Source organism: Trachurus trachurus (assembly GCF_905171665.1).
Source record: "Trachurus trachurus genome assembly, chromosome: 9".
Classification (NCBI taxonomy): Eukaryota; Metazoa; Chordata; class Actinopteri; order Carangiformes; family Carangidae; genus Trachurus; species Trachurus trachurus.
The window spans coordinates 14,189,482-14,298,907 of NC_139895.1; the positions used below are offsets into that span (position 1 = coordinate 14,189,482).

Consider the following 109,426-nt stretch of genomic DNA (forward strand, 5'->3'; position numbering starts at 1 on the left):
TCTATCCTCTTGATGTCTTTGATTTTTTTTTCTACTCAGCAAAGTAACTGACACACCTTAATCACAAATAATAACACATAACACATCATCATCTCTCAAGAAAATAAAATCAACTCATAAATATGTCAATATGTTCTACTATCTGTTGTTTCTAACGTCAGGATGGGACTGTCATCAGCTCTGGATATACAGTAGGTTTGACAAATTTAAACACTGACCTGGTGGTGGCACCAGAGGCAAAGTCATAAGGTATCACTAAAGCTTTTCACCCCGAACCAAATGGGGGGAGGACTTACTGTCGACTTACGATGAATGTCTGTAGAAAATTCTCACAGCATCCATTCACAGTACTGGGAAGGTTTAATCTAGGATACAGTTCACCATATTACATTCCCTTAAAGATAATATGAAACTGAACCAAATTATTATTAATAGTTGGGATTACATTGTGTTGAGTTATATCACATGTTTTGCTCTGAGTAGATCAACATAATGCTTTAAGTGGACTGGAGTCACTCTGGTGAAAAGGATAAAGACCCAGTTTTTCCTTGACCTTTGAACTCCACAGCAAGATGGTGAATTTCCTTTTTTTTGGTTCACTTTGTTGCATTGATGTAGAGATGTAGTGGCTGTTTTTACAATTTCTGTTTTCTCACAGCGTGGAAAATATACTGTATAAACATCAGTAGGCCTCATACAAATCTGCATATATAGTAACCTACCTTATGAATCATGTTGAAAATTGCTGGTCTAGTATTCATTTTCTTGCCAGCAGACAAGCTCGCTACAATGGCAACAAAGCTAGGTAAGCTAGTTAGATCAGGTGGGCAAATGTTCGACTTAACCAGATGTTTAACTTCTAATCTAAACTTTGATTGAACACAATTACTCATCTATAACATTTAGCTGCATGTTGTTACTCTGCAACACTGTCTGTCTCTTCTTGAGTTTGACGTCCACAGTTGCGCTAGACTGGATCAATACCTACCTGTCAATCTGTGTCTCTGTGTGTCAATCTTTTCGGAATTAGAGATCTGCATAAAATACAAAAGAAAAAAGAAAAAAAAAACTGACCTGCCCCTTTGTAAAGGTGAAGGAAAAAATGTTACCACACCCAGGAAATTCCAGCATGTCCTTTATTTGAGCTCTACGTGAATTATCACTGACCAACCATCTGCCTGGATGTTTACTCTGTTTCCATAGTCACGGACAAAAGCTCCCAGGAGGCCCACCTCAGCGCCACTGAAACTATCAAAGCTCACCACACCCATATTAACTTAAATTTATCAAATAGATGAATGCACAGGTGTTTATGACTGTTTTTGGTGTGTTTAAATAGCCATTTCTGCCATGGTGGTCACCATCTTACACACACATACAACACACACACACAAACGCTCACTCATTCACTCACTCACTCACTCACTCACTCACTCACTCACTCACTCACTCACTCACTCACTCACTCACTCACTCACTCACTCACTCACTCACTCACTCATTCACTCACACGCAAGAGTAAATGTTTACCTAGACTTGCATTACCTGTGTGTGCTGGATGAGTTGCCCACCATGCCTCACCTTTCCCTCACTAGTGACGCAACAGCAGACACACTCACACCAACACAGAGTGAAACCTTGTTTTATGAAGGTAACTGCAAGTCGTTGTAGGACAATTAAAGGGTAAATACCGATCTACCCTGTCCCAAATTTATGGTGGAATGAAGACTTAAAGGAAGAGTTCTGACTTTTAGAGGGATTGTTTTGGGAAACGGTTACACTTGTTATGATTAATGGTAACTAGCACATAATCACTGATTTACATTTGATATTGCCAAGACAAGTCAATGTGTGTCCCTAAGTTCCTATTTTAGGATACAGTAATACAGATGTTGATTAGTGTAATCAATTTCCCGTTTCCTGATGCAACATCGCTGTAAGAAACATATGGGTCAAGAGTCCAAATTCCCTCACTGTGTTTCCTTGTTGAATCACAGCTGAGGGATACCACCTGTAATAATGTTTACAATGACCAGTAACTCTTAGCCTATATAAAGACATATGAGAAAGCCTTAGAAAAAATGAACCAGTTTCAAAACAAAACGGGGGGGTAAACTTTTTTGATTCAGATCACAGATGGTTCGAAAGTCTTTCACTTTCAATTAACTGCATGTGAGGTGTTACATATGAATAGATAGATGGAAACACCTCCCAGTAAAACTCTCCCCAGAATTATTAAGTCAGATTTTGACAATAAAGGCTAAATTGTGAATTCACAGAATCGATTCAATTAGTTTAGATTAAATGTCTTAAAAAGTGCAGTCAGATTTTGGATGTTTCCGAAGACATTTCCTAACCTCTCACTGCACTGATGTGCTGATGGTGAACCATTTAAACCCAAACTTTGCTCAAACCCACAGAACTTTCCTTGAAACACCAACAGGGCATTTTATATATTAAAGCAGAAGTAAGCGATCCGGTCGTTTTGGCTAATGCTGCGTTCCAGGCAGGCTTTTGAAACCGTAAATTACAGCTTCAAGTCACAACTTACGACTTTGTAGCGTTCCAGGCAACCCACAACTCGCGTTTTTCCGACCTGTTTTACCGGTGAAAGTCACTATAACGGCCACTCGTAACTTCCGACCCGTGAACTCGCACCAGATCGAACTGGTACGACTTCACAGGTCGGAAAAACACAAATTACGGGCTGCCCTGAACGCACCATAACTTCTTGTCAGCCGATGGAGTTAGCAGCCCCCGCCCTCGTCATGGATCTATTGGTCCTCGTCCCTACGTCACCACATTCACGCGCATCCCTTGGCTGCACACACAGCCCTTCATGCCGTTCTCTCTCCTCATTGGATAAAAATTGTAGGATACAAGAAAAGTTTTCGGTCCAAACACTCTATGTAAGTGATTGCTGTTGGAAGATATAACTATTTAAGACTTATATTAACACAAAAATATTGCTTACTTCTGCTTTAACCATTCATGATGCATAGTTATGTATTATATAACTATGCAGCATTTATTAGATAACTTATATACTAACTGAAGTACAAACATACAGCTCAAATGAGGCTTATACAAAATAAACTACATGACACTGTCAGACAGTGTGGAAGAGGATGATTTTTATGACTTTAAAGGACAAGATGCAATGAATAAAAGGAAACTGGCAAAAAATATTTAATATAGTGTATTCAATATTGAAAGATACATTGACTTCGACTTTCGACTTTATTGTCCCCAGAGGGAAATTTACTTTGCAGGCAGATAAAAAAAACCTAAAACATAGGAGGCACATTCACACAAGTTTCGATACAACACTGAAATGGGTAAGTACACAAATACCCTGGAGGGCAGCTGTTCAAGATTTCTACTATTTCATAAACACGCATTATGCATTGCAATATGTAAAAGACTGTGAGCAGAATATGGACTCATAAATGTTCATCTTTGGAGATCATGTGAGGTTATTCCCCTGAAAAAAGTGCCATTAAAAGCATGCGGGCAGAGGTGTGTTTGATGTTAATCGTCTCAATATTAAGCCTAATATGTAGTTACCCTGTAATGTAAGTTTTTCAATTGGTTTCTGATTTCCTTGCAGCACATGTAACAATGCTGTGTTGCCATCTTTGTGCACCATCTATTTTGAGCTCCTTTGTCCTGAAGTATCTAAACATGTGCATGTCTTTGTTTGCATTTGTGTTGGAGAACTTCAAGTTACCTGAACAGTCCCAAAATAGCTCATACCAGACACGCCCCCCCCTTTTTTTACCCTACCCACCTGCACGGCAGTACATTGTCTACATGTTCAGCTTTAGACGTCAGTTGTTTGTTGAAAACACGGCAATGCCCTAGCAATGCAATGGCTGTTGTGTTTGTTTTTGTGGATTTACGGCGGTGTACAGTGTACAGTGTACAGTGTATATCTGTGGGTTTGTTTTTCTTTCCCAAAATAAGCTGGTTCATCTTCCCACACAGAGGCAATGAAGTGGTTCAAAATCATTTAATGGTGCAGCTTGTCAAACAGACACCTAAAAAAGACTTTCCAGTCCCTCATGCTTTTGTGTTGCTCTTATGATTCTTTGAATTCCTAAGTGATGCCAGAGAGTTTTCTGAGTGTCTGTCTCAGGGTTATTCTCGTCTGTCGAATCTTTTTTTGGTGAAAGAAGGCTGAGGTGTTTGTGTGAGCAAGCCATGGAGGTATGGGATGCATCCGGAGATGGGAATGTAAACAGAAAGGTCAGACAGACACGGATGAATAATTAACACTCTCACTTAACACTGAGACAATTTATTGGCAAACAAATTCTCTCCATAGCAGGAGAGACGACAAGCATTTCTGTGACCTATAACAACAAGAGTGCAATAAATAAAAATAAACCTACATATTACCGAAGTGTGAATGCTTTACACACATAGATAACACAAACACAGACAAATACAGTTAGCAATAAATAATCATACTGAATAAATTACATTCTAACTGACCGGTCTTTTTCCCGGTCTTTTTTTTTTTTTTTTTTACACAGCATCTATGAAGCAGTCTATCAGTTCTACAACTTCGTCAGGTCCTTCGTCAGGTCCTACAGTCTGCTTCGTCTTTGATTGGTGCGGCTGGCTGAGGACAGATTGAGAGAAATCAAGGGTCAACAGATAAGAAAACACAGAAAAAAGCATCGTAAGAGTAAAAGTGAAACAATTCAGTTAGAAAACAAGCACACAACAGTTATTCAGTAACAGGTATCTGTATACAGTAGGCATAGAAAATAAAAGTCTATGCCGCATTTGTAGCTTTAATACGAATATGAATACAAATTACTTTATTAATCCCTAAAGGGAAATTAATGTATTCATTCATAATGCCACATAAAGTGGTTCAAATAATCAGTATAAACTTTTTTGATTTGTTTGAAACCTATCTTTAAACTGTCTAATACTCCTCGCTGCTTTATTTGTCTTTGGGCTAACATTTCTGTGTGTATCTAAACACGTGAAGTCTGTAGGCGACATCAGTGTGTGTGTGTATGTGTGTGTTGCTCAGTGAGATCTGACCGCATCTAAATGGAGTAGCTAATTAAGCTCTTACAGCAGGTCATCACGTGTACAGTCAGTGTGTCAGCACTGTTATTGTTTGGACACACTGTAGGTGAATGTGTACGACCGGGCCTGTGGTTTTTTTTTTTTTTTTTTACGCTGGTATGCAGTGCAGAGATGGGATAGGCCGAGACACAACGGGCTTAATCCTGACTAATTCTCCTAGTGGGGATTCCTCTCTTTGTGATGCAACTTGCTGAATTCAATAACAACAACAAGCGCATACGGGCTCCTCTCTCACTCTCCGAGCCCACTCTTTCCTGTTTGGCTTAACCATCTCGTGAGCAGAAGCTAGACACCACCCTCTGGGGATTAAGTTCTCACTGGGAAACTCTTTTAGGTGAAATCCATCACCAAACTATGCACCACAAGAAATACGTGTCCGCTTTTACACCATCACAACACTGGTTTTCTATTTTGAGTTGTTGCTACTTATGCCAAGCATTCCATTCTAGAACTCTACATTTAAGCTACAGCTGAAAATTCCACAGTTACATCAAAAACCTGTAGCCTATGTTTTATCATTTTACTTGCTTAGCTGAGATTGTACTCGGTTTACTGTTTTATTATTATTTATTATTTTCATAAAAGTTTCATTTCTAATTCTGCAAAATAAAAATAAAAACGTTTAGTTGTGTCGATGGAGGCTTCTCCAAATCTAACAGGACAGTCTAGGACAAGAATGCAGTAGTTCAGGGGCCACATACAATTACGTAAGTGGGCCAGACCAGTGAAATAATAGCATAATTACCTATAAATAATGAGGACTATAAATGTTTCCCTTTGTTTTAGTGCAAAGAAGTATATTATTAAGATGTTTACAGTTAATGAACTATCATTTTATGAACAACCTCAAAAAATACAGATGATTTCAACAATATTATGCCTCTTGTGTCTTCTATGGAATTTCACACTGGGAAAATTCATATTCACGGGTCGGATTGAACCCTCTGCTTTTGGCCCACAGGTCGTATGTTTGACGCCCTTGTACTAGACACAGTGGTTGTGCTAGTTGTAAAATATAACTGCACAAAAAATATGAGAAATGTCTCTTAGGTAACACTCGCTTACTACTGTCATTAACCAGCTAACCGCAAAATAAAATTAGGGTTAGCATTAACCAGCTAAAGTTTGAGGGTAATGTTTGCAATCAAGTACAGATTAAATCCTTCCATCTTTGCTGTTATATTTCTTGTTTTTAAGATTATTAAAAAAAATAACAACACACAATTAAACTCATTACAAAAAAGCGGACTACTTTAACAGGAGAAACTCAAAGGCTATCAGCTTTATGGTTGCTAAGGACAATCTGGACAAACAAAAAGCAAACTTGTCACAATTCAGTTAAAAGCTCCACAACATGACACCTACCTCATCGTAACTCAACGCCCTCACACCACGACGTCACCAACAGGTTTCTGTAACTTCTCCTGCTCCGTCCCAGTTCCCAGGTAGGATGCCAGGTAGTTTTTATGTGACCTGTAACTACAAAACACATTCAACGTGAGTATAAAGGCTGTGTACACCTCTTGTGATTATCAGATGATCACAGGAGCTATTTTGAAAGGCAGGAGTGCAGAATCGGTTACATGGCTTTGATCCTATCTAAACAAATGAAATGCAAGGTGTGTTTCTGTTTCTGTTGTGGCGGTTACTTCTAGGGATTACAGTATTGATTATTGAAATAAATCCTGTTGTTGATTTTATGATCAGAAACCAACCATAAGGTCATTTCGCTCTCACAGTAATAAGTTCCACTTTCTCTCCACCCTCCTCTAACTTCAATATTGCTGGCGTGCACCTGCTGTAAAGCTGTAATTGCACTGTTATAATCTGGTTGTATATTGATAAGGTTCTTGTGAGTTATTCGTCAAACTTCTGCAGGATGTAATACATATTTTATAATAAAGTATGAGTAATGTATGCTTTTGTCGATGTGGCACAATTTTATGTCACTGCCTGCAATAAAAGTAAGAATGTGAAGTTCATGAGAATATTGAGGCCTTCTTTTCAGGATGGTGAGCAATACCTTCATAGTGGGTGTGTTTGGGTGTGTTATGTGCCCTTCTGATGTGTCAGTACGTCTGGATGCCAAGAAACGTTTCTAATGTGTGGGTTCTAATGTGTGTTGGGATTTGCTGCCGGGGTGTGGATGGTTGCCCTCATCACTTAAAGCTCAACTGATCTGTCAGATAAGAGTTTTAAAGGATCAAAAAGACAACTAAGACAACTTTGTTTCCAAACCGTTGGCATCAGTTCTTGTCTTATAATACCTTCTTGTGAAATATAATACCGAAGCAGAAGAGAGAGGCAGGCCACGCTGATAATCGATACATTGCAATTTGGTGTTTCAGTGTTTTTGTTTCCTGACTTAAATCCACTAAAACACCAAAGTTGCTTCAGTTTGCAACTCTAAGCGGCAGCTATAACATTTTTTTTTTTTGTCTTTCTTGTGTTTATCTTTCCTCATAATTAGAAAACAAGATCCCTCATTGGCTTCCCACCTAGTAACACCCACACACACATTCCCTTCACTCTGTTATCACAACAGCCAGTAAAGTGAATGAGGCCGGGTCATTGCACGGTGTGTTTCCGTCAGCTTTTTAGTGCATTTATGAGTGTGTGTGTGTGTGTGTGTGTGTGTGAGAGACATGCATACTTACTGAGCACAGGTCATGAGCAGGATGGCAGTGCAGCTGATGACCGACAGGACCACAGCAATGATCACCAACACCGTCTGTATCAGCTCGGTGTCGCTGCTCCCCCTGGCCTTGGCCTCCAGAGTTTGGATCCCGCAGCGCTCCCCGTCATAACCCTTCATACATCTGCACAATGAGACGCAACAGAACAAATTGATCAGCCGAGAAATAATACATTTTGTCCATCCCAATGGGAACTGAGTCAATAAATGTTGCTCATCATGCTGAACCACAATGAATACACCCCTAAGTGAGCTGCTGCTGCTGCTGCACTTACATGCAAACCGGCTCCTGCAGGCCCTCTATGTGTTTGCAGTAGCCATGAATACAGTAGCCCAGGTGGGTGGAGGTGCAGGGATCCTCCACGGTGGTGAAAGATGCCGTGTATCCGTTGGTGAAGAGCGTGTGCTCCGGGTTGAAGGGAGTCGTGCTTTTGCTCTTGTGCTTGCTCCTCCTTTTGCCTTTGCCTCTCCTCCTCTTCCTCTCGTTACTGGGATGCAACTCTGCAAGAGGAGGGGACGGGTTGAAGGAAACATTTCAGTTCAAACTTGCGGTTGTTTTCTCATCATAGGTTCAAGTGGTTTATATGATAATATGGAGTACTGTGCCCAAAAGAGCTGTTTTAGGGGGAATGTCTTTTTAAAACCTGTCCCAACAGCTGTTTATGTCACACACTGAATACAGTGTATGTAAATAAAGAGTCACATCAGCTATAGTTTTGTTTCTTCTTCTTCCTCTTCATTAAGTTTATATACTGATCACAAATGACCTATCATTTGAGTAAAACAATCAAGACAAAGTGTGATGGTTTTGTTAGTTGTACCATGAAGGCTGAAATGTTCGCTGTCTCCTCCCGACAAGTCTTCGTCTATTTCCAGCTCGTCATCGTCGCTCATCAAAGTCTGGAGGCCCTCACCGGAGGCCGGACCCCCCGTCACTCCAGCTAGTCCACTGGAGTACGTGGCCTCAGATGCCTGAGCGCCTAGCCAGCTGCAGACTACTGTAAATCCAACGGGACACACGGAAAACAAACAGGCTTATGAATGAGATCAAATATGCAGAGAGATATGAAAATGATAAGTGGTGAGCAATCAGGGTCAAAGTTCACATCACATGATGCGGTGTAATATGGTGACCACAGGGTTTTACAACTATAGCATTTTTAAATATATTAATGTTCTTTCAAACCTAGAAACCTGTTGACATGAAGATAAATTAAATGAATTATAATATATATTTTTAGGCAATCAGGAAAAGGACACATTTTTATTCTTCATCTTCTATGGTCAACAGGAACATAAGCTTGCTTGGCATTGTATTCACATTTCTCTGCCCATTTCCACCTGACTCATCCATTCACCTTAAAATATTCAGTGTAATCTGAGTCTGTAAATTGGATGCTGTATTAACACTAAAACCAGTACAACCAGTCCCGCATCCCAAACAGTGCTGTACCTGAATGCATCATTCAAACAAAACAAGAACAGAGATGAGAGAGATTCAAAGACTAATGAAGAATCTGAAATATGTTGACCTTTCGCAGCTTCTGGTGCTGTTGGATAATGATTAGTTCAGATCCATCCTCACTACCAGAGTTGCTGCACTTCTGACGACACAAATATTTCTTTCTAAAAACCTGCCTGACTTGTCTTCACTTGCAGACACACGCCCCCCCCCCCCAAAGCAGAACATCCCTTGCCTCCTCACTCTCTATGCCATTTAACATTTCTCCTCTTACAATTTAATTTATTTTCCTGCCTCTGCACACACACACAAACTCAGAATAAATGTACAAACTTACCCAAGCACTGGAGACAGGTGAGGACGAGAGAGTTCATATCCCAGGAGAGGAGTGTTGTGTGTATGACAGCCCTGCGCAAATCTGTGTGTGTGTGTGCCCGAGTGTGTTTGTGTGTGTGTGTGTCTGTTGGTCCCCTGCTGATAGAGATTGTGCTTTGCTCCCTTTACCTCTACTGGGTGCAGCTTTTATAGAAAGCTGGAGGAAGGAGGAGAAAGAAGGAGGGTGTGTGTCTGTGTGGGTGTATGTCTGTGTGTTGTGTGTGTATGTGTGTGTAGTGATTAATCAGCCCCAGGCAACACATTTTGCGCCTCAGCTCCTCACACTTGACAAACTTCTGTTGGACACTAATTAGTCTGAATGAGATTGAGACACAAAACTATTCTGACTCTTTCCTGGTCACCATTAAAACACACACACAAACATTTGCTCTTGCTCGTTTAATTGTTATTGCTTCCTTGATTTCCAGTGTATGGGCATGAATAAGGCAATAATTACACCTTCAATCCATTAGTGACACACACACACACACACACACACACACACACACACACACACACACACACACACACACACACACACACACACACACACACACACATGGTTGTACATACTCCAACACACTCATAGCACTCTTATCAGATCCAGAAATGTATCGTAATTTTTAAAAATGTCAGTCATTTATTTAGGAATTTGATTTTTCCAAAGCCTTTTTGGGAAGTTTAATGAGGTTAAAGAGATGAAACACAACAACAACAAAATAAAACAAAAACAGATGCATTATTTTGTCTCCTGGCAACAACGACACACATATTTTATGGCCATATACTGTCTGCACTTTATACTCAAGGTAAAAGGTACAGTCAGGGATGACAGTGACCATAAAAAAAGGTTTTTATGATTGTGTGTCACTGATTATTAATTTTCTATTACGTAGAGATGATCAAATGGTTACAAGGTTAATCACATATTAATCACCTGTTTCTAGTAAACAGTGAGCAGAAAAGATTAGATTTTATATCCATTTTCATTCAGTAATTGGTTAAATGCAACAAATCCGTCCTATTATTCTGATATTGAATATATGTTTTGAGTTGTTTAACTGTGTCTAAATCATCATGTGTGTGGTTTGTTGAAATGATGGCAAGCGTTACTGTTTTAGTAAACTGTAACCAAGAGGAGACCTTATGGCTTGGGTGGGGATGCTGCACAGAAGGGCGTGTTGTTATGTTGTTGTGTCTGCAGACAGAGGTTGTCCCATCACTCAGGCTCCGGTGGAATCCGATAGAAACCCTCGAGGAATGCTGGGAACTTCTCCATCTCATTCCTCACCTTCAACGACGACCAGAAGCCCCTGACACATATTGTTTATAACAGCTGTAGGAATTAGATTGTTTGGATTATGTCTAATGGCATTGAGGATATGTGATATGAATGTGTGGAAAGTCTGACACAAGCCCGGAGAGAAGCACCTCATAACAGCCGCCCACTCTAAACACGCTGCTGGGTAGCTAATAGCGTGACGGCTGAAAACTTTCTGATGCACAAATAAAGCCGTAACTATTTGGATAAAACTTTGAATCACGCGTTTTTACACAAGATCGGCAACCAGTCATGATTAACCCACCCCCACCTTTGGAAAGGGATTACTGCTCACAGGAAGCACAACCTAAGATGTGCAAACTTGTAAATACAGAGTCACTGCAAACAAGAAAACTACAGGCACAGCAGCTGCCCCATGAGGCTGTATAGGCACAGTTATGCCCTGAGACACCTCAGTATTTTTATGGTCTGTGCTGGTTGTTTTCTCTGGTTACGGACCTTTACATTGACTGTCTTGTTTCACATCTGGGCAAATTCCAGCTGTTAAGTGACAGACCAGAGTTGGTCCTGAAGTGGAAGTTGCATCTGACTCCCATGCTGTGTATAGGCCATATTTAGGCTATGACATCAGGTGGATACTATGCATGTGGCCCAAGTATGGCTTGAATTTATATTTGCTATCTGTATTAAACTGGTTGAACTTTTGACATGATGAGGGAAATGCCAAAGTTAATGTATGTTTCAAATTTCATGGGAAACTCAAATCAACAGTTATCGATCAATTTCCCTCAAAACCATTTATCATTATTACATATAAGGAGTCAGGAGATCAAAATCAGTGGATTCCTCCACATGGACGTCTGTAAATCTCATGGCATCTATCTAATGGTTGCTGGGATATTTCCAGTCAGTGTATTGGCCATGCCATTAGCATGGCTAACAAAAACAAGACTGAAGATGAACCAGAATTGCGCAGCAAAACAAATGTGTACATGGTGCACGTGGAGATTTTGTTTTGTTAAAGGACACGCAAGGATGAAGCTTAGTGGGGCTTCCACCAACCACATTACTCACTGCATGAGTAACCTACTATTACTTATGCAGTAATTAGGTAATCGCATTAACCTACGATGAGTACACTGTGGAGATTATAGCAACATTTCCGGAACTTGGGATACATTTATCCACAGGTTTTATATTTAGAACAAAATGAACACCGCTAAGTGGGTGTGTTTGTGGTTCTGTGAGTGTGTAAGTGCATGCCAATGTGTTTTTACACAATCCCTAAGGAGAACAGTGTCTGCAGGTGAGTTAATGTTTACATGCAATCACTGCCGTTCATTAGCATACAGCACACATAACGATGCTTCAGTCAGGTGTTAGAGACGGATCATTGACTCTGGTTGAAGCACTAATGAGGGTGCACAGACTAAAATGGTGTTATTGATTAACCTGACACCAGACACTGAACTCAGGGGGTCAGATGATGACTACCATGCTACAAACATACAGCATTTCTTTGCTCAAAATGCTGCAGCTTGAAATGTAAAATTATGAAATGGCCACACTCTGAATCAGATGTAAGCAGCACTAACATTTGATAAATGATGATTAAAATACTTCTTAGTTTAGAACAGTTTATGATATTGTCAACACCTATAGCTCCTCCGATATAGTAAAACGCTGTTTTAATAACACAAAATATGTTTTCATAGGAAATGTTGCAATCACTGCCAAATAGTGTTCCTTAATAAAAAAGAGTTCAAACAATTTATCAAATGTTTGTATGGTGCTTATAAATGCAAAATAAAGGCTCTGAAAGTGAAGTGTTAGACAACATCTTCTTCATCTGAACTTATAATGAGGTAAAACACAAATACAAAGGCCTAAAACAAGATAGTATTATAATCCTATAACGTCATGACTGTTTGATCAGGTATCGGCCATGCTGTCTGTTTTTTTTTTTGTGCACCACTCTTGTGTTAGCACTATGAATCACTGATCCTCATAATGTCATTGTATTTACTCTGTAGCCTAATAAGCACCATTCACAGACTCTTCCACCCATTTATCCATCCGTCCTCACGTCATATACTATGACTGTTTAGGTCTGGACTGCAACAGAAAGAGCTTTTTTGTTTGTTTGTTTGTCATTAAAAGTGTTAAACTTAGTTATTATGGTGGCCATGACAACAGAGGTCCGTTACGCTTGGTTTGTGTGTGCAAGCCTGTTAAGTAAAATGACCATTTCGGTTGTTTATGTTGGAGGATGTGTTTCTGGTGACTTTCTAATAAACTTCGTTTTTTTGTGATTTTTTTTTTTTAACAAACTATAAAAACTTTGGTATGATGCAGGTTGGTTGACGTAGCCTACACTTTCTCACTTCTACCACCATGTGTCAGTCTTATTCAGGAAAAAAACCTAGCACAGATCAAAGTAAGCCAAGTGGTTTGTCGGCCTACATGGCTGGACATTTATGTAGGCGTTACAGGAAAATTACAGGTCATCAGTAATAATGACTGGCTCAGTTAATGACAGTAGCTAAAACAGGGCCAGGAGCTGTGAACCGCATCTAGCTTCAATTCTCATATATTTAGGCTCAATTTTATTATCATTATAATTTTATTCATTCTGCTGAAACAGATCTTAAGAGGTCTATAGGATATTTAACCTACATGTATAAACTTCCCTTACTTACCAGATGATTCACCTTTACTTACTATAAGAAGTTTCCTGACTGATATTCTTAAAGTTACTTTGTGGGATAAATACAAATATGTACTTGGTACTGGTGAAATGTCAAAAATAAGATTCACACTTGTGTCCTGGAAAGGTTGACAACAGTAAAAAGACAGTAAGTAAAGTGAAATGAATTTAAAAAAAATGAGGACAAGCTGGAAATTTGAAATGTATTTGCTTTAATATTTTAGTACACAACGTTTGTACAGCTAATACTGCTGAATTGCAAAAGTGGCATGTAACAGTAACAGTCATTGTGCAGCAGGTGGTGATAATCTGTGTAGATAGGCGAGATGAGATATTTGATCACACAGAGGAAAAGATGTGAAAGAGACATGGAGGATGTGAAGCCTTTACACAGTAATGATGTGTGTGGAGGCATTGAAACATAAATAAAATCATACAGGAATAAAACTTTAAAAAAAAGTCAAGCTGCATTTATTTTTGTAGCAGTAACAGAGAATCCAGTGTATACCACAATAATACCTTAAAATAAATTATCAAAATGAGAATACTCTCCGACTGAACAAAGACTCAAATAATAAAACACAGAACTGTTGCACTCAGTAATAACGACAGGAATGGATACTTGTTAATAAAAAACAAACAAAAAAATTTAAAAAAGCTAAGCGGGTTACAAAAGCATCAATAAATAAAAGCTAAACAAGGTAGAAATATGAGCTAGTTTACTTACAAACAAATGACAAAACAGTGTAAATGTACTTTAGCAAGTCATTCAGAAGAGGAAAGGCAGCTGGATGGTCACAGGGAGGTTTTCTCTTTACTTGCTTTACAGACCCAGGCCTGAATTTCTGAAAGCACAGTTTACTACTAAGGGATCAAAAACTATTTCATTGGTCCATTCTTACGCCTCTTATTGGTTCATTTTCCATGAGTTTTTCCATGACCCACTGTTATTATGGGTCGAAACTGCTTTTGTGTGTCTTTCTATTCATCTTTCCATACACAGGGGTATGAAACATTAGAACCAATGCACACAAAGCTGATCCTTTTTGATGGTTTTATTCTCTTTGTGCCGATCTACCTGCATGATGAAGTGATCCCAAGCCCTGTGACATTGAGTAATGTGAGTGGCACTGATCCAGGAGAACGAGCAGCTGAGTCTAGGCTAATGTGCAAAGTCAGTAACGTCGTGATGACATGTTGAAAATTTCTGTTCAGAAAACCTGGAGAAAAAGAAAAACCTGGTTGGCTTTTTTTTCCTGTTGATGTGTGAGGGTGTGTGTGCGTGACGTCCTAAACGGCCTGGACTCCTTTGTATCCCTGCCGCTTCTGGTGAGGCAGGAATTTGTTTTTCTTATACCTGTAAAAAAACAAAACAAAAAAAAAAACACACAAAGGATATAATTTACTCCAGTTCAAAAGGCAATTTGCTAACTTTGTCCCCACCATCCTTCAAAAAAAAAAAGCCTTTGAAACACCTGAAACCTGAAAAAGTGCTGGTTGATGGAGTTTCAGTGTCCAAAGAGATGACATGTGAGATCATTATCTCCCTCTGCGGTTGACGTGTCCCAACATGAAACAGGATGTTTGGCCAGACTTCACGTCAGAGGGGCTTGAATCACCCTAAAAAATCTATGATCACAGTTTTACACCTGGATCTATACTGTATGCCACCAAAAACCTGAGTGGCATATTATTTCACTATAGATTTAAATACTCTATAGGAGAGAAAAAATCATTAGGATAACAAATTTTCAGCATGTAAAATGTACATCTTTAAAATACTTCCAGTAGTTGGAGTGCGTTAACAGGTAACAAAAAATACTGAGATGCAGTAGAAGAGAAGTTTAAAGTACTGAAAATGTTGCAGGAAAGTAAAAGCGCCTAAAAATCGCCACATAGCCACAAGCTGTAAACACCATGTTGACATATCACCATGTGTAATTAATATGGCTTATTTACATACAGGTTGCAATTACCTGGCAATCTATTCATTCATGTGAAGTCATGCTTATGTTGACTTAACAAATCAGAGCTTGCGCTGCTTTTAGCTCCATTTTTGGTCTCAACCAGCTCCTGAAGCTGCTGCAAAACGCTCCATGATGTTCAATAGCTTGCTGCTAACTCTGTGTGTGTGTGTCAAAGTGGAGACCAAATTTGGCAACAAAGCCGGAGCCCCACATTTGGAAAAAAGTTCTGCTCTGCTCTCCGTCTGGTGTCCCAGGATTCATAGCGACAATCGACAGTACAGACATTGATAAAAGCAAGCTGCATCCTTCTGATGGCGAACACCAAAGTGGTCATTTCCCTTCATACATCACACACACATACACATACACACACACAATGAATCACAGACTAAACACTTACCACTTGCAGCAGAAGTACAAAGCTCCAGCCAGGCCTATAATCAGCAGACTCACACAGAAAATGGTAAGAATGATCTGCTCCTCTCCCATTGGCTGCGTGACAAACTCCATGTTGGCACATCTGGGGCCATAAAAGCCCCTCTCACACCTGCAACACAAAGAGGCTCGTCACACATAATCACACATTAAAAGTAACAGATGCACAAGAACACACACACATTCACATTCACACACACAGGATCGTACTTGCAGTGGTGCTCGTCCATGTCCACCAGCAACATGCACTGGCCATTGTTCAGGCAGTAGTTGTCGAACGTGCTGTCGCAGTTCTGTGTCGACCGCTTCACCACATGAGGGCGATCTTCTCCCTGCCCTGAAACACCAACAACAAGATGACTCTGAGAAAACGATTCATTGTCGACTCTCTGTATCATTTTCACTGTGATAAAAAAAAATGCTCTCATTAGAAACTGATGTTTTTAGAAATGATTTAATGTTTGAAATTATTTTCAGAGCTGCAACAGTTAGTAGATTAACCACTAAGTCCAATGGAAGAATCAATGGACTCTTATTTTGATAGTCAACCCAAAATGTTAAACATGTTATCTAATATAACAATGTGTTTCTTGTGTGGGTTTCACATTAATGTTAATTCAAAATATGTATGTATAAATGTTATTTTCTTGTACCTCTACCTCTCTACATCAGGTTTTATTTTATTGTAGAGAGGAAGTGATTGACCTTTTCGCCCCTGTTCCCAAGGACGATGAAAGGTGCCGTACAAATAAAGTTAAAAGATGCCACATTGGATTATACACATTTACACATCAATATAGTTTTTGTTGTTTTAGATCTGTGTTTGCACACATATATATAAAACGTGAAACCTGAAATGGTTGAGCTGAAATTGTTGAATTTCAGCTTTAAGGGTTTGGGTTAGGTGTGGTGGTGTCTGAGGGTCATCACATCTGAATCCAGGGAGAAGTTAACAATATGTATCCCAAGTTTACAAAAAAATGTGTTTGCACTTTCTGAGGCCTAATTCACAAATAAAACTGTGAATACGATGTTGTTGTGAATTGGTCATCTCGCCAGTGACTGGTGAAGGACGTCTTATTTTACCTGCAGGTAGAGAGGCGCTGTCTGTAGTTTGCAGCCTGGATGAGACACTTCTGGTGAGAACGTACGGCCAGAGCAGCGTGACTCCTGTTGAACAGAGAATATTTAAACTGATTACTTACTGGATATAACGTCAGTTTGCATAAAAGCTTGTTGGAGCCAGTTCTGTGTTGGAAGCAACTGGGGTCTGGAAATAGGGAACCGATTTCTTAATGAGACCTTTGAAACCACACCAAGCTTTTCTGTTCTTTCTTTTTCTTTTGTTCAGAAACAATTACAAGCAAAATACATGTACAAGAACCAATGGTAGAGGTTTTTGCTGAGGGACCTGCAGAAGGACCGAGAGAAAACATTGTGTCTTAGGAGGTATTATAACTACCTGAAGCTCAGCCACCAACGTCCACTGTTAAACTTTAAAAAAAATATGATTCCTACACTGTCTTATTACAGTTAAGACACATTACAAGACCCAAGGGCCCAGAGGTAGTTTAATCAACTTGTTATGACCCATAGTTACATTTTTTAAGGTGACATCTAGTGGCTGTAATAATTATGACAGGAGCAGAGGGAAGGGTGCAGTGATGTAGCGTAAAAAGCACTAAAGTCAGGGTGTAGGAAGTGGTTGGGTTGGATGGATTAACCACAGCACTTTCATGCAGGTGAATCAAGTTCAATTCTTGCAGGAAATGTCTTATTGCAGGAGGGTTAACTGAGATCGTGACCTTTTTCTGAGTTAACGTTTAGTGCCAAAACCCAATAAAGTATTTTTGTGGTGCAGTACTTCAGGAAAAACTCATATAAGTCACATGAGATGGTAGAAAACAACCTGTGCAGTTGTTTAAAAAAAAAAAAAGTCTTTTGTTGTTTAGGTTGGAGCACTTGTTGGAGAGTTTGTTATCCTGGTCTTTTCTTCAGCAGCTAAATGATTTGTGTTTGTTGACATTCAAACATCACACCTATATGAAAAAAAAAACTCTTCTCTCGTCAGAATCCCTGCCAGTTTTTTTTTTTTTGTGTAAACTACCCCACCTAGGACATTACGTGGTGTGGCTCGTGTTGCCTGGCCCACATGCCTGTACCAGCCTGCACATCTTTATAATGCGTAGCTTTCGCAGACGCCCACATTCCTGCAGGCAGGACAGAAACACACATGAATCTGGATGCAAGATGTGTCTAGTTATGGCTGGTTATGGATCTGGTTATACTCGCTGTAAAAGCCTGGCCCCTGGGTTTCTGTTCCTGCCTGTTGTTATGGCTGCAGAGATTATTTTCCTCTGTTTTCGGTGAGAAGACGCACACTGGTTGTTGGGTGTTTCTGATGTGGCTGATTAGTTCAAAGTACACAGTGCATTTACGCGGAAAGTGTTGACCAAACAACTTTTCCGCATCACTGTTCAATCAGCCCATTTACATCAATAACAATGACTCACTCTTATTATGACTAATAATAATGATAAGTCATATTATGGTCTCTAAACTCAAGATGGAGATCCATGACAATTAAACATGTACACCCAGGTAAAAGATACATACCAGTAAACACTTGTGTTAAAGGGTGAAAGGGAAAATAACAAAACTACTGTAAAGTATATGACCCACATGTTTGTGGATCATACTTTAGGTCATGAAAGGTTATCATGATAGATTAATTATTAATCACAATATCTGGGTCAAAATAAACCTCAGAGCTGAATTACTGCAAATATCTGAGGTGGTTTAGAAAATGAAATTATTACTATTTCTAACAAGACATACAGTGTACAAGGTGCCTGTAATAACCTGAATATTTCCAATTTTTGCTACTTCATTAGAATAAAAAGAAACAAAAACACAGTATAAGACAATTTGGGTGTCAGTACATTGCTGTATCCCCTCTCCTTCTTCTCCATCAATCATCTTATGGCGGGTGATCCATAATGTGATCTTTTGTAGCTGGTCTGACCTCTACAGACTGGGAGGTGCAATAAACTGGTTGAAGTTTAAGAGGTTTTAAAATCTTGCTCCACTCTGACTCATTTTCTATAGTATTGCAACAGTTTTACTTTCATTCTTAAAGGATAATTCCTCTATAATATTTATTTTACTTCCATTAAAAGATGAACCCATAGGTCGTTTGTTCAGCAGCTTTTTATGACGCATATTCAAGTGAAATCTAGTGCCCGTAGTAATTGTGATAGGAGCAGAGGGAGAAAGTGACGTAATATAAAGATTGTGAAAGTCTGCATGGGGTCGAGGCTGACCAAGTACCTTTGCCTAACTAACTAACCCCCCCCCCCCCCTAAACCTAATGAAGCCATTACTACTATACTGGTATTAGTATCTAGGCACAGTCCTACAGCGTGTTTATTGTGATAACGATGACATCCAAGGTTCTTTATGTGCTGCGCAGTGTTTCAGGAAACACTCATAAAGGTAAAAAAAAAGAAAAAGAAAGAAAGAAAAAGAAAAAAGAGAGAGTTGTAAAAAAAACAACTTTTCGGGTTGTAGAGGACTTGTTGAGTATGTTCACACTGTTATAATGGTCATCAAGTAAAGAATCTGTGCAGTTCCTCCAGTACTGGGTAATTCAACTGTCAGAATATATATATATATATATATATTTTTTTTTAAGTTTGGTATATTTGTCCTCAACCTGATTATACAAGACGACTAAATGACAGATTCAATCAGACCGCATGTGTGCTTTCAAATAATAAGTCTTTCATTCATCGTTTATTTGCCAACATCCCTCAGCATCCCTCGGGCTCTGGGCTCAGCCTGGGCGTCAGCGTATTAACAGGTATGTGGAGAAGTGCTTCATCTGGCTCCAAAACTTCCACTCTGAAGATCCATTTCTGAAGCAACTGGTAAGTCAAGGAGCAAAACCTCAGAGGTAATGAGTGGTAGGATTACCAACACCTCAGTGAAAGCATCAACGTAAAAATTGAAGCTTGGTTTTATTAGTACTTCAAAATGATGGCTGACCCAATTCTACGTAATAAAATGCTGCTTTACCTGCAGGCTATCATTCAGATGTGTTCAAGCTTCCAGCCCCAATAAAGGACTAGGTGTATATGGGTTAAGAAATGTATTAGGCTTCATTACAACAAGCTGGTGTAAAAAGGTAACTGAGTATGTTCATCCAAATACTGCACATTAGTAGGAGTTTTCAGGTATTTGTACTTTCCATAGTTAAATATTTGGTTATTCAACCTACACTTGACACCATGGTGTACTTTTCCCTGATTTACTCCACTGGGGTATTTTTACTCTGCCGTACTGTGACTTCCATGTTATTATTCTTAGTACTTCTATACTTTGCACAAGTGTAGTCAACATATCTGATATCAGATGTATGGAGCACAAATCAGTGGAGTAAAAGTATAATGTTGCAGACAGTACAGTACATCCTACAATGAAAACATTAATTACAAGTTAATTAAAAGTACAGGAGTGCAAATGTACTTAAAGACTCTTAAGTAACAGTACTCTCAGTGGGTGTTTATATTGATTATAATAGTATAATATAACTATTGATGCAGTAGGAGCCAATTAGACCTGCTTTGTCGTTTAGATTCATCTAATTCATTGTTCTTCATAATCTCTTATGTTATATAAAATCTCCGTCTGAAAAGTAACGAGTAACTAAAGCCGTTAAATTAATGTCATGCAGAGAAAAGTTGCTTATTTCCCAAAGCAGAATAAACTGTGAACACCCCAGTAAAGTAGCAATCAGTGCTCCAACAACACAGTGTAAGTGTAGGACTAGCCTACTTTTAGTTTAGTTTTTTTTAGTGGCTCTGATGCCTTTTAAATCGACGAGTCAGATGAGATATGACAACATGTGGAACTTAAGAAAACTAAAGTGAACTCACCGATGAGTGAGAGCAGCGCTGAGACTTTGCCGTTCCTCATTTCAGCAGCGACAGGTCGATGACAGGCTCGAGGCTCGTGGTGCAGGTTGAGCTCCACGGGGATGAGTGGCTCTGGATTAGAGACTCTTCACACACTGACAAAATAACTATTAGGTAAAGGGGCAAGGCGATGTCTCGGCTGGCAGACACCCACGGGAAGCCAGTAGGGCTCAGTCCTGCGGTCTGGGTGTGGTGACAGATTCCTGTGATTTAGATAATTTCCTCAATTTAACGAGAGGTCCAAATCTAAAAGACGGACCCTGAAGGCAACACGACGACTGGAAGGAGGAGCTGCTCCTCTTCTTCCCTTCACGCACAAGTCCAGCCTTTACTTTTAATCCCAGCTGTCACTGACAAAGTGTTCACAGCTTTTAACTCAGAAACTACGCTTATACCCCCATGTAATTCACTTAAATCACACCTAAATACAAAAATAAAAATCTAATTGTAAAGAAATAGATATTATTAAAGATACATAAGAAGCAATTGTTTAGCTGCAACGTATTATAATATTGTACAAACTCATGTTTTGATCTGAAAAAACTTGTAAAGCACTAAAACAGCTGAGAAATTAATTTTGCACAGTAAAAACTGAACTGCACTGAAGTGAAAATGTAATGGAAAACACTTCCAACTGTGTTTCAAAAATATCCAATAGCCTACAACATTTAGTAAATGTACTCAACCATTTTCCACCACAACTCACAGATGTGGCTAAATAATATTGGAGTAATATTAATAACAACACTACCATGGTAACCCCAAGATTGATAGCAACAACAAAAATAATGCTTTTTTCTTTACGATGTTGCATGCTTGTGTGCTCTGTGTTTACATGTCATTATTTGTGTTTCATCTGATTTCACAACTGACTTTAAAGTGGATCTTCAACATTAACTTTACCTAGTTGTGTTAGCATATAAAAAATTATTTTCCATAATGGTAACTACACCATTTTCCTCTGCAATTAAAATTCTTTTTAGACCTCATGATTTAATATTAATAATGATAATAAAGGTGTGTGCATTAAGTTATCAGTAAGATGTGTTTATGTTTACCCACAGAGATTCAAGAAACATAAATATTCATTTTATGAATTTATTACAAAATTTTAAATAAACAAATTCAATAAGTTAGCTGATACATTACAATAAATACACACAGACACATTTCTCTCCCTCCATCTTTAAAAGACAATGCAATGATTCATATCTAACCCTGTTCAGTATTAAAGGCCGAACCAACTCTGACACAGTTCAGAAAGCTTTTAAGAGTCTCATAGTGGCTTTGTGCGTCACGGCTGACTGTAGTGGTGACAGTGATGAAGATGATGGAGAGGAGGAACAACAAGTTGCAGGGGGTCACACCGAGGCCTCACATGGTGCATATTTTATTAGTGGTGGTGATTTGACACACCTGGAAAAAGAGAGAAAAACAAAACATCTGTATTAGAATTTCAACACATTTTGGGCTCATATTGAAATAAATATAATGTAAACCTATAATGAAACAATGACATTTGAGCCTAAACTAAAACAACTCTGAAACACAAATCTGAAAATATCAGAAATCCATCATTGTGTTTCATGTAAAAATAAAACCAAGACAAACATGACGAGTAATCCCCAGAAAACTTTGTCTTTATCTGATTGTGGCAAACCCAACAACACAATGATGGGTCCAGACAGTGAATGAATGAATGAGTAAACAATCCAGAGCAAAACTGAATATTAATATAAGTCTAAAATGAAAGAAAGGCCCACACGTTGGATACTCACTTCTTGCGGGCACAGCAGATAATGATGATGGCGAGGAAAATGATGAGCACGAAGACTCCAAAAATGATACCGATCAGCTGCTCTAGCTCGGGCAGAGTGCGGGTGTGCGCGCTGAAGAAGTGGCAGCGAGTCCCGCTGTAGGAGGACGTGCAGCTGCAAACCAGACAGAGAAATATGTGAGTGCATTCCAGGGGTGAACACGAACAGACATGTGAATGTGGATATGAGGCAAAAAGAAGAAAAAAATGTTGGGGGTAAACACTGGATCTTACATGCAAAAAGGTTTGTCATTGTCTTGGGGGTACATGCACTCGCCGCCATTTTCACAGTAGTTTTCATGTTCACTTCCGCAGGATCTGTGTGAGCGCAGAACGCGAGGTCCCTCCATGGTAGCTGGAGAAAGACAGTAGCATCACAATCAGTTATCACAGTTTTTTTTTTTTTTTTTCATTCATCTGCTTTTGATTTTTTCCATTGAAACATGAGTTGGGACTCATATTGACATAATTAATCAATTCATCATTGATTGACACAGTCTGGTCCCCACATGGACCCACACAGACAGTCCACCGTATCCTGGAAAAACTGTATTTTTAAAGATGTATGACCACTTTTGTGCACATAAGATAGAAATAGAATTTGTTGAGGTTACAAGTCAGTGATCTATCCACAGGTCTGTGTGATGCTGTGATGACACCAAAACACTAGAGACACTTACTGCTGTTGAGCTCTGCAGTGGGAGATGAATGTGACAGAGAGGGAGTCTCTGTGGTCTGGAGGCTGTCAGTCACGACCGCAGACTGTCCCACTGTGGTCAGGAGAACCAACACTGCCACCACTGAGTAGAGGGCTGGAAAACATGGAGATAAATAACAGACAATTATTATAAGAAAACGTTTAGTTTTTTTCCCCTTTTGGCTGCACAACATACTCCTTTCTAGTCCAGATTCTTCTTCAAACAAATACAGTGATTCTATTATGCTCAAAACAACTTTGTATACCCTGTATTTACATCACACAGCTACTTTTCTGGACCATTCATGCACACTGCATAGACAAATAATGACAAAGCATTTAATATTGAACACCTCCGAATACATTTGACACTTACCCATCTGCAGGTAGTTCTGTCTCGGTGTAATCATCTTGTCTTCTGTGCTGTGTGTGTGACGTCTGGTGCTATCAGCTCAACTCCTTCTGTCTGAGCAGTGTGATCAGCAACAGGTTTCTGCGGCGCTTTTATACTCAACTGCCAGCCACCGAAAAGATGTAAACAGCCAATCAACACACTTCATAAAAAAACCGAGAAGCATTTCCTTTATTTGCGGCGTCTCTCTGCGTGCAGAGACAAAGTCGTAACGCTTGTTGAAGGTGGTGGAGGTGGTGGTGGGGGGGCACGTTATTACCCACAGGCTCTGTTAAGTGTGGTTTCTTCTCTGGAAGCCTCTGAGCCCACGCATGCCGCTGGCAGAATGATAGTTTCGCTCAAATACTTCCTTTTTCAGTTTGCAGTCACTCCATTGACAGTTGACAGGTGTTGTGAAAGCCTCAATTTCCTCAAAGGGATTAATATAAAGGGAAGTTTGGGATTATGTAAGTGCATATATGCATTTCCTCTAGTTTTATGTGTGACAATGATGACGTTAAAGGGAAAAATACAAAAATGCAGTGTTCTTTACAGGTTGGTAGACAAAGGTCTGAGGTCCTGGACAGACAGGTCTTCCCCGTGAGTCGCTGACCAGCAGTGATCAGGTTTGACCCAGAGGTTTTAAAGCAATCCTTAAAAATGGCACCGTGAAAAAACATCCCTGGTGTTTTTGGTTCTGATGGATAATGGTGTTCACCTGCAGTATGCAGCTGGTGTGGGTGGTCAGGACGTGGAGGTGCAATAGGGTGGTAGTTTGGGGGGGGGAAACCTCGTCCCTCATGAGGTTCCTGAGTATCGGCTGAGCAGAGAGGACCGTTGACATCATTGTTTTGAGAGGAGACACAACAACACAAGAGACAACACCCATGCCGGTGGCTCTGTGAGACTGAACTTCAACCACAGTCTGCCAGATTGGAGGTTTTCCAGCGTGTAAATTGCATCCATGACAATATCTAAGTTGTAATTACCACTGGGAAAGTCAATAACTCTTGGCACTGAGTGAAGGTGCTTGAAAATCTGCATTTTTCTCATCGCAGCCGTGGAAAAAGCTGGTTGGTTGAGACAGGAGCGAATGTCATTGTTACCTCACAAGACAATGAGGCGTCAGAGCTCAGACTATCAGTGTTGCTTTCATGCATTATTGAGAAATAAATTGAACCGATCGATTTCAATAAAGAGAAAAGTGAGAATGAGGTACTGGCACTGCATTGTTTTTTATTTAATACTCCTTTTCCAGCGAATCTGGAAATGTTCAAAAATGAACCAAAACAAGTTCAGTAGAAAAAATATGAATCTAAATTCTCAAAAAAGTGAACTCTGAAATAAATAACTCAAATAAATAAATGAACAAATTCACAATATAAAACAAAGTACATATCAAGTAAGTTTCCCAGCAGGTATGGAGACTTGAGCTCATGGATCTTCAAATAAAAGTGTTAGTGTTAGATGTTTGGCAAAGTGTGTGTGTGTGCATCTGTGTGTATAAATCTAAATAAACGGATGTATCTAAATATGTGTGCATATACTGTTTTTGTACCATATAGCATTCATTAAAATGAATGGCCTCACACTGTGTTCAATGCATCAGAGCGTTCCTTGCAGCAGTCACAGTGTTCTTCATCAACATGGCGACCGTCATGGGACCCACGCCTCCGGGGACGGGGGTGATGACACCTGCCTTCTCCTTCACACCTGCAAGTCAAACATCTGGAGTTCAATCACATTCTTTTCATTCCAGGGTACAGATGAAAAAACATGAATCATGTATATCTGAGAAACCACATTACAGGAGAAAAGCTGGGTCTAGATCTAATCATCATGTCCACAACGTTTGGGAAACTGCAAAGTGAGTGTGACAGAGGGGATTGTTTCCTTTGCGTTAAATGTAAATGTAAACAAACAATAAAAAGTGTGAACATTTAAAATGATACATCAGTTTTGTAAGAGGAAAATTTTGACATGGACTTTTTTGATTATTTACCCTCAAAGTCGACATCACCAATGAGCCGCACTTTGCCTGTTTTGGGGTCCTGGACGCGATTTATGCCCACGTCGATGACTGCTGCGCCCTCTTTCACCATGTCTGCTGTGATCAGCCCGGGAACACCTTTACACAGAAGATGATATGATGTTTAATTAAATGCTCTGTGAACATTATTCCCAGAGTATTACATGGCCCCATCTTTATACCAGTTAAAGAGGAACTATGCAAGATTTGCACCTTAATTAAACAGGTTTGGAGTAATTGTGACGGTTACATGGAGAATGCACAAATGCACATGGTCTTGGGGGGAGGGAGGAGGGTTAGTGTTGGAGTTTTTTTTTCAGCAGTGAAAATATGCACTCTGAAACTGTAGGGGGAGCTCTTTGAGGGAAAAAACCCAACCAAAATGGCTAAAAAAGCGACGACCTGCATCGTTTCCTTTTCAATACTATGAGCACACTGCAACTAAAATATGGCTGAGAAAAAAAAAAAAAACCCTTTAAACTTGATCTTGACACTGAGTTTCCAGATGAGGCAATAAACCCTTAGCATCTAGGCTTGCACATTTGCAAAGTTACGCTTAATTTAAAGCAGAAGTGAGTGATCCGGTCGTTTTCGCTAATGCTGCGTTCCAGGCAGGCTTTTGAAATCATAAATTACAGCTTCAAGTCACAACTTACGACTTTGTAGCGTTCCAGGCAACCCACTCCTGTTTTTCCGACCTGTTTTACCGGTGAAAGTCACTATAACGGCAACTCATAACTTCCGAACCGTGAAATCGTACCAGTACGTCTTTTTGTACAGTCTATGTACCAGATCGAACTGGTACGACTTCACAGGTCGGAAAAAAACGAGTTTCCTTGAACGCACCATAACAGTCCTCGTCGCTACGTCGCCACATTCACGGCGTCCCTTGGCTGCACACACAGCCCTGCATGCCGTTCTCTCTCCTCATTGGATAAAAACTGTAGGATACGATAAATGTTTTCTCCTCGACTCAGAGCAGAGCAGAGGGACTGAGAGACCCGTGTTTCAGACCAAACACTCTATGTAAGTGATTGCTGTCGGAAGATATAACTATTTAAGACTTATATTAACACAAATATATCACTTACTTCTGCTTTAATTACCAAAAACTAAGTGAACCGTATCGGAGGAAGCTGGGGGTCTGAGAGAAAGAATAGATGTTTTACGTATTTGACACGTATTTGAAATCTGCATCACTTTGCTGCTGGTCCAGTGGAACATGTCGACTCGGCTTACACAACTTGACATTTAAGTTAATTAGAAGGGACCATGATGATACCGCTCCAACCAGCATACCACCTTAAATGATGCATGTCAGGAGCAAGATAAAGGTGCTGTTAGTCACTGTATGAAAGTGGCTGTCTCTTCCTTTCTGCAGTGATGCTTGTCATCTCTTTTAATCACTGGCTCTAGTGGGACACCGAGACAATTACTGCCTCACCTTCGACTTAAAAAGGCAGAACTGCTGACACCTAAGATGACTTGTCTGTGAGAAAGGAGATAATTATGCATTGCATATTTATTCATTTTGACAACCCCTACACTATACCACAAAATGGTTCATTTTAACTCCTCAGCCTGCAATTACAGCCACTTGATAATGTCATCAAGTCTGGGCCATATAACGATCGAGTGCCTGGCTTTAACGGTAGAAAATACCTCTGCTTACTTATATCGCTCAGACGGCGGAGGAGTGACACGCTAACCCCAACCTACACCCTGAGTCTAATTACCCACCAACAGGAATTACTGCATGTTCTGCAACTATTTAATCCCCGACACACACTTGATTTTCCAGACAAACGCGTGCTAATTCCCAGGTGACATTAAAACAGCGCAGCGGCTGGGGATTCACCTGTCGGTGCCAAATCCTTACTTCCCAAACGGAAACCGAACAAGTGGATGAAAAGAAAAGAAAAAGTGGTGCTCCTACCAGAAAATTGCTTTTAGTCATCAGGGGGGGAGAAAAAACGTGACGGAGGAGCTTTTTGACAGATTTTACACCCTTGCATTGATGGATAGTCCCACATTCCTGCTGATAGAGACCATAGATGGAGCACGTTGGCAGCTAAACATACAGGAACTTTAGCGTTGATTATTTAACCTCCAAAGAGATCTCTTCTCTTCAAGTAAGGGCTGGTTAGCACTTTCACAATCTTCCCTTTTTCTTGCATTACCAGGCGTCATAATCCCCTGTATGGCAGACAGTTCCAACGTAATAAAAAGTCATCTGGCAGTGGTTTAAGGAGTGTACACAGCAAGAGCCGCTTGCAGCAACACCAAGAAAACAAGAACAATTTCCCTTAAAGCTGAATCAGTTTCATTTGTAGTTATGGAAAAAATTAGTTTCCCAAGAGCAAAAAGACACACGCACATTGTTACAGACATTTTATATCTTCCAGTAATCCAGCAATTTGAAAGTGAAAACAAAGAGTTATTACTGCATGCAGACTGCATGTTGTAAATGTCAATTTGATTTTGCAGCCACATGGTTCATCTTTGATCTAATTTGCTCGTTGTTGCTGTGTTTACGGGCTTCTTGTAAAGCAGTGAGACTGTCACACAGACATGAAAAAAAAAAATTTCTCTGGCTCAATTTAAATCATCTTGTCAACTTCATGATTGTCTTCATCAAACAGAGCAATACAATGAACACTGAGCATCATTTAGTATTGGTTAAAACCACCAAAAGACAAACTCTGCCAAATAAAATGATTTATTAGTCAGTCAAAACATTACCGGCAATGATTATGAAAAAAAAAGTGATTAGCTCCTTGAGGAATTTTCCTTGAAATCATCACTTGTTGCAGCCTGGAGGTTTTGCTGATGCGCTGTGACAGCCTCAGCATGATTTTGTGTTATAAAACAATGTGAAAATCTCAGGGTGAACAGGAATGAGCCCCTCTGGTGTCTGTGTTGTAGTTACCTGCAGCTGCAATAATGATGTCAGCCAGGCTGGTGAGCTCCTTCAGCCGCTCCCTCGGTGTACATCTGTGGGCAATGGTCACTGTGGCATCACCTGAGAGGGAAAAGAACAGGACATCTTTAGGTTTAGGTCACCCATATAAAACAAAAATAATATTTTCTCAGAGTATGTATCTATAAATTTGGTTTTATATGCCCTTGTTTTAAGATAATGTGGAATTGGGAGTTACAACTCAACACGGCAAACTGTGACCGGTGTTTTCTGAGGTGTATCTCATCTAAAGGTAACTCCTGCTGACGTCAGACCTGGAGCGGTTTCTGAGAGCAGCATCAAGGATGAATTTCCACTGCTCTTGCAATGGACAATAAAGTTTTTCTGATTCTCATTCTGATACTTCTATAACCTACCAGAGGGAAGAGAGAAGAAGCACTGTATCAACCAAAAATAGGTCGAAAGTTAATCAGGTTTATCTGTATTCTCTAAACTCCATTTTATGAAATAGCAGCTATCTAAGTAATTCATAAATATATTAGGTTGATTTGGGTAAAAATAGTTAGAAGTACCAGAAAAAGATAATTCTTTATTGCATCCAAAAAACTAAAAAATGTCATCCTTTCAGAGTCCATTGATGAAAATGTATTTATACATCTTGATGCTTTACAATAATGATGTTATTTCAGGAGCTACAGTAATAGTGATTGGTCTATCCCACTTTTATGTTCACTTAGCAGAGACCAGAGCTCCCTTCACTTCTACTGAAAAATGAATCTATTGTTTGAGTGAACTGTTCCCTTTAGCATATACAGTAAATATGCTGGCAAGCTCCTTTTGCTCATCTAAATGTAAATACATCTTTCTTTCATTTCATGATTTTAATTCCAATCTTTCATCTCCACACTAAGTGAAGTGGAGCATTGTTGGGCTGAGGATATTTGGATTTAGTCAGTAATTGCACAATGAGGATCATCAGCATGATGATGGGAAGTCTAATCTTTATCTAGGACGTGAAAGGACATCCTGCACAGTCATAGTGTAAGTGAACTGTGTCCAGGAACACAGGTGTGGGTGGAGGGAGGGAGGGAGGGAGAGGATCAAACAAGGAGGGCTTCGAGGAAGATAAGAATGAGAGGGAGAAAAGGGCAAGTCACAGCTCATCGAGCCTCACATACCTGCTGAGATGTGGGATGTGTTAGAGTGTGTTAGTTCTTTAAAGTGTAATCTTAAAGGCCCCATGGCATGAAAAATGTGATTTTGGTTATTTTTTCGTGCTTGGGGAGGTCTCTGGGCCATGTATATACTGTCCCATGCATCAAACTGGTCATAAACGGAGAAACACACACCGCCCATTTGTAGGAACATTCTCTTTAAGACGAGCGGATAGCACTTCCTCCTTTCTGTGATGTCACACACAAGGTAACTCCGCCCACCGTGACCAGTTGTTTTTTTTCAATTTTTATGAATGCAGCTTAGGTTTCAGTTACTTGCCTGTGATTGGCCCGACCACACACCACTCAAAAACAGTGAGCCAATCAGAGGAGAGGTTCTCATTCTCTCTTCTGATTGGCCAAATGACCTGTTCCTGCTAGAGCTCCAGAAAGAGGCAACAGAAAGGGGCCGTATAAACGATATTAAGCAGATCACAGGTACTCAAAACCAATGATACATCTTGTTAGGGATATCAGCAGGTAAATAAACCCAGAGAAAAGTGCACAGCATGGGGCCTTTAAAACATATCTGTTCTCACAAGCTTTTAATTAGTTTTTGTTTGTTTGTCTGTTTGTTTGTCTTAACACATGGCTTCTGTTTTAATATCCACTAGCTTTTGTTTTAATATGTACTCACATGTATTGCATCTTGCTTTTATTCTGAAGCACATTGAGTTTATGCTTGCCATATGAAATGTGCTATATAAATAAATTGACATTGACATTAGAGAGACAGAATGAAACAGGGAGAGAGAGACAGAGAACTGACCCCTACATGAAAACTGACTCAATGAAAACTGAGAAAATGATAAGTTTTATCAACAATGCATCTAAGATTGGCAGGGACACATTTTTGGAGCATTGCTCCTTGTTTTGTTTTTAGCTCCACCAGGTATGTGTCCTTGTGCACGTTCAGCATAACCTTCTCCTTCAGGAACAGCAGAGCGTAACAAGCCAAGTTTCTGACATGCACAACTTTCCACTTCACTGACAACTATCTGAAATCAAATGACTGAAATATTTAATATCCCCGATGTAGCCAGGTCATATTTTGATTTGCCTCCACCCATGGCTGTTAGATATTATCGAAGCAAACTTAGTGGCGTTGACAACCAGTTTGTAAATAAACACAAAATATTGCACTCTGGTATGCAACAGCGTCAAAGAGGCCATGCATGCTCAAAGTGCACGACCTTACAAGCTTAGACTATGTGGATTGAATTTTTGAAAGCGCTCCTTTTGAGTATCAGACAAGTTTAGTTTATTAGTTTATTATGCCGAGGACAATCCCAATTAATTACTGTATCAATAACAGTAAAAAGGGCAGCTTTAGCCAACATGGCCAATATCCTGCTGTAGTCTGCGGCCAGATGACAATAAGCACCCTAAAAAAAACTATATATTACAGCACAATGTTTGTGTCTTTGAATCCTTGAAAAAAAAGATAAAGTATCCTGTTGGCCAGCCGTCTATGATATAAACACAACGACCACTTCAGTTCCAGCCAGGGACTCGTTCATCCCACTTTCACTGCTCATGTTTTCACTCATCGGCTATCAAGAAGGGAATACCACATCACTCGTTGCGATGTTCTAAGTGGCTATAATCTCATTTTTTGGGGGTTGTTAAATTACGTTGGCTCGTTTATGTGACTCATGAGGGCCAAACAGTCACGGCCCATGATGTATATCAAAAACAAGCCACATCTGTAGTTTCGCCTCACCCCCTGATGACACACGTCACTGCATAAGGATATTGTGCATGTTGCTCTTTCCCCCCGATAAACATCAGCTTAACAAAAAAGCAACAGTTTTATCAGATTCACCTGGACTGGCACATCCCGACTACCACACCCTGACTATTTTTTCAGGGCGTATGATACATCTTATGTGTGTGTGAATGTGTATGTGTAAGCGGGCGTGTGTGTTGCACTGGATCGAAGAGGCCGTGAGCCGGTTGCACCAGCTGTTTTTAAGTTCAAAATCCTCTCATGTCTGTAAACGTTAAACAAAAGGAGCTATAGGCATCCCTCAATTAAAAACAAGTTGCAACGCACAACCTAGTTTTTAGATAAGATGCTGCCAAGGATGTATACCTGGCATCGGCAGGTGGCAGGTGGAACTGCCAACTAGCTAACTCAACCGCCACAAAGAAACAAAAAACAAAAAAAAAAGTGTAAGAGAGGAGATTCTCCTGAATCAGAGCCTACTTGATCCGTTTTGCAACCTTGGCCTCATGTGCACCTATTAATTTACAGGTGTGTGACAGGTAACTCAATCCAAGATCCTTATCCGATAACATGAGACACTTTCCTCTGTGATACAGCTCATCTTTGCACGATTGAAATGTCGGTACTTTAGGAGCATTTACGGCAGGAACTTCTGTTTGTATGCAGGTGCAGGCATTAAGCTATTTTACACTTGGGAGTTAATCTGACCTGCAGTGCTTTTATTCACTGACAGGTCAAACATATCTTGTTTCTTCATCTAAGCAGTAAATTCCATTCAATGCCTCTCCAAACCCCCCTCTTTCTTCCTGCAACCCTTATAAGGAAAGGTGATCCGTTGTGGAGCACAATGCCAAAAGTCTCGCCCAGTGCTTTTCCCTCACACTCCCTTGTTTTTTTCCTTCCTGGACTCCTCCAGCAGGACGTGCATCAGCATTTATTGTTTGATTTCGCAGGTGAGGAGTCATTCAAACTTTCATTTTATTGATCACATCCTGACAAAAAGCCCAATACATCAAACATCCTTCAGGGAAAGCCGGGATGGTGCAATATCATTTGCGTACAAAGAACAGCGCTGCAATCACAGTACAATGCTGGCTCTTATGTTTGCGCACACACACACACACACACACGCGCGCGCCCACCTACCTCCGGGGCGTTCATGGTTGCGATCGGTGTGGAGCAACATCGCGATGGGCATTCCAACATTTTTGGAGCGACCAGCAACCAGCACATTCTTTCCCACTGTTTCGATACCTGAAAACACATTTTCAAGGGACAAATTTTTGTAATAAATGAATATGTCTGATGTCAGAACTTTAATGTGCAAGAATGCAAATAATCTGAAATACATGAAATACTTTAAATGAACAAAATGATTCCAAAGGGAGAGCCTGGGAAAGTAATTTCCGCTTCGATTGATCACACAGACATGTGGGAGGGACGCACCACAGCCCGGCACCACAATGTCGCGTGTGTGACAATTACTATATTCATGTCAGGCAAAGCCAAAGGCATGAAAGTAATTAATAGTGGGAGGACAGGTATGTCTTTGTTTATTCTTAGACGATGACAGCAACACAAACATAACAGTCTATGCAGAATCGTTTCATTCATTCTTTATTTACTACTGTTTTAATCATGTTTGTGTACATTAATCAGTCAACATAATCAGTTTCATATTAAATAAATCCAGGTTACATCTGCAGGCTCTATGTATATAACCAACACATGGAGCTGCAGTGTTATTTAAACTATGAGGTGTTAAATACAAACCAGGGAGTCTGGCTTGAGTAATGTTTTTAGAAGAGTTTTATAATCCTCTGTGATTGGTTTAAAAGGTGTTCAGAAATGGCCGTTTGTCCTGTTTGTCGCGCCGAGTTTACCCGAGTAAGGAAAACGAATTTGATTGGTCGTTATCGAGCGGGCGGGATATTCAAAGCTTGGGGCGAGACCGAGCTCGGTGTGTGTGTGTCTCAGACGTTTGATTGAGGTCTAATGGATAATGGATCCAATATCAGTGGCTGATGAATCGTAAGCAGGCTAACGTATAATCCGTGCGCCTGCATTATCCAATGCGAAAAAAAAAACACAGTTTCATTCCGGATTTAATCAAAAATATAATTTTGCACAAGGTTTGGCCTACATCGTCTGATAGATGAGTTATTACACTAGTTTTATGACCCAGAGTGGGCTCAAATTCAATTTTCTTTTCTGTACAGCTTTAAATCTTTGTTTTGTGTCAGTGGTGGCCACTGTTTTGTATTTAATTGTGACAATGGCAACATTAACAGTATAAAACAGTAAAACTTGCTGATTGATATGTTTTGCTGCAGTGAAGATTAGCCTATGTTATAATCTGTTCTCCCAGTTGCCCCAAAATCCCAGCAGTGTGTTAGTGTGTCCATGCTGCACAGAGATAGAAGAGAAACATCTGCACCTTCCCATCATCACATTCAGATTCTTCAAGGCCTTATAGAAAGTAGGTCAGACTATTAATGTCTGGATTGACATTTATCACTGACAACATAATTCTCATTGTAAACACTGCACTGAAAAAAGAAAAGCCCCAGTGTTGTTGAAGGCGCTCCCTCCCTGCCCCCTGTTCAGCAACAACAGTTACCTGAACTGAACCAACCAGATCAGCGCTGATGCCTCAGCTTTGCTTGTACATAAGGAACAGCGCCCTCCTCTGGGTTTGATTAACAAGGCAACAAAAGGGTGACTTAACTTCCCATGCCAGCTAGTTTTCTGGTATTGTACAGTAGATTTATCACTGCCTGTAGCAAGGTTATAATAGTTTGGGATTTTTAATTATAGTTTAGTTTTATTTATAAAGACTTCTTTTTCTCCAATTCAGTTAGTTTTAATTAGTTTTTAGAGCGGGTTTGCTAGTTTTAGTTAGTTTTTTTTTTTTTTCTAAACGCTTAGTTTTAGTTTAGTTTTTATTAGTTTTAGTTTTTTCATACTTTGGGTTATTTGTTAGTTGAAGGATTCAAAAAGATCAGAGCAAGTATTGTGTAATAAAATTCAAAAGATACCATTTAACAAAAATGTGTTCAGTTACTGCAGTTTTTTTTTACATACCAGTAAAGTAAAGTAACAATATAATAGGCTTACAGTAGCCTACCTCGCATGTTGTATTGTATTTAACATACAAACACTGCTGCGCATATCATGCCACGTAGCAATGGGACTCAATAGCCTACCGCACAGCTGATAATATTGTCGGGACCCCGCAGTAATGTTCTTGTTATGATGTTTAAGTTGTGTGATTTCTGACTGACTATCATGGTACGGGCCGGGCAGGTTGGATGAGAAGCTGAGGGGCCGGGGTGAGTGTGAGGAAGACAGCTGTGTGTGTGTGTGTGTGTGTGTGTGTGTGTGTGTGTGTGTGTGTGTGTGTGTGTGTGTGTGTGTGTGTGTGTGGGTGAGTGAGTGAGGAGGAGCAGAGGAAGAAGTGAGAGCTGTCAGATAAGTTTGTGTTATGTTGTTGTAGTTACGTCGGGTCGGACGCTACAATATCAATAACAACATGTGCTTAACATAGACGTCGGACGTGAAATAGTCGCGAAGCGGAGCCAGTTTCCTTTCGGTGCCGTTAACCGACTGTGTGTCAGATGCGCCAGAGCGCACACCTCTGTGCCAGGCTCGTGTGTTTATTCATGAGCGCGAGAGAGATTAACACACATTTGATTATAGTTTTTATTTATTTCAGTTAACGAAAATGTTTTTTCAATTCTAGTTTTCGTCATTTCGTTCGTTTTCGTTAACGATAATAACCTTGGCCTGTAGCACCTCCATGTACAACCAGTGCTGTGAAGTCTTGTGTATGTTGTTGAGTTGTTAAGTTTTGAATGCAAGCTTGAGTGCTATCTTTGAAGAATTATTTGCTGTTTTCTAAATCATTGATTAAATTTTCAACTATATTTCTAACAATCGAAGTTTAGCTCAAGTGTTTTTAAAGTTTTTTGTTAAAAACAAAGCAAAACACTATGGTTCATTTCCCTGTAGCACATTAAACGCTAATTCTTAATTGGCAGAATATTTACACCCTGGTCCAGCACATTAACACAACGGACTGGTTTTAACTTGGAAAATGATTGTTAGGCACCATCTAGTGGACTATATATGGTACGACAGGAACATATCCGTCTACTCTCTTTGCCTTGAGACTTTAAAATTTGTGGGACTCGGGATTAAACTTCTGTTGCAGTTTGATGTGTTTACATTATGTTACAGGGCTGAGTTAAATAATACAGACCTCAAACTGAACTCATGATTTAGAAAATAATTTAAATTGACATACATTGAGTATTGAGATTTTTTAGTAGTATTAAGATTGGTAAATAATTTATCAATAACATCACAAAGTAACAGCAAAGATGACAGTAAAAAGTTACACTGAATAAACAGTGAGAAACACTGATAATGTCCATTGTACTGTATATAATGTACAGTTTAATAGCTCTTTCATGCCCTCTACAGGATTAGCCGTTTACAGATTAGTAAAAATTCTTATGAACTACAATGTGGATTTATAAAGTTAAAGCTAAAAACATTTTGGTGGTTTACCTGCTCTTTTGATGATCTCCCACACAGCTGCAGGTGTGGCAGGCACCATAGATCTCTGGTCCAGACACAGCTTCCCGATGTTCACAATGTGGAAACCGTCCACATCTTTCTCTGGAGCGATGGCGTTGCACACTGCTCGCTCATTGATGTGCTCTGACAAGAAAGGAAAGTTGGACAGATACTCAGTGAACACACAACACAAACACACACAAAGACTAATTACTGATAATTGCTACTCTCTACATTTGTAGTAAACGCAGCTCTGAACACAAAGCACAAGGTATGTCCCCATGAGCCTGATGCAATCTGTCCATAGGTATGTTTTGTGCTTTGATTCCCACCACAACGCCAGTAAAACCTTTTTTTTTCTGCATTGAAACAATGCAAAATAAAACCACATGATGTGTGGAGAGAGGCTGGATAAGCTGATGTAACTCTGGTTATGCACACAGTAATACAAATGTATAAATAGATCAAATGAACACATAAAATAAATAATAAATGACAAAAAGAATAGTCTTAAAAAATTCTATCTGACAAAATAAATTCAAGATGAAACTGAACAAGGAAAAATGGGGTGAAGTAAAACTTGCCTTTGTTTTTTTTCTGAATAACATATATAATACATGTTGTGTAAGTTAATGTTTGGTGGTAAACAGTTTAGATCCAGTAGTTTATTCCTCTCTGTTATATAGTGACACATGGCTTGTGTCCCTCAGGCAAATTTAAACGAGATCTTTGTGTATAGTAACGTTAGATCATTCAAAGGCAATACACTTAAGATCTGTTATCAAAAAGGCTGCATCACCACAAACTGAGCTAATGTTGGTTATCTTTGATGTCATGTCAGTGAGGACGACTCATTTGCAGCTGTGGCCCATGTTTACCGGGAAGTGGCAGCTGCACCAACAGGCCGCTGACCCTCCAGTCACGGTTCATCTTGTCAATCAGCTCCAGCAACTCCTCCTGGGAGACCGAGCTGGGCCGCACCACCGTATCACTGGAAATACCTACACAGCGCACACACACACATCACACATCACACATCACACACATACGCCATGTTAAAAATGTTGCCATGTGCATGTTAGTTTGCAGTTGTGTGAAATGAAATGACACAACATTAAATTTTTGTTTTGCTTATGAAACATGTGTTAATCCATGTGCATCTATATTTTCATGCATGCCTGGGGAAAAAAATGTGACATGCATTTGGTAGATCTGTGCTGTGTTTATTGACATGTCACACGATGTTAACAGTTTTCAGGAATGCATGTAATGCCCATATCTTTGACTTTGAGTTTATTTCGATCAGCAACACCTCTATCAGAAAGAAAAAACATCCATCCAAAAGAAGGGTACATAAGGTTGACCAAAAGGGTTGAAACTAACTAGCTTGTAGATGCCCTAACTTTTAAACCTGTAGCCTAAATCATACATGTAAATATATCTATACAGTACATATGCATACATACTACTGCATACATACCACCTACACATACACATTTATATACATACATGCACAGCAAATACCAAACAAACATCTTACCGAGGATGCTGGCTGCCCGGGTCTTGTTCCTAACGTAGGTACGACTTGCTGGGTCGTCCCCCACTAAGACCACTCCTAGGTGGGGTCTCATGTTGCCCTGAGCCACCAGCTCTTCCACATCACGCTGGATTTCTCTGTGGAGCTGACGAGCCAACTCTGTCCCCGAAATCACCACAGCAGCATGCCTGGGGAGAAAACATGTTGAAGAGCAGAGATGACACAAACATTTACACAAATTATCCCATAATGAATATATTGTCACTCTTAAGCAAAAATAATAATAAATGTAGGCTATTTGAAATGTGGACTGTTGTTGAGAAAAAACAAACTATCTGAATGTCAGCTTTGGCTCTGAGTAACTGTGATTCATGAGCTTTATTTCCCTTTTTTCTGATGATGAAAAATTATTGAATCAATGAAAAGTAATTACAAGATAGAGGCTCTGCAACTAACAGTTTCCCATTATCAGTTAATTTGCCAATTAGTTTCTCCATTAGGTTGTTAGCTGTGTTGTCTTTTGTGAATAATGCCCAACATTGTCACATCCCATAGTAACATCTAAAAATGTTAAATTAATATATTTAGGAGAACTGAAATCAGTTCTCAGTTCAGTCAGTTGACAAATTAATCAAAATTATGTGAAATTAATGTTAAAAGAGTACTATGTATGGGATACTTTACAGTTTAATTATGTAAAGGCTGGATTACCAACCCACACATACTCAAAACCCTCAAAACAGGAAATAATATGATCAAAATTTAATCAGGAATTTGAACCACTGACACTTCAGGCTGCCGTACAAGCATGGCAGCGCAAGATGGCGACGCTCTCTAAAGCAAGACTCTTGCTTTATGTTTTATAAAGAATAATTATATTGCCAATAAACCTTGCCATATATTACACACTGGACCTTTAATCACTCAAATTCTTTATTTCTGTTCCTGGCCTCCGGAGAAATAATAATAACCAAGGGGTCAACTGAGGGGCCCTATAATAAATTTTTGCCCAAGGGCCTCTGAGGAGGTTAGTGTGGCCATGGCAACAGAGAGAGGGCTGGAGATAACGGTTACTCAGTAACCGGGTGAAAGAATTAAGTTTAGTCTTCTTTTGTCCTTGAACAGTGATTTATGTATTTGTTATTGAGGTGTTGGAGGTGAATTAGGGAAGCTAGGTTTGGCAGGGACATGGTAATTATTAGCCCCAGTGATTTATATCGATTGACAGGCAGCCTGGCCGCAGCTAACCGTCCAGGCGGCAGCAGCAGCAGCAGTAGCAGTAGCCAACATCTCTCACACACACACACACATGCAGCGAAACTGTGGCGTCTTACGTAATGTGACCGGTTTATTTGACTGTATTTTCGGTTTAATCACACCATTAATTCACTTCTAGGTCTGCGACACCTGCCCTCTCTCTACCGGGTCCGTGAACGGTGAAACTCACTGTCAATCACCATCACCGGACACGTGACAGTGCACACGCCCTCACCGGCTCATCCATCCATCCATCCATCCGCCCGGAAACTAACGCCCCGCGTTTAAAGCCCCCCCTCCCAAAAAACAGCGGCGTTTTCACCGTGTCACAGTTTACCTCGTCGCTGTCTGGTGTAGATGTCTCCTCTGACTCTCGTATTTTCTGTGCATCCGCAGTTTGGCCCGGCAGCAGTCATGGTGTAACGTTAACGGGCTACAAATCCTGAAGGAGGAGCGTAGCGGTGAAACAGAGGCCGCCATGTTTGCGTGCGTGTGTCGCAGAGGGTGTGGACGTCGTGCGTGCGTGCGTGCGTTAGAGAGGGGCGGGGAGGGGGTTAATGATGCTAGGCTGTAGTGTAGTGTAGTGTAACGTTAGTGTAGTGTGTAGGACTTTTAGTGGTGGATTCTTGTTATTATCATGAATATAAATAGACTGAAATAAAAACAAAATAAAAACCCAGAGTTATTCTCATAATATTTAAAGTAAATAGCCTAAATAAAAAAACATATAAAAAACAACTTGCAGCTAATAAAATCCTCCTAAAAAATCAAATCCAGCAGGCCTACATACTTGGTCTAAGTCTTCTGTGGCAAAATATAGGCTATTTGTAACACCTGAATTGTTTTACTTTTTTTTTTTTTTTAATTTAAAGCAGAAGTAAAGTGATCCGGTCGTTTTGGCTAACTTCTTGTCAGCCGATGGAGTTAGCAGTCCCCGCCCTCGTCATGGATCTATTGGCCCTCGTCCCTACGTCACCACATTCACGCGCATCCCCTTGGCTGCACACACAGCCCTTCATGCCGTTCTCTCTCCTCATTGGATAAAGGTTGTAGGATACAAGGAAAGTTTTCTCCTCGGTTTACAGCAGAGCAGAGTGACTGACAGACCCCTGTTTCGGACTCTATGTAGCCTAAGTGATTGCTGTCGGAAGATATAACTTTGCATTTATTCACAGTAAATTGATTTTCAATTGTAGTGCATTTGCTTTGAAAACTACCTGAATTATTAATTGTCTCTCTGTTTGCTTAATTAACAAGTCAGTACGTGGCCATGGTTGGTTTCAGCATAAGGGAATATCGAATCGGCTGTGTTGTGGATCAATAGGTTTTACAGGTTTCAAAGCTTTTATATTAATTATAGACCACAGTGTTGGCAAGTTAAGTGCACTTAAAGCAGAAGTGAGTGGTCCGGTCGTTTTCGCTAATGCTGCGTTCCAGGCAGGCTTTTGAAATCGTACATTACAGCTTCAAGTCACAACTTACGACTTTGTAGCGTTTCAGGCAACCCACTCGTGTTTTTCCGACCTGTTTTACCGGTGAAAGTCACTATAACGGCCACTCGTAACTTCCGACCCGTGAACTCGTACCAGATCGAACTGGTACGACTTCACGGTCGGAAAAATACGAGTTTCCTTGAACGCACCATAACAGTCCTCGTCCCTACGTCGCCACATTCACGGCGTTCCTTGGCTGCACACACAGCCCTGCATGCCGTTCTCTCTCCTCATTGGATAAAAACTGTAGGATACGATAAATGTTTTCTCTTCGGCTCAGAGCAGAGCAGAGGGACTGAGAGACCCGTGTTTCAGTCCAAACACTCTATGTAAGTGATTGCTGTCGGAAGATACAACTATTTAAGACTTAACACAAATATATCACTTACTTCTGCTTTAAGCATATTTACTTAAGGAAAATGAGAACTTGGTTTGGTCGGCCCTCCTGTGTCCTCCTGGTCAGGTGATGTGGTCTCATGACTGCACCATGTTGTGTGAGGCAGATAGATAGATGACACTTTGGCAGAGGTTTTATAGAGATTAAGAATATATGCATAACTATGTATAGAAAAAAATTTGAAGACACACTTTGCATCACTGTTGTATAGGCCTACATTATATCAAATCTAATAACAGTATACTGTATTATGGTGACATTTAGACTTTGAGTTATTTCTTAATTGGCCTCCTATTTCATAGCCACTTAAATCAGAACAAATCAAAGCCTATTGCCATAAATATTTCACTACACGAAATGCAGTGAATGTCACAGCTGTGTTCTGTTTTGCCACAAGATGACAGCAAATATTTGCTGCATTAACTCTATTGTGGAGGATCTATTCAGGATGCTTGACATTTCAGAGAGGAGAATGAATGGTGCCCACTAAGACTATAATAAACAGATCACATGCATGTCGATCTTTTAGCCTTGTGAGTTGCTGCATGGTGGACTGTTGTTGCACACTGCAAAAACTGGACTGGGTTCGAATCCTGGGTGTGGGGCCTTTCTGGGTGGAGTTTGGATGTCCTCCTCGTGTTCTCCTTGTGACTCTGGCTTCCTCCTACAGTCCAAAGACATGCACATAAGGTTGAGGTTGTTTGTCTCTATATAAAGACTCCACCCTTGTCCTACTGTATGTCAGCTGATTGGCTCGAGCCCCGCACGGTGAACCTGGATATGGTTGGATAAATGATTCAACTGCTCTAAACTGAAAGACAAAGAACCAGGATTATGACCAACAAGCTTAATGGTTTAACCGGACCATTTAGGGGCAGAGTAAAGTATATGAGGACACGGGTCATCACATAAACCGTCCATAAACAACCAAGAGGAAGGTGACCGCTGGTCTGGATGCACAAAGTATACGACTGTGATTACAATTCATTTCCCCATTCATTTCCCATCCCATATCACTTTATTGATAAAAATGCAACCTTTGTCAGAGGAAGTTGAGATAAAAGACTTTGCAACACATGTGCACAACATAATCACTGAAGAATTTCAAGTTTTCGGGACGTCAAGTGGCGAAGGAGAGGCTGCAGTCCTCGCTGCAGGCTGCCCCGGTTCAGATCCCACATCGGGCAGCCCTTTCCTGCATGTCAATCCCCCTCTCTCTGCCTCCTCATTTCCTGTCTCTCTAAACTGTTCTATCTAATAAAGGTGTGAAAAGCAAAAAATTATACTTAAAAAAGAAAGAGAAGAAATTCATGTTTTCACTAAAACCTCATCAACAAGGATGACTGTGTGTGGTTTTTGTGAAAGACCTTTTCACACCTGCAAACCAACAGATGTGCTGGAGTAAAAACAATCGTTCAGAACAATAAAATCAACTTATTGACTAATCCTAAACCCACATTTATATAACATATGATTTGAGTAACTTCGCTTGATGTCTATTATTGTGTGCTTGGGTCATGATCAAGTGAAATATTCAAAAACCACAAGTACCTGCATGCGATTATTTCCTCATAAAAATAGGCTCTTAATGTGATAAACATGTGTGGTGAGGTAGAGATTTTTTAAAATTTCTTTATGATCATCATTCCAACTCCAAATAAATGCAAATGTTGCTCAGGTTGTTCAGTTTTCTGTGCTGCCACCCGCGGCCAAAAGTTCAATCCACACAGTGTGTGTGCAAGCTGAAGTATTATGAGCCATCTATCTTTACACTCTCCATTGTGAGTGAGATAAATACAGCAGGTAACACTATGGCAACTGTTCAAATAGGGAACAAACCCATAATAGATCTGGTTATGTTACGTAATTGGATTCCAGCAGGTTGGTGTTAAAAAGTTAAAGGCAAGGCAAGGCAATTTTGTTTGTATAGCCCATCTTTACAGACAGTTTGTCTCAAAGGGCTTTCCATAGTACAACATGACATGACATGACAACATCCTCTGCCCTTAGACCTTCACATTGACTGAAGAAAAACTCCTAGGAAAACCCGTAACAGGGAACAAATTGGTGAAACCTCAGGGTGACCAACAGAGAAGAGAAGAGATTTGGGTGCTGAAAAAAAAAATCAATATTAATCAATCAATATCCTTTATTTAACCAGGTAAAAAACTCATTGAGATTTAAAACCTCTTTTCCAAGAGTGACCTGGCCAAGACGGCAGCACACAAGCAGCAGTTGCACATCACACAAGACTCAAATAAAATACAATCACACATTTCAGGAAAACATGATTAAACAATTCAATCACACAATCCCATTGAGCTCAATTCTCTGTCTATTATAATTGACCTGAACTCACAAGATGTGTCAGTTTCAAGTCCTTCTGCACATCATTCCAGGTCGACGGGGCTGAAAATTTAAAAGCCTTTTTGCCCAGTTCCGTTCTCACTCTCGGGACCTGCATCTAGTAGGGAGGTTAAGCGACTTTTGACTTCAAGTCATGATGCAAAGGTCCCCTTTGGCATGGAAGTACCTTAGGGTCATACAAATAAATCTATCCAAAGACACAAGTGAGATCACACTTTGTATCCGAAATAAACATGTTTTTAAAATGCCTTTTTTTAATTGAGAAAACGCATGTTAAAAGCACATTCCATTTAGAATGTCCATATAAACTACAATGTTTTCAGCTCCTGGATGTTATCTACAGCTTATTTGTAACATGATTGCAATATTTCAGGATTGTTTCTCAGTTTGAATAATGAACAGGGATCTATTGCCTTTCAATCTGTAGGGTGGACTCACATAAGAAGCATAAAGTCCAGTCACAACATTCCATTATGGCTAATTTGAAGTAAGAAATAAAGATACTGTAACATCATGAGATAGATAAGATGAGCATTTTCAAGCATTGACAAAAGTAAAAATCTACCAAAATAATGAAGCTTACCAGTTTCTTAGCATTACTCTGAGAGAGGATCTTAGCCAGCTATACTGCGCAGGTGAAATAAGTCAGTCCTAATCATATGCTTTATGTGGGAGCTGTGAACCTAAACTTCCCTATATGTATATAAATGCTGAACATTGCTTATTAAGGGCGCTCTACACTAAAATTTGTTAGTTTACTTTAGGAGCACAATGTAAAATGTATTCAGTATCAGGTTATATAAGCCTTAAATAATGTACAGGGTGTGACCCATTTTTACATTTGAGAACAGTAAAAACATTTTTCATTAATGCATTAATCTGCAACAAACAAACATTAATGCATCATACACACCTGATGAAATCTAAAAAAGAAATATAGGAGGCAAAGAACAACAACAAATAGAAACACCTGTAAAAACACACGCACCACATATAACTCTGAGTTATGCTGTTTGGCGTCAGCTGTGATTATATTACTTCAGTATGAAGGTAAATTATTGATTTAAAGAGGCTGTAAAGGTTATAGCACACATTTAGATAAAGGGTTTGTTTGAGTGTATTCAGAAAATCTGGTAAACACCACACCCAACCCTGCTTGCCTGGACACGGGCCTTATAAAGAATGTATGAATTATCCTGCATGACAAAAAGCAAGGGTGCAGTTTTCTTAATGAATGACTTTTACTACTGTACATGGTCTGTTTGCCAACCCATAGTAAATTACGTAACTCCAAAACTTTTTTTTAAAGTAGAAATTGATGCATTCCAGATGAAATACAACCACACTGTACAGTTGATTGTCTCTGAGAATATAGTAACGCATTTATTAAAAACACACTGTAGCTACACACTGGACAGTGAAAAGTACAGTCGCCAACCAGAACATGATTAGGTATGACAAGACTCCAGGAAAGCAAGAACAAAGAGGATCAATTTCCTGTAACTGTGATGAAGCTGTGATATTTGTCATGTGACTGTTAGACAGCAGATAGAACATCTGAAGCACAAGATGCTGACCCCTCGATATCTGATTAACATGTGCTGACATTGAAAAAAAAAAAATCTTACAAGCTTCTGAACAGGGTTACTACTGATTGATGCTTTGCATACATTTTTTATATGTTTCCTTCCGGATGACTGTAGTCACATGAATCCTACAGTACAAAGCACATGTTAACATATATCTCCCATTGATGTTTTGCATCGCTGTCCTTGGAGCATCTTAGAAAAAATAATGGGAGCATGACTTTGGTCAGGAGGTCACAGATAAATTCATACAGCCTGACAATGTTAAGTCCAATTTTAAAACAGGTCACATACTGCATCTGTTCTGGGAGTCGGTATTGCCATCTTTATCCAGGAATTTCATCAACCTGCCATTAATCTAACTGAGCTCTGACTGGCTTTATTCTTATTCATTCATTTTGGCTTATTCCACATTTGAACAGAGTCAGGACTGACGTTTGGGAATGCTTTCCTCCAATCCCATGCTGATGCTGTGGCCTTCTTGTTGCTTCAGACAAAACATAAACAGTTGGAAACCAGGCCCACTTCCTATACGGCAGCCCCTGGGGAGATAAGGTCGTGATTCATCAGAAGCTGATGCTGTAATGCTTCACTCAGGGCTTGATTCGTAAACAGAGTTGCTTGAGATGGTGTTTGAAATCTTATATAGATGTTTGAAAAGCCAGTAATAACAACCTATTATATACATTTCTATATTTTTTAATCACTCTCTATTGGCTGAGCATTAAAGAGTTACATCCCTGTTGCAAATCTGACCTTGGTGCCTTGTAAAATGTTTTACCAGATTATGATAAAAGAAAAAGAAAAAACAAACCAACACTGAATTCATATAGGAAACTAGTGTATAGTTGAATTTGTCTGCTAATGCACTATGGCTGTGGCCTTGTGTAGGTTGAGCAAATTCATACAACCATTATGTCCAATGTGGAATAATAAAGCCAGGCGTGGGTGAAACTCTGTATACAGAGTCACCGCAAGAGTCAGTTGTTCCACGCCATGAATGGAGCCCAGGACGTGTCTCAACAGGACCCAGCATTTATACAACTGGAAATGGAAATTATTATTCCTCCAATCACACACACACATACAAATACAAGGCTCCGAACATTTTCAAATGTCATATTTATTTTTTTCTATTCACCTTGGAAGCTACTCTCATTCAAATCCATGGTGAAATTGTAAACAGTTGGTAAAACAGATGAATGCTGATCTTTTTTTCTTCTTCTTTTTTTTTTTTTTTTAATGATTCAAACTTTATGTAAAAACTTAGAAATCTCTATTGTGTATTAAAATCATAAAGTCGAGGTTTGGTTTAATTACCCTCCAAACGACCCCTCCTCCCTCCACTCCCACCCACTGTTGTTGACTGGCTCGGCCGGTTACGTAACACATTTATGCCTCGCGCACGTGGCCACGGGCATAATAGATGGCAATATGTAGACGGATTAAACATTACCATCGACCCGGTGAACACAGCTTTCACACGTAACCTTTGAGGCGGACAGTAAAGGGCGAGGTCAGGGTAGAAAAGAAATCTGCATTAATTTTTTTATTATTATTATTTATTTATTTTATTTTCCAGTAAAAATGACAAGCCTCGCGAGGACAGATTCCTCTGCTCCGCACGCGCCCCTCTCATGTCTCTTCCATAGAAATCCACGTTGAAAGCAGTGTGGGAAGGCGGACAGTCAGAGCAATGTGTTTGCTCATAACTAGACCTGAATGTAGCTACACTCAGCGGTGACTGCACAGTGTGTTTTCAAAGAAACGTTGAGAAGCTACTTTCTTTTCTTTTATGTCCTTTTATTGTCGAAAAAATTATATTTCTCATTCAGAGAGAGCAGCACCAAGCAGATAAAATACTGAGACTGACCACTCGGGTAGCCTATGGCCTATTTTGAGTTATCAAAATGAAATCAATGTAGCCTACACAATGTACATGAATGCACCACTTGTGTTCATCTGCGATTCGCCTGCACTCATTAATGGTAGGCTATTAGGTGTATTTATTCCTCTCCCCCCCTACATGGTGTCACCCTCAGACCGACTGACCACTACTCCTCTCTCTCTTTCTCTCCCCCTCTCTCACGCTACCCTCCTCCTCCTCCCCTCCTCCTCCTCCTCTCCTTCATCCCCGAAGCTGTCATCCTGAGACAACGGCTCAATCCCTAAACGCCCGGATGAGAGCAGCGGCAGCAGCAGCAGCAGCAGGCGACACACGGGGCAACATGGTCGCATGAGACGGCCGAGTCGAGGGCAACCATTCCGGGGGGGAAAACCACCGACAACCACTGCTGGAATCTGTGACATTTTTTTTTCTCCGACGCAACCCACGCAGAACGGTTCTGGGAAAATACAGAGCAGAGATAGAGGCGTGGAGCCCGAGGAGGAACAGCACATTTCCCCCTCGTTGCGGTGTCCTATTTCGTTGGTAAGTACATTTTGTCTGGCAAAGGGGAGGAAAAAAAAACACAGTGCCCCTGTGTGTGTGTGTGTTAGAGCTCACCCGTCGACGGGCTTTCTATCCTGTTTATCCACTTTCCTCCTGCGCATTTCTTTGTGGTGAGCTGCGTTTTAAGGAGGACAGGCGGGCCTGGTAAGTGTGAATACAGCGTAAAGTAGAAATGTCTGTGTGTTGAAATCAGCTGCTGCAGCTCCTAAACACGCACTCGTGAAGCCTTGACAGACAAGTCTTGTGACAAAATGTTGCATTTCAACATGCGCTCGAGACTTTATTGTTGCTGCTGTGGGTCGCGCGTGCAATTAAATGAGTATGAATCGAGCCGCTGCTGCACGTGTGTGAGAGAGAGAGGGGACTCAACACAGGCGATATCACAATAGGCACTGATTCGGGATCAGATCCACTGTCTGACTCGGTCCACCGGTTGACTGGACCGAAAACAGCGGGAGCCAAGCGGGAAAAGGCGAAGCGCTTGAGAGCTGCTTTTCCTCCAACGGAGGGCTCTAGTCATTTGACTGTTAATCACGCGAGTTCATTTCACTCTATTGAGCTTTTCGTGCGCAGAGCAGACAGTGTTTGACGACAAGGCGGGTCGACAACCGAGCATGCGCAGTACGCAGCACCATAGCGCCCCATTGCCCAATAAAAGGAAGAAGTTAGAGGGGGTACTGTCCCAGACATCTCTTTAAAGTGCCTCAGGTCCCCAACGAGGTCTCAGGGGGCCCAGGATTAAGTCTGCTGCTATTCCCATGCAGGTGTGTAGCCTACTTTGATATGAGGATTGGTTTCATTGTCTCTCTGACACATGTGGCATGAGGAAACAGAAACAAACAGCAGTCCTAGTTGTTGTGACAGGTCTGTACACTGTGCTCCATCAGCTCCTTCCTGTGACACTGTGACAGACAGATAACATGTACAACAAATCACAAACACTGGAACATATGCACAGTGAACATACAGGCGTGGAGGGGGCAAAAAGAATAACAGGAAAACCCTGCAAAATAATCCAGCTGTGGTCGGAGGAAGTAGCTACCCCTGATACAAGATAGTAGATGTTGCAGTCTGGTAGTGGTAATTGGAAAAATGTTTTATATGAGTGTAGGTTTGTGTGGGAATACAGCCCCATGTGAGTAGTTGTATTACATTGTGATTTGAAACTAAACTTTTGAACAATTTTAGATCCTGTTGAATCATTAAAATTCATGCATACATGTACTCCCAAATATTTCCCTTCGTCAGTATTATGTCAGTATTGAGAATGATACAATTCAAGTACTCAAAATTAGTCCAGTACCAAAGTAAATGTTAGTTTTTGTTGCTGTAATTCAGATCAGAGCTGAGTTAAGAATATGATGGATTTGTTTTTTATCTTAATTTACCAAATCTTCATGTTCTATCATTAATATTTTACACACACCACACTGGAGATATCTTATCCTATTTGGCTACATAGGCAGCACAAAGCATTCAAAGTGGCTGGAATGGGGTGTGTTAGTTAATAATTGATTTCCATACTATGATAAGAAAGAGTGAGAAAAAAGACGAATGCTGGTGATCTGTCAGGACGGTGTGTGTGTGTGTTTTTTTTATTTTTTCCTTTTTGCTGTTTTCTACCTCCAGATACAAACTTGTAACATCAGCTACAGTTTTACACAGCGGGAGCTCATAAACTTCAACAGCCCAATACACTGACTGTTCTATCTTGTCTCGCCATAAAGGCTGTAAGACTGCATATTGTGATAAGATAGGCAGATTAATGACTTCCCTCTTTTTACACACCTTTTTATGCTTTACGTGAACACGACTGCACAGTCTGGGGCCTCTGTTGTTGTTCCAGCGATAAGGAACATTGTCTGCTGCGTCCCTTTCTTTTTTGTTTTAAAAGCCACCCATCTCTCTCTCTGCAGTGTGCTTAACAAATAATGAAGTGCTGCTACAATTAATTTTGCACCACCACCTCCTCACACCCTTCACCCACGTCTCAACCTCAGAAACACTCCTGATGTGTGATGTTCCCAGCCTAGAAACGGCCTCTAAGCTTACTCCACTGGTTTAACGTGGTCATGCAGGGATTTATTAGAAAATTTAAAGTTCTTAAAGCACCCACACAGTTTTAATCTCCTGTTTTGCATTTGACGGCATCTGACTTGCTACTTTCCAGGAAACCCTTGAGTTTAAAAAAGTTGTGGCGAACCCCCAGCGAGCCTCCCCTGCAGCAACACTTTCTCATCGTGACGGAGAAGCTGCACCGTCGCTGCCCTCCTTTCCGCTGAGCCTTAATTAAATTTTTTCTATCAGTATCGTGTGGAATTAAGGTGGGTTTGCAGAAAAGATAAGGACAGATCCAATTTATATTTTCACTGTACTTTGACCTGCCCTTTTATGAGTGTAATCCTTTTTGGAAAAAAACAAACAAACAAAACAATCGAGGCAGAGTGATTCACACTTAATTGCCGAGTCGGTGGAGACAGGGTGCAGCCACAGCTTAGACCACACTGTAGATAGAGTCTCTCTTTTATGCGAACCCTTAAATCCAAATGCTTCATAACAGACACAGAGACTGGTGCATATTTAAACAGTCAGACAGCTTAAGCTTGTGTTTTGGAGCTGGCTTGTCAAGTTGGGAGGAGGGGCGAGAGATGAGATGGTGTTTCTGTATGGATGGAGGAGGTATGTGTACATTGTGTAATGTTTTCGTTTTCAACAAGATGCTGAGAAAGCAGCGTCGCGTCAGACCAGTTTTCAGGGCGCCGTGTGCTCGTCTCACTGCACGTGCTGCACCGGCTGGCAGGTTACTGTTTCTAAGAACTTTCTGCCATCCACGACTTCACCTTTCGTTTTCGGGTCAATGTTAAATTCACCGCAGGCCTCTCGCTCTGTGACAAGAATGTCCTCCGCACATGACTTCACAGCCTCCCTCTGTGAAGGGTTTACCTTTCTCCCAAAGACTTTGTTTGCTTTGTTTATTCTGTATGAGGCACAGCAGGGCAAGATTAATATTAAAGGTGTTGTACATTGCATGCACAGATCGGATGGCCGTAGGATCAAAAGATATGATATCATATAAGACCAAGAGAAACATCAACTCGTATTATTCGAGATGCGGATATCACATAATGTTTAGAAAATGGGGAAAAAAACTATTTGATGGATCAGCTAAGGTTTCAGCTCTGCATTTGAATTCCTCCTCATTTATCATTCAGCATGTATATCTGCAATATGCCGTTATTTCAATCAGTTACTTTCATTATTGCCAGTCTTTTGATTAATCAGTGAATTCTTTAGTCTGTGAAACCTCAAAACACAGATTGCAACTTCCCAGTCTAAAGGGATTTCACACAAGATGATGAGAAAAGGAAATGAATACAGACATTTGAAAAAAAGTAACAACTATTCACTATATTTGTAGTAAAAATGACTAAAATGGTTAAACAGTTGTCAGAATACCTGATGGGTTGATTGACTAATAGATTAATCAATGCATAGTCGTTGCCCTATTTGGGTTAGTACTTAATTTTAAGCCTTAGTGATTTGAAAAATGATTTGATAAATCAAAAACAAGAAATAAATTAACCAGTAATGATCATAATTGCTAGCTGCTGCCTTGGCCTACAGTGTAACATTTAAGCTGCCGACACAGCTGATGCCAGGCTCATTTACTCTGATCTGATGTTACGTGTTAAAGAGATCCTGTCTTGATTGACAGCTATGAATGAGCTCCCGCCCCTGACTCAGGCCTCCTCTGATTGGCTAGAAGGTCGAGGCTTGCTCAGACGCTTTACATGGGAACATCTCTGCACTGCTGTCAGTCTGTTCAATGAAGTCACAGAAGCCTTTTGACGGCACCTCCTACACATTCATTCGTTTTGCAGAATATTTCAGCAAAGAAGATAATGAAAAATATTAGAAAAAATGAGTGACATACTGTAGCTCTTACGTACTTGGTAAGAATTTTAAAAACCAAGAAATGACCTTGTGTCTTGGCGAGCGAAGAAAGGGGAAAGATAAAATTTATAGAAAAGGTGCCTGCGATCTGTTCTGGTTTCCATGACGGTAGGGCCCCGTGCGGGCTGGCCCTCGTCTGCCAGTGGGTGTGTCACTGTCTCTGTGGGCGGAGGGGCAGTTGGCACCAGGGCTGGCAGTGTCACAGTCAGAGAACAGTCTGTCTCTCTGATCGACCCACCTCGCCCTCAGAGCACAATCACACTGTTATGTCTGAGGCCTCCTTCGCCATGGCAACATCACATGATAGCACTGAAAGAGTGGGAATCTTCATGCTGAGTTTGTGTCTTTATGTGTGTAGCTATTCATGTGTGTGTGTGTGTTGCAGCACCAGCATTGCTTACTGTAATCCACGTTACCGTCGAAACCTGATTTAAGCATGTCATTGATCAAATGCAGCTGATAACATGTTTCCCCCCCCCTTTTTTTTCGTTATTGACAAAAGTCAACGCCAAGACGGGAGCAAAGCAGGAAAAGGTCGACACGTGATAGTTGTTGTTGTTGTGGTTGTTGCCGTTAAAGTGCACATTAAGCAAGCTGCTAGCTGCGTGTCACTGATGGGAGATAGAAGCTGAAAACAAATGGAAGAAACTTGAGAAAAGCCGTTTCCGTGAGTCTCCTGATGATTTAATTTCACCATTTAAAGCCCTGGGAAAATAATCCAAACCATTTCAGCTCAATTAGACTAGCCTACTTTAAGAACCACTGGTGCAGTTTAACCAGATCCAAGTTGTGCGGACATGTAAAATACTTGAGGCTGCGTTTATACACTTAAATATTTGTGGGTATTTTTTTTCTTTTTCTTTCTGTTTTTGTTTTTTTTTCACATGTAGTATATGTGTGCAGCTGGTTTCAGGGAACTCCTGTTTAGTGGTGAGCTTATAACCGATAAAAATGCTGCCATCCCATCATGCACGTCCGTCCTCCTGTTACCAATGTCACGCAGGCCTGCATACTTCTATGACCTTAATAGCTCCTCCTGACCGACATGTCTTCAGTTGAATGATTGTGGTGTTTTTTTTCTGTCGTGTTGACAAATATCAGCATTTACTGTACAGTGAGCACTGACTCAGTTATTTAATCTCGCCGCCGGCAGCTATAGTCTTCCTGTTAGTTTTCCCGTCTTGGTTGCTTTGAAGAGAGACCCTCCCTTTGAGTGGGTGGACACACACAACATGGAAACTTGTGGCATTTTTTAAGACAAAGCTTCTGGATTCTCTCTTGGTGACGTTCCTAATGTCTATTTCACTTGGCAGTTAAAAGACAGTTTTAATTTAGACGAGCTGACGTGTCCAAAAACAATAAAATAATGAGAAGACAGTCAAAGATCACCACAATGATGAGCTGTGTTACCTTTTCAGATCACGTATATTCAGGTCAACAGGAGCTGTGTCTCAACTCAGGAGGCTGCATCCTTCAGGGGATGGCGGGAGGTTTTCGGCCTCTCATAAGTGATACAGACCGTGAAGGCCGACCTGAAATGATGTCTCGTCTAGAAATAAAAGGATTTACGTTGTGCCTCACCAACTGTGTCAACCGTTGCTGTTGGATTGCTAAGCAGGGCTCTTGTTGCCAAGTAACCTTGACAATGCGTAACTTGTCTTTTGGTTTTTAAGCAGTTGTACTGTTACTGTTGGGACTGAACTGCAAGGTTCAGGTTTGCATGGCGCCGGCTTTGTTAGAATAAACTGGCATGTAAACCACTCGACTACAGTTTGTCAAGTGTGGCTAACGTTAGCAATCCTGGCACCGGCAGCCGTCGTACGTCAACTTAGATCTTGCAGGTTAGCGTTGATTTGCCTGGCTGTAGTCGAGTGGTTTACATGCCAGTTTATTCTAACAAAGCCGGCGCCATGCAAACCTGTTTTCATTTTACCAGATCAAAATACTGCCACACGGCACTGATGTTATCTGTCCAACTTTTCACCTTTTGTTTGTTTTGAGAGCAGCTGTTTTGCATCTTATACATATTAGTTAATTAATTAGCATTGTACTCAAACCCACAATTATTTCAGGAAAGCTAGCCGACCAGTATGTAAGGAATCAGTCAAGCGTTAACACGCATCCCGATTGCTAATACTAATCCACCTACAATGAACCCAAACCACCTTAACATGTCAACAATTAGTTGTTTAATACCCTAGTTAGTGTGCGACTGCTTGTTTTATATCGTTTTCTCTGACCTGCTGTGTGATTTTGGCCTCGTTTGTGCTCTCCACTCGGGCCATGAGAGCCGTTTTGTAGTGTCTCTGGTGGCCTTCTGTAAGCGGCAGGGTCGGTATCAAAGCACTGTCACACAGAGCGCCTCTTGTTTGGGTGCTGGCCTGGTGTTAACTATGCTAATGACAGGCTCACTGCTCAACTGTGAGGCATTGTGGTTTTATTTATGGTAGGTAGAATGGACATTATTTCCCTGTTTTTCCTCATTTGAGTACATTTGTCCAACAGCACCCTTGTTGGCTTGTTTAATGAGTCATGATGTTGCCTCTAAGACCTATGGGGTCAGTTTGAGGTTTTGGAAAATGTTTGATGGCCAAACAGGAGAGGAAATACTGAGAGGTTCATGGGAAAAGTTATATTTGACATGCGGGATGATGTCACGTCATGTCAGTGGCACATTTTCTCATTTATTTTATTTTGCCCGCTTGCTACAAATCAGCTCTAAAATGACCAAAGATCTGCTGTCACACGCCGTGGGTGGGCCTGGGCAATATTGGATAATAAATCCTTTGTATGGCTCTCCTCTGCCCTCTTTTGTTGTTGAACTTTTAATAAGACATAACTTATTGTTTCCATGATTTTTAATTTGACAAAGAAGCCTTGATCTAGAAGAAGTCCACTTTCCTTTGGGATTCATGGTAGTAATTTTGTGGTTATGTGAACACAAACTGCTTGTGTGTAAATATTTAGTCAAATAATTGTACAGTTGTGACTTCAGAAACGTGTGAGCGTGTGTTCCTCGTGTTCACTAATGGGGAGGGAAAGCGGGGGGGGGGCTGAGGCGTTTTCTTTTGCACATGTGACCACTCTTGTGAGTTTGTAGAAATCTTGTTGTTTGAACAGGTGTGAGCTCACGTGTACTTTTTCTATAACTCTTAGCTCCGCACCAGAGAGTGAAGTGAAGGGTGTGACAACGAGCCCTCGGAGATGAATGACGAACCTGCCTGTGCTGGTCCGCGCTGTTATGTTGATAAAGTTACCGCCTATTTTCATTTGATTGTACGGACGGGGCAGGGCTCCATGTAAGGATGAGCAGCTGGCTGACTGGTCACTGCACTACACTCATGTGACACTGCTATTTCTAGCCAAATCATTCCTCCTCTCCACCGCCTTTAGCAACAAGAGCAAGTGGCGGATATGTGACACCTCAGAGAGCAGCGAGCCTGGAAGGTGGGGGCAGTTTGTCAGATAGAGTCTGGTGGTGGAATCTGTCCAGGGGCCACGTACGTTGTGTTGCAGGGTGTGGGCAAGAAAAGGTAGAACAATGGCATGCAGGGGGAACTGACTTTCACAATGTCGCCACAAATCTGTCATTTGTCAAATAGTGTTTGCACTTTTTTCTTTTTTTACACTCAAAATAAACACATGCACCGTTGGCTGACACTCATCCATCACAGCTGCTGCTGACAGGATGTCAAAAGATCAGGTGGTTTTTGAGGCAATAGGGTTTTTTTTTTGGTTCTGGTTCGGCGGCTTACGCAACAGCAGCAAACCATTTGGAAATATAATTTTCTCAATAGTTTTGTCCTTTTTTTCTCTCCTTCCTGTCATCTGAAATACCTCCTTGATGGATTAGTATACCCGCTCCAAAGCTGGCTTCCTAAATCAAACAATCAGGAATAAAAACTCCCTGTACCCTCGGCTGACCTCCCATATCCGTACTGTAATTGAAGATCCCTGCTGGCATGCTTGCAATTCGCACTTCTGGTATTGATAACCCAGGTGGTTTTTCTCGGTGTGCTGATCAGCAACATTACTTTTTTTTTTTTTTTAGAAAAATACAAGCTGCAGACAGTATTGACAACAAACGCTGTCAATCAGTGTGATCACCTCGTGGTTATGTAACAGCTCTGATCCCGAGCAGACTGGTCCCTACCTGAAGTGAATTATTTAAATTATCCTTTATAATTACATGTATTTGTATAGTGTTGAGGAAACAGTGCTGTGGTTAGATATGATGACTGCACTGATTCATGCCCTTAAGCTCTAACAAGCAGAGACTGCCTTACATAGTAATACTGTATTAGGGGGGCAATTCTTTTCTTTTGAGAGAGGGATTAATCAGGGTATTCAAACTGAGCGCAGGATTGTATAATTGGCAAATTGTATAATTGGTCTTCTTTCTCAATGATAGTCCGTAATAGAACCGCTTTGGAACGAAGTCTGGCACCGAAAATACTCCTGTACTACAAGACACCCCGGGGAAAAGCGTGAAAAGTGGAACGTGTGCAAAATAAACGCTGTCCTGTCCTTGTGCAAAGATGCTGTTCTAGGGTAATGTCAGGCCAGTAAATGATGGGAGACGAGGATTAAGTGTCTTTGAAAATCCCCAGGGTTCCCTGTACTGAACAGGTGATGACATATTCATAATGTTTCTCACATTCCTCCTCTGCTGTGGCTACACAGTCGGTGACCCCACCACCACCCCAGTAATGCTGAGAGGGCTAACCCACTGTGAACCGTGGCCACAAAACCTGTCAGCGTCCTCTTTACACATAAACACTTCTGTTTGTGACTTGCAAAAACATGGTAATTTTGTTTTTTCTTCGCCCAGGGCTGAACTTTTTAATCGTTATTTTATTATTTAAATTACCATTTTGTAGGAGTACGCTTCTTCTCTTTTTTTTCAAATTCTAAGCTGCAATTTTAATTATAGCTTACATAATTAACGGTGTCTGAATAAGCAGTGAAGTGAAAGTTTAAGGAGGTTGAACAAAAAAGGTTTAAGGCTAAAGGGTGTGTTATTACGTCTTTTTGCTGTGTGTGTGTGTGTGTGTGTGTGTGTGTGTGTCTTTTTGTAAACAGAACGAGCAGAAAGCTGACCAGCGGCAGTGACGGACAGCTGATGGACAGCCATGTCTGACTCTCCTTGTCATGCCACTGTTTTACGCTCGGCACCTGAAAAGCTCTTGACTTTGAGGCCTGCAGGGGTTTTGTTGCTGTGAGGCAGTCTGTCCTGTCAACCTGTGACGCTTACGTTAAAGTTATGCAACTCAAATGAAGAATGTCAGCATTTAAGGAGTGAGCAGCTGTTGCTCTGAAAGAGGACAGTGAAAATATGCATTCCGAAACTGTAGGGGGAGCGCTGTAGAGAAAAAAAGCGACCAAAACAGCGAAAAATCAAGCAACTTGCATAGTCCCCCTTTAACATGAGCAATAAGCTTAGCACTGGCTGAATTAATCTGCACTTCATTTGGACACAGTAACAACTTACTTCCTCTTCCACCATAGGACGTCTGAACACTGGCAATCGTTAAAATCATATGATATCACTCCACTGCTCTTCATTGTCATTTAATTTACAGGCAAAGTAGACAATAAAGTTTCAAATCTAAGTTACTCAACAGGGTAAATTATATTATGTACCTTCTCTGTACTGTCGTTAACAATTTTAAGTAAACCTGAGGTGTTGTAGAAGATGAATTAATTTTATCTTATATTATTATGACTACAAGTGGTCAAATATTCAGCTTTAATCAACATAGAGCCTATTTTGAATGTTAAAGAGGAACTATACAAGATTTTTACATTAACTATGCTACATTTTTACCTAAGAATAACAGCTTTGGAGTAATTGTGATGGTTAGATAAATGACCTGTAACTTGTTACAAGGGAGAATGGAGGCTCTCTCCCTTCCACCTAGCGTCTCTTGGCCAAAAACCAACCTTGCAAGATCAGAGCCGCTGACCCAGTGTCCCAGTTCTTGTCTCTCGTCTCGCGACAGAAAAGACTACGCAAATATACACGTACATATATTATAACGCGTATATGATATATAACGTTATCCACTGCTCCTTGGATTGCTTTCTCGCCGGCTTCGTTAAAATCAAATGCACATGGTCAGAAGGAGGGTTAGCAAAACAGTGGAAAAGCGACCGGACTTCCATAGTTCCCCTTTAAGATTTTCATTTTTGGCAAATTGACTTGCGTCTAATTGCCTGAGTTGTGGGAGGTCCTCTCCAACAAACATCTGCATCAGTTTATGTAATAATATGGAGACACTGGATGGCTGCGGTAACCTGGGTTACTGTTGTATCTTGTTGGTGTAAACCACAAACGCAGCTCTGGTTGGTTCATTCATAGAAAACAATGGCAATTTTACATCACAACAGCAGTTAGATATTTTCCTCAAATCGACATCAGTTTCTAGGAAGAGGCGAAAACCCGGCTGATGTGTTTGCCACGGTCTGAGGCCCTCGCTATTTATTTTAATGCAGCTTTATCTCGCTCCTCACTACGTCCTGATGTGTGGCAGTGAAGAGGAAAATTGGGGCGACGATGTATCTGTTCACACTCAGTTCTGCTTTAATAGGACAATGTTTCATGCCACGGCAGTGACTGGCTCGTTAAAAAGTCGTGTCGGGGATGAAATAAAATCTACATGCAGTTGGATCACTTTAGTGGAGGCAGTTGTTTATCAGCAAGTTTTTTAATGAGAACTATAGCCTTGCAGGAGATGCAGCAAAGACAAACCGGGAGAGACAGCAGCGATTTCTCGCTGTGGCAAATGGAATATGTGGTTTATTTGCACGTAAAATGGTATTTACAGCAGGGGAAACTACAGTGTTTTACTCCGTGCATTTAAAATTCTTGTGGTGTGTATATGTGAGGAGAAACAAGTAGGATTGGAGCTTCGCTGTGCCTCCTCCTGGTGTGTGTGTTGGGGCAAGATGACGCCCTGATTTGAGGCGATGGGTGGAAAAAAGTCTCGAAGGAAATGATTTTTCCCAACAGGATTAAAGGTGACCCAGGCAAGCCCACCCTCCTCCCCCGCCCCGTCTCTCTCCCTCCATTACCGGAACCGTAGCAGACCACTTGTCACAACGAGTTCCCTTCAGCGTCGAGCATGCTGCGACGGCACTCAGACACAAAGAAAGTAGCACATGTCACACACAGCCTCAAACCATGCTGTCCCCAAAAATATCTGTCTCTGCGGTCGGCACTACAGCTGCATTACAACATTTTTGTCTAATAATCCGAAATGGCGATTTTTTATTGTAGCAGTAATACTCACAATTTTCATGATTTTGTCACCTACAGGAGGACAGAACTGCTGGATTTAGTTTTAGAGCACTTGTTTCATAAAGTGGTCCCCCTGGTTGAGACCTGATTTGCCAACTTGCCCCACAAAACGCTAAAAAAAACGAGCACCTCTCCTTCAAGTTGAAAAGTACAGTCTGCTAGAGTTGTGCACCGTGCAACCCAACCTGCAAACATGTGATAGATAACAGTGGTCACACACTGTGCACTCTGTCATTTTAAGATTAACTCATTCATGCTTCAGCGCATGTGGTAACTGTTGTAACAGTGCAGATCCACGTCCCACCTGCCGTGCAGTATCTTCGCTCGGTTGACAGTCCTGGATTCGAGATTATGAATTTTTTATTCTTTTTATTTTGCACAGGTTGTTGTTTTTTGTCAGGAACCTGCCTGTGGGAGTTGAGAAATCTTTCATCCAGAAAGAGATGGCAGCTGTTGCACAATATAAAATCCTCAAAGCCTTTTAAAAAGTCCAACTAAATTCAACTTGCAGAGATGTCACTGGTGTTTGTGTTGGTTTTTCGTCAATGTTTTTCCATGGGATTTATTGTTGGGCAAATATTATAAAGACAGAAATACCTTCTCCAGTGGGAATATGACATACAGTTCATCTCCCATGGTGACGGCATGCTGCGCTGAATTCCCCAACAGTTTACAATTTATAGCATTGTTTCCAAAGCAGCTCTCAGCTTCCTTCTCCTCCCCTTTTTTTCTTCCCAAAATGCTACCTTTTGCTTTCTGAAGGATGAACCTTACGTTATAGTAAACAAAACAAAAAGATTTGAGCCAGGCTTTTTTAATTTTGTTTTGTTTTGTGGTGATAGGATATAATTCAGGAGTGACTTTCAATACCAAGCTCCCCTCATTTGAAGCTTGTTTGTTTTCTCTCGGAAACAAATTCAAGACTAAGTGCCCCCCTTGTGAGACCCCTTGATGCGATTAAGGCGGACTGCTGAAGTCGTCATGTGAAGCGCCATTCTTGCAGCTCATACAGCGGCCCGTCGACCCCCGTCCATCCACCCCCCGAGCTAATGCTAGCAGCACGTTTTCAAGCGTTACTCTTAGTTTTCACCTAGAATAACAGTGCTGGGGTAATCCGCTGACTCACTGACTCGCAGGCCTAATCCCAGCGTTTGTCTCGTGTCTTTTCTTCAACTGTGAGTGTCGGCTGCGAGCACCGAGGTTAAATGCTGGTTAATGCAGGGTGTGCATACGAGTGTGTGTGTGTGTGTTGCATGCAATAAGTGTCTATATGGAGGCTTGGCATTCCTGCAAAGAGGTGGCGGAGCACAGGACCCCGTGTTCCCCCCGCCACCGCCGCCGCCACGTCCACCACTACGTGCGCACAGCAGCAGGTCTAATCAAAGCACTCCATAATACTGTTAGCTGGGTCATGTGCTAGAAGCCAGGATTAAGAGCAGGAGGGCACAGGCCACTAGATCCAGCTTAGGAGGCAGCGCTCTTTCTCTCATTCTCTCACTCTCTCACTCTCTCGCTCTCTCTTTCACTCATTCTGTCTGCTTCTCTCTCTTTTTTTTTTGCCTCTCTACTCATCTTTTCACCTCGGATGTGCGGTCAGAGCTATCCAAGGTCACAAACGTCCATTAGACTCACAAAGTCGATAGAAACAACAAACACGTCTCACAAATCCGTAGTTTGTGTATCCACTTATCCCTCCCCCACCTCCTCTCTTTTTTTTATTCAATGAATTTTCCTGAAATCTGTCCACAAACTCTAAATACCATGACACAGCAAACCCGCGTGTGGCGTGCACACATCATCGCCTCAGTTTGTTAAAACTCTTGTCTCATGTGTCTAATTGTGTCCTTCCTTAACCTTTAGCCACATGCCGGCCCGCTGGCAGCGCGCTCACACTGTGGAGAACTTTCCCAGACAGCTGGCACCTCTTTTCACTCATTGTGGTCATTTTCAAAGAGACAGAGCTGTCATCAAAATGAGCACAGCAAATAATACAATACACAGCAGAGTGCCTGGAAATGTATTCAGTGTTTTTTTTTTATTTTTTATATCGGTAATTTATCTGGATCACTTTGCATAGATCTGCTGTGTTTGTGTTTGTGGGCGTCAGCAGCAGCAGGTAGCCCGCCGAGACGTCCAGAGCGAGGAGCTTTACAGTGTTTCCGATAATTGTGTTTCCGCCACATTTAGATCCTGTTTTTCTTTTTTCTTTTTTAAAGCTGGTCCAATCTCACAAATGGATCATGTGACACTCAGGTGCATGAAAATCACATGACGGTCATTCTGTATATGTCAGCGTTTGCCTCTTTGGAGTAAGATTTCATACTGTAGGTAGTTCAGTGTGGTCGGAAAACCGTAACAGAGACGATATAAGATGCATTTATCTCCAGTAGAGTGGACGCAGCCTGAGACGCCATTAATCATGTCGGTTCCTCTCCTTCCTCACTGAGTTTCTTGCCCTCCCTTTTTTTTTTATTGCTCTGCATTTTCAGCGATCACTAATACCGGCACCCACTTTGCCCCAGTAACACAATTAAATGCCTCCGAGGACGCCAGCAGTAGATTACCAGTCTCAGCGGTCAAGAAACAGTTGGGTAGGTTGGAGGCTCTGGCAGCGCTTTGTGAGCACAGAGCCAGATCAACATTTCTCAGTTTCCACACCTAAAAGAAGGAGAGATCGGGAGGAGGAGGTGGAGGTGGAAGGGGGTAAAGGCAAGGGGAGGGGGGCAGTCGTGAGGAGAAGGAAGGACAGGGGTTGAGCTGGACTCGTTTTTGCTACTGGACACCTGATGCTGATTCGTGGAAGTGAACTGGAACTGCCTGGCTGAGGCTGAGGGTGGTGGGAGGAGGAGGAGGAGGAGGAGGAGGGGGTGAGAGGAAAACAGAGCGAGAAAGGGTCAAAGGTAAGATGACTCCCACTCTGAGGAACATGGAGACGGATGGCCGAGAGAGAAGAAAGCCGGACCCCGACCTTAAAAAAAGCCACAATTGTTGGTACGTACCAAACCTGATTGTTGCCGCTATAGTCACATGATGTGAAGCCTGGCCAACAACACCAGGCCCCTCACTGATGGCAATAAAGTAGTTGGCTCTATATTCGTCTTTGAGGCGCATTTTGATTGGTCAATTAGGATCCCTGTTGTGAGCATGGTTTATTCTCAGAGGTGACTAATAGTTTCTGCCAGTCTATCAGCATTATTTTGAGCACTGCATCCTTTGTGTGGCGGCTATTTTGGCTGTAGTGCTTTTTTTTTTTTTTTTTTTTTCATTGTGTCATTGTGTATGAGAGTGTGTGTTTGTGTGAGCACTCAGCTGGATGTTTCCAAAGAATAATTATCAAATCCAATATTAATTGACTTTCAGGGTGGAAAAAAACAAAACAGACTACTAATTTGTTGAAATATGAATTATGAATTTTCACACCTCTTGAATGGTCATTCGATTGAATCTCTGCATGTCGTGTTTACTTTCATTTCTTCCATGAATTATTCACTGTGTTTTTTTTTCGTTTTTTTCCCCACAACCCTGTAGTAAAACACCACGGACAGCGTGAGCGTGACAGCGCACGGTGCGGCTGTCAGTTGAACAGACATTCGGACAGGGAGGAGTCGCTTCAGTCACTTTGCCATTTCAGGGTGAGGGAGTCAAACCCTTGCACAGTCTCCACTGAAACCAGAGAGAGCTGACCTTAAGAGTATTTAAACATAAGGCTTACTCAACACCCAAAGCCAGAGGAGGAGGAGGAGGAGGAAGGGGGGGCGGAGGGGAGGGGGGGGCTCGATTGTTTGCTGTTGTTACGCGGCCTGCTTCAGTGTTGCTAAAAGCTCACGTACTTGTTCAGTCTATGGAGTGTGTGAGGCTTTTTTGTCGTCCTTTTGGAGCTGGATTTCAGATGACGGCTCGCCCTCATAAATCTGCGTCACGCCACAGACGACCAACACTGATACGACACAATGGTCTCATCAGAAATGGTGACAGGAAGCAATTAGTGACCTAAAAAGACAATTAGTTAACTTAGAAGGCCTGAATGTCCACATGTGTTTTTGGGATTACGACCACATGTCGGAAAAATAGTTACATGGGGAGGAGTTGCGTCTGAAATGACGTCACTTTGAGGTCATGCTGCTGGATGTGAAGACTACAAGTAGAAATCTGTTTTTAAAAAGCACACAAACACAGGTTTTGTTTTTACTATTTGTGGTTGTTTGTCTTTGTCGTTGCTGTTGCTGACAACACGAAATCCATGCATCGGTCTATGTAGTCGTCATCGTCGGTCTGTTTACAGTTTGTTCAGTCTGTGCATGAAAGCAATTACTTTTCACCATATACTCAAAACACGCTGCCAGTTCCCACCATTAGCCGCTGAGCTACGCCCAGCACATTCCCATCAATGTTGTTAACAGCAGTGTGGCTGAATGTATACTGTGCCCGTCTATATACATAAACAATAAACAGGCTTAACTTGGCTTTCTGTGTAAAGCACATAATGACACACAGAGGTCATTCAGTGTGCTTATAGAAGCAGAAATGAACAAGGAGAGAATGAACTATTAACCATGAAGGGAGACTGAATATTGATGAAACAACCAAGTAAAGAGTCAGTTTCTTTGTTTTTTAAGGCTGGAGTTGTGCTGCGAGACGTTTTCTCTGCTGCCTCAGGAACGTGAGTGATAGCGAGGAGAGAGGAAGAGAGGAGGAGAGAGGGAAGAGGAGGATGATGATCGCTCGTCTCTATCGGGGTAAATCAGCCAAGAGAAAGTAGCGATGTAGCTGCTGCGGGTCCAGACGAATCGACGACAGAGCGTCTTGAGTGTGCTCGAGTCGTGATGGCCGTCAGGAGCAAATCTGAGGGATTACCACCAGAGTTACTTGCTTCTTGACAACCTGACTTAGTGCTGCAATGCAGACCCACGGCGGAGGGGAGAAAATAGAATGAGTGAGATGATTTATGGAAATGTGTCTGTGTGTGTGTGTGTGAGGAGCCTTTGAAGATGTTGTTGAGAGCGACATGCTCTTCGCAGTCATACGCGCCGTTGTTGTCATTCTTAAGCGACCCCCCTCCTGCATGTTGGAGGCTGACTGATCTTAACACTGTACGGAGTGAGAGTGTGTGTGTGTGTGTGTGTGTGTGTGTGTTTTGGGTTCTAGGAGACAGTGCCTCCCTGCTGCGAAGCACAGAGTCAGAGGCAGCAGGTGCAGCTGACGCAGATAGGCTTTTTAGCAGGCAGGGCCAGTTGGGGGACAGAAAGGGAGAGAACAAGTGAGAGACGATAGAGAGAGGGAGAGAGAGGGGGAGAGAAAAAAAGCCACAGGAGCTCAAACAAACACAAGATCAGCACCGGACAAATGAATTTATCGGCCCCTATTCTAGTCCTTGTGCACAGTGTGTGAGAGCGAAGGGGGGAACAGGACGTGATCTGCACCAGACACATTGCCTTATAGCTTCAGTGGTGGACGTGAGTAATGAGCGTTTCTTTTTAAGCGTGTGTGTGGGTAAACCGGTGCAATAAGGTTGACAGATTCTGTGTGAGCCAGGCAGAGTAGTTTGAGTTCGGAGCCCGTGGTAAAGTTTGAAAAAGATGGATGAAGATGTCGTCGTAGTTTGGAACTAAAGCTCAAACTCGTTTTTGCTTTTCTGGCTTCACCTCTGGTGCGACTACTTTTGCTACAAAGCCTTGTAAGTATCTGTCTTTGGTCCACTCTGCGCCCGTGACCTCTCCTCTCCTCTCCTCTCCTCTCCACGCCGCTTCCTGCAGCGTTTACCAGTGAGTGTTGGAGGGACCGCCGAGGAGACGTGGACTCTTTATTCTGCCTTTTTTGTGTTTTGTCAGCGATGAGTCTGCAGTGACTCCGGTCCTCGCTCTTCATTGTGTCGACGACAGCCTCCGTTCACCCGCAGTCACATAAAGGCATCCTGTGTTCAGCACGTCTTTTTCTTTTTTCTTTTTTTTTTTTGAAAGGGACAATTGTGGCACAGAGAGTGTGTGAGAGAGAGACAGAAAGGCGGAGAAAGTGACGGATGGCTCACAGCCAGTCACCGGTGTTGAGATGAGTGTGTGTTCTTCTGTGGCGGGCCCCCCGTGTTACCGAGGAGGGGAGAGAGGAAAAAAAAAGAAATCTGGTCCAAACTCGTTTCATCATACTGAAATTCTTTGCAGTAAAGACGAGCATCACTGGTGATTGTGTAACCCCCCCCCCCCCCACCAGAGCTCGTTGCACTGTTGCTCCCCCCCTCTGAAGATGTGCATCAGTATGTAGCTGCTACAATGTTGCACACAACGTTTGTGTAGCGTGATGTCGTGTTAACGGAGGGAAGCCGAGTGCTCCGAATGCCCTTGATTTCGCCTGCATGCTTGTCTCCGGCTGGAAAGCACATCCACGCGCAGCTTCACCTCCTCTCCTTCTCATCCTCATCCTCATCCTCATCCTCCCTCCCCCCACCTCCTTAGTTATCCTCCTCCTCCTCCTCCTCCTCCTGTGCTGATTGGTCGCCTTCCTCTCCATCCGTCCATCCTCTCCGCGCACAGACAGCCAGTCGAGCGCACGCCTCGGCCTCTCCGACGTTCGTCATTGGCTGGCGTGTGCTGTGAATGCGGATGCTTTCCTTTAAGGGGCAGTCTAGACTCAGCTGGTTACGCTGTCTCTCTCTCTCTCTCTCTCTTGTTAGCTCGCTCCCTCCCTCCCTCTCTCTCCGTCTCCTCTCCTGCAACACCACCACAACCTGCTGATCTCTCACTGAGCCTCTGCCGCTCCTTCCCTCCTTCCTTTCCGCTCCTCCTGTCATCAACCGTTCTCTTCCACTCGCTCCTCATAATTTCATTTCCCGTCAATCACATGCTCCCCCCCCCTCCCCTCCCCCCCGTTTTCTCTTTTTTTTTTCTCCCATACCATCTCTCTCTCTGTGCTCCCCCCCCCCCTTAATACTGTCATTTCTGCCTGAGACATTCATTAATCTCCACCACTTTTCTCCACCTTCTACTGATGTGAGGAGACATGAAGGTGAGTGGAGTCGATTTCCAGGCTTTAAAGGCTCCTCTGTCTGTCCTTTTTTTTTTCTTCTTCTTTTTTTTTGGGGTCTTAACCACATCTCTCCCTCTTTTAACTTAGCGATCTGTCTGGTAGATAAGAGCGAGAATCCCGTGGTGTCCTTGGAGAGGCACAGGCTGCAGTTTGCGTATGCTTCAGGTGTAACAATTAGCCAGCGCTGCTTAGGATGCTGCTGTGAGTCATTATCTGACGCTGCATGTATGTAGTTGTGCTGAAGACGCCGATGAGAGAAGGAGGAAGAGGAGGAGGGGGAGGGGGAGGGGGTGGGGGGATGTTTGAATCATTGCGTGGATAGTGCAGCCGCGTGTCAATGCAGACCGGAGCTCGTGACACAGTGTTTTTTTTGCACCAGCTGTGGCTGTGGTGCAGTGGCATCTCAAGGCTCAGATTAATGAGCATGGTACGGCGATCACAACAGCCAACAGTTGGAAGCGTGATCGCTGTGGTGTAGTTCAGCACACGGGTCATGATGGCACAACAACACACATGCCTTCCAGTAGGGGCTGATGATCCTGGAGCAGATAAGCCCACTCTGTTTGTGTGTGACGGGGAAGCTGGAAGTGGAGTTAACTTGATGTTCTTCACACGTATTGAACAGTTTTAAATCCTCAGAATTTGTCCTCTAGACGTCATGATCTAATTTAGTCTCTTTTTCCCCTCATGTTGTGGGTTTTTTTTTTTTTTTTTTTGTCATTGCCCTCATTAAGTTTTACTGTTTGCCACCTGGCACCCACAGGAAGACAATGTGTCTGCCAGTAATAATCCTCAAGAGCACGTCGCCTCACAGACTGTGTCACTTTCAACTGTGTTATTCAGGTCTTTTAGATAGGACAGCAGTTTATTCCAATCTGAGTATGAGAAAGTAATTTATACAATCTAATAGAAAACAGCTCTTTTCTACTCAAGTGGATAGAAAAAAAATACTCTTTACAATTTGTCTCCCTCCCCCTCTCTTTCTCTTTCTCTTTCTCTCTCATAAACACTCAGCGCTGCCATGCGAGCTTCTGTCTTGCCAATTGGGAGCAATATGGGGTCAGTCAGTCTCTTGCTCAAGGACACTTCTATATGTGGACAGGAAGAGACAGGGATTGAACGGCCAAGTGATTAGCTGACAGCCCACTCTACTTACTGAGTCACAGCCGCCTCCAGAAAAATGAAGTTTGCATCTTTTTTTTCTTTTTTACAAACAGCAAAGATTTACGCTGATATCTTCCTCTAGAGAGTAAAAACTTCGACTTATCATTGCACAGTGCACTTCGGTATCTATCACCAATCCGCCATCTTGTGGAGATGCATCGACAGTCCCTCGTCGAGGATAGATTTTCACAAAGACGAGATCATAATGACATGTTATTTAAAACTGTTAGGAAAGATTGAAATCATTCACAGGCGTTAAAATCCAAAGTTTGTTCACTACTAGATATCCTCCTTCGCCCTGATGGGAATCTCCTGGTGTCATGATGAGGTACATCCCAGTGTGGAGGAGCAGCAGTCACCTCAGTCAGCTCCCGCATCCGTGGTGGTCCCAGGTTCAGCACCTTGGACAGCGCTTTGCACAGACACGTTAGAAATGAGCCACCTGAGCTGAAAAGAGCAGCAGGATGTTACATACTATACTGCCGATCTATTGACGGTTTACAGTATGTAAACAAACACCCATCATGGCTTGACTTTATATTAGCTCTGTTAGCATTCGCTGTGACCCAGAAACCTCAAGACAAATGAAGTCGCATTAACATCTTAAACGAGCGGGGCTCTCTAAACAGCCTGAAATGAACTCATTAACGATATATTAATTCCACCGTGGTCTTTTAAACCAATTTTTATTTTGTTCTGTAATAGAAACGATAATTAACTGTGAAATTACGACTGTTGGCAGCTGGAGTCCGAACATGTACAGGTCTAAATGATTACTATACATTAACCTCACGCTAGGTTAACGTATCCAGTCGTAATGAGTCCTGCTCCCTGTTGGACATAATCATCATCAGCAGCATCATTATTGCTTGCACATCATCTCACAACATCTCTCTTAAATTGTTTGATTGAGCACAACAACCCTGCTCCATCTCTGGTCAAATAGCCAGATTCACATTAGATTCATGTCCTGTTTGTTTGTCCGCATCCCAGTGTCCAGCAAAATGGAAATATAATCAGTGCACTGCATTCTTACCCATGTAGCAACAAAGCAATTACGATCACCGCCGGTGAATCTGCATTACGCTGCTGCTGCCTCTGCCTCTTTTCTTACCCGCAGCCCTGACTCTAATGCTGAGTGCTTGTTCCCCTGAATCCTAATTTACAAATAGATGTGGTGGATAGTTAGCTCTTAATGTGATACTTTTTCCTTTTTTTTTTTTTGTGGAGGTTGTTTTTAACTTCTGATGGGGAGAAAAAAAAGCGAAGAGTGAAAGGATAACCTTCAGGCAGGTTGCATAACATTTTATGCAACTTGGTTAGAAACTGATTTTTTTTTTTTTTTTTTTTCCACATGCAATTAATTTATGAGGAGTCAGAGTCTTGGAGGAGTGATCTTTTCTGTGTAGTTTCAAGGTCCTGATGAATCATTCAGCTGAACAGTTTAACACAGTCATAAGTCACACAATAAAACTGAGATGCATGAGACAGCCGGAGACGGGGAGGATCCGTCCAACGCACCGAGGGTCATGTTGCCTAGGCTGTTAGCGGTAGCAGCTACTGTATTTCATTCGAGCTGAGCTGAGCTGAGCTGAACTTAGCCTGCGTCACACAATCACATGCATCTGTAACTGAATCTCTGGCAGGGAGTGTGCTAACTCTGAATGTACAAATCGATGTATAGATACAGAAAGACACGGCGGGTTTGTTCACTCCCTCCTCGTCAAGGACATAAGGTCACGTACTGTACCTCCTCAGCTGTGAGAGTGCATTCATGTTCCCAGGCTAAACATCAGCAGCAGCAGACAGATGTGGTGTAAGATCCACGGTGTTTAGGAGGCTGTATCTCACTATTTGGCAACAACAGGGTGAGATCCATAGGTATGTGGTCTGCTGCGTATGCCCGGGCTGAGCTACATGCTCTGCAGTCAGGTGCTGCTGCTGCTGCTGCCGACACCCTGGTGATGTCTGGTTTATCGTGACAGAGCTGGAGTCGAGCCAGAAGTTTGTGCCTTAACACGTTCTGAGCCGAAGCCTCTTTCTGTGGTTTTGCATATTTTCCTTGTATTTGCATGGCATTGTTGCAGGTGCTCCGTTTTTTTTTTCTCCAGTCACAAAATACACTGCATGAATGCAAAATACTCCTCCCTGCCTGCCTGCCATGCTGCTCCAGGGCGCACTGGGAGGCACTGAGTTTGGTCCCCTGTGCACTGCGCTGTGGCTGCTGCTAAGTAGTTAAGATGGCTCCAACACGGAGAAAGAAATTCCCTGCAGTCATTAAATTAACTGTAACTTAATATCATCAGGAGTTTGTAGCCTTTTGTTTCAATTATTTCAGACATTTAAGCCACAGTAGAACCATATTAACACATTGAACACTGGATTTATGCGAACAGAAAGAGTTAAGAAGTGTTTTTCTCTTGTTCTACATTCCTTATGCTTATTTTTCTGCAAATAAAATCCTCAGTGTTGCTTCTTCTAGTTAATATAAACATTGTTGGTTTATGTTTGGGAGCATCCGTTTTAATCATTTCACATTTTGTTCCTTTCAAATCAGGCAAATGTTTTCTAAATACTTTATTAATCATGAGCCTCGGCTGCTGTTGCTATGGAGAGAAGCTCTTCAGAAGAAGTGAATGGAAGCTGCAGGGAATTTAAAACATTTTGTTGTTCAATTTCTGAACCAGATCGTGCACCATTGTTGCTGAATTGAACCAAAAACTGACCTAGAATTTCACAAGTGAGTTCATTTAAGACGCAGATTGTGTCGTCACTTTTCATTTAAACTTTGAGTCTTTAGCTTCCACTGAGACTTCAGCTCTGTGATGGGATGTCTCTGCATGAAATCCACCTCTCCCCCCTGAAGGCTTTTTATGCACTTGAGATTTAACTTTTTCTTTTTTCAAAGAACTGTTTTTTTTTCCTCACACAGTTCATGCTGATGATTTAATTAGGAGAAATGAGTGGGAGTTGTCGTTCCAGTACAGGGAATGGCTGCTGGACCGGCTCCTCCCAAATATTTAGTGGGTGAACATTTCTCCACCACATCCTTTAACCATGACAATGCTATTAAAGCTGAAGGACAGTGGTTTCTTTTTATGAACATTCCCCTCATTCATTCACTCCTTAAATATTTTTGTTTTTGAATTGCTATTTGTCACAGCGGACTAATGTGATGTACAAGTTTTAGTGCTGGAAAAAAATAGATTTTACGTGCACAACTGTGAGCGCTGGTATGTGTAGCCAGTGTTCATGTGTTACAGTGGGACGAGGTCTGTAAAATTAACCGTGTCAGCTGCTGCTGTCATGGTGAGTTTCCCTGTTTAGAAAATTGTAGACCTGATTAAAATGGCTTGGTGCTCAGTGTGTGGGTGTGTGTGTGTGTGTGTGTGTGCACGCCCACGCTCATGTCGCTCGTGCGTGCTCATCTTTCCTCTCCTCCTTCCAACACTTGCACGCACACAGTGTGAAGGATGCACCGCCGTGTGTCTCTGCTGATGTGTTCACACGTAATCCCCGGTCGTGCTCGGCGGAGGGCCGTGTTTGACAGTGCGGTCCTGTCGTGGCGGCGGTTCCCCACTGATCAAACATTTACTCAGCATCTTGTTAGTCCTCCAAACTCTGCTATACTGCCGGGACGTTGACTGTACAACATTATTTATTCAGCACTTGAAGTTGAAGAAGTTGTCAAACAGGAGAATGTTAAATGAAATTATTAACTTTCTCAATAAAGTCTCTTAATGTCCTGAAAAGCTTTTAGTCTGCATCTGAGTCCAGACTCTAGTGTTCATGATGAGCCAATATGCTTGTATACATGTCATGAAACACTTCAGGAAGCCTCAGACAGGAATAGCATCCTCCTCACGGTTGTATTGCTACATTAAGCCATAAATTATTAACTGGGTTAACCTTTTAGTAGCAATTATCTTGACGGACACGAGTTCATGACTTCGGTTTATCGACTTTTCTTAATAAAGAGTCTCCAATCTCTTGTGTCTGAGACTCCCTCAGTCTTTTGAGTCCAGAAGACAGAGATCCTTCGCTCTGATCCCGGGCGATGATCTCTCTCCGGGGGGCAGCAGGTGAAAACATATCCCCTCATGGATCAGCGACAAATCAAACATTATCAAACAGTGTTTTTGAAATTTGGCAAGCCTCTGAGCTCACTTCACATCTCTATAGAAAAGAAAGCAGTAGCCGGAGATCTTTTGAGTCAGTGCGAGGAAGAAAAACATGAATTTCTCTTTGATTTTTAACCATTAACAAAGTAATAATTCTCAGTGTCATTTAAGGTACCGGATCCTGATTCAGGGAGGTCTCGTACGGACCTGAACCAAAGACAAATCATCACCCCCCTTTTTTGTGTTTTTTATGTGTGTGTGTTGTGGTTCAACAAAGGATAAAGGGATAGCAGTACGTGACCTCAACTGTTCCAGATGGAGCTCTTGGTCGCGAGGAGGGAGCCATAACTGGCCGCAGGCTATTTAGAAAGGAGCTGCCTGCCCCCACACGACGAGGAGCACACAGTCGCTTCATGCCGAGAGAATGTAGTCGTCTGGCCTTCAAGCTGTTTACATTTAATGCTCCCCATTAACAATTGGCTTAACCAAAGAAGGAAATGTGCTGCCATTAACCCGCATGACATGACTTTGATTATGTGGCAAAGACAAAAGAAAAAGAGGAGAAAGAAGCCAGAGCGAGTCGTTTGTGGTGCGGTGGAGGTTTCTCTGGGACCACCAGAGGATTCGGGGTTGGTGGCCTCATCATCTGCTCCTGAAGCATGTTGTCATTGCTGCGATGTAAATGAGCCTCGTGGAACTTTACAGGGACGAGAGAAGCTGTTCGCCATCGCTAGAATGAATGATGAAACTTTTTTATCATTATGGTTATTTTGGTATTGATTAATCTGACTTTTATTTTGAATAATCCATATAAATATGAAAAAAATAGTATCCAGAAATGTCTGGTACGGTCTTGTCTCCTCTCCTCTGCATGTCTTGTTGTGACCACTTGTTTGTTCAGTTTACAGTGATGTAAACACAGACGAGCAGCAGCTCTTCACATCGTCGATGGTGAAACGGGGGAATGTTCGGCATGTTTGCTCGACGATCTCCTGTTCTGACTCGAAGACACCAGTGTGAAATTGTTTGTTTGTCGTTGCAGCGTGGAGATCAGATATAGAGATGGTCCTGTAGTCTTTGCCCATGGTGTGTAGATATCAACATCACCTTCACTGGAAAATCCTTCTTATCATCCTGAATTCAACAGATAGAATCACTGGATTTTACATCAGAAATAATTCTCTTTCTGTCTCTTTTATTTTGTAGATGTGTTAGTTAATGTCACAGCACTTTAAGTTGATGTCCACGAGCGCTAGAGTTGCTTGTTTACATAGAAATGTTCCCTGAAGCTCTGCAGAGATCAGAGTGATTAAAGCTTGAAGCTAACTGTCTGTTACACATTAAAATTAAACAAAATTAAAGTCAAAATTAAAATGTATCAAAAGTTTACACATAACAAAATTAATTTTCCAATTTGAAAAAGTATTTTAACATTTGCATACAAAGTTTGAATCATTCACACACAGAAAAAACACATTTTCTCTATTTTGTTTACTGTGCTTTGACTTGAGTGCAGTTTTGTGGACTGTTCATGGAGCAGCAGTAACTGCTGATGCTCTCACTGCATTGCAGTCTGGACTTAAGATCTTTTTTTTTATATTTGATGCTGCACCAAAGCCTTCGATTTTGTTTGAACTTGTACTCAAAAAGCTTGTTGCAAAGCCTGTGTGTGAACCTTTGACTGTCCCCTACACACTTTGAGCACCGTTGACAATCAGACTGAGCTGAGGCTGAAAGCAAAGATTAGAAGGTGAACTGAAACACAACCTGCCACGCAGACATCCAGTCGGTTCAGCCGCCCCCTGGTTAACGTTTGTGTTTGAATAAGATCGGACCCTTCAACCATAATGAGATTTAAACCACTTAATATCCTGACTAATGCTGTTTAATGATCACTTTTAGCCTCACATGTGTTTGACATGATGGTGCTGCTGTTGGTGTAGTCTGATATTACAAGTTCCTGGCCAAAGGCTACGTGAATGTGTGGCAAAGGCCAAACCTGTGAAATAAAAGCAGGTCTGGCAACAAACGTGAGCCGCTCCGTTGTGCGAGGACGAGGTGTTAACAGTCCACTCTAACGCTGGGAGCATTGCTCACGTCTCAATCTCGATACTGTGTTCTTTTTTTAGTCCCGGTGCTGACAGCGAGCCCTCTGAACGGTCTGATTTGATTTCTTTGAAATGCAGATTGTGATTTCCTATTGCGGCTATCTGAGATGTCCTCAGTTTCTCTCCCTCACCGGAGCTGGAGTGCTCTCCCTGTCGGATCAAAAGCCAGTTCTGATTCGCCATCATCCCTCCTGTAAATCCTTTTACTTTTTCTGTCTTTTGTCTCCTGCTGCTCTCATCAACTCTCCTCCTCCTCCTCCTCCTCCTCCTCCTCCTCCTCCTCCTCCTCCTCCTCCTCCTCCTCCTCCTCTTTTAGTCCCTCCCTGCCTTTTGTTTTAGTATTTCTGGGGGAAGTCACAGGGAGGTGCTGTCACATGGTTGCAACTGTTGTAAAAGTGCAATCATGGCTTATGACACTAATCTGTGTGTGTGTGTGTGTCTCCTCTCTCTCGTCTCTCCGGCAGGTGAAGGAACGTGCAGACGGGCTGTCTCACACTAAGCTATGGAATGCTTCCTGCAGCCTCCATCACTAGTCTCCAATCTTTGGACTGAGCTCCAAACGCTTAGTTAGCGGCTGTGCTTCTCCCCTTGAACTCTTTACAACCAGGGGACGAAGAAAAGGAGCGGGCTTACCTCAAGTCCTCCGCTAAAAAAACGCACATAGCACTTCTTTTTTCTTTTTTGTAGAATATTTAAGATCGTTTTTTTTTTTTTTCTCCTCTTGGATTTTGTTTTGGGTGAAATCATATCAAGATGGATATGGATCAGTATCTGTGGATGGTCATTCTTGGCTTCGTCATTGCCTTCGTCCTGGCCTTCTCAGTGGGAGCCAATGATGTGGCCAATTCGTTCGGGACGGCGGTCGGGTCCGGCGTGGTCACACTGAAGCAGGCCTGCATCCTGGCGTCCATCTTTGAGACGCTGGGCTCGATGCTGCTGGGGGCCAAAGTGGGAGAGACGATTCGGAAGGGCATCATAGACGTCAGCCTCTACAACGACACGGTGCCCGTGCTCATGGCGGGGGAGGTCAGCGCCATGGTCGGTGAGTTGGACCAGCTTTTATTTCCACCGAATGATGTAGATGTTTTTTTTAAAGTCAGAAGTCGCCTTTCAGACCTTTTTTTTAACATATCATATGTTTGAATTATCACCTGAGGCACTTTTACTATAAGTATTTTATTTTTTGACAGCTGCTTCACTGCTGCTTACTTAGTGTCTGCATCATATTCAGACAGAGACTGTCTCAGATACGATGCTGTTAGTTCACCAGTGGGTCAGTCAATTGGCAAAGAAATAGTTGTCAATCAATCATAGAGGGAAGAAATGTTTAGTAAATAGCCCACAGGCTCTTAAATGTGAACATTAGTCTGTTTGTTTGGTAATATTTTAAATAAAAATTCATTTGGGTTTTAAACTGTTGGTCAGATAAAATGAAACATTTGGCTGTAATGTGGAGTCAATAAAACTGTTATTGACATTTTCCCGACATGATACAAAGTTAACAATCATTTAACTGCCAGAATAATTGATAAATGATTCTCCTGCTTAAAAACAATTGTTCCTTTCAGCTCTAAAAACATAGGAAATAAAGACCTGTGAGTTACCACTGTAAAGATACAGTAAATATTGAAGGGTTTTGTAGAGTGACACTTTTTATTCTTCTGGGATAACGTGCTGCTGACTCCCCAACCTGTGATGGTAGAGTAGAGCTGGGATGATGCTCAGATCATCTAGTTTTCTACTTCTACTTTTCAATAAACCTTTTGCTCATTAAAAAAAGAAAACTGTGGAAAAAAGTGACAGTGACAATTTCTGTTTTTTTCTTCTGACCAACAGTCCAAAAGCGAAAAATATTAGATTTTCAATGATACAGAACAAATGGAGCGGAGCAGGTTTGTTATTTCTTTTTATCATATAAATTACTTATATAATCTGTAATGCATATGACCACATACATTTGAATGTATTCAAATTGTGAGGCCACCTTTATTGTTCCCTCTGCTGTATGGTGAGGGTAGTAGTGTGTTTATAGTGTGTGCAGCGGTGATCAGAGTTCACGCTGCTGTCACTCTGCCCTCGGTGTGTGTGTGTGTGTGTGTGTGTGTGTGTGTGTGTGTGTCCGTAGGCCTGGTGGACAGAGTCAGCCCGACCCGTCATTTGATTATATTACTGTGCATGTTTGAACTTTGAACTTCTTCCCAAACTGTAAAAAAAAAAAAAAAAAAAAAAAAAAAGCTGCTGCATCCACCTGTTTTTTTCTTCTTTTCGCTCATAAACCAGAACTAAACAACTGGATTACATAAGCAGGATGTGTTTTTGTTTTTTTGTATTCCAGTTGGCAAAAGTTTCTAATTGCTCATTTCAAGAACATCTGCTGCTGTTTTATTGCCTTTTATAAGCAATGCTATAAAATTTGTTTTTGCAAAGATTCAAAGCAGCTTCCTGACAAACAAACAGTGAGAAAATATGTAAATCTATTTGCAGATATGAGCACAGGCAGCAATTGTTGAGCATCACCATTGGTTTTTACACATCAGCTTTTGATTACCTCAGTAAATGAATGGTGCGGAACAAAATAACAATGGGGCTCCTGTTGAGACAATGAGCTGGGAAACGCTGATGAATAAGGTGATATTATGCACGAGGGGATTCCCGTGTCGGGGAAACATTGAGCAGTTTTTTCTTCATCTCAGGAGAGGAAACTTTTTCTTTCTTTTTTTTATTTCTCTATGCCATATTGTTCAGAAACAATTTCAAGAATTTTTTTTAACTTTGTCATTCTAATTTGATACCAGCAAGAAAATACTTTTATTGTGTCCTGTGAGATTTTAATGTTTCACCACAGAAACGACACAATACATCACAGCGTAGAGTGTATCGGTGTGTTAGTCAGGGCTGCTTCTCTCCAGCCCAACAATGAGACGTTGGGGACTTATTATTCAGATAATGGACTCTGTTTCCAGAGCAAAACAAAAATGAACTCCCAGTGGAAATCTTTATCTTCTATCTAAACGAATCATTATTCTCCATTGCAGGCCATTATTAACACCTGTCCTCGCACTCTCAGTGGATCCTAAAATATCATTTGTCACAAAGTTAATCCCTCATGTTAAAAACTCTTAATGCTGGTGTTAATGTGATGCTGCAGCTTTGTGAAAACTACTCTGCGGTGTCGGAGGACCGTGTGTCGGCAGCTTTAGACTTTTTTTTATTTTTTCCTTCAGGCCAAATTTGACAAACAACGCAATCTTAAAGTAATGATTTTCAGATTCAAACATAACTCAAGCTGTCAATTAAAATGGCTCGCTGTCATAATCCAGTTAGACCCTCCCCCACTCCCCCCCTTCTCTCTGTCTTCTTCAGTTTGATGAAGTTAACCACAAACAGCAACAACGTGTCACCGCTCCACGCAAATGAGCAGAGAAATGACAGACTGATGATCCGTGCGGTGTTGCTGCTTTCTCTGAACTTGCTCCGTGTTCTTGGAAAATACCGGGGCCGATTAAATATGAAAAACGTCTTGAGGTTTTTGTGTCTTGTGTCTCGATCACAGGGTCGGCCGTCTGGCAGCTGATCGCCTCCTTCCTCAGGCTGCCCATCTCTGGGACTCACTGCATTGTTGGCGCCACCATCGGTTTCTCCATGGTGGCCATCGGCACCAGGGGCGTGCAGTGGATGCAGCTTGTCAAGATCGGTAATAACTGAGGGTTGTTTGAATCCTTGTGTCTATTTACAATACTCAAACCCTCATGTCTGCTAAATGAACATAACACACACACGGTACACTGCTTTTATGTAATATTACTCGGACTTGCAGAGCTGCCACTTTCCCCTTTTGAACATGATACAAAATAAAACCACACTGGGATGTATCCAGTGCAGCTCCGGTGGAGGTTTTTCACTCAGCCAAACGCTGTCAGCAATCATCAGATTTTGCTGCTGTCAGTGAGGATGACTCCCTTGGCCATTTTGCACAGGAACTAATCTATTTTAGAAGCAGCAGAGATGCAAGGTTTGTCCGCCTTTAGGAGCCTCAGTATACCACAATACCTGGAAAGCCACAGTCCTCTCCGCTGGGGAAAATCTCCAACTCCTGCATTTGCATAATATTAAACAACTCAATTGAATCTAAAACACTTTCCAAAGGGCTTGCATGTTTAAAAGCCATTATAGGAAATGCAGGAAACTACTAATTGAGATGATTCAAGATCAGAAGCTGTAAAAATCACATTACAAAACCGTAATGGCTTTATGAGTTTGTGTTTTTATAGCTGTGTTTATTATGTTTTCTCCTCCCTTTTGCAGTTTCGTCATGGTTCATCTCCCCCCTGCTCTCTGGACTGATGTCTGGACTCCTCTTCCTTCTCATCAGACACGTCATCCTCAACAAGGTGTGTTCACATAACTCACTGTGAAAAGAGCTCCTTATTTGTATAACATTTAGAAAGGTTTTATATTTTTTAAAAACCTTTTAAAATCTTAGTTGACTGAGTTGTTCAAACATTCGAGTGAAGACACAGAGACACACACACACACACGTGTGTACACATAAACCTGTCCAAAGAACTTTAGCACAGATAAAAATCTCTTGGATTTGGCAACACTCGCAGACCTGCTGCTGTTACATAACGGGTGATCGCTGACAGACGAGGAAAAGCGCTCTAGATCATCCTCAGGTCACAAGAGCAGGATTATGTATGAATGACTCATAGAGATGATTTGTCATTTGGGCTCGGGTGTTACTGTAAGGCCGGGTCAACGTCGGGATGAGTTTGTCTGTGTCTCTGCAGGTTGTATGCATCATCTGCGCTGTGATTTAGTTTAGTTCCTAGATACCAGACTTTTACCTCAGGAGCTCTGTCATGTTGCACATCCTGCTCCTTGTAACGGTAAACCCCACCACACATTGTGTAAGAATGAAAAGTTGCATATCTAGTTGTTTTCGGTTTTTCGCCACGTTCACGCCCATGACATGACCTGAGCCAAACTTCTGACCGCAGCGATAAATTCAGTTTTTTATTACTCATCCACCTACGATTACAACATCTTATCAGTGATCAATCTGCAGGTCAGAAGTCAACGTGTCAATGTCGGTGTTCACACTCGATGCTCACACTTTCGATTTTGGTGCTGAAGTGGTGAAGAAGAGAGTGAGGGGGCGAACCTCAACTGACTTTGACCTCTTCATGCATGTTTTTATTTTAATGAGTGAGCATTTCATTGTCTTCTTCAGTCAGACAACCAAGTTTAATAAACAGGCACATAAAACGTTTAAATATCATGTGGCTTTAGTAGGACTTTGAATACAATTTTACCAATACTCCTATAAAATAAAAAAACAGCCTTTTACGGCCAAGTTTTTTGCCACATGTGGCAAAAAAACAGTTTTCACATTAGAGAGGCTTGAGTTTTGAAAATGTTTTGCAATTTCCATTAAAAATCGCAAAAATCCATCCTTACAGGTATATAGCAATATGTGTTAAAAATCACATATAAAATATTAATAATTGTTGGTCCTCTTGTTCATGCATTAAAGCAGATATCAGTGGAATGTTTTTGTTAATATAAGTCCTAAATAGTCCTATTTTCCGTCAGCAATCACTTACATGAAGTATTTCAGCCTAAACACGAGTCTCTCCGTCACTCTGCTCTGCTGTAACCCGAGGAGAAAATTTTCCTTGTGGGATACAAGTGTTATCCAATGAGGAGAGAGAACGGCATGAAGGGCTGTGTGTGCAGCCAAGGGATGCGCGTGAATGTGGTGACGTAGCACGAGGACCAATTGATGCCTGACAAGGGCGGGGGCTGCTAACTCATGGTGCGTTCAAAGAAACTCGTACTTTGTGTTTTTCCTTCCTGTGAAGTCATACCAGTTCGATCTGGTACGAGTTCACGGGTCGGAAGTTACGAGTGGCCGTTATAGGGAACTTTCACAGACAACAGGATGGTAAAAACACGAGCTACGGGTTACCTGGAACGCTACCAAGTCGTAGTTGTGACTTGAAGCTGTAACTTACGGTTTCAAAAGCCTGCCTTGAACGCAGCATTAGCCGAAACGGCCGTGAAGCTGATATCTGCTTTAATAATTACAAACCAAATCCCGTAACTAATTCTCTTCTATGTTTTTTAAATTTCAAGTTTTTATTGAATTATTAATGAGCTGCAGAGCAGAATAACAATAAAATCAAAAGCAGAGTGCAATCACAAAACTGAGCAGAGGCCTCATCTCCTCCATCATCACTTAATCTCCATCCTTGTGGTTTCTCCTCAGGATGACTCCGTCCCTAACGGCCTGCGGGCGCTGCCGCTCTTTTACGCCACCACCATCGGGATCAACATGTTTTCCATCATGTACACTGGAGCCCCGTGTAAGTGCCGTCATTCCCTAACAGACATTGTCACTGTTTATTTAGTCTGACACCAACACACGATCAAATTATAATCTCGGTCCCAGCGATCGTGCCAATATCGTTGGCTCGCTCCAAATTCCTTGTGCAGGTGTGATGAGAGTATAAGTGGATTTTAACACTTCAAAACTACTCGCAAGATGTTTCGTTCTTATACTCATGTATATGTGTGTGTGTGTTGATTAATTTCAGTGCTCGGACTAGAGGCACTACCAGTGTGGGCCATCTTCCTCATAACTTTAGCTGGGGCGCTGGTCTGTGCAGCGGTGGTCTGGTTCTTCGTGTGTCCTTGGATGAGGAGGAAAATAGCAAGTAGGTATCTGTGTGTCTGTGTGTTATATATGTGTATGTGTATGTGTGTGTGTGTGTCCCGTCTTTCTCACGCCATCTGAAAGCTTGAAAGCCCGGCGCTCTGACCCGGACCTAACAACTGAGTCTCAGCCCCTGCTTGCACACTCTGTGCTCCGACACCAAACATCGGATGCCAGCGGATGTGTTTTCTCATTGGCCTCTGCCAAAGCCACTGAAGCCACCAAAAAAACCCTGTGAACTCTGTGTAGGACGGACTTCCACTTGCTCTGCTCACACACTTAAGATTTTCAGCCGTAATTGTGGCCTGCAGTGTAGAAAGCTTTCAGATCAAGGTTAGGAATTGTTTTCCTAATGGGAAAATCAGCCTGCGGCGCAGCAGACAGCGCCAGAAAACACATGACACATTAAATGAAACAGTGGAAAGAGCAGTAAGAGGGGCAGCAGAGGTAATAGTTGACATAGCGAAGGCAAGACTGTCTGTTAAATTCAAAAAACTTTAAACAACATACAAAAACTGCAGTTGTCGAAGCGACAGCGTCCACATTGAGACTTAAAATAGAACAATTCCTTTCTCGAACTTTCGAGCGCAGGCTGACTTGACCTGTTGCTTAAGGCGTCGTGACCGCTGAATGCCTGCGAGGATTATGGGTGATATTATCGGCGCTAATCTGGATATTACTGCATCCGTCAAAGTGAAACGGCCGATGAACTGAGTTTGTGTATGTGTTTACACTGAGGGCTGTTTTGAGGAGTAGGGGGGCATCAGGTCTGTCAGCACTGGGATTAGTTTAGATCAGCTGATGGCTATACTTGTTGTTGTGGAGAATTGCTGCATAGTTTTCTCCCCTTTTCTTTTAGTCGGTGCAGAATAACAGCAGAGTGTCACAGAAAAGTACATCATCTATAACACCTGTAGTTTTGTTCCTTTTTGTGCTTTACAATCATATAGTAATTGATAACTCAGGTTTATTAAAATATAAGCCTGAAAAGCAAAATAATATAGTATAGGCCCCTGTAAACAGCAAACATCTAACATTGTTAACAGGATTAGCAGGTGCTGATATATTTCTCTTCTCTCCCTCCAGGTCGTCTAAAGAAGGAGCAGGCTCTGTCCAGGATCTCTGATGAGAGTTTGGACAAGATACCTGAGGAGGAGGAGGAGAGTCCCGTCTTCAAGGAGCTCCCGGGCGCCAAGGGAACAGACGAGGCCGTGCTGCCCCTCACCGGTGGCAGCAGCGACCGCAGCACCCGCGACTCCAGCGGAGAGCTCGCCAACCTGTCCAACGGAGGCACCATTCTACCAAATGGCCGGGTGTATGGTAAAACTGACATATTTTTGACACTGCTGATCTTTTTTAGACGTGCCAGTAGATCAGAGTAGATGTGGACGAGGAGAGGAACTGTAGCTCTGCATGAATTTGTTTTTTGAGAGGTCACAAGCAGTAGGAACATGTGAATGTGAAACGTACAGGATGGCTTTAACCGAAGAAAAAACATTTTTTGTCGACTACCAGTTGGTAAAAAAAATTGAATCTCAGTTTTTCAGTACTAAGAGATGTAATTTAATGAAACCTATTGAACTGGTTCCCAATGGGCTCTATGCACAGCTCCACTACTTCCTGAACTTACTGTAATGCTGCTCCTTTATTTCCTGTCTTACATTATTGGACAAACTGATTAATCCAGGTGTGTCAAAGTAGTCACAATGGTCATACACACCTGGATTAATCAGTTTGTCCAATAATGTAAGACAGGAAATGAAGGAGCAGCATTAAGTTCAGGGAGTAGTGGAGCTATACATAGAGCTCATTCCTCAGGTCAGTCTAACATGCTTTGAGCAGCTCTTGTTTTACATTTAAGTTGCTTTAAGTTTTAAAGCAACTAAGTTGTTTTAGTTTATGTACTGTATATTTTGAGAAAATAACTGTAAATGTGCTGTTCTCCACAATTTTTCATCCACCCCTTCTTCTCCATCCCGTCTCCTCCAGGTCGGACCCACTCGATGACCAACGGCTGCCTCAAGTCACCTGTGTCGAACGGCAGCTTCAGCTTCGACGGCCACATGCGCAGCGATGGCCAGGTGTACCACACGGTGCACAAGGACTCGGGTCTCTACAAAGACCTGCTTCACAAAATCCACCTGGGCCGCATGGATGACAGCGACCGCTCGGGCTCCAACGCCGGCCCGGCCGACAACAACTACCGCCTGCTGCGCCGCAACAACAGCTACACCTGCTACACGGCGGCGATATGCGGCATGCCCGTGCAGCCGCTCATCCGCACGGAGTCGCGCGAGGACAGCGAGAAGCTGGTGGGCGAGGGAGGCGGCCGGAGCAACAGCGTGTCCTACACCAAGAAGAGGGTACGGTACGACAGCTACTCGTCGTACTGCAACGCGGTGGCCGAGGCCGAGATCGAGGCGGAGGAGGGCGGCGTGGAGATGAAGCTGGCCACGGAGCTGGAGGGAGTGGACGAGGACGGGGCTCCGGCCCCCGTGCCTCTGGACGACCTGGCCGAGGAGGACCACGAGGAGAAGGACAAGCCCGAGGTGTTCCAGCTTTTCCACTTCCTGCAGATCCTCACGGCGTGCTTCGGCTCCTTCGCCCACGGAGGCAACGACGTCAGGTGCTGCTTCCTGCTGCTCACACATAGTGACACATAGTATAGTACATTCAACTCAACTTTATTTATAGACAGTGATGGGAATAACGGCATTATAGAATAACAGCGTTACTAATGGCACTACTTTTTTCTAATAATGAGTAGCCTAACCAAAAAAGTTTCTGTTTCCCCATTATAGCCAAAATAATGCCCTCATTCAAGTATATGTTACATACACATTTTCTTTTAGTCAATCAAATCAAAAAAAGCCATTTATCATTTACTTTTGTGATGTACTGTAGTAATTCAGCTACTAACTCAGTTGCTTTTTGGGTAAGTAGCATGCCCAACACTGTTTATAGAGCACTTTAAAAACAACCACAGCTGAAACAAAGTGCTGTACATATAAGAATAGAGCATAAGATATAAAACATAAAAACAATAAAAACTCTAAAACCGGAGTCTAATGCTGCGTTGAAAGCCAAGGAATAAAAATGGGTTTTAAGACAAGTTTAAAAAATGGACAGTGAGGGGGCTTGTCTGATATGCAGAGGGAGGTCGTTGTTGTTGGTTTTTTTTACTCTTATATTACATGCGTTCATTTATCTGTAACAACAAATGGAGAAATGTCACTACTAGTCCCAGTCTGGCACAGGCACCTGAGGATCTGAGGGAGGTGGTAATGTGTCGTCTTCTTCACCTCTGCAGTAACGCCATCGGCCCTCTGGTGGCGCTGTGGATGATCTACGACCAGGGCGGCGTGATGCAGGACGCCTCCACTCCCATCTGGCTGCTGTTCTACGGCGGCGTGGGCATCTGCGCCGGGCTGTGGGTGTGGGGCCGCCGCGTCATCCAGACGATGGGGAAGGACCTGACTCCCATCACCCCCTCAAGGTGAGAAAGCTGCCACGTGGGAAAGCGAGTGGATGAATGTGTGTGTGTGTGTGTGTGTCTTTGAGAAGAGAGGTGTTTCACTTGCCAATCACCAAAGAGGCGACATGCTGACACACACAAGTGCAACCAGGGCCACAGCTTCCTGGGTAAGTACTTCAATACACTGGGCTGTACTCACACACACACAGTGTTTTTAATAAGGCTGTTATATGTTCTTGAACAAGTAATTGCCCTTCAACTCGCACACAGAGTTTCGCACTAAGCTGAAAGTGAAGTACACAAACGTGAGGAGACTGTCGCTCATAGAGTCCGGGGGTTTTGTTGCCTCGAGTGCTGTGTGTTCACAGGTACAGTGACTGACTAATCAAGGACATTTGTCCCGAGCGTGCTCTGGTTAACTACTCTCTACTCCCCAAACAGAGCTGCTGCTGCTGCTGCTGCTGCTGCTGCAGGCAACACACACTCTCACTACACAAACAACCCGAGTAAAGTGGCTCTGCATAGTAATATTTCTAATATATTGGGTTTAATGGAAAGATTTGACTTTTATTTGAGTTAATTAAGGGCAGCACCCACAGCGGAGGGTTATTTACTGTCTTTTTTTTTCTCCTCCTAGCGTTTAAAAGCTATAAACAACATGATGAGAAATAATCCGAGCTGAGTAATTATCATTTTTGGCTGGCAGTCCTCCTCACACACTCAAGAACAAGAACTTTAACTTTGCTGGAGATAATTCTCTGCAGCTTTGGAGCATATTCAGATATCTACTATAATAATTGTGCCTCTAGTCTCGTGCCTCTTTGCATACATAGGCAATGAAAAAGGGAAGGCTATGCTCTCCCTCTACTTTCTCACTGCCCTTTGACTTATTACATAATAATTATGAATAAATAAGTAGTCGGTTGTGGACCACAACACATAAAGCCCCAGGGCTCACTTCATCTTTTGACTCAAGCAGCGGACATCACACATTCTCAACCACTTACTGCCGCTCCTCTGTCCTTGAAATCAATATCTCTCTCTCCGTCTTGCTATATCTTTTTGCTGTCCTCTTGTCTTACTGTGCAGCAGCAGATCAGTGTGTGTGTGTGTGTGTGGATGTTTGTGTGAGCTCATGGAAGACGGGCTCTGTGCCTTCAGGTTGCGGTGCGATGAATCTACTGTATGAGTGTGATGAATGTGAGCATGCATGCATGTTAAGGTCTAATTGCTCCAGCCAAAAAAAAAATAAAAAATTCCGTCGCACAGGGTTACAGAGAGTCGTTTGGCATTCTGGGTGAGGGGAACTAGAGCAGGAGGGGTGAGGGAGGGGTAAAGCCACAGTGGGAACCCTTGGCCTCTCTTCTCCAACCGCAGAGAGGAACACCAGCCTGACTCCTCGTGCACTTTCCTCCCTCCCCCCTCCGTCTGTCCTCCCCCTGTAAATCTCTATTTTTGTGGTCGGCTCTCTTCCTCCCTCTCTCCATGCCTTCCCATTTTCCTCTCCTCACTGGATCTTGTTTATAATGGGACTCTCACCTCTAAATCTTTCCTTCTTTCCCTGCAGTCGCTCCATCTAATTATTTTTTTCTTTCTTTCTTTCTTTCTTTCTTTCTTTCTTTCTTTCTTTCTTTCTTTCTTTCTTTCTTTCTTTCTTTCTTTCTTTCTTTCTTTCTTTCTTTCTTTCTTTAATCTCTTCCTTTCCAAAACCAGCTTAGTTTTTCTCTTTGCCAGGACTCAAAGACAAATTTGCTCTGCTTCACTCCTGTAAAGACTCCCCCTTCCTCTACTGTCTGTTTCCATGCATCAGGCTGACAAAGAAGTTTGTTTGGGGCAAGGATAGAGAAAGTGTGTGTGTGTGTTTGTGTATACAGCCTGCTCTGCCTGGCACGGTGAACACTTGAGCAGCCCAGCCAGTCTGTTAAAAAAAAAAAAGAAAGTCCTTAAACATAAGAGATGGATTTTCCTCATTCAGGATGCCGTTCCTGTTAAAGCACCACGGGGATGAATCGCTGCAGCTCAAAAACACAAACAGTCCCGTCCAGCTCTTTGTGATGAACACCTGTGCCTTTCCTGCTATGACAAGTCAAAAAATATATCTGGTGGAGCTGGTGTGTGTGTGTGTGATCACTCAGAACAGGTGTCAAAGCTCTATGGAGATTAGACATTATTGTATTAATGAAGACCTTTGCTTGACAGCATTCAGAAATGAGAGGAGAGAGAGTGGTGGGATGTAATGTAATCACATGGTCAGCTTAAAATCATTTGGCCGCCTCAACGTTCCACACCTGTTTCCACACACACACACACACACACACACAGTTGAAGGCGAGCCTCCACTTTACACATGGGTTCAAGTTGTGTTCACGATCGACTCTAGTCAAATAATTAGAGGACTGCTGTGAAAGTGGCTCTGGCCCCCTGCTGGTCAACAGTGACTGGAGCGACATGTTGCTGGTTATGTCACTTTAGCCAATCACGTTTCAACAGTGTTTGTTCACAGGAACTTGGCTTTTCTTTTTTCTTTTTTTTTTTCCTTTCCCACTTGTCCAGTTTCTCTTCATTCCTCTGGCTCTCGGAGACTCTTTTTTTTTCTTTTCTTCTTTTTTGGTTTGCTTGCTTGCTTGGGGACGGGGTTCTCTTCCAGATCTGGAAACGGGACAGGATCTCAGACCAGACCAAGTGTCTCCTAGTCACCACAAAGCAACACAGAAACACAAACTCTCACAACAACAACAGACAGCCAGTGCACCACATGCAACTTCTTCAGATATGAATTAACTACCAACGCTTTGGACCTGCGTTTATATTTATGTGTTTGTGTGTGTGTGTGAGAGAGCGCGTGTGTGTGCGTTGAGCGAACTTCAAAGTTGTACTTCAAAGTTGCTGTTGAATGTCCTACTGTGCTTTAATGTGGATGCTGGAATACGTTGAGACCGTGCCATCAACAGCACAACCCAGGCATTACAATGAAGAATGTCTCTTTGCCCCCTCCCCACGTCCACTCCCCTTCCTCTCCCCTCTTCTTCCTCCTCCTCCTCCCTCCTCCTCCTCCCTCCTCCTCCACAGTGGATTCACTATTGAACTGGCTTCTGCACTCACAGTCGTGTTGGCTTCCAATGTCGGAATCCCTGTCAGTACCACACACTGCAAGGTATGACTGAGTGGACCTCCAGCTGCTCTCAACAAAACCCCAACACCCCCCACCTCCTCCTCTTCCTCCTCCTCCTCCCCCTCCTCCAGGCATCTCCAGGGGACAGGGAGCTCACACTGCCTCCCAGGGCACCGGCACACACACATTTGGCACCTCAGTCTTTTCTCTTTTTCCCGCTTCCTGATAAAACGATTTGACCACACACATGAGAAAGTTCAGCTCCTCGTGGCAGTTTAGGATCATTTCTGGTTTGTTGCAACTTGTCAGCCATCATTTCTGTTTCTGGTAACATTTAACTCACACTCAAGTCGATGCTGAGATCTAGAAATGTTGCTGCAACTAAGTCAAGAGTCAAAGTATAATCAGGAATGTTAAATATGCAATGGTGTAATATAAATAATTGTTTGGGCTGCACCCAGACTGAAAAATGTCAGCAGATATGACTCAAGTTGGAAAATACAGTAACCCTTTAATTACAGGCCGCTAATTATGTGATAATGTCAAGAAATAGCCAAGAAATAACAATTAATTTTGTCATAATGTCTAGAAATAGCCTAAAGATAACGGGAAATTCCATAGTAAGGTTGAGAAATAGCCAAGAAGTAACGATTGATTGCGTAGAAATAGGCTAGAACTAACGGTAAATTGCAAGGACTTGGTGGAGAAAAATTCTGGCCTTTACCAAAAAATTTGCAGCTTTAAAAGCAAGTGAAAAACAGGACATTACTATGAACTTGACCGTTATTTCTAGGTTATTTCTTGACATTATCACTTAATTAGCAGCCTGTAAATTAAACGGTTATTGAAAATACTAAACAATCTTTTTAATTAAAGTTATTGATATTATCATAATGACCTAAATTAATGTAATAAGACAGTGTCCTTTGTAGCAGAGGCAGTATAATCTTACAAAGTATCATAATCTATTAATAGGTATAATGTCTCTTTGAAGGAAAGAGATTAAACATGAATTTAAATTAGGTATGTGTATCGATAATGGAAAAATGTGTTGCTTTAAGTAGCTCTAATCTCAAAGTGTTTTTCTAGATCCTAGCAATGAAGTTGTGAGTCCAATGGTATTATATTATAATTAAGAGTAAATGCAAAGTAAATAAACCAGAATGATCCTTTAATTTGCTGCATTTGAAAACCACTCCCATCAATCTTTGCCCTGCATTAAAAGACAACAACAGCTGAAGCAGCAGCAGAGTTCAGCCCAGCACCGACGTCCCCAGGCAGCAGTGTGCAGCCCCTCTCCCCTGTTCTTTTCAGGAATGTCCGGATCCAGGCTGGAAGACATGTCGGACCCCCTCCGGCCACAATCCTCCGCCCCACCCACCTGATCTCCACATCGACATGGTGTCTCATTCTCTGTTTCATTTCCACCAACTCTTTTCCATTTTGCCCTCTCAGCACTGGCATGGTTTGGTATGTGGGTCCTCCACCCTCCTGTGCTTGGCTGCAAGCAGACTCTCAGCCTCTGAGCCCCCTCCTCCTCCTCCTCCCAACCACCAGCCTCCTGCCCTGACCCCCCACCTGTCTCACTTGTTTTCCCTTTTTTTTTTTTTTTTTTTCCTCTCCCTCTCCCTCTCCCTCTCCATCTTTCTCTGTGTCTCTCCACTCATCTGTCTTCACAGCGGATTTTGCATTGAAGTAATGAGTGCGCTAACAGTGCTTGTTGCATCAAATGTGGGCATCCCAATAAGCTCCACCCACTGCAAGGTATTGGAGTCAATGGTAGTGAAGCTGTGCTAAAGAGCCCTCCCAGAGCTCCACTTCATCGCTTCACCTGTAGCTTTCAATCTCTAAAAAACAATCACAACTCCCGCAGTTGAAGTTTTGACCTCGTGCAGTTTTCCTCCGGCAGCTCGAGCTCCCATAAAAGTCCCAGAAGGGAGCTGTGTGATATTAAAGGAAAGTCTGAGCACATTAAATGTAAGTTTATTGGATAACAGGCAATAAATCACTGCTGAATAGAAACCACACTACATCTTAACTCTTAAAAAGCAGAGACCCATGAGATTTTTTTTTTATTTCCACGTTTTTGATTTAGTTGTTCACATTTTCTTTTGTCAATTAGATTAATAATATCACATTTTTCTTTTGTTCCAATCTTTTTCTTCAAACGCTTGAACTTGCATTTATGTTACTGCAACATTACCAAAGATATTTAAAGGAAAATACTGAACTATTTAATTGTGCAGTTAGTCTTTATTAGGCAACATATTAAGTCTAAATATGGGATAAGATTTTAGTGGATGATAGCTGTAACAGTGAAAACCTAGATGAAACATAACTTGAACAAAAAAAACAACAACTCTATGTTAGGTTTGCTGAAGGGAAACTGCACAAGACTCAAAACTGGTATTTAATTACTTATCTGATCAATTTGTCTAAACATCAACATCGCCATCCATTTCTTAGTTTTAATTCTCACCTCCAAACACCCTTGTCTCTTCCCTAAAACCTCGGATAATCAGCTGCTATGCCAAAATGCTAAATCTACTGATGGTTAGAGGTATACAATTGTGGTGGTGATTTGATTTGAATTTGTGAGTGTGTGTGTGTGTGTGTGTGTCTGGGGGATCTGCATATGTTGGACCAGAATTAGTATTTAAAAGATATAAATGCAATATATTAAACAAAAGGCATTTTCTGATTGTTTAACGTGTAGTTTTCACAAAGTAACCAACAACAACATCTGTCAACATTTCCCAGACAGCTGTGAGAGAGTGTGTGTCTGTGTGTCTGTGTGTGTGTGTGTCTGTGTGTGTGTGTGTGTGTGAGAGAGTGAGAAAGCGAAGCAATGGGCATCTATTTGGTTTGGTCTCCGCTCAGGCTCCTTTTTCTTTTTTTTCTTCAGTGGAGGTTAAACTGAATCGATGCCCAGCCAGAGTGACGTGTGACATGTTGTGGGACGCTGCGGTGTGATGATGTACAGTGACTCGTTGTTTCAGAAGCTCTGCAGCCTAAACACTGAGGTCGGGCTGAGGTCAGGCTTTGTTGCTGCATGCCTGAAATACTAGAAAAGTCTGTAAACAAACACCCATGGCCAGAAAATGTAGCTTTTCTTCCACACAGACTGTGATTTTCAGCCTAAAGTCTTCTCTCGGTGACCTTTAATAAGACTGGCCTATTGACGACTACAAACATAACTGGTCTCTATCGACCTGACCTTCCACATTTAGTCTTGAGTGTGACTGTAGGTGTATCATGTGTCTCATGGTTGTATAAAAGCCGTAAAACACAGTTTGATTCCTGCACGCCCGCAGTGTCCGCAGAGCTATAAAAAAAAACAACCAGTCACTGTGCACACACTGAACACACTGGAGTGTCCTCAATGTGTATGTATGTGTCTTCTGTGGTATTATAATTTGAATTCTTCCATAAAGGTGAGTGGAAAGTGCATTAGTGGAAGTCTTGACAGGTGCAGATATTTTTGTATGCGCTAGGGGAGTTTTTTTTCCCCATTTTTTTCAAATCTCAAAATTAACTTTTAATTTGACAGCTAATGAATGGGAAAATATTCAATGTTTGCAGTAGACCTGCTAATTTCAGACTTCCACACGCACAATATTAATTAAGTAGTAATAACCATTTTGATCGGCTTGCTCTAACTAACACAGGCGTTTTTGGACTTAACTGGTTTTGAAGAGCTGGAGGTTGTGTAAGGCTTTCCTGTTGAAATGCTAATATTTTATACAGTTTATAGGATTATTACCTTCTGTTTCCCTATCAGCAATTTCACCAAGTACATTTAAATATTTACAATTTTTGAGATTTACCATGTAGTACTCTTTACTGCACTTCATCTAAATGTATGATCATAAAAGATTATGAAATTTCAACCACATTGCTAATGCTTACATCGAATAATACATCATACACAATCGATTATGATAAAAAAAAAAAGTAGTTTGAGTGGTAGGATTACTTCTGATTTTTTATACTGTTACATTAGTACAGGACTGTATCCTCCACCAGCCTCAGTGTTAAAACTGGAGGCCAAAAACATGCTGCATCATTCCCACCAATCGCCTCTGGCAGTTTAATTCATCAGCTGTTTGAGCTTGACAGATAAATAATAGCTAAACATACAAACTGGGCAGGGAAACAGATGCCTGATAAAACAAGCGGGGCTTTATCTGAACACTAAATGATCGGTTGCTCATGAAAACCCTCCATCATGAGGAAAGCCTGAACAGCCTGCAGCTCCTCAGTGTCTCTGTATTCACCGTGTTTTAAACATTACTGCTGCTGATTGTGTTGTTTGTCTTTTCTCCTCCTCCTCCTCCGGCTGCGTCCCTCCAGGTGGGCTCGGTCGTGGCCGTGGGTTGGATCCGCTCCAAGAAAGCGGTGGACTGGCGCCTCTTCAGGAACATCTTCCTGGCGTGGTTCGTCACGGTGCCCGTGGCCGGCCTCTTCAGCGCCGCCGTCATGGCCCTGTTCGTCTATGGCATCCTGCCCTTCGTCTGAGGGCACGTGGCCGGGAGGGAGAACAGAGGAGGAAAGAGAGAGTCAGAGTATAAGAGAGAGATAGAGAGAGGAAAACTTGGGTAAAAATCATAGCTCGAGTGTCGGGGTTCAGATAAAGGAGAAGTGAAATGAAAAAGAGGAGAAGGGCAGGGGTGACGACGAAGAGGAGAGGAGAGGGAGGGAGGGAGCTGCAGAGGTTTCACACATGGACTTGGTTGTACTGTGGATGTGAGGAGGGTTGGTTCACATGCTGCCTGGCTCCATAGTCCAGAGATCTTTTTTTGACTCATTTGAGTTGAGTTTCTTGATCTGGTTTCTATTTATTCTTTTTTTTTTTTTTTTTTTTTAAAGGGTGCATAAGAAATTGTGTAACCAATGTGTTCACCATACCATCCAATCTGCTGTACATATGACAATAATCGTGAGATTTCCAGTAACTTTTAACAAGATTTATGGTTGAAGGAGAAACAGTGGCGGCCATTTTCTGTCTCGTCATTAAAAAGACAAAAATCACCACTCAAGATGATTTTAAAACAACAAAAAAAAGTTAATTCTGCAAATCTAAACTTGCTTGCAGTAAAACTATATCCTTCTGCTTGCAACCCCAGGTAGCATAGTTGGCCAAATGCTTATTATTATTATTATAATTATTAATATTATTATTATTATAATTATTATTATTCCAAGATGCCAGAAAAAAACCTGTACATATTATTGTATTGGATTGAGTGTGATTTGTTGTATCGCAGCTTGCTTTAAAGTTTCAAAAAAACAAAAAACAACAAGAAGAAGAAAAGATGTGCGTGTGGTCAACCAACCCATCCATCATCTCACTTTTATAACATGCTAGCCAGGTACAACTGGGGCCAAATGGAAAGGACGCCTCAGAGAGCGGTGGTGGGACTGTCACTCTGCTTTTTTTTTTTTTCTTTTTTTTTTTTCCACATGATACCATAGAAACCTGATTTGCTAAAGAGTTGATTTTTGTCAAAAGCTCCTGTATGTTTTTAGAGATGGATCTCATATTTTTTAATGATGTATTATAATGTAATTTGTACTGTAAATACTGTCCTTAAAGAGTTTGGGGGAGGGGTGGGGAGGGATCATGGTTTGTATTTAATGTTGTGGGGGAGGCCTCTTCACCTCTTCATGATGTCATAATATACAGTGCGTTTCATCCCAGAGGCTCACACACACACACTACTAACACACACACTAAGTCATGAACACACACTTGACAGGCTGCTGTTTTTTGGCGGTTGGCAGAAGTATATTGATTGGAAGATGGTATTTTACATTTAAAGTTATCAATCAATCAACCAATCAATCCATCCTGTTGTCAACTGGAGATAATTAATTCATTTAGATTTTGCCACATCAGTGAATTCAACAGTATTGACAGAAACGATCATGTAGTTTCCTCCCGGAGGAGACGACGTTGGTGGGTTTGAGATGGCGACGTCAGAGGGAGGTGGCTCTTACTGAGAGCAGCACCATGCCAAAGCCAGCTGTGTTTGTCGCCATCGTCAGCATGCCAAGTAGAATAACGAGGTTTAGGGTGCAGCAAAACGCCAAAAACACTTAAACTGAACAGATACAAACACACACACACACACAAACTGAGAAGGGCCTGCAAAGCAGTTCACATATCTGCATCTGTATGCCTTTATTTTCATACATAGAGCTCAGCTACTGGAGTCATTTCCTCATGTCGAAGGCTCCCTGCCAATGATGGACCTCTACACTGTCCATGATGTTCGGGTCGTTTCAGATCGTCAGTCAGATCACTTCTTATCTGTCTCAGTAGCCCTGAACCTCAGTCTCATGACCCTCATGTGAGGCGCTTCTCTCGAGACGCCTCCGAAAAGTTAAAGCCTTGTTGTGTCAAACTACAACTATGTGTCATATCAAAAAAAAACAACTAAGTCAAACTGTTGTATTGTAAGTGGAAGCGGGGGCTTCAACCCCAGCCACACTTGTAGCTCCTCAAAATGGGCTGGTGTTGTTTGAAGTGTAGAAGCATTTAGTCTAATTGATCACCTGTGTTTTCAATCTAAGTGCTAAAGGTTAGCTAGATATCATAGGGTCACAACGCCGAGGGGCCGAACAAAAGCTCCTCATGTCATAAAAATATCACAAGACTTTTGTCTTTAGGCTCATGATGTTTGGAACGAGACGGTATCAGGGGGTGGATAGCAATGATCATCACCAGCTTTTTAACAGGGTCGTCCGACCTGTAGATGAACAAAGTCTAAAGCTCTTTTTATTTGAAGAAACTCGATTGCCAGGTGTTGCAAGTTGTTTTTGTTCTTGTGTGTGTTGTGTTTCCTAATTTCATGTTTGTTTTTTTTCTCATGAACAAATCTATGCTTAAGTAGCCACTTGCCTTGTAACATTGTGTTTTATTTTGTGCAGATACAGTAAGATAATTAAGTACTGTGGTGTTTACATCGTAACCATATTGTAGAGTATCTGAAAAAAAAACTGTTGCCTAATGATGCCAATGAAAGACAAACTATTAACCATGACTTTTTAAGTGCAAGTAAAAAAAAATATAACCAGAAGTGTCTAGAGAGAGAGAGAGAGCAAGAGCAAGTGCAAGTGTGCGCGCGATGATCTGTTGTTTGGTTTTTGTTGTAGTAGTAGTGCTAATCATGATCCCCGTCACTTTACACTGCTACTACAAAGCGTTAACACTACATGTATGGGTGCAATTCAGTAATGAAGAGAATAACTAGAGAAATTTCATCAAGACTATATATTTTTCTACCATATCTGAGTTTTAACCTGGGTGAGCTTCCAGACACTTTGGAGGACACATTTTGCAGGGGTTGATGGGGACAATTGGTAAAACAGGGACTATAGTTGACAGTGATAATGAGAGACGAGTCTTGTTACAGGGGTGTCCCGCCTCATTGGTGCCATGCGCCATACTCCCTCTAAGCCCAGTGTGTTCTTCTAACATGTAGATTGACGTGTCGGTTGCCAGTAGATCAGATTTTTAAATTTACCATTTTTATTTTTGAATTTTAAATGAGAACACTTTGTAATTTTGTTTCCCTATACTGCTTTGATCATGAGCTGTGAGAGCAGGACAGCATCTCGCTAAAACCAGGAGAACTGCTCACTGAAGGCAAAAAAAAACCTAGAAGCAAAAAATCTGTGTAGCTGAGAAACATAAACTTAGAAAAACTGAAAACTGGACTGTGAGGACACAATGTTTCCTTGTTTTGGCAGGTGACCACTCTTGAAGCTCATTACCCTTCTTTTTGTTTTACTCTTCCAGGCTGTGTGTTACACAAGGGGCTGCATAGACCACGTGTTTGTTTCTCGAACAGTGAGCATACCTGGAGGACATTAAAAAAAATCATGAAGCACAAGAGGTTATAGACTTGTTTCCTAAAATATCAAAGATCTTATCAGATATTTTCTTACTTTCTTTTTAAAGCAGAAGAAGTGACAATTACAAGATAACGATATGTGCTAAACAAAGAATATTGTAACTAAACACATTAGCTACTGGTCATACCAGAACAAGTAAGACTGTAGCACTTAAACGTCTGAGTGTTTTTTATAAGGAAGACTATTTCTGTTGTCAAAATATGATCTACTAATTAGCTTTGTTTGAACACCAGCACCCAGTCCAAGTCCACTAATTAGCCTACCAGTCATAGTAAATGTAAGATGGTGCAAAATCAACCACTAACTCAATCGAAAAAGCCACAATTAAGAGTGTGTAATCGCACACTAATGGTATTTCCTCAGAAAGGTAACATTAGTCACTGTTCCAGTAGCTTTTGGCTTTTTTGTTCGTTTTGTCTTCAGGAAAGCTTTACTGTTTTTGTCCGTTGTCTAAAATTAACCTCAACATTGTGTCAGACCATTACATTTGAGCTTTTATCTCAGAGCATTTACAGCATCTAGATTAAACAAACCTTTATTGGTAACATTAAACAACTACAGATCCCATGAGTCTTAGTCACAAAAGTGCAATTAAAACCTTGCAGCAGCAGCTGTTGTTCTTGAATGCTAACAAAACAGATTTTATTAGGCGACTTGTAACAACCAAGTTTCAGCTCTGTAGAAAACTGATGGAAAGAACCTGTCTATGATCAGATTCACTTTCTGACTGAGGCTGGTGGGAGTTTGTTGATCTTGTGTGAATTAAAATAAACAATGAAATGAGGCTCCACCGTCCTCCCGTTGGACGGTGACATGTATTTGTAAATGGACTGAGGTTAGCCAGCACGATTCCGATATCTGGTTTGTGTATCATCACCACGCTCTGTTCAGCCTCCTGTGTAACTCGCACTGTCATTTTTTTAAAAATTGTTTTTCCATGCATTATCAGTCCTGATAGGCCAAAAGGGATGCACTGCTCAAGATGGGGAGGGAAAGTGAAAATCGCCCTCTGGTGGCAGCGTTGATGGAAATGTTTTAAAGATATCACAGGCAGCAATATTATTGAGATGTTAATAATACCTCATAAAAACTGTTTTCAGGGTCTTTAAAAGAGTCTGGCCTGACTGAATAATCATCTCATACATTTATATGGACTTAACTCATATAAAACTGCTGTTCATATACTTTTTTTATTTGTTTCCCAAAAAACAATAGTCACTTGAACACTGCAGGTTTTGAATTTGCAATAATCTCTGTTTGGTGAAGGTATTTGAACGCAGCCACTAGATGGCCCATCTGGCACTTTCCCTCCCCGTAGCGAGGGACAGCATTTTAGACCAGTCCGTTTCAACTGATCAGTATAAATCAATCAGTGGTGTGGTGTGATTGCCATTGAGGGAGTTACAATGCTTCTTCTGCATTACAACTGTTTTGTAATTTTATTTCATTTTTTATGTTTGTTTTTTTCTGGTAGAGGAAAAAAAATACAACAACTAGAGAAACAGAATGTGCCATTTTCTTTCTCCCTGAATGTGCAATACAAGCTGTTTTCTTGTGAAGGTGCAACTACATTGCTGTCACTCTGTGGTCGTGTGGCTCCACCTGCCCCGGTGTAATAGCGCCCTCTCCTGTCTGTGTGGATCTAGCACCACCTTACAGAGGCAGAGGGGGCTTCAGTTCAGACCTTCATCTGGATGTGGCGTGCTGTCTCTAGTTTTCTGGTCTGTTTTGTAATAGAATGTGCTCCTTGGCTGGCCTGCAGGCTTTACAGCTCTGTGTTGTCTTTTTACTGTTTACTGCTATTTAACTGTCCGGTCCTTCAAAAGTAAAAAGAAAAATAATAATAAATGAATAAAAAATCAAAAGAAACTGTAGCCTGCTTCTACGAAATCTTAAAGCTCTTCTGATTTGCATATATCGTACTGTAATGTTTTATTTAAGAGTTTAGTGAAAAGAAATGTCTGCATTTAAACTAAATTATGGGAATTAAAATTACAAAGAATACCTGAACTCCTCTGAGTTGTGTTTTGCTTTTGCAAAGAGGTGAATGAGTAGAGGTGGATTGAATAGGATGTGATGTTTATGGCCAGCTGGGACCTCTAGAAACTTATCCAGTTGGGAAACAGCTTTATTTTTTATTCACATACTAATAAATTAACACTGTACTACTGGTGCAGCAAGATAATTTACTGTAATATACGGCATCCATGGTTTAAAGAGATATTGATTATTAGACACCCCTTCCTTTGAGCCTCTATGGCCTGCTTTACTTATGAAGCCTTAAGGGCGGGTCTGTAATTTATACCATTAATGCTCATGTACTGTACTCCCTTATAAAAATCAATTTGCAGGTCTTACATTACAGCAATGATAGTGGTTAAGATGGGGGAAAAAAAGTCCCATCCCTAATGGACATCATGCACCAAAGCGCTTCAGTGCAGTATAGGAGACCTCGGGGTCCTTAGGAACTAGCGGCCATGTCTTTTTAAGTGCAATGAGGTAAAGAAGTGGAGATAAGAGCTGGTGATTTATAAAGAAAGACATACTGATCCTGAAAAAAAATTGATACAGGACTCAATTTAAAATGAGAACAATGAGAATCCAGGTCTATATAGGTATCTGAATAGGAATAGGTGTATTGGAAGCATAGTCCACAGCAGCCATGGGTGAGTCCAACCTGTGGCTCTTTGCTGCCATGTTATGGGAAATAATAATAAAAAAAGAAAGAAATACATAAAATATAGTCTAGGCAACAATTATCTGAGCAGTTACACTTGTTTTGTTTATTTTGACATAATTATATAGTGCCACATCTCAGCTTTACCTTCAGTAGGTTTATATCAACATAAACATAGATAAAGCAGCTTTTTATGTTACAGGTTGTCAGTATCATTGCTGAATTTTCAATCCCTTCAATGTCAGTATTGCTGCCGGCTTCCAATATCCTGTCTCAGCTGGGTCCTACCATGTCTCATTTAAATGTATAGATATTCTTCAGTTGTGCTTGGGAACACAGTGACAGTCACATCTGATATTAACTTTATTTTGGGTTTTGCAGATGAATATGTGCAGCCTTGTCAGACCCCAGAACATTTCATGTCGTGGTTGTGTCTCTGCTCATTTCCTCCCACTTTGCATGCATTTGGTTTCCTACAGCTACCAATCTCTTTAAAGACTGAACCAATCTGCCACATCTTCTCAGGCTGCTGTTATTTAGGAGGGGGTTTGAGCTGAGATAATAATTCAGCGACTTGGCACTGATTGCACTTCAAGTTCCCAGCTCTGCGGCTGTGTGAGCTGGGTTTAATTTAGGAAGTCTCTACAGTAACGCTGGGAAATGTTGGCTCGAAGCTCGCACACGGTGACTGACGAGATTTACATTCAGTGGGACAAATGGTTTCCATTTCATGTTGGTTCAACCAGTAACCAGCAAGAACTGGAAACCATTACCTCCCTGCAGTCAGGGTGGGGGGGTTGCAGTGTTTCAGAAACAGAGACATTGCTTGTGAAAGACATCTAGGCTATATATCTCTACTTTCTCATTGAGTTGCATTATTGACAACATTAAAGGTAACATCGGGGATCCGACTGGCTGTGCACTTAACCCCAGCTCCAGTTGGACAGACTCACTTTTACATGGAGAAGCTTGCCTTTGTTTGTATCGAATGGCAAATGTTAAAATCAACCCCTCTGTATGGTGGCCCTGAGAGGTCATTACACTGCAACACCAGAAAACATGTGCACAGACACAAACGTGCCACAAATTCAGAAAACAACTGAATCAATTTTACAACACATGCAACACCTGCAAATAGCTACATAAGCTAACAGTATTTGCAATCATATGTGATATGCATTATGATAAACCAAACTAACTATTTTCATGTCACTTCAAGTAAAAGTCATGAACAAAAAGTGTGTGCCACATCATTTTGTGTCCCCAGAAACACTTCCATTGTGTTGTGAGATTTTGCAGCATGTTTGATGTGTGTTTTCTAAAAGCTGCAGTGCATTGAGCACTCAGGGCCACCGTACCTCTGTTTTCAAGTGTCATTCACAACCATTTAAAGCAGATTTTCTTCATCACATTCAATTCAGAATCTGAAGCACTTCCTTGAGCAAGGATGCACTTTTCTGAAAGCCACTTCTCCTGAGTTTAACTCCATCCATTCAGATGCCACCTGCCCTGAGGCTCAGTCAATAAAGTCTGAAAGAATTAAAATGAAATGTGTCTGTAAATCACAGGTTTGCCATCTTTTTTGAACAAGATGTATTACTTTGGATTCACGATAGCGCTCTTTAGCTTTACATTAGTTCTACAGTATTTTGATTGAGGTCTCTCCTTTAAGTCTGCACCAATGGCATCATTCATAAATATTTTAAAATAGGCCTACAATTTTTTCCCCCAGAGGATTATATCTATGTGAGTCCAAATGTGTCACCGTTTTCTTACTACATTTCACACTACAAAGAATTAGCTCAGTGTCTGCTAAATCTTCGCTTAAACACCACTTCCCACGGAGTCACCTACTATGTCAGTGTGTGATACTGAGAGCCACTTTAAAATCTGCCATGATGCGTGTTACCCTTTATTTATAAAGGATTTGTGCCAGAGATCAGAGGGGAGGAAAAAATCCATTGAAGCTTTCAGCTCCAAAAAAGCAGGTAGGTTTTCTTCAATTACTTTCTCTCGCACACTGTTGCTAAAGGTGAAGAATGTACGAACTTGCCCAAAAGCTACAAGTGTTGTCGACTTTTTCCTGTTAACATCTGACATTCTTTGGCCTTACATGGTCCGTCTCCAGGAACCGGCCGCTGCAGACTGAAGTCTGTTTGGATGGCAAAGACACTGCTATTTTTACACTGTAATTTTTTTTTAGATGTCAAAATGTCAAATATGACTTGTTCCATCCTCTCAAGTGATTTCCAGCTTTTCCTTTATTGATGATATAGTTGAACTGTGATTTACCATTTTCTGATTTCAAAACAAACTAAACGATCTGTTAATTCACTCAAACAGCTACAAATTCAACATGTAACAGTCACGGGGGCCATTTACAGTTTTACCTATATTTTGTGGATAATACTTAATCTCCTGCAATCAAAAAAGCTTCTTGTTGCTGCATGTGACAGCTTGATAATTAAACGCATTAGAAGCTCAACTAATGAAAAAAAGGTTTATAAGCTGTGAAGGGTTTGACTGAGAATCGACTTTATACTTTAAATGCGTCTTATATTGTGTGTGTCTATTTTATTCAAACAGCACCGTGAATGGAAAGAAACACAGAATCTCTGTATATCATGTGTAGGAGCACTGACTTTGATCAGTTTTGATCAGTGAGACATATACAGGTGACTTTTGTGCATATTTGTAGAGTTGTACTTCACTTTGCACATATACAGTACATCCCAAAACAATGCCAATTGCTTCAATGAATGAGAACTTCTAATCTGTTTTGAATGACAAACTAAGATTTCAGAGATTTTAGCTTAATGTTTTTTTTAAAATGCTGCATGCTAGTGACTGTGACTGACTGAAATTAAACCATTACATTTTGATCATTTTAATCACACATTAAGAAAAAAAGAAAGGAAGTAAAAACACAAACCAGAGAGCAGGGTTGGGTTAGTTCATTTCCATCCAAAACATTTTATTGTCCTCCAAACTGAAAGGTTTACCCTGTGATTTGGCTTGTTTGCTGAGCCAAAAACATACATTGCATTTCTTCAGGTAGCAGTGGAGGCATACAAAGATCTTTTTTTTTTTTTGACTGAGAGAAATTAATGGAAAGAGCAATACAGGATTTTCTCTCCTTCAAGTCACATGATGAGTAATCTTTGCATTCAAGAGTAATGGAGAGAAGATTAATTTCAATCACGGGAAGCTTGAGAAAGTAGCATCATCTGGTCTTCCATAAAACAGAGGGAGAGAGAGAGAGAGAGAGTGAGAGAGTGAAGGGGGGAAAAAAACAACAAAAAGTAATAACAAACAACCGTATGAAGACCAGGGTTGTTGTGTTTCTTCCATGTTAGAAAAGGCCTGAAAATGGTCACACTGAAGACACCGCTTCGTTTCCGCTTGCCTCCGAGTTGTGTATCGCCTTTTATGTAGAGCATCTGTAGTGTACACAAATGGACACTGGATATGCAATTCAAAACCAAAGTGCCCACAGTCGATATAAAGCAAAGGTCACATGACCCAAAACAGGTGACAGGTCACATAAGGGGGGAGAGAGGGAGGGGGAGGTTGGTTGAGACTGGACATGAATGTAACCAAATGCAGTCCTCAGTCTATTTGTGTTGGTGTGTTTGTGTTGGTGTGTATGTGTGGTGTGTGCATGGTTCAGAGATACCAGTGATGTGGCACTCAGCACCGTTAATTTACAGTTACTCAGGTGTCTGAACAGAAAAAACAACAACGAAAAAACAAAAAAGAAAAAGAGAAAGACCTCCCCGTCTGGTGACTGTGCAGTTAAAAATGGGCACATGGTGATTTAAGCTCATGCTTAAGTTGTGGTAAACCATCCAAGCACTTCTTTAATTAATAACTATAAATACACAGCAGCGTTTTTTAACCGGAGAGGTTTCAGTCTGCCTCCTCTCCCTGGGTGAGTGTGTGACGTGTTTGTCTCTTAAACGTCTAACTACGCTTTGCTCGTCTGCTAGAGGAAACACGGGTTATGTGGAATTGATTATCAACTTTCATATAGATTTTTCTATAATATATTTATATAGTTATTTTTTCCATTCTCTCACGCACCCACCACGCTTGCTTGCTTTCACATTCTCTCGTCTCACTACTTTTATTCAATGTACACAACTTAATAAACATGGGGGTCGAGTGGGGAGCGACAGAGCTGAAATGACAATCACTGAGAAAAAAAAATAAAACAAAGCCAAAAAAAAAAACTGCAGTCTCTTTTTTTTGTCATCCATTGGCAGTTGGACCGACTCGGCAGTCAGCCAGTTACAATGGTGGTTCAAGGGGAGGGAGTGGCCATGTCATCAAAGGGGCGGCGCGGGGGGCTCTTTCTTCGTTGGTGCTGTTTTAGGCGTCGTTTTCGTGGGCTTCGTAGCCGGGGTCGTCTCCTTGAGGTTGAGGTTCTCCAGTGCCACGTCCAAGGTCATGACCTCAACACAGCCCATGGCCTCGAAGTCAGCGAAATTCCGCAACGAGCCGTGACAGTCGTCCTCGTCCTCGGAGGAGGAGGCCGAGGCGTCCTCGTCGGGCAGCAGCGTGGACAGCAGCAGCTCCGTCACAAACAGGCTCCTGTCGGCCCACTGGGCCTCGCACGCCTGCCGCTCGGCCTCAGACAGCCGCGGTTCGCTCAGCCTGAGGGAGAGAGAGAGAGAGAGAGATCGGACGGTGATGAGACAAAAGGTTTGAGGGGCGTGTTAAAGCTGAGGATCCATTAGATGACATATTAGGTGCCAGAAGAAAATAAATATAAAAAACACTACTAAAATGTTTCCTATTAAAGTTACATCTACATCGTTAAAACATCTGTGAACTCTGTTCTTTTCAAGAGTCTGATAGTGAAAGACAAGCTATTTGCTATTGTATTAAAAGGTCCATTAGTACTAAATCTTGCTTGTTGATACCTGCTGTGCGTGTTTTTATGAGTCGGTCCTTTGTAATATTGTATTATTAGTCAACTGAATGACAGGCGTCGGTGATGTGCCAAGAAATACAGCCACATATCGACAAAGACAGGCAAGAACAAGAAGACTGGCAAGTGCTCATGGATGTAAATGATGCAAGTTTCAAACTGTAAAAGGCAAATTCGCAAATGTTTTACCAAGAAGGAAATAATTTCAGTGGTGACTACACACAACATATTGACTGTGAATGTAACAGAAATGTGCTTTATAAAGAACTCCACAAAGTGAGCCTTCAAAAGATAAATCTGATCAAAGCTCAAAATGTGAAGGTCAAACATCCAAATGATAAAATAAGCAAATCACGTCTGCGTGGATGTGTCAAATGAGCGTGACGGTCCCACCTGCTGAGTAGAAACTGGGAGCTGTGTGCAGTATGCTGTGTGTTAGACTCAGGTGGACCCGGGTTGGGGCTGGGGTTGGTGTTGTGGTTGGCGCTGGGGTTGGGGTTTGCTGCGGCTGAATTCGTGTTGAGGATTGCGTTGGCCCGGCCTCCGCCCCGGGTGGCGTTTCGGGCCGACTCCAGCTGCTGACGCGCCGCCTGGGCCTGCTGACGCTCCAACTGGAGTTGCATCTGGAGCTGTTGGAGCTGAGAGGCGGAAGGACCCGAGCTGAGCTGGCCGCCCGCTGAACGCCGCACCCCCGACAACTGTGACAGAAGCTCTGGAGGAAACAGGAGGATGGAGGAGAGAGAAAGAGATGCTTCATGTCAGAAATGATCAGAAGGAGCGGTTTCAGGAAGGTGTGAGGCCGTGAACCGGGGTCTGATCAAACGTCTATAGCAACTGCCTTTGATCCTCAATCAAAAGTACAGCGCTGTAGCAACACATCAACACACCCATGTGCGGTATGGGGAGGCTGAAACTGGAGCGCCTGTTGCCCTGCTTTGTGAACCAGACTAAACAGGGTCCCTCATTATGGCACAGCTGGAGCTGACATGGCAAATGCCGAGCAACTGAACCGGATTAAAATTGGGAACAGGATAAACAAGAAATTGCCACAGCAACAGCTCTGCCCACACATTGCTGCATTATTCTCACTACTTTTAAGTACACAAACGTAGCATGTGCTGTTTAACATCCACACCACTGCAGCTCATTCCCCTGGATGTCTGAGGATATATGTTTATATTTACACAACTTATTAAATGAGAGGCACCTGTCTGGTTTGTTATTGTGTGTCGGGGCTCCTGCAGGTGCAGCTGTGCGATACTGAATCTAACAATAACAAGAAATAATTGCTTTATTCCTGGCTGTGCTAATAACAGGAATAGTGTCTGTTTTTGTCTGACCTACATCAGGCTGCACAGTTTCTTGACTGTACACCTGTGTGTTATATACATACACCATGTCAGCGTGGCGTCACCGTGTAACTGTGCCTGTTTCTTCTGGTTGTGTACGTTGTGCGACTGACCTGCTATGGGGTCCATGGCCTCTCTGCTGTAGTTGGAGCTCTGTGAGGAGCTCTGACTGGTGGAGAGCCCCCCTGTGGTGCTGCTAGTGAAGTGCATGTTGGACCTGCGGGCTCGCGGACCCCCTAGCCCACGCCCTGGGTGAAACATCCTCCTCACGTGCCGCACCCCACTGGACTCATCGTGAAGCTCACCGTCAAGGAACATATCGACAATTATTCATGCTAATAATAACAATAAGTGACATTATCATCTTTGATTACTGAGACTTAGGATTGATACAATATCAAAAAAGTTTTTGTCACACCATCTGTCAAAGCCCAAAGAAATACATTGTAGGATGTTGTAAAGCATTTAAAAAGATGAAACCAGCTTTAAATTTATTATCAAATTCTAGTTTTCATGGTTAGTGCTCACTACACTGACGCTCTCTGAAGCAGCTACTAACAGAAAGAGTTTGTAAGTCCTGTGCACAGCAACTAATAGCTTCTTCTAGGTGCCAGCTGGATAAATCACAGTCGATAATTCTATTTCTGCTATCTACTAACTTTTAATAATAAATCTATCCTATGCTCTAGTGTGTGCTGGAAGTTTTTTGACATTTTGACAGCCACTAACATGTTTACACTGTGGCTCTCTGGTCATCATGAAATCATTACACACACAAAAAAAGCGACATCCCTGTTCTCCGCTGCACCCATTCTGTTTGAGTCTCATTTAACTACACGTTTGCATCTTTTGTTTTCTCCACAGCACATATTCAAATACTCTATAAATAGAGTGCTGTCATCAGCCGTCTGAGTCTATCCCAGAGTGCAACTCACACAGACTATTTCAGCCGGTTTCCTGAAAGGCAAAAGCAGGAACGCAGTTTGATGAATAAATCAATGTGACGCTCACTGTCTCACACCCTCACGACAGGTGCTCCTTTCTGTTCTTGTTCTAAGAAAGGTCTATTTAAGAGGACGGAAACCCATTCACATACATGTATGTACAGGTTAATTCCTCTGAAGTACACTCCTTTTTTAAAACCAGCCTCTGCTTGAATTGCTGTCTCTCAAAATATCCTGGTTCATATCATCTTTATGAAACATTCAAGCTTGCATTATTTACATTGTTTGCAGTCTTGCAGACTTTTACTGACACATGGCTACTTCTTGTTGCCCCCCCCGACTGTGACTGCCGTCTGCATTTGGGAGAAACATGCGTCACCTCACTGCAGTGCGTGTGGCATGCCAAGTTGGCAGGTGATTAAAAAACAATGCAAAACATTAGGGATGCACCAGTTCAGCTTGTTCTCCCCAGATAATGATCCTAATTCTTCAGCTCAGGCTTTCCATCGACACCAAGCACCCATCCAACACCAGTGCTCTCTCTTTCCTGTTATCTAAAATCAATCTGTGTAGCTCACTGGGAAAAACTCACTTTCAATGTAAAGCAATGTGAACCCAGGGATTGATCTTCAATGGTGGCCCTGCATGGCTGAACATATACAACATATGTTACTAATTAATCAATATCAATATAGATTTACAAACAACATTGTCACTTGTGGTCAAAACATCCAATAGAAACCTTTAACACTTTGGGAGTACCCCAAAATACACTAAAAGCAGCACTGGGTTGCATTTAATCTGCTATTTAGTAACTCTCTCTCCAGCACATTTCATATTAAACTTAATTCACCACCATCTCTCACGACTTTCTTTTTTCAAGCACCACTCGCATTGGAGAATTAAAACAAGGCCACACAGGCCTGAAGACAAATGTGAATATGAGTTCACTTAGCTGTCAAGTGTTGCCTTTCCTCCTCTTTGCACCAAACTTATGTCACAATTTAATTGAAAATGTTCAGCCACCATATTAATTTAGAAAAGTACCATGGGAGGCTTTAAAGTTAATAGCAAACTTGCAACAACTGTCAATGTCAGTGAACAGAGGCTAGTGTGTGTCAATCTCAATGATGACAAAGACAAAACTGCATCACATATTTCCTGCAGCATCGATATCTGAATAGTTTCCACTCAGATGACACAGAAATATCTGCCAGTGACTGAAACATAAATCCAGGCAGGTTGTGGTTATGTATGATTACTTCTTTGAAAAGGATATCAAGTCTCTGGGTGCTCTGTGTTCAAGTGTGAGATGAGCAGCAAAGTCATCGGTCACATGGTTCGGGTCGCCTCCTGGCAGCGCTGCACATATGGGGCAGATCTGGAGTGGACAGGGAGAGACACAGCATACATGCCATCATCAACACACTTCACTGCACGTTATATTCTGCATAATATTTGCCAGCTGATGCCAGATCCTCGTGAACAAACACGGTAGTTTGGTAAATATCGGCTGTTCAAATGTTGTGGGCAAACATGAAGAGGTGCAAGTTAGTTTGATGATATGATACTCAGCTGCAAAACAGAATGAACAACACCTGAGCCCCTCTGTTGTGTCATGTGACTTTGATCAGACCTTAAAGTCTAAATTAGCAAAGTTAATTTGCAGTGATGACTTAAATTTGAAGGTGAAGCATGTGCCAAACATCCTCATTTTAATTCAAAGGACGATTCAACATCGTTCCCTAAAGCAGCAGAATATGACAAACCAAAACAGTATTTCTACATTAAGATTAGGATTCCCCCAAGGTGCGCTCTGTCTGTTTGCTGTACTGGGAGATAAGACACCGACAGCGTCCTTCACTCTCAACATTAATTGGCTACTCTGACCACCCTTACTCATGAATAATCAGTCACTTCCTGAAAACACCTTTCCTACAGAGCTCCAACCCAGCTGATGTGAGTTCTGACTGACAATGAGTCAGAGCTAGGCATGAAAACATTTCACAAACAATAACTCATTTATTCTGCATTATTTTAGTATCAAAGTGTGTTTGGGCGATCGGTTGATTCAACACTGCACGTTTGTGCTCTTAGAGTAATGTTGTTGAACCAAATAACTTGTTGTTGAACAGTTTTTAGTCAAAACTGTAAGTCAAACTGTAGTAATCTGCCTGTGCTAAATAGAGATACTTTCAAAATGAACTCCAGTTTCATTCCAGAGACATTCATTACCTATAATTATCTGGTTAACCACATTTACACGTACCACTCTAAAACAAATACATTTAATTCGATATGCAAATGTTAACAATTTGCAAGTTGACAATGGAGGACCTGCAATGAAGGGAAATAAGTTGTTGCCTAGAGGGTTGGAAAATCACAGCAAAAAAATATATATAATAAATAAATAAATGCCATAATGGAGAAGAAGGTCAGCTGTCATGTAAAGTGCACTAAGGCTCTTTCAAGTATCTCTCAGCAGTTCAAACTCATTTTTTTTTGCAGTCAGAAGAATAACAGATTATCTATAAATAGAGCCGCTCGGTCTGCCTGACATCACTTGCGGTGTGACTTTTTCTCTTGGTGTCGGAAACTGATATCAGAGCGAGGCTTCGACTGTGACACTGTGGAGCAAGACAATGACAACGATGCAAACATATGACACCACCATACTGTCAAAACCTACAGGCTGGGGAAATCCTGAGGTAGGGTATGCAATGAAAGTCAGCGTGGAAATATTTCCAGGTGTTAAGTTCTGTGCAAACATCTGGTCAAGGTTTCATAGGTGGTACTTTGTGTGTGTGTGTGTGGCCTCAGCATGGACTTACCACCTCTGTGGAGGTCTCTGTGTGCTCTGCAGCCACGTGCTCCTGCAGGGAGATCTCTGTGTAGCCCATCCTGCCACAGTAAGGACATGTGAAGGCCTGAGGCTGCTCCACCGAGAACGCTTCTCCGCCGTAGTACAGGTCTAGAGAACCGAGAGGCATTCAATCTGAGTTAAGTAGTCTGACACGTTTTATCTGTGAATCCATTTCAGCTGCTGAGATTGCAGTGTTACTCCTACACAGAACCAAAGTCTCATGTAAGCTACCAGAGAATCATACATGATGAACATCAATGTGAAGAGTCTTGAAAACAGCTCGTCAAAAAAAAGTCAGATTTTACCAGGTTGGAACTACACGTCAAGTCATTTTTAAGCCTGAATGAAAAAGATGAATTATTAAACCAGTTCAGACAAGTTCAGTCAACAAGAGACGCTTCCTAGATTATCACAGTATGTTTTGCCGTATTATGGGATACACTTCATGATGCACCATTTCCTAACCAACCACCTGTGAGCAGGCTGTCTGCAACCAGAGCTCATACAACATTACAGTGCAGCATTTGGCTGTCAGGTTTTATCAACTGGGAACGAGGTTGATGACAGTGGTGAGATTGAAAAAGTGCAGAGTGTTAAACAGTAGAAAAAGAAAACAACTCCATGGAATAACAAAACACATAATAACCTTGGTAGCTACTGAAAAACAATGTACACAAACTCAAAAAAACAATGTACTGTAGTAATGATCAAATGATTCAATTATCATATTAGAGTGGCTTCCGTCTTATTTGCTAAATCTCTTCAAAAATACAAATCTCAACATTAAAAAGCCAAATCAACATAACAAATCAAGATACCTCAAATGGTTCATGTCATACAAATATATAAAAACACACAAACATGAGCACAGCGGTCTAGTGATAATCCTCTGTGGTTTCATCAAAAATGATCAACCTTTAGGGCGTCGCGTGGCGTAGTGGTTAGAGCGGGCGCCCTACGTATAGAGGCACAGTCCTCACTGCAGTCGGCCCTGGTTCGAGTCCCGCGTCATTTACTGCATGTCATCCCCCCTCTCTCTGCCTCCCCGTTTCCTGTCTGTCTCAACTGTACTATCCATAAAGGCGTAAATGCCCAAAAAAATATACTTAAAAAAAAAAAGATCAACCTTTACATTACTGAGTCACTGTAAATATGAAAACATTTGAAGAAATGTGTTTGTAATTATGTTTTGCACGATAATAAGCCTGTCAATAACTATAGCTGATGTGTAGCTACAATTACAGACGTAATTCAAAAACAAAAGTGCAGCATATGACTCTCTTGACAACTTTCCTCAATATTATTTTCATCAAAAAACAATATAGACATTTTAAACTGAGGTGTGTGTAAATACTGGAACCCACCAACCAACAGTTACTTCAGTTATTGGAACCAGCAAACTGAAATACACAAAAACCACAACCTCAAAACGGTGGAATTATTTGAGAGCTTGCACCTTCTGCTGTGTTTTTGGCAGCAGCTTGTTCTTTTTCTATCAGACTGTAAAACAGCAATATGTGAGAGGATCAACACCAACATATTTCACAGTACCAGCACATTAAGAAAAAAAAAAGAAAATCAAGAAGCAATCATTAAAAAGGAAGAAAAGTGGTTCACTCAGGATCATAACCTCACACTTATTATACATCTGAGATAATACCACACCTACTGCCAAGCTGATTAAACATTAATAGTAGCTGAGTTTACAATAAAGATGGTCTAACTAGGATTGTAATATTTGTAACGTCACTATATATTTCTTATTTATCTAGAAATAAAACAAACCCAGAGCCCAATAACAGACTCCCAAACACTCCTCAGACTGTCTGGGTCAAATCAATCACTGCTAAGCCAGTCGGGAGCAGCCTTCCCGTCAGAAAGCAAAAGCCAGTGCCAGCAGAAGATAACCTAAAACTGCAACAGTTTTACTTGTGCAGGCTTATTAAAGCCACTGCAGGGAGCTTTCCAAAGGCTGCAAGGATTAGGAGCTTATCTTAATTATGACCTGACAAAAATTACCACAAATGGCATGTGTGCAGTGCATACTTACATTTTAAAGAGAAAAAAACACTGTAGAGCCAAGTTTAAAAACCTAGTTTAAAAAATCATCATCATTTCTTGGTGATGCTATTCATAGTTTGTTTTTGTCATTTTGCAATGCAATGCAAATGGTCTCATGCACTTTGTACCCATACAGTACACACACTGCATCCTCTAGTCTACTATTTTTAATAGTTCGGTGTTAATAATGTGATGTCCAGGTGCTAAAGAGGATCAGTTTATAGATGTGAGTGTGG

General features: G+C 41.7%; 6 protein-coding genes across 12 annotated transcripts in view; 1 reads left to right on the forward strand and 5 right to left on the reverse strand.

Moving 5' to 3' along the window:
- Positions 1-6,494: 6,494 nt before the first annotated feature.
- areg (amphiregulin) lies at positions 6,495-9,640 on the reverse strand (the record flags this gene model as incomplete). Its single annotated transcript, XM_083979884.1, has 5 exons — positions 6,495-6,588; positions 7,767-7,928; positions 8,080-8,305; positions 8,626-8,802; positions 9,604-9,640. The coding sequence occupies 5 exons, from the start codon at positions 9,638-9,640 to the stop codon at positions 6,495-6,497; spliced, it is 696 nt and encodes a 231-aa protein (XP_083836010.1).
- Positions 9,641-14,698: 5,058 nt separating this feature from the next.
- Positions 14,699-21,108, reverse strand: LOC310990823 (proepiregulin-like). The gene is made up of 5 exons (XM_083978348.1): positions 20,970-21,108; positions 17,119-17,202; positions 16,243-16,369; positions 15,998-16,144; positions 14,699-14,987 (listed from the first exon to the last, which is right to left on the reverse strand). Exons 1-5 carry the CDS (start codon positions 21,007-21,009, stop codon positions 14,921-14,923), a joined length of 465 nt encoding a protein of 154 aa, XP_083834474.1. The 5' UTR covers positions 21,010-21,108; the 3' UTR covers positions 14,699-14,920.
- A 1,261-nt stretch (positions 21,109-22,369) lies between these two features.
- Positions 22,370-23,931, reverse strand: LOC310991954 (epigen-like; the record flags this gene model as incomplete). Its single annotated transcript, XM_083979885.1, has 5 exons — positions 22,370-22,424; positions 22,787-22,939; positions 23,059-23,179; positions 23,505-23,636; positions 23,898-23,931. 5 exons carry the CDS (start codon positions 23,929-23,931, stop codon positions 22,370-22,372), a joined length of 495 nt encoding a protein of 164 aa, XP_083836011.1.
- Positions 23,932-25,368: 1,437 nt separating this feature from the next.
- LOC310991156 (bifunctional methylenetetrahydrofolate dehydrogenase/cyclohydrolase 2, mitochondrial-like) lies at positions 25,369-39,659 on the reverse strand (the record flags this gene model as incomplete). The annotated part of the gene is made up of 8 exons (XM_083978767.1): positions 25,369-25,625; positions 25,915-26,040; positions 28,871-28,963; positions 32,951-33,058; positions 36,377-36,529; positions 37,264-37,386; positions 37,926-38,110; positions 39,517-39,659. The coding sequence occupies 8 exons, from the start codon at positions 39,657-39,659 to the stop codon at positions 25,510-25,512; spliced, it is 1,047 nt and encodes a 348-aa protein (XP_083834893.1). The 3' UTR covers positions 25,369-25,509.
- A 7,511-nt stretch (positions 39,660-47,170) lies between these two features.
- Positions 47,171-96,240, forward strand: slc20a2 (solute carrier family 20 member 2; the record flags this gene model as incomplete). Of its 7 annotated transcripts, none has more annotated exons than XM_083978444.1 (12): positions 61,598-61,719; positions 62,257-62,360; positions 73,603-74,180; positions 76,692-76,832; positions 77,444-77,529; positions 79,410-79,506; positions 79,738-79,857; positions 80,943-81,176; positions 81,846-82,482; positions 83,167-83,352; positions 86,401-86,485; positions 90,797-96,240. In XM_083978444.1, exons 3-12 carry the CDS (start codon positions 73,892-73,894, stop codon positions 90,959-90,961), a joined length of 2,040 nt encoding a protein of 679 aa, XP_083834570.1. In that variant the 5' UTR covers positions 61,598-61,719; positions 62,257-62,360; positions 73,603-73,891. The 7 variants fall into 7 exon arrangements, with proteins under 7 accessions (XP_083834569.1, XP_083834574.1, XP_083834575.1 ...); XM_083978447.1 differs by lacking the exon at positions 62,257-62,360 and adding an exon at positions 72,073-72,116 and having other exon boundaries at positions 61,629-61,719; XM_083978443.1 differs by lacking the exons at positions 61,598-61,719; positions 62,257-62,360 and adding an exon at positions 47,171-47,453.
- A 3,744-nt stretch (positions 96,241-99,984) lies between these two features.
- Positions 99,985-109,426, reverse strand: part of LOC310990785 (E3 ubiquitin-protein ligase KCMF1-like) — a 12,855-nt gene continuing 3,413 nt past the window's right edge. Inside the window, exons 3-7 of the mRNA XM_083978290.1 lie at positions 107,098-107,237; positions 105,546-105,647; positions 103,436-103,616; positions 102,367-102,685; positions 99,985-101,696 (exon numbers count right to left, since the gene is read on the reverse strand). Of these exons, the coding sequence (XP_083834416.1) occupies positions 101,369-101,696; positions 102,367-102,685; positions 103,436-103,616; positions 105,546-105,647; positions 107,098-107,237 (1,070 nt within the window). The 3' untranslated portion in view covers positions 99,985-101,368. The remainder of the gene's footprint in view (positions 101,697-102,366; positions 102,686-103,435; positions 103,617-105,545; positions 105,648-107,097; positions 107,238-109,426) is intronic.

Coding starts and splice junctions, on each gene's coding strand:
- LOC310990823 (XM_083978348.1), bottom strand. CDS start 21,009: ATGAGGAACGGCAAAGTCTCAGCGCTGCTCTCACTCATCG. Junction 17,203..20,969: donor AGCGCTGCTCTCACTCATCG/GTGAGTTCACTT, acceptor TCTGTTCAACAG/GAGTCACGCTGCTCTGGCCG. Junction 16,370..17,118: donor CAGCGCCTCTCTACCTGCAG/GTAAAATAAGAC, acceptor TTGGTGTTTCAG/GGCAGGGAGAAGATCGCCCT.